Source organism: Coregonus lavaretus (genome assembly GCF_964263955.1).
Source record: "Coregonus lavaretus genome assembly, chromosome: 18".
Lineage (NCBI taxonomy): Eukaryota > Metazoa > Chordata > Actinopteri > Salmoniformes > Salmonidae > Coregonus > Coregonus lavaretus.
This window is the reverse complement of record NC_140005.1, coordinates 43,461,602-43,605,780: the sequence shown is the minus strand read 5'-3', so window position 1 is coordinate 43,605,780 and position 144,179 is coordinate 43,461,602. Positions and strand designations below refer to the sequence as shown.

General features: G+C 44.6%; 1 protein-coding gene across 1 annotated transcript; it reads right to left on the bottom strand.

Annotated features, from left to right (window-relative positions):
* Positions 1–31,755: 31,755 nt before the first annotated feature.
* On the bottom strand, positions 31,756–95,972 carry LOC311146033 (EMILIN-1-A-like). The gene is made up of 8 exons (XM_084182474.1): positions 95,341–95,972; positions 62,049–62,171; positions 53,610–53,821; positions 50,996–53,449; positions 42,406–42,531; positions 41,542–41,559; positions 40,735–40,869; positions 31,756–35,268 (listed from the first exon to the last, which is right to left on the bottom strand). The coding sequence occupies exons 1-8, from the start codon at positions 95,487–95,489 to the stop codon at positions 34,946–34,948; spliced, it is 3,540 nt and encodes a 1,179-aa protein (XP_084038600.1). The 5' UTR covers positions 95,490–95,972; the 3' UTR covers positions 31,756–34,945.
* Positions 95,973–144,179: the final 48,207 nt, after the last annotated feature.

The window sequence follows — 144,179 nt, the reverse complement described above, 5'->3', positions numbered from 1 at the left end:
TACAGACGAAAAGCTTAGTTCTCTCAAATATTGTGCACAAATTTGTTTTCATCCCTGTTAGTAAGCATTTCTCCTTTGCCAAGATAATCCATCCACTTGACAGGTGTGGCATATCAAGAAGCTTATTAAACAGCATGATCATAACACAGGTGCACCTTGTGCTGGGGACAATAAAAGGCCACTCTAAAATGTTTTGAGAGAGCATGCAGTTGGCATTCTAACTGCAGGAATGTCCACCAGAGCTGTTGCCAGATAATTTAATGTTAATTTCCCTACCATAAGCTGCCTCCAACATTGTTTTAGAGAATTTGGCAGTACATCCAACCGGCCTCACAACAGCAGACCTTGTTTAACCGCGCCAGCCCAGAACCTCCACATCCGGCTTCTTCACCTGAAGGATTGTCTGAGACAGCTGATGACACTGGGGGTTTGTACAACCGAATAATTTCTGCACAAACTGTCAGAAACCGTCTCAGGGAAGCTCATCTGCGTGCTCGTCGTCCTCACCAGGGTCTTCACCTGACTGCAGTTCGGCGTCATAACCGACTTCAGTGGGAAAATGCTCACCTTCGATATTCACTGGCATGCTGGAGAAGTGTGCTCCTCACGGATTAACCCTGGTTTCAACTGTACTGGGCAGATGGCAGACAGTGTGTATGGCGTCGTGTGGGCGAGCAGTTTACTGATGTCAACGTTGTGAACAGAGTGCCCCATGGTGGCGATGAGGTTATGGTATGGGCAGGCATAAGCTACAGACAACTAACACAGTTGGATTTTATTGAGGGCAATTTAAATGCACAGAGATACCGTCGCGAGATCCTGAGGCCCATTGTCGTGCCATTCATCCGCCGCCATCACCTCATGTTTCAGCATGATAATGCATGGCCCCATGTCGCAAGGATCTGTACACAATTCCTGGAAGCTGAAAATGTCCCAGTTCTTCCATGGCCTGCCAACTCACCAGACATGTCACCCATTGAGCTTGTTTAGGATGCTCTAGATTGACGTGTACGACAGTGTGTTCCAGTTCCCGCCAATATCCAGCAACTTCACACAGCCCTTGAAGAGGAGTGGGACAACATTCCACTGGCCACAATCAACAGCCTTATCAACTCTATAAGAAGGAGATGTGTCGCGCTGCATGAGGTAAATGGTGGTCACACCAGATACAGAAAGGTTTTCAGATACACGACCCTACATTTTAAAAGATATCTGTGACCAACAGATGCATATCTGTATTCCCAGTCATGTGAAATCCATAGATTAGGGCCTGATGATTTTATTTAAATTGACTGATTTCCTTATATGAACTGTAACTCAGAAAATCTTTGAAATTGTTGCATATTGCGTTTATATTTATTTTTAGTGTATATTGGGCCATCCACCCTCATCGGAGGGCAAAAGTAATATTCTTACTAATACATTTTTGTTACAAATAGATTTTTACATAGATTTTTTTTTTTATACAGTGCCTTGCAAAAGTATTTTTCCTATTTTGTTGCATTACAACCTGTAATTTAAATGGATTTTTATTTGGATTTCATGTAATGGACATACACAAAATAGTCAAAATTGGTGAAGTGAAATGAAAAAAATAACTTGTTTCAAAAAATTCTAAGAAATAAATAACGGAAAAGTGGTACGCGCATATGTATTCACCCCCTTTACTATGAAGCCCCTAAATAAGATCTGGTGCAACCAATTACCTTCAGAAGTCACATAATTAATTAAATAAAGTCCACCTGTGTGCAATCTAAGTGTCACATTATCTGTCACATGATCTCAGTATATATAGACCTGTTCTGAAAGGCCCCAGAGTCTGCAACACCACTAAGCAAGGGGCACCACCAAGCAAGCGGCACCATGAAGACCAAGGAGCTCTCCAAACACGTCAGGGACAAAGTTGAGGAGAAGTACAGATCAGGGTTGGGTTATAAAAAAATATCTGAAACTTTGAACATCCCACGGAGCACCATTAAATCCATTAGTAAAAAATTGAAAGAATATGGCACCACAACAAACCTGCCAAGAGAGGGCCATCCACCAAAACTCACGGACCAGGCAAGGAGGGCATTAATCAGAGAGGCAACAAAGAGCCAAAGATAACCATGAAGGACCTGCAAAGCTCCATAGCGGAGATTGGAGTATCTGTCCATAGGACCACTTTAAGCCGTACACTCCACAGAGCTGAGCTTTACAGAAGAGTGGCCAGAAAAAAAGCCATTGCTTAAAGAAAAAAATAAGCAAACACGTTTGGTGTTCACCAAAAGGCATGTGGGAGACTCCCCAAACAAATGGAAGAAAGTACTCTGGTCAGATGAGACTAAAATTTAGCTTTTTGGCAATCAAGGAAAACGCTATGTCTGGCGCAAACCCAACACCTCTCATCACCCCGAGAACACTATCCCCACAGTGAAGCATGGTGGTGGCAGCATCACGCTGTGGGGATGTTTTTCATCGGCAGGGACTGGGAAACTGGTCAGAATTGAGGGATTGTCCTAAATACAGGGAAATTCTTGTGGGAAACCTGTTTCAGTCTTCCAGAGATTTGAGACTGGGTCAGAGGTTCACCTTCCAGCAGGACAATGACCCTAAGCATACTGCTAAAGCAACACTCGAGTGGTTTAAGGGGAAACATTTAAATGTCTTGGAATGGCCTAGTCAAAGCCCTCAATCCAATTGAGAATATGTTGTATGACTTAAAGATTGCTGTACACCAGCGGAACCCATCCAACTTGAAGGAGCTGGAGCAGTTTTGCCTTGAAGAATGGTCAAAAATCCCAGTGGCTAGATGTGCCAAGCTTATAGAGACAAACCCCAAGAGACTTGCAGCTGTAATTGCTGCAAAAGGTGGCTCTACAAAGTATTGACTTTGGGGTGGGGGGGTGAAGAGTTATGCATGCTCAAGTTTTCAGTTTTTTTGTCTTATTTCTTGTTTGTTTCACAAGAAAAAATATTTTTCATCTTCGAAGTGGTAGGTATGTTGTGTAAATCAAATTATACAAACCCCCGCAAAATTCATTTTAATTCCAGGTTGAAAGGCAACAAAATAGGAAAAATGCCAAGAGGGGGTGAATACTTTCGCAAGCCACTGTATAAATATATTTTTAAACATAATATCACATATCCATCCCTCAGCTTCTCTCAGCCCATCCCACCTATCTCCATAGAACACCCTCTCTTGATTTCCTTGTGCTTTATATTTTTCAATTGTGCTGTAATGTCTTACATAGATTCTGAACCTTTCTAATAGCACATTATCAACAGATTGTGATTTTAAAATGAATATTTTAGCTAAGAGTATTATTATGCTGTTGATTGATTGACAATGACATTCCAGATTGCCCAACAGTGTTTTATTTGTAGGGTTGATTTTAAAACAATGTTATGATTTTTTAGCCGCTCCTGAACCTGTGACCGGAAACCAGCTACACGAGGGCAATACCAAAATAGATGATCCAGTGATTCTATCTCTTCACAGCAAAATGTGGTTGTATGCCCCATATATATATAACATTTTGTTGGTAGCAATAATTTTGTATAATAATTTAAATTTTAAAACTCAATCAATCGTTGTTTTTTATATCAGTTCATAAAACAATTGGCAGGGGATTGGAGCATTGAAGATGTCTTCCCAGCTTTTTTGTAACGTGTGCTGCAGCTGTCAGCATTTTTGTCCTCAAATGGAACTGGTATATTTAATTTAATTTTGCCGATTTCTTTCTGCCAATTTTGATCTTTAATATAGGGCAGAGAAACAAGTTCCCTACCTTCTCCCCCTCCCACTTGCCTTTTCCATTTCTGCGGTAATGCTGCAACCAATTGGTTGTAACTTTGTTTTAAGCAAACATTCCCATATGCAGTATTTTCGATAGCTGCATGTGTGACATAACTCCACCATTCCTATTCATAATATCATTAATAAAAATAATGCCATGAAAAAATTATAATAAATTATCAATTAGTATATTTGAGTTTAACCATAATATTTGTTGTATATAGAAAGGGGGATATTTTCAACAAAGTTTAGTTTTCAATTAACAGAAAATGAGAGGTTGTAATCTGAATGAAGGCAAAAAGGCAATTTTCGAACAAAATATAAGCCTTTGTTAACTAATTTTTGAGTGAAGCTTTTAGTGAGAGATTCAATGCTTTAATATTTAATCATTTCAGCCCCCCAAATTCATATTCATTATATAAATAGGCACGTTTAATTTTGTCTGGCTTACCATTCCAAATAAATGTAAATATTATGACCTAAAAACAAACTTGAGCCACTGGGAAGGTAACCTGAGTCAGAATGTACTATAGCCTACACCAAAGTCTGATGAACCATTGTCTTTTTCATTTGGTAAAGACAAAAGACTAGAGGATACCAAGAGGGGAAGCCTCCATATTGAGATGCATGCCAAGACATGACCGCTCCTCACACGTCTCCTCTCTGCCTGTTTTCCATACTTGTGCCGCAGACAAGCACTCCTCTTCCCTATAAACGAAATTTGCTTCAGAATAACAAAAACAAAATTACCCAACATGGGAATTACCAATAGCACAAGCCCCATTCGACACTATGTCAAATTGACACTGAGTTATGGATGAGCAGAACAGACAACTTAGCGTGGTTGAACACAAGCATTTCAATGCACACTTTATACCTGCTGTGAAGTGTGTACGTAACAAATAACATGTTATTTGATTTAGATGCATCTTCTACTGATATCAAATAGGCCCCTCAATGCCTCTTCAAAGGGCCTGTGGTTGGAGTGTGTAGTGTTCTTAAAAAGAGGTGCCAAGTCTGGGTACTGCACAGAGAACTCTATCTCCACTCTTGCCATGGCCTCATGGGAACAGAAACGGTTAACACAAAAGGTGGACTCCCTTGTCAACGCTGATCCTGTCTGCTCCCTATACAGTGCATTCGGAAAGTATTCAGACCCCTTGACTTTTTCCACATTTTGTTACGTTACAGCCTTATTCTTAAATGGATTAAAAAATATATGTTTTCCTCATCAATCTACACACACTACCCCATAGTGACAAAGCAAAAACAGTTTTTTAGACATTTTTGCTAATAAAAAAAACTAAAAAAAAACTGAAATATGACATATACATACACTACCAGTCAAAAGTTTGGACACACCTACTCATTCAAGGGTTTTTCTTTATTTTTACTATTTTTTACATTGTAAAATAATAGTGTAGACATCAAAACTATGAAATAACACATATGGAATCATGTAGTGACCAAAAAATTGTTAAACAAATCAAAATATATTTTATATTTGTCACGTCTCCTCCCGTTACTCCCCTCTGGCGCTCTGATTCGTCGGTCTACTGAGCCACCGGTCTGAGCGCACCACCTCAGCAAACACAGGAATGGAAACCCAACGCACCCTAATCACCTCCAGCGCACCTGCACCTCATCATCTCATCACCACCAATATATAGCTCTGGACTGTTCGTTCATTGTTGTGTGTATTGTTAAGCGTCATGTCGTTTACATTTACATCTACATCATTTAGCAGACGCTCTTATCCAGAGCGACTTACAAATTGGTGCATTCACCTTATAGCCAGTGGCATAACCACTTTACAATTATTATTTTTTTTGGGGGGGGGGTAGAAGGATTACTTTATCCTATCCCAGGTATTCCTTAAAGAGGTGGGGTTTCAAATGTCTCCGGAAGGTGGTGAGTGACTCCGCTGTCCTGGCGTCGTGAGGGAGCTTGTTCCACCATTAGGGTGCCAGAGCAGCGAACAGTTTTGACTGGGCTGAGCGGGAACTATGCTTCCGCAGAGGAAGGGGAGCCAGCAGGCCAGAGGTGGATGAACGCAATGCCCTCGTTTGGGTGTAGGGACTGATAAGAGCCTGAAGGTACGGAGGTGCCGTTCCCCTCACAGCTCCGTAGGCAAGCACCATGGTCTTGTAGCAGATGCGAGCTTCAACTGGAAGCCAGTGGAGTGTGCGGAGGAGCGGGGTGACGTGAGAGAACTTGGGAAGGTTGAACACCAGACGGGCTGCAAGATCAAGAACGTCATTCTGAGAGAGATAGCAAGAGAGTTGGCTAAAGACGGCACGCTCAATAGTTTTGGAAAGAAAAGAAAGAAGGGATACTGGTCTGTAGTTGTTGACATCAGAGGGATTGAGTGTTGTTTTTTTGAGAAGGGGTGCAACTCTCGCTCTCTTGAAGACGGAAGGGACATAGCCAGCGGTCAAGGATGAGTTGATCAGCGAGGTGAGGTAGGGGAGAAGGTCACCGGAGATGGTCTGGAGAAGAGAGGAGGGGATAGGGTCAAGCAGGCAGGTTGTTGGGCGGCCTGCAGTCACAAGTCGCAAGATTTTATCTGGAGAGAGAGGGGAGAAAGAAGTCAAAGCATAGGGTAGGGCAGTGTGAGCAGGACCAGCAGTGTCATTTGTCTTAACAAACGAGGATCGGATGTCGTCAACCTTCTTTTCAAAGTGGTTGACGAAGTCATCCACAGAGAGGGAGGGGGGGGGGGGGGAGGAGGATTCAGCAGGGAGGAGAATGTGGCAAAGAGCTTCCTAGGGTTAGAGGCAGATGCTTGGAATTTAGAGTGGTAGAAAGTGGCCTTAGCAGCAGAAACAGATGAAGAAAATGTAGAGAGGAGGGAGTGAAAAGATGCCAGGTCCGCAGGGAGTCTAGTTTTCTTCCATTTCCGCTCAGCTGCCCGGAGCTCTGTTCTGTGAGCTTGCAATGAGTCATCAAGCCACTGAGCAGGAGGGGAGGACCGAGCCGGCCGGGAGGATAGGGGACATAGAGAGTCAAAGGATGCAGAAAGGGAGGAGAGGAGGGCTGAGGAGGCAGAATCAGGAGATTGGAGGGAGAAGGATTGAGCAGAGGGAAGATCGTTTACTCGCTCTTTGTTATTCTCTTTCTCATTGTTAAGTAAACCTTTACCTCGTTAATTCCTGTGTCTACGTCCTGCCTCTTTGTATACTCAGTACTCGTCACAGAATTACACACCACTCACGAAATGGATGCAGCAGGAGTTTCCCAGTGCGTCGACCAGCACCAGCAGCAGCTTGCCCAGTTGAACGCCGCCATGCAGGAAATGCTCCAAACTCTGCATAATCTGCCCAGCGCTCCGGTTCCACCTCAGGGAGCGGCGAGTACACCCAATCCACCTGTTCCCATGCTATCACCCACTTCTGAGGGAACCCTCGCCCTATCGGAGCGCTATGATGGTAAAACTACTAAATGTAGCGGCTTCCTGCTACAGGTTTCACTTTATCTGGTGCGTCAGCCTGGGGCATATCCAGCTTACCAAGCCAGGATAGCGCTGGTGATTTCGCTACTTAAGACTACAACAGGGAGAGGGGCCCGTGTCCGAGTGCCCTCTGAGCTTTTGCATGGTTACGGCGTCTTCCAGCTGGAATGAGCCTGCTCTGTGCACGGCCTTCAGGAGAGGCTTATGGGAGGACATCAAGACGGAACTCGCATGTCGGGACGACGAGATGGACCTTGATACCCTCATCGCCACGTCCATCTGTCTTGACGACATGGTGAGAGACAGATGGCGTTCCCAACACCTCCCGGAGCTTCGACGCTCACCCCATCTGAGCTATGGAAGCCGCACTGCCTCCGAGTCCTCACCCATGGAGGTGGGCAGCACCCCCCTACACCAGCACGGACCACAGATCTCCTGGCGGCTCCCAATCTAGGTAGTATGACTCCCGTAGCCGCTCCGTGAGTGCCTACAAACTGATCTGAATCCGGGAAGGAGACGAGTGGAAGACGTCATTCAGCACTACCTCAGGCCACTATGAATACTGCGTCATGCCCTACGGCCTCACCAACACACCTTCTGTGTTCCAGTCCTTTGTCAATGACGTGTTCTGAGACATGCTGAGTAGACAGGTGGTGGTGTACATCGACGATATCCTGATCTACTCGGCTACGTTCGAGGAGCACGTCAGGGACGTCAGAGCTGTCCTACTCCACCTCTGGGAACACAGCCTGTTGGTGAAGGGGGAGAAATGCGAATTCCACCAACAGGCCATCTCCTTCCTGGGATACAGGATCAGTCCTCAGGGGGTGTTCATGGAAAGAGCGAAGACGGACGCCGTCAGGTCATGGCCAGTCCCCACCACCATCAAGGGCCTACAGAACTTCCTGGGCATCGCCAATTTCTACCGCCGTTTCATCAGGTCCTTCAGCTCCATAGCTGCCCCGCTCACCTCTCTCCTTAAGGGTGGGCCTCAGAAGCTGGCCTGGAACCCTGAGGCTGACGCTGCCTTCATGAGGCTGAAGGACAGGTTCACCACAGCGCCCATCCTAAAACACCCAGATCCATCTCGTCCTTTCATCTTGGAGGTGGACGCATCGGAGGAGGGCGTGCCTTTTTCTCTAAAAAGCTTGTCCCCGCAGAGAGGAACTATGGAGTTGGCGACAGGGAGCTGTTGGCGGTGGTCCTCGCTCTGGAGGAATGGAGACATTGGCTGGAGGGCGCAGTCCATCCATTCGGGATTCTCACTGACCACCGGAATTTGGAGCACATACGGGCAGCAAAATGGATGAACTCTCGTCAAGCCAGGTGGGCCCAATTTCTTACTCGCTTTCAATTCCTGTCCTACCACCCAGGATTCCAGAATGTGAAATCCGACGCACTCTCCAGGATGCACCATACCGGAGAGAGGAAGGATCTGGGGGGTCCTATCCTGCCCCCGTCTTTCATCGTTGAACCTGTCGTTTGGGATGTGGACGAAGACATCCGCCTGGCGGCTCAGGTGGACTCAGCGCCTGCCAACGCCCCTCTGGGGCGTGTGTATGTACCCACCAGCGTCCGTGACCGCCTGCTGATCTGGGCGCACACCACCCTTACAGCAGGGCACTCCTGTATTACGCGCACCTTGCATTCTCTAGCACAAAAATATTGGTGGCCCACCTTGGCTTCTGATGTCTCTCGCTATGTCAACTCCTGTTCCGTATGTGCCCAAACGAAGACACCTCGGAATGCCCCGGCAGGCAAACTAGTTCCTCTCCCAGTGCCTCAACAACCTTGGTCACACCTGTCCATAGACTTTGTCACCGACCTCCCACGTTCTGACGGCTTCACCACAGTGATGGTGGTCGTAGATCGGTTCTCAAAATCATGCCGTTTTTTGCCACTAACTGGTCTTCCTTCTGCTCTCCAGGTCGCTGAGGTCCTGTTCTAACAGGTCTTCCAGCACTATGGACTTCCGGAGGACATTGTCTCGGACCGTGTCCCCCAATTCACCTCCCGAGCGTGGAAAGCTTTCCTGGAGAAGATCGGGGCTATGGCCAGCCTCACTTCCGGGTATAGGCCTCAGTCAAATGGGCAGGTGGAGCGCATGAACGAAGAGCTGGGGAGGTTTCCTTGTTGCCACTGTCAGGATCGGCAGGGTGAGTGGGCGAAATTTCTTCCCTGGGCAGAATATGCCCAGAACTCCCTCGTTCACTCCTCCATGGGGCTCACTCCCTTCCAATGCGTCCTGGGGTACCAGCTGGCCCTGACCCCTTGGACACCCAGCCAGACCGATACGCGCACTGTCGATGAGTGGTTCCGCAGGGCTGGACAGGTCTGGGACGCCGCCCATGTCCGTCTCCAGAGGGCCATTCACCGGCAGAAGGACAAAGCTGACCGCCACCGCAGTGAGGCTCCCATATTCCAGCCTGGTGATTGCGTCTGGCTGTACACTCGAACACTCCCTCTCCACCTGCCCTGCAAGAAACTGAGCCCCTGGTTTGTGGGGCCATTTAAGGTCCTCCGGCGGATTAATGAGGTGTCATACCGGATGCTCCTTACCCCTCACTACCGTGTCTCACCTACTTTTCATGTGTCTCTCCTCAGGCCGGTGGTTCCTGGTCCTCTGGCGGATGCCGTCCCAGGGTACGCCCCCTCCACCCCTGGACATTGACGGGAGTCCGGCGTATGCTGTGAGGGATCTGCTGGACTCCAGGTTCCGTGGGGGATGGCTCCGTTACCTGGTGGACTGGGAGGGGTATGGCCCTGAGGAGAGGAGCTGGGTTCCGGCTGGGCACATTCTGGACCCCAACCTAATTTGGGACTTCCACTGTCGCCACACTGAACGGCCCGCTCCTCGTCCTCGGGGTTGTCCTCCTGGCCGGTGACGTCCTGCAGCGGGAGCCGCCCGTCCGAGGGGGGGTACTGTCACATCTCCTCCCGTTGCTCCCCTCCGGCGCTCTCATTCGCCGGTCTACTGAGCCACCGGTCTGAGCACACCACCTCGGCAAACACAGGAATGGAAACCCAACGTTCCCTAATCACCTCCAGCGCACCTGCACCTCATCATCTCATCACCACCACTATATAGCCCTGGACTGTTCGTTCATTGTTGTGTGTAATTGTTAGCGTCATGTCGTTTACTCGCTCTTTGTTATTCACTTTCTCATTGTTAAGTAAACCTTTACCTTGTTAATTCCTACGTCTGCGTCCTGCCTCTTCGTATACTCAGTACTCGTCACAATATTTGAGATTCTTCAAATAGCCACCCTTTGCCTTGATGACAGCTTTGCACACTCTTGGCATTCTCTCAACCAGATTCATGAGGTAGTCACCTGGAATGCATTTCAATTAACAGGTGTGCCTTGTTAAAAGTTAATTTGGTGAATTTCTTTCCTTCTTAATCCGTTTGAGCCAATCAGTTGTGATGTGACAAGGTAGGGGGGGTATACAGAAGATAGCCCTATTTGGTAAAAGACCAAGTCCATATTATGGCAAGAACAGCTTAAATAAATAAAGAGAAATGACAGTCCATCATTACTTTAAGACATGAAGGTCAGTCAATACGGAAAATGTCAGGAACTTTCTTCAAGTGCAGTCACAAGAACCATCAAGCGCTATGATGAAACTGACTCTAATGAGGACCGCCACAGGAATGGAAGAACCAGAGTTACCTATGCTGCAGAGGATAAGTTCATTAGAGTTACCAGCCTCAGAAATTGCAGCCCAAGTAAATGCTTCACAGAGTTCAAGTAACAGTTCAGAGGGGACTGTGTGAATCATGCCTTCATGGTCGAATTACTGCAAAGAAACCACTACTAAAGGACACCAACAAGAAGAAGAGACCTGCTTTGGCCAAGAAACACGAGCAATGGACATTAGACCGGTGGAGATTTGTCCAAATTTGAGATTTTGGGTTCAAACCGCTGTGTCTTTGTGAGAAGCGGTGTGGGTGAACTGATGATCTCTGCATGTGTAGTTCCCACTTTAAACCATGGAGGAGGAGGTGTTATGGTGTGGGGATGCTTTGCTGGTGACACTGTCTGTGATTTATTTAGAATTCAAGGCACACTTAACCAGCATCGCTACCACAGCATTCTGCAGCGATACACCATCCCATCTGGTTTGGGCTTAGTGGGACTATAATTTGTTTTTCAACAGGACAATGACCCAAAACACACCACCAGGCTGTGTAAGGGCTATTTTACCAAGAAGTGGAGTGATGGAGTGCTGCATCAGATGACCTGGCCTCCACAATCCCCCGACCTCAACCCAATTGAGATGGTTTGGGATGAGTTGGACGGCAGAGTGAAGGAAAAGCAGCCAACAAGTGCTCAGCATATGTGGGAACTCCTTCAAGACTGCTGGAAAAGCATTCCAGGTGAAGCTGGTTGAGAGAATGCCAAGAGTGTGCAAAGCTGTCATCAAGGCAAATGGTGGCTATTTGATTTGTTTAACACTTGTTTGGTTACTACATGATTCCGTATGTGTTATTTCATAGTTTTGATGTCTATCACTATTATTCTACAATGTTAAAAATGGTAAAAATAAAGAAGAACCCTTGAATGAGTAGGTGTGTCCAAACTTTGTACTGGTACTGTAAGTATTCAGACCCTTTACTCAGTACTTTGTTGAAGCCCTTTTGACAGTGATTTCAGCCTCGAGACGTCTTGGGTATGACGCTACAAGCTTGGCACACCTGTATTTGGGGAGTTTCTTCCATTCTTCTCTACAGATCCTCTCAAACTCTGTCAGGTTGGATGGGGAGCGTCGCTGCACAGCTATTTTCAGGTCTCTCCAGAGACTTTTGATCATGTTCAAGTCCGGCCTCTGGTTAGCCACTCAAGATCATTCAGAGACTTGTCCCAAAGCCACTCCTGCGTTGTCTTGGCTGTGTGCTTAGGGACGTTGTCCTGTTGGACGGTGAACCTTTGCCCCCAGTCTGAGGTCCTGATCGCTCTGGAGCAGGTTTTCATCATGCTCTGAAATTTTCTCTGTTCATCTTTCCCTCGATCCTGACTAGTCTCCCAGTCCCTGCCGCTGAAAAACATCCCCACAGTATGATGCTGCCACCACCATGCTTCACCATAGGGATGGTGCCAGGTTTCCTCCAGACATGACGCTTGGCATTCAGGCCAAAGAGTTAAATGTTGGTTTCATCAGACCAGATAATCTTGTTTCTCATGGTCAGAGTCCTTTAGGTGCCTTTTGGCAAACTCCAAGCAGGCTGTCATGTGCCATTTATTGAGCCCATTGGTTATCTCACTACACCCCCATATGCCATGTCTTGAAATATGTAGATAGACGGATTAAAAGTATGTTTATATTGTAATACTTCTGTCAACAAACTTTCTAGCTCCGCCCATAACTTTTGGACTTTAAAGCTATTGAGTCATAATTAGTTTTACACTTAAGACATGACTCTGCCATTGTGCTGTAGCATTTGTGAATGTTGCCTCTTGTATAATACATTCTATACATTAGTTTATACTGGATTAAGCGTACATGTTAGTTAACTGTAATTTCGTTAGTTATTCTCTAACTTTCCCTCCATCTTGTGCCAACATCCAGTTATTTTTAAGTCTTGGTTCCAGTAGTTTATATTTTTTTCTAAGAGATTGTCAGTTGGAAATTCTCTCTGCAAGGTTTTGCATATCTTCCCTATCATATGAACATCCGTTTCTGACTCAAATAAGGTTCCCTCAAGGTTGCTCTGATGTGCAAAAGATTTCAAATATACATTTTGTGATATGTAACTTTTAAGTTGCATGTATTTCAAACTATCTACATTGGTCAGTCCAAAATTACGTTTGAATTCTGTCATGGAAATAAATGTATTTCCTGTTACCAAGTAATTTACGGTTTCTATACCTTTAGTTTTCCATGTGGACCAATTTATCTGTGAATTCTTAAAAGCTATCCAAGGATTGTTCCATAAAGTAGTGTTTTAGGGAGTAATATTGGTTCTTGTATAATACGTTTCACTTTCTTCCATAGTTTTATAGTGTTCTTAAATATTAAGATGTTTATGTTCTTAGCTTTATCCTTTGAAAATAGACACATAAATCATTTTTTAAAGAATTAATTTTTTGGTGGGTTAATTGGTATTACTGAAAATAAATACAAAAACTTTGGCAACCATGCCATTCTAAAGAGGTTTATTCTACCTGTAAGATTTATGGGAAGATTATTCCATTTAATTAGATCTGCTTTCATATTGTTGAGTAATGCAATAAAGTTATCTTTTTATATTTGTTGTCACTTATTAAGCATCCTAAGTTTTAATATTTTTTTTGTGGTCCACTTAAAGCATTGCTGTAGATCGTGAGTTATTCCTTTTCTTTTTCCTATTGCCATTATGTCGTTTTTTACCATGTTAGTTTTATATCCTGAGATTTTATAACCTGAGATTCCTGAGTATTCTGAAAATAAATAGAACAAAATCAATTGAAAGTACATGTCACACACTGATCTGTTTCACCTGTCTTGTACTTGTCTCCACCCCCCACCAGGTGTCTCCCATTTCCCCCATTATCCCCTGTGTATTTCTACCTGCGTTTTCTGTTTGTCTGTTGCCAGTTCGTCATTGTCTTGCCAAGTCTTACCAGCGTGTTTTCCATTTTTTTCCAGTGTCTCTAGTTTCTGTTTTCTAGTCCTCCCGGTTCTGACCATTCTGCCTGCCCTGACCCTGAGCCTGCCTGCCATTCTGTCCCTTATTCACGCTGCCTTGGACTACTGACCTCTGCTTGCCCTTGACCTGCCGTTTGCCTACTCCCTGTTTTGTAATAAACATCTGAGATTCGAACTGTCTGCCTCCTGTGTCTACATCTGGGTCTTCTCCTGTGTCGTTATAGTACGAACTGGCCATGACTGATCCAGCAGACTCAGACCTGCCCCGCAACTCTGTCTCTTCCCAAGGACCTACCATTGGAAGACACGAGGAGTTACTTCAAAATCTTATCGAAGGATTCCAGACCTTGGCGGAACGCCAGGACCGCACTTTCAATACATTGCTGGAGCAATTCCGTGGATTGTCTTTTAGGCAGGCAGCCAGACACTACAGCCTCTCAGTAATCCCGCTGTCAGCAGTGCGTCTCCCCAGCCCACCCTGGCTTCCCGAGAACCCTGCTTACCTCCTCCGGAGTGCTACGCTGGAGATTCAAGAACCTGTTGGGCGTTTCTCTCCCATTGCAATGGAATAGAAGGTGAAGGCAATGCTGGACCGCCTCCTACAGGAGAAAAAAAGGGAACCAGTGAAACACTAATGTTCAAATGTTATTTTCTGTGATGCCCCTTATGTTGAATGTTAGAAAATAGCAATTTCCCCATGATAATAAAGGAAATGAGCTGATAATGTAGGATATAAGCACAAACACATTACATTTACCGGACGTTCTTATCCAGAGCAACTAACAGTTAGTGCATACATTATTATTTTCATACTGGCCCCCTGTGGGAATCAAACCCACAACCCTGGCGTTGCAAACGCCATGCTCTATCAACTGAGCTACCTCCCTGCCTGCCATTCCCTCCCCTACCCTGGGCCAATTGTGCGCCGCCCCATTGGTCTCCTGGTTGCGGCCGGCTACAGCAGAGCCTCGATTCAAACCAGGATCTCTAGTTGCACAGCTAGCACTGCGATGCAGTGCCTTAGACCACTGCGCCACTCGCACATGCATATTATAACCCCGTTAATGACAAGAGGGGTGCAGTAGCATACTAATGTACATAACAAAAGTAATATATTTGTTTTTGGGCATTATCCTAGCCCACAATTTAACCACATCACCTCCTGTACTGCTTGTGCCACCTCCAGCTCCAGATGATGATCTGAGATTGGCCTGCGCCGCAGACCATACTCAGTGCAACATCTTCTGAGACTCCTTTCAGAGCACCAATACACTCCATGGTTTCCAGCAATGTCTGCATTGGATTTATTAGGTCGGCATATGGTTCTAAAGCCATGACAGGGAGGGCAATTAAGAATGACAGACAGACAGAATTGTTCTTAAAATAACATTTGGGGTGGGTTTATTGAAGTGATAATGCCCGATAAGCCGGTGTTTGGAGGATATATTGGCACTGGTGTAGTTAGGCCCAAGACGAAGTTGAGGGCTGGCAAACCATGCCAATATATCCTCCAAACACCGGCTTCGAGGGCATTATCACTTTTATACAACGGGTTACAAACATATTCAAACAATGATTGACATATTTTCATTAAAAACATTATTTTTATAAATTTATTCATACTATTTCATCCTTCCACAAGATATAGTCCCGACACAAATCTAGGGTTGCTACCCAAGCCGGCTGGTCGTTTGTTCTATTGGTTCGGTTGCCAGAGACACGACCCAGTCGTTCGTTCTAAATGTTCCATTGCCATACCGGTTGGCAACGTTCTTCTCCCTTGCTTGCTAGCTAGCCAACTACGGCTAACTTACAGTCATGTCTAACGTCAAAAAGAATACCAACAGTAGCTGCATTTGCATTTGTTGAAGCTTTTTTCTAGTGACATTTATTTGGATACATCCATAACAATGAGCTAATGAGGCGCAATTTCGCCTGGCCAACAACAAAGCTAACACAATCACTTCAAACACTAAAGCTGTAAAGACTGCAAACTAGCTGCACTTCGTTTCGTTTGACCTTTTTTCAATTGACATTTCTTTGTATATATCCATAAAAATGCCAGCTGATTCATGATTTCGATTGGCTGAGAAGCGCTGCCCGTCTCGTCCCGACCCCTACACGTTCATTACTATGGGACAGCTGGAGATCGAATTTGAATAGTGACAGACAGCAAGGTTTATAAAAATCTCCGCTGTTGAAAACTAAATGTTAGTCTAAAAGAAATGTGAGATAATGTCTAGATGCTTTTTATAGTGGAGATCAAGTTTATAATTTGCCTGGCTGGGCTGATGAGACAGTGGATTGCGCAGTCAGATGGAACAGACTAAATAGGCATTTTAACGTCATAGATTTAGCCGGTGGTAACTTGTGGAATAGACACCGGCTGGAATGCGCTTTTAACCAATCAGCATTCAGGATTAGACCCACCTGTTGTATAAAAACCAATAGACCAATAAAAGAAGGTAAAGTACAAACACAGAGAGAATAAGTCTGCAAAGAAAGAAAGAAAACCACAGTGAATTTATGGCCAATGTTAGCTACTGTTGCATTTCATAACTTGTAGTCAATATCAGGTACAATCTTTAGGCCCCAACTTTAAACACCTATGACCTGTCCTTCATGTAACTATCTAATATTTTTAGTGTTCTTCTTATTTCTATTTCTTGTGTGTTTTTGTTGTACCTTATGTTACTTTTAGTGCTACATTGATATTGATTACTACATTTTGGGGTTTGGAGCTTGTAAAAAAGGCATTTCACTGTACTTGTGCACATGAAATTAAAACTTGAAACTATTTTGATGCTTATTACTGTCATTGTTGTTGTTGTCATTGGTAAAATGCTATTCTTTTTAACTTCAATTTAGTTAATTAACAAACATTATGTTAAGTGTGTTGAGACCTTGGTTAACTGTCCTTATACACTCCCCTACATATGGATGAAAATACACTAAAATAAAAGGTGACATTCTGTACCGTCACCTCAAATGAAACATTTTATCTCAAATCAAAAATGTATTTAAACACATTTATAATTTTAGCATCACTGTCCAAATACTTATGTAGGGGAGTGTATGGTAATAAAACTAGACCAGGCCTAATGCTGCAACAATATCGAATTAAGCATTGAAGATGCAGTAGCCCTAGCAATTATGGCAGGTTAGAGCTGCTGAGATTGATAATATTATCTAAGCTATCTGTCAAAATAGATGTTGAGTTAAATAAAGAACAATGGCTGCAAAAGCTATCCAGCAATCGCTTATTATTTATGAAAATGTATGCGTAGCCTAATCCTACACTAGTCTTATTAAAGTAACATGGACAAGCACATTGGTGCATCTCGTTACTCACCTCGATGATCGGGAATGATGGTGGTCCGAAAACGTACGGCAATTTGTTATGATCGTCCATTGGTCAAGTGGGTGGGTTCAGGAGTCACGCAGCTGACACAGATCTGGGACCAATAACACCCCCATCTGATGTCTGGTATTGCAGTTTGTGTCAAAATTATTGTTCAAGACTATTCAATCCATATTGTTATTACCAGTATTAGGCCTATGTGTAAATAGACAGTAGCATAGATGTCATGACATATCAATAAATCAATACAATACCCACGGACAGGGCCAACCACTTTGCCAAAGCACAGCCCCCACACCACCAGAGGGATATCAACAGACCACCAACCTACTACCCTGAGACAACTCTGAGTATAGCCCACGTACAGTTGAAGTCGGATGTTTACATACACTTAGGTTGGTCATTAAAACTCGTTTTTCAACCACTACACACATTTCTTGTTCAAAAACTACAGTTTTGGCAAGTCGGTTAGGACATCTACTTTGTGCATGACAGATTATTTCACTTATAATTCACTGTATCACAATTCCAGTGGGTCAGAAGTTTACATACACTAAATTGACTGTGCCTTTAAACAGCTTGGAAAATTCCAGAAAATGATGTCATGGCTTTAGAAGCTTCTGATAGGCTAAATGACATAATTTGAGTCAATTGTAGGTGTACCTGTGGATGTATTATCAAGGCCTACCTTCAAACTCAGTGCCTCTTTGCTTGACATCATGGGAAAATCAAAATAAATCAGCCAAGACCTCAGAAAAAAATTGTAGACCTCCACAAGTCTGGTTCATCCTTGGGAGCAATTTCCAAACGCCTGAAGGTACCACGTTCATCTGTACAAACAATAGTACGCAAGTATAAACACCATGGGACCACGCAGCCGTCATACCGCTCAGGAAGGAGACGCGTTCTGTCTCCTAGAGGTGAACGTACTTTGGTGCAAAAAGTGCAAATCAATCCCAGAACAACAGCAAAGGACCTTGTGAAGATGCTGGAGGAAACAGGTACAAAAGTATCTATATCCACAGTAAAACGAGTCCTATATCGACGTAACCTGAAAGGCCGCTCAGCAAGAAAGAAGCCACTACTCCAAAACCGCCATAAAAAAGCCAGACTACGGTTTGTAACTGCACATGGGGACAAAGATTGTACTTTTTGGAGAAATGTCATTTGGTCTGATGAAACAAATATAGAACTGTTTGGCCATAATGACCATCGTTATGTTTGGAGGAAAAAAGGGGTGGCTTGCAAGCCGAAGAACACCTTAATAGAAAATGACTCAAGTAAAAGTGAAAGTCACCCAGTAAAATTACTTGAGTAAAGATCTAAAAGTATTTGGTTTTAAATATATTTAAATATCAAAAGTAAATGTAATTGCTAAAATATACTTGTCAAGGGGTGCTGAAGGTGGGTGTGGTGCATGAATCAAGCGCAGGACGCAGAAGCTCAGTCCAAAAGACTTTAGTGCAATATTCACATAGAAAATAAGCACAATAAGCCCGAAGGCGAAATCACGGCGCACACAGGCGTCAAACAAACGGCGCACAAACATGTGCGAAAAACCTCTCCAAAACACTGGAGGGAAGTACGTAGCTCCAACACGAAAACAGAAGAGCAATCACACACAAAGACAAACACAACCAACGAGAACTAAATAGGACACTAACGAGGACTAACAAGACACAGGTGTACAACATCAAGACAAAACCAAACGAACATGAAACATAGATCGGTGGCAGCTAGTACTCCGGGGACGACGACCGCCGAAGCCTGCCCGAACCAGGAGGAGGAGCAGCCTCGGCCGAAACCGTGACAGTACCCCCCCCTTGACGCGCGGCTCCAGCCGTGCGCCGACCCCGGCCTCGGGGACGACCAGGAGGACGCGGAGCAGGGCGCGCGGGATGGTCCCGGTGGAACTCCGACAGGAGAGATGGGTCTAGGATGTCCCTCCGCGGCACCCAGCACCGCTCCTCCGGGCCGTACCCCTCCCACTCCACGAGATACTGGAGACCCCCCATCCGGCGTCTGGAGTCCAAGATGGACCGAACGGTGTACGCCGGAGCCCCCTCGATGTCCAGTGGGGGCGGAGGAGTCTCTCCTATCTCATTGTCCTGGAGTGGACCAGCTACCACCGGCCTGAGAAGAGACACATGGAACGAGGGGTTAATATTCTTATACTCAACAGGTAGATGTAACCTATAACACACCTCGTTCAATCTTCTCAGGACTTTAAAGGGCCCCACAAACCGCCGGCCCAGCTTCCGGCAGGGCAGGCGGAGGGGTAGGTTTCTGGTAGAGAGCCAGACTCGATCTCCGGGTGCATACACTGGCCCCTCACTGCGGTGGAGATCGGCGCTCGCCTTGTGACGAAGGACGGCCCGCTGCAGGTGGACGTGGGCAGCGTTCCACGTCTCTTCCGAGCGCCTCATCCAATCATCCACCGCAGGGGCCTCGATCTGGCTCTGCTGCCACGGTGCCAGAACCGGCTGGTAACCTAACACACATTGTAAGGGGGTTAGGTTGGTAGAGGAGTGGCGGAGAGAGTTCTGGGCCATCTCGGCCCAGGGAATGTACCGTGCCCACTCCTCAGGCCGGTCCTGGCAATACGACCACAGAAACCTACCCACATCCTGGTTGACACGTTCTACCTGCCCGTTACTCTCCGGGTGGTACCCTGAGGTAAGGCTAACCGAGACCCCCAAACGCTCCATGAACGCTCTCCAAACACGGGAGGTAAACTGGGGGCCTCGATCAGACACTATATCCTCGGGTACCCCGTAATGCCGGAAGACGTGGGTAAATAGGGCCTCAGCGGTCTGTAGGGCAGTAGGAAGACCCGACATAGGGAGAAGACGACAGGCCTTAGAGAACCGGTCCACAACGACCAGGATGGTGGTATTCCCCTGAGAGAGGGGAAGGTCTGTCACAAAATCCACCGAGAGGTGGGACCATGGTCGTTGTGGAACGGGCAGGGGTTGTAACTTACCCCTGGGCAGATGTCGGGGCGCCTTACACTGGGCGCACACCGAGCAGGAGGAGACATAAACCCTCACATCCCTAGCCAAAGTAGGCCACCAGTATTTAGTGCTAAGGCAATGCACTGTCCGGCCAATACCCGGATGTCCAGAGGAGGGTGACGTGTGAGCCCAGTAAATGAGTTGATCCCGAATCTCAAGCGGAACGTACTTCCGACCCTCAGGACACTGTGGAGGGCTGGGGTCGGTACGCAACGCTCGCTCGATTTCGGCATCGACCTCCCACACCACCGGTGCCACAAGGCAAGACTCCGGTAGTATGGGAGTAGGCTCAACGGACCTCTCCTCCGTGTCATACCGCCGGGACAGCGCATCTGCCTTACCATTCTGGGACCCAGGGATGTACGTGATTTTAAATACGAACCTGGTGAGAAACATACTCCATCGAGCCTGGCGAGGGTTCAGTCTCCTCGCTGCCCGGATGTACTCCAGGTTCCGATGGTCAGTCAAAATGAGGAAAGGGTGTTGAGCCCCCTCAAGCCAATGCCTCCACACCTTAAGGGCTTGAACTACAGCTAACAGCTCCCTGTCCCCAATGTCATAGTTACGCTCCGCCGGGCTGAGCTTTTTTGAGTAAAAAGCACAGGGGCGGAGTTTAGGTGGCGTGCCGGACCGTTGAGAGAGAACGGCCCATATACCTGCCTCAGACGCGTCCACCTCAACCTGAAAGGGTAATGCGGGATCCGGATGCGCCAGCACCGGAGCCGACGTAAACAGGTCCTTCAGTCTCCCAAAGGCCCTGTTCGCATCAGCTGACCACTGCAGGCGCACCGGACCCCCTTTCAGAAGGGACGTGATGGGAGCTGCCACCTGTCCAAAACCCCGGATAAACCTCCGGTAGTAATTCGCAAAGCCCAAGAACTGCTGCACCTCTTTTACAGTGGTTGGGGTTTGCCAATTACTCACAGCGGACACACGATCCACCTCCATTCTCACCCCTGATGCGGACAACCGATAACCCAAAAAGGAGACCGACTCCTGGAAAAACAGACATTTCTCTGCCTTGACATATAGGTCGTGCTCCAACAGCCTCCTCAATACACGACGCACCAGGGTTACATGCTCGGCTCGGGTAGACGAGTACACCAGAATATCATCAATGTACACAACCACCCCTTGTCCCTGCATATCCCGGAAAATGTCATCTACGAAGGATTGGAAGACTGATGGAGCATTCATCAACCCATATGGCATGACAAGATACTCGAAATGACCTGACGTGGTACTAAACGCTGTCTTCCATTCGTCGCCCTCCCTAATGCGCACCAAGTTATACGCGCTCCTGAGATCCAATTTTGTGAAAAACCGCGCTCCATGCAATGACTCCGTCATGGTCGCAATCAGAGGGAGTGGATAACTGTATTTCACAGTAATCTGATTGAGACCACGGTAATCAATGCACGGGCGCAACCCTCCATCTTTCTTCTTCACAAAAAAGAAGCTCAAGGAGGCGGGAGAAGTGGAGGGCCGAATGTATCCCTGTCTCAAAGATTCGGCTATGTAAGTCTCCATAGCTTTTCTCTCCTCTTGAGACAAAGGATACACATGGCTCCGTGGGAGCGCTGCTCCTGCCTGGAGATCAATCGCACAATCCCCCTGTCTATGAGGAGGCAACTGCGTCGCCCTAGTTTTACTAAACACGAGAGCTAAATCCCCATATTCAGGCGGAATGTGCAGTGCGGGCACTTGGTTTGGACTTTCCACCGAAGTCGCCCCCACGGAAACACCCAGACATCGCCCCTCGCACTGAGCAGACCACCCATCGAGAGCCCTCTGTTGCCACGAAATAGCAGGGTTATGGGTGCTTAACCAGGGAATTCCCAGCACCACTGGGTACGCAGGAGAGTCGATCAGATACAGCTGTATAGACTCTTCATGACCCCCCTGCGCACACATCCTAAGTGGCGCTGTGATCTCCCTAATCAACCACGACCCCAACGGGCGGCTATCTAAGGCATGAACGGGAAAAGGTTTGTCAACAGGTAGGAGAGGGATCCCTAAATCTAAACAAAACTTCCGATCAACAAAATTCCCATCTGCGCCTGAATCTACGAGCGCCTTATGCTGGGAATGAGGTGCAACCTGTGGAAAACAAACAGGTATACAAAAGTGCGCAACAGAAAGCTCTGGGTAAGTGGGACGTCTACTCACCTGGGAGGCCCCCCCAGTGCGTGGCCTGTTGTCTTCTCCCCCGGAGAACCCTCCCCAGCACCTGGCCGCAGTGTGCCCTCCACGACCGCACTTGGTGCAGGAGACAGGCCCCCTCGGGCTCCTCCTCCTCCTTTCTCTAGCGCCGGCACCCCCGAGCTCCATAGGGCTCGGCTCGGAGGTGCCGGAGGGCGGAATGGACGGACCCCCCTCGGGACGTCCACGGGTGGCCAGCAGGGTGTCCAGACGGATGGACATATCGACCAACTGGTCGAAGGTAAGATGGGTATCCCTGCAGGCCAACTCACGTTGAACTTCCTCCCGTAGGCTACATCGAAAATGGTCGATGAGGGCCCGTTCATTCCACGCTGCGTCCGCCGCTAGAGTCCGGAACTCTAGAGCAAACGCCTGTGCGCTCCTCCTCCCCTGTCTCAGGTGGACTAGACGCTCCCCCGCTGCTTTGCCCTCAGGTGGATGGTCGAACACGGCCTTGAAGCGACGGGAGAACTCGGCGTAGGAGATGGTGTTGGCGTCCATCTTCCTCCACTCGGCGTTAGCCCACTCCAACGCCTTGCCCGTGAGACAGGAGATGAGGGCGGAAACGCTCTCGTGTCCCGAGGGCACCGGGTGTACAGTGGCCAGGTAGAGCTCCACCTGTAGGAGGAACCCCTGACACCCGGCAGCTGTTCCGTCATACGCCCTCGTGAGCGAGAGCCGAATCCCCCTGGGTTCCGGACCTGGGACTGGTGGACCGGCCGATGGGGTTGGCAGGGTAGGTGGAGGTGTGGGTACCCCGCTGGCCTCCCATCGGTGTAAGGTGTTGATGACGTCCTGTAGAGCGGTCCCCAGTTGTCGTATCTGGTCATCTTGCCCGCGGACATGCTCCTCGAGCGACTCAGGCGTAACTGCAGATCCTGCTGATTCCATTCTGGTGTGTGATTCTGTCAAGGGGTGCTGAAGGTGGGTGTGGTTCATGAATCAAGCGCAGGACGCAGAAGCTCAGTCCAAAATACTTTAGTGCAATATTCACGTAGAAAATAAGCACAATAAGCCCGAAGGCGAAATCACGGCGCACACAGGCGTCAAACAAACGGCGCACAAACATGTGCGAAAAACCTCTCCAAAACACTGGAGGGAAGTACGTAGCTCCAACACGAAAACAGAAGAGCAATCACACACAAAGACAAACACAACCAACGAGAACTAAATAGGACACTAACGAGGACTAACAAGACACAGGTGTACAACATCAAGACAAAACCAAACGAACATGAAACATAGATCGGTGGCAGCTAGTACTCCGGGGACGACGACCGCCGAAGCCTGCCCGAACCAGGAGGAGGAGCAGCCTCGGCCGAAACCGTGACAATACTTAAGTATCAAAAGTAAAAGTATAAATCATTTCAAATTCCTTATATTAAGCAAACCAGACGACACAATTTTCTTGTTTTTTAAATTTACGGATAGCTGGGGGCACGCTCCAACACTCTGACATAATTTACAAATTAAGCATGTATTTAGTGAGTCCGCCAGATCAGAGGCAGTGGGAATGACCAGGGATGTTCTCTTGATAAGTGTGTGACCATTTTCTTGTTCTGCTAAGCATTCAAAATGTAACAAGTACTTTTGGGTGTCAGAGAAAATGTATGGAGTAAAAAGTACATAATTTTCTTTAGAAATGTAGTGAAGTAAAAGTAAAAGTTGTCAAAAAGATAAATAGTAAGGTAAAGTACAGATACCACAAAAAACGACTTAAGTAGTACTTTCAAGTATATTTACTTAAGTACTTTACACCACTGGTCTACACAATAACTAGACACAATTGTAAAGACAGGTAGTTGACCTTCAAGTATCTGGAATCAATATGGTATTAGCAATGGCTTCATTTTACAGCCCTATTATTTCTTTATGGGATGGAGTTGTCCAATGCAGTGGGACCTTACCAGTGGCGATTTTAGCATGTAAATCTTGGTGGGGCAAACTCACAAAAAAAAGTTTTATATGCATGCCAGCAAAGCCACTACACACCACAACACTAAACAATACATTAATTGGACTATAACGGTGACAAACAGTGCCCACAAACTGTTAGAGCCTACATAAAGCTGTCCCAACAGCAGTCCCAACATCTTACCACTGCTAAACCTGGCTATCAGCGGAGCCTTGTCTGGCAGCGAAACAGTTCATTCAGCCTCATTTACTGCCTTTTAAAAGAACATAGCTGATATGGTTGACTTGCTTAAACAAATGTGGTTTCTACTGATAATTGAGATGTACAAACTATGCCATAAGGAGACGACGAGCGGATAAGAGACAATCCGTAATTTCGATTAAGACATTAATGAGCGCGCTAGGATGGACGTAATCAATATAACTATTTGTTCAGCACTTTTGAAATGTACAGCGACAGAATTCAGAACATGAGCCGTCCTTACAGTATTCTCCCTGTACACCAAGTCAGAACCATAGGATACATAAAGGGGGCATATGAGCAGACAATGAAAGCTCTTACAATATTCAATGATGACATTTCTCTAAGACAGGCTATAGGCTACATGTGCACCACCAAGTCAGAACAGTAGGCTAAGTTATGAGGGGAAAAGGGACCACAATTTTAGGGTGAGGCACATGGGCTACTAACGGCTTACTACACAACATACACTTAGTATTACTTTCATAGCTACAGTATGCATATCTCCCTGGCATAGTACATCATTTATGCAGCAACATACAATACATTTTTGGACTCACCTTGTTGTGCTGTGCTCACTTGAACAGGAAGGTGGTGCGGCGGTCCTTTGTGGGCAAATTTTGTCATCAAACTGTGTCATCACATTCTAGCATTCTCTGGATTTATGGTGCTTTTAAGATTTGGAACTCGAAAAAAAACAAGGTCGAATCATGACGTTAGTGATCTTCAGGTCGAAGCTCTAGAAAGAGGCCCACGTTCCCGACTTGGAATTCCGAGTTGGATGACCATTCAAAACGTATTTTCCCAGTTTGAGCTCGTTTTCTTCCGAGTTCCCAGTTGTCTTGAACTCACTGAAGTCTGAGATTTCCCTGTTCCGAGTTTCCAGTTGTTTTGAAAGCGGTAGAAGTCATGCTGGATTGACAGCATGGCCAATGTTGAATGTTTATCCTTTTAAGCTTGGAAAAGAGCTTAAAAGACCCTCAAACCCAAACTTGGACCACACATCCACCACTGAATAACAGGCTAGTGATTGCTTTGCAATGCTTGCAGTTAGCCACTGATTCCTTCCAAACCACTCATTGTTGAGTTTGCGATTTCCAACTTGTTGTGTAATGTCCAGTGGCCGATGAGCACCGATACATTTTATCTGTAATTTCTCTTCATAATTTCTCTTCATATGACAAGGATTGAAAAGGATTTGCCAGTAGATTGTCGACTTGATTCATGATGATGACTGCTAGCTTGCTAGTTAAGATTTTGAAAGTATGATGTTGACATGATCAGTCCAATCAAAGCTACTGTAGACATAACGTGATTTGATGGATCTGTGGCCAATGACCTTGAGCCTTCTTGGAAGGGCACTTCCAATGTAACTCTATGGCAGCACCCATGGGGCTTGAATCTTCGAGCTCTTCCCATAGATTTTGCGGGGACGTAGTGTCCCCATGAGTGACAGAACACTGAGCCAATCACGGCGCAACTAGAGAACATTACCAACCCCTACGCTCCATATTTTCTGCCCCACCACCACAGAACGCACTGAGCTAGGTTGAAACACCTGCATTTTGGAGCTGCTTTACTCAATAAAGCAAAAAAAAGACCATGTTTGTATGCGGCTTTATTAACTAAAATATGTATATTCTTTACATTGTTTGCGAACTGATATGTGACATGTATTAATGCCAAAATAACATGCAAAACAGGCAAAAATAATAATAATATATAAACACCACAAGTTAAAAGTTTGGACACACCTACTCATTCAAGGGTTTTTCTTTATTTTTACTATTTTCTACATTGTAGAATAATAGTGAAGACATCAAAACTATGAAATAACACATATGGAATCATGTAGTAACCAAAAAAGTGTTAAACAAATCTAAATATATTTTGTATTTGAGAATCTTCAAATAGCCACTCTTTGCCTTGATGACAGCTTTGCACACTCTTGGCATTCTCTCAACCAGCTTCATGAGGTAGTCACCTGGAATATATTTTCAATTAACAGGTGTGCCTTCTTTAAAGGTAATTTGTGGAATTTCTTTCCTTCTTAATGCGTTTGAGCCAATCAGTTGTGTTGTGACAAGGTAGGGGGGGGGGGGGGGGGGGGGTATACAGAAGATAGCCCTATTTGGTAAAAGACCAAGTCCATATTAAGTCAAGAACAGCTCAAATAAGCAAAGAGAAATGACAGTCCATCATTACTTTAAGACATGAAGGTCAGTCAATACGGAACATTTCAAGAACTTTGAAAGTTTCTTTGAGTGCAGTCGCAAAAACCAGCAAGCGCTATGATGAAACTGGCTCTCATGAGGACTGCCACAGGAATGGAAGACCCAGAGTTACCTCTGCTTTAGAGGATAAGTTCATTAGAGTTACCAGCCTCAGAATTTGCAGGCCAAATAAATGCTTCACAGAGTTCAAGTCACAGACACATCTCAACATCAACTGTTCAGAGGTGACTGTGTGAATCAGGCCTTCATTGTCGAATTGCTGCAAAGAAACCACTACTAAAGGACAACAATAATAAGAAGAGGCCTGCTTGGGCCAAGAAACACGAGCAATGGATATTAGACCGGTGGAAATATGTCCTTTGGTCTGGAGTCCAAATTGGAGATTTTTGGTTCCAACCGCTGTGTCTTTGTGAGACGCGGTGTGGGTGAATGGATGATCTCCGCATGTGTAGTTCCTCCCGTAAAGCATGCAGGAGGAGGTGTTATTGTGTGGGGGTGCTTTGCTGTTGACACTGTCTGTGATTTATTGAGAATTCACGGCACACTTAACCAACATGGCTACCACAGTATTCTGCAGCGCTACGCCATCCAATCTGGTTTGGGCTTTGTGGGAATATCATTCGTTTTTCAACAGGACAATGACCCAACACACCTCCAGGCTGTGTAAGGGCTATTTGACCAAGAAGGAGAGTGATGGAGTGCTGCATCAGATGACCTGGCCTCCACAATCCCCTGACCTCAACCAAATTGAGATGGTTTGGGATGAGTCGGATGGCAGAGTGAAGGAAAAGCAGCCAACAAGTGCTCAGCATATGTGGGAACTCCTTCAAGACTGTTGGAAAATCATTCCAGTTGAAGCTGGTTGAGAGAATGCCAAGAGTGTGCAAAGCTGTCATCAAGGCAAAGGGTGGCTAGTTGAAGAATCTCAAATATAAAATATATTTTGATTTGTTTAACACTTTTTGGGTTACTACATGATTCCGTATGTGTTATTTCATAGTTTTGATGGCTTCACTATTATTCTACAATGTAGAAACTAGTAAAAATTATGAAAAACCCTTGAATGAGTAGGTGTGTCCAAACTTTTGACTGGTACTGTATGACGGGTCGCCACTGTACCTTACAAGTAACTGCTGTACATTGTATATTTGTGGAAACAGACTCCATTTCATTTACAGCCCTCTTACCTCCTAAATATCCAAGTGTAAACGTGGTATCATATAACAACAGGTTAAGATCACGGACATATTTGCTGTTGTCTTTATGGGATGGAGTCTGCCAATTCTGCTTGATGTGTTATTGCTGGAATGAGCTAGATACAGTACTAAGAATGTACTTGATTTAAACCACATTTAACCTATTGTGCTGTATAATTAAGGCGGTCTGCACATTGGGATTTAATGTCAGAGAACTTTGGATGGAGCCAATGCTTTTGAATGGTAGTCATCCGTTGACGGATGAATGACAATGGATGATGATTGTGGGCTGTGCCCGTCTTGACACCTTAATACTGCCATAAATTAGAGATAGGAGAATCTATCTCTTGTCCTCCAGTATGGTGAAAGGAATGTCCTTTGTTTCAGAGACTTTTTGCCGCCCAAAGACTTCAACATCCAACAATGGACATTGGGACAATATATTTCAACATCCAAACGTTGGGAATGATGAGAAATGGAATATGGAAAATTAATGTCTATTTTGTGATGTCATTAAAAATGGTATAAAGGCGTTATAACGAAAACATTGTGACTTGAAGAGTTTTTACACTGTGGATATCAGGTATACATCCTTTACCTTGTGTAGAAAATATCAAGGAGGAAGACAATGTTTTATTGAAGATAGGAATGTGATTTTAGCTTTCTAACAAGATCATAGTGATGATAATACTTTTGCCTCGTAACTAGCCACGCCCGAGGCAGCTCAGAGAGCGTGTCAGTATGACGGAAACGCCCCTCTTTACCAGAGTGCATAAAAGACTGAGATAAGAATTATCAGATCAGACTAGATGGACCTCAAGCTGCAGCTGTTGTCCATATTGGTCACAACCCTGAAAATCAACACGAGGTGAAGACAACAAAGTTGCCTCCACTAACAATCAATGTTACGGCTGAGTAGCTGTTCTAAGTACTGTATCTAAGAAGGTGAATTTAAGTGGGACCATCCTGTTACTCTCTTCAAACCATCGTCATCTACACTGCTCTCATCACCCCACAGGGGATCATCGACATGGCTGATTAGCCATCCTCAGAAGACCACTTCCAGAACGAGTGAAAGTAAACAGACGACTAAGAAGAAGGACATTGTGACCTCTTGTGGACAATCTGTGCCTTACATCTGAACCTTCCATCTAAAAGGCCATCCAAAAAGAGAAGGCCCAATCGACCCTTCCCACGAAGGCCTGGGTCCAACAAAGACGACAAAGACAAACACGTAAATACATGCATTAATTCTTACCAAACGGGCGGCAGTTCTTGAAAAAGTATTAGGATTACTATGAGTAAAGGTCTGTGTGTATCCAAGTGTTTTCTCTCGCTCTCTCTCTCTCTCTTTAAATCGCCATCTTTTGTAACAAGTGTCATATTGTGTTAGTACGCTAGGTACCCGTTTTCATTGTATTAAGTTTCTAATCCCTACCTATACCGTGTATGTGTTTGTATCATGTGTTATCATTTTTAATTAGTTAATAAATAAATAATTAAATCAATTTGTGTGGTACGGAATGATCAGTAAGACCCGGGTTCACGCAGACTTAAAGAGCCTACGACTTTCAGAATGAGACTGATATGAGGTAAATGATTAATAAATGACTGTTAAACGATAAGAGATATCTAGATAACTTGAGTTAATTTGGGAAACGGTAACTCATTAAACAACTTTTCCCATGGTGCCCCAAATTCCTAATGAGTTAATTGTTACATGATTAATTTAATCTAGTAACAATTAAACATAGTAGGTAATCATTCAATAAATAATAGTCATCTCAATAATGAAAGTCACGTCACGACACCGCCTCTCATTCCACACATTCTCCTTCACATAGTATCTATTGAGCTGTGTAGTGAATATGGATAACATGTCCTGAGAAAATGACCCAGTATGCTATGCAAATAACCCACTGGAGTCGTAGCCTTATCTCAAGAATGTACAGTATATTTGACTGACTGTTGTGTGCATGTGATCTCCTTAAGCTGCTGTACACCCTCTCTTCACCTAGTTTACTGATGTGCTTCCGTGACTTCAACAGATGTGTTGATGTGACAGTGTTAAGAAGTGCGCGTGTGTGTGTATAAAGATGAAAGATAAACAGGATATCTGTCAGTATCCCGTCCCATCCACACACAGCTGGTGTGTACAGATTCCCCCCCCCCCACTCCCCCAGCTCAAAACAGGGTTACACTTCATACACATCATAAAATATTTGCAAGCAGATGCAGGTACCAACCCAACAACCTCTGCCCTGTGCCCCTTAAAATGTCCTTTAGGAACCTACAGTATGTGAAAAATGTGTTCTTTGATATCCCTCTGGCAGCCAGCCAGTCAGTATCCCGTACGGATAAAGCCTGCTAGGAGAACTAAAGGGATTCATCACAAAGGGCATCACTTACAAGAGTATCACACTGCCGTCGGCCACCAGATCCTGTGTTTTCTCACTTGTCAAATAGAAAAACCACTCAGGTCTTTTCCAGACCAGCAGCTCAGGCCCTTCCAGGTTCTCTCATTCCAACCAGAGGAGACAATCAGGCGTCGGAACGGCAGGCTTTGGAGGTCAGAACCTGGGCTCATTACACAGATAAAGGACAGCGGAAATCTAATGAAGAGGAAGACAGAAAAAGGGGGGAAAACATGGGAAAAGTTCCCTGGAGTAGGTGAGAGGAAAGGCAGTAGGTGTTCCTCCTTCCATCTCTTTGTCTAGATGTCCAGGACTTGACGAAGTCCCATCCCAGCTCGACGCAGGTGAAACTAATGGCAAAAGGGTACTATATTCCTCATAAATTAGACATCTGTGTCTGTTGATGGACAGCTGTGAGATGTTATTCTTTCCATGAATTCATAGGGAGATCTCCAATGACTCTCTCCTTTTGGCTTGCAGACTGGAAAATGGCAAGGCTCGACACTTTTTCTTTCTCAGCCTTTACAGCACGGGCCAAGAGAGAAGCAAAATGCCATGTTTATTAATATGCAGGAATAAATATTTATCAAACCATTTGTACATTCTTTGACTCAAGTTCCAAATGGCCTAGTAAGTCAAATGGACAATATGGAAATACTTGAATCCGTACGATATACTGTACTTAATAAATCACAGCATTTGGATCACTGCCTATTAAGAAATATTCATTTAAGCAATCACACAAGAGCAATGAACCGAGAGGTCTGCTCAAACTAGACTGAGGACATCACAAAACATGACATCATCGCCATCTCCTTTCCTGATAGATTAGAGTCCTAGCCCTCTGAGCAGCGAATGAATCCAAAACTCCTACAGAGAGGGCATGGCTGTGTAAAATGTAATATCGTTATTTGAACGACATGTGTCGCCAAATCACGCATTCAAGGTAACAGGTTGGACTGTAGGGAGGAGTTGTAAAAAAAGAAGACCTTTAATACATAGCATTGCTTTCGTTGGCATGTGGAATGACCAGTTGTTGATGACTTACTTCATAGATTGAGTAAACCGATTCCTTTAGCAATAACAGGCACAGAGGTCAGATAGGAGCCAGTGGAGAAATACTCAAAGGCACAGGGGAGCAAGATAGCAGCTTCTCAACTAAATACAGCATCTTCCAATAGTGATATATATTTTTTTATAAAACCCCATGTATTTGATTGTAATGGTGTACATCTCTGCCAAACATGTTGGTATCCATTTGATCCAGTTCTAGGTTCAAATACTATTTCAAATGTCTCAATTACTTTCACATACATTTCGAAGTAAGTGTTCAGATATGTTTTATTTGAAAAGACAAGTAGTTGAATATTGGAATGTATTTCCAAATACACTTGGAAAGTATTGGCACATATTTGAACATTCTCAAATACACTGGCTGTGTCTGAATACCCATCCTAGCGTACTACATACTTAAACTGCATACTATTTAGCACATACCGTTTAGTAAAAAGTATGCCACGGCCGCAACGCAGTAGCGGCTCCTAACTGGCTGAGAAGCTGGAGGGTGGATTTTTTCAATAGACTTATCGCATTAACAAGCCTGATAATAGCGCATTTCCAAATTGATTAATTTCTCTAAACTCTGAATAAAATAGGAATGGAGTTACAGGCTTACTCAGGCTGGTTATAGGCAGACTATCACATTCGACCTATACCGCAGCCCATATAGCCCCTCTATCCTATTTAAAAAGGACTGAAGACAGAAACAGATAATTTGGTTCCATATCAACATATTTAGTACTGAAACCAAAGTGCTGTAACATATATAAATTAAATCAAATAGCCTAGTACACACACCAAAACTTTTCAGATGTTCAAATCAAAAGGCTATTGCACAGAAAAACGTGGACGGTTGGGTGCATCGCACATTTCAGAACCGCTGGACAGCAACATAATAAACTAAAGGACTGATCATTGGGAACGAGATCAGAATGACTGCTAAGGCTTGACCCATAAATTAAATAATTAAATAGGTAACCTAGCCTACAAAACTAAAACAATCCATAAATTCAAATCAAAAGGCCAGATTAACATGACATCAATAACGCAGCAACATCCCGAGTCCCCGGTGCCGACACATTAAAAAAATCAAAAGATGGTTTAGTATTTAGTTTAAAAGCTCTGACGAAGGCCAAAAGAACAAGAAACACTTTTCAATACGAAAACAGAAATATACCTTGGGTAAAAAAAAAAAGATGTAGCAATACTCGTGATAATTAATTTGAAGGAGAACAAAAACTACTTACACTACATTTGAACACCACCGCAGAAGCTTCGCTATTCGGCATCTGCCCAATTAAGTAGTCTAGTTTTGTTGTCTGGCTACTGAAGAGAACTAGGGCCTATCACTCGCAGCCCACCTCTACCAATGTATTGTGGAAAAGTGTGCATCGAATTCTACTAGATGAAGAGCAGAAATGAGTATAACATCCTGGCATTTAAACCATACTTGATTTTCGAAATGTTGCATACTATTAAACTGAATTTTTCCGCATACTCAAATGGCCTACAATTTAGGACGCAAGTATGGGTATTCGGACATGGCCAGTGACTCAAATATACTCCCATGCATTTAACCCAGGTATTTGAAAATAGTATTTGAAAGTTATTTCAAATAGTAGGCTTTTTAGGAAATTATTTGAAAATACTTTCAAATACTTCCAATAGAAGTAGTTGATTCAGGCCATGTTATTAGAAAATATTAAAATACACAGAAAATAAGTATTTAAATAACAAATAATCATTATTTGAATCCAGGTCTGATTTGATGATCTGTAAGCTGAATTTCCAAGCAAAGAACACATAAACACATGCTCCAATAGCCTACCACCCTAATGCAGTGGCTAATAACGTCCTGATGCTGTTCTGATATCGTTGCCTGCTACATCGCATCTGGTATGTATCAGATGTGCTAGTGTTGGAATAGATCATACGTGGAATAGTTGGGGGGAACCTAGGACGGGTTGGGAAACACTGGTCTGCTGTGTATCACATTGGCCATAGGAGGGCCTGTAGCTGCTGCTCTGTATGTATCACTGGGCCATTGGATTGGAACGCTAATTTCTTGTTGCCCTTGGCAGCTATTCAACACATCGTGTGCCTGAGGGGGGAATAGAGAGTGGGGTTCAAGGGGGAAGGGGTAGGAAAAAACTCCCTCCCGACTCGTTTTATCTCTGCGAAGCCAGATAGTTTCCCCAAGGCTTTCAGACTTTCATTTTGTCACACTTGTGTCATAATGTGTTGAGTCATCTCATTTGTTGCAAAAAACGTTTCTAGAAATCCTGGTTAGAAGATTCCTGGAATCAAGAGGGAACAAGAAGGACATCCGATATCTTCCAACTAGGATTTCTGGAAAACCTGGGAATTTGGGGAAATGTTGCAGATTTTTGCAACCCTACTGATGTAATAAAGGGGCTATGGCCCATCTGGTCCTACAGTACTGTAGTATAAGGCAGCGTTTCCCTCTGGTTGAGGTAAATTCCTACTTGGTTGTGGCTTAAGGCTGGACTTTGAGCTAGGAACATTCTTTCATTCACCTGGAGCATCACAGACATTTCTGAAGGCTTTAGGTAGGTCACGGACGGCACAGAAAATGTTTTGGGAACCATCAGTATAAGGTACTGAAGCTTTAAAATAATATCCACACAGACAAACTTTGGATCACTGGGCCAAAGGCATTACAGGGTATAAAGACCAGAACACACATACAAGGAGATAGAAAAGTGCACGGTAATATAAAAACATTCACAAAATGTGTGAATTCATCTCAATAGAAAACAGCTAGAGAAAATCAAGCAATGAATTTCTCATTCCTTGTTCTTTCCCCTAGACTACACATTCTGTACTTCAGGTTAACCTCAGACCTTGACTATGGGTCTGGCTCTATGGCAGGGAAACACTTTGCAGCAAAGGGGTACGTGGGATGTCAAGGAGACCTTATGGTCGGTATTAGTGCACGAAGGACTACTGTACTCCGAACCCCATGCCTGGAGTGAGTAATAAGGAGACGGAGACTCCAATAACCATATAAAAATCCTGCAGTAGTACAAATTCGGTGTGAAAACACTTCTCCAAATGCTGGGTAAGCTAAACATCTCTGTCTGCTGCTGCTCAGTCTATAGTATATCCTATGTTTGTTCAAGCAGTTCATCAGGTCTCACAACATCAGAGGGCCAGGAATGACACGCGGAGGGTGAAACACAAAACTTTTCTGTCGTCGTCGTCTTCTAGTTCTCTTTCATTCCCATGTTTCACAAGTCGATATAAAGTCATTCTAACCTCATTCTCTGGAACCGTCGTTTTGCTTTCAAAAGCGGTTGTCAAATAAAACCGTGAGTCTAAACGGCTCCGGAGGGGACCAACCCCTACCCCTCTCTTCTTTCTCACTTTCCTCTTTCCTCCCTCCCTTCCTCTCCCTCGCTCATGTTCCAGCTTGAGAGCCTAGGGGATGCTGTCACATCTGTTCGTACAGCAGCATTCCATTGAAAATGGTGAGAGGCTCTACAGAGTGGGCCAGCTTGCCCATGACCAGGTCAATGCAGACTGTGTCTCCAGCCTGGAGGGGCAGGATGATGTTGAACACGGCCAGGGAGCCGGGGGTGATCTTGGCCTCGGCCACCGGCTTGTTCTCCAGGCCCTCTGGCTGGTATCCCCCGGAGTCTACGCGGGCCATACCGTAGTTGGACTTGGACAGCACCGCCTCGATCTTCTCGTTCCTGTGGCCCGTCAGGATGGCGCTGAAGAAGTAGCGCCCATCAATGGGCGCTGTGAAAACGCCTGGGAAACACAGAGAGGGAAAGGTTAGAGTTAGTTTAGCATAATCCACTGATATTGTAAGCAATAACAGTTGCCTGTTCAGGGTTATGACTTGGTTTGACAGTTAGCTCATTCTACATGAACTAAAACAATGATGTAACTAACTAGCTACTTACTGTACATTGTAACTATGAGGTTAATGTTTACAGTCAGTGCCGTTTAAGATTAGGGAGGACCATTTTTCTTATTTCTATTACAGCATATTGGACGACTGTCATTCATATTTCATTCACCCAGCTCAATGTAACATCGATAGGTTTAGGCTACTACATGATACTCGAATTTGCCCTATACTCATCATGAGGTTGCTACAACCTAGTCTACAAATGAACGTTCATAACGTAGGCGCACAGGTCGAGAGACAAATTTGAGTAATCAAGGTGACAGACAGTGGCACATTCAATACTGCCTTACACACTCTTGCCTGCATCTAGCTGATCTGGGGTGTAATCATTAGTCCCAACAGTTGCAAAACGGGAACGTTTTGCAACTAAATCGAGAGTTTCTATTGAACAAATTCAGGTAGGTCCCTCCCCATTTCATTCAGTTTGCTTCCGTTCAAGAAACATTTTGCAACAGAATTGGTGGAGTGAATACACCCCTGATCACCCGCACATACAGCATAATCACTTTGCTTGTTGTATAATTCCTTCTCGCATCTACCCGCTCTCCTCCTCTCACCTTTTCCTTTTGCTTGTGGACTTCAGTGCACAACACAACAGCTGTCTGTGACCAAGTGCAAAAACCTCTCCAAGCCAACCTTCATACCATAACCGCTACACAGCCCACATCGTTGTCACTAGCTAATTTTCCCCCAACATCGGACACCCACTAACTTCGGACACTCTCTAGCGGTTGGAGGACTAAATCACCTCGAGCTCAACATTTAAATGGACTGGAAAATAACGGTATGTTTTGCCACTAAAGACACCCTTCTAGCTAGCTGACCACCGATTTTCAGTGCAATTTATGTAAATTAAGTTAGGTTTTGAAAGTTTTCAAAAAAGTTATATATGTACACATTTTGTGGGACACGCTGCATATGGTAAAATTCGACTGCGCGACAGACCACGCATCATTTAATATCCAACTTCTTACCTCTGAAATATAGCTAACGGATTTTCTAATGTTGCTAGCTTAGTTGCTAAATGTTGATAGAACTGCTAAGACAGCAAAAAAGAAATAAATTGTAAGCGTTAGATAATACATATCACGAAAACAGCTGAATGTTGTCAAGCTTTACCGTATCAAAATTGAAGTCCTCTGACGGAGGCGTTTTGCACAATCTGCAAAAATGTATTTGGAACTTTGAACCATTAACCTTTTGACACCTATCACTGTTGGCTATGTTTCATCTTACAACAGCTACATAGAGGCAGTATTTAGTCAAATGTTACAATGTACGCATCAATATTAAACTAATTGGGACACTAATTTTCATTACAGATAACATCAAACAAAAAACGTGGGTATACTTTCAGTTATTGTGAAAACTTTCATCACCTTTCAATGCCTTAGCTTTGAAATGTAAATGTTTATACATATTCAGATTGAGTTATCTTTCTAAAATGTGTATAGTATGCCAAGTTATTTAGCTAAATGTATTTACCACCACAGCATGGAGAAAGTCAAGAGGAAGCAGTGGAGTGAGGTGGACATGTTCCATGCCATGGAGGACTGCGGGGCAGGGATGGCTATCCGCCAGGCTGCCAAGGTTGGGCATCTTTTGTTTTTAGGAGATTACCATGTGTATGTGAATTTTATCAGCTAGTAACAGTTTTCTTTTCTTATCTACCAAGGTGCATGGTGTACCTCGGCAGACCCTGGCGGACAGGCTGAGCAGCTGGGTGACCCATGGTTGTCGCAGTGGACCACCCACATTGCTTGCACCAGAGGATGAAAATTATCTAGTGCAGTACTGTATCTACTGCGCCAGCCATGGGTTCCCCTTCCAAGGTAGCTGGAGACCTTAGCCATTTTGGCCACTCCTACATGGTAAACAAATCAGAATTTGCCAGAGTATTCCGCTACCCATACTAGCGATGCAAGGACATGCGCTATGTGGTGGAAGGGTTTAAGAAGTGTGGCATCTTCCCTTTTGATCCTACCGGGTCCCACCACCGCCTCTCCTGGACCACAGGAGGACCCTCAGCCCCTGCTCCAGTCCCAGCCCCTGCTCCAGTTGGCAAAGGACCTGGGGCACATCCTTACTGTACTGAAGTATCGGCTGGACCGATACAGAAGACTCCCTGTGGTCGCCACATGCCTCACCGGGGAGGAATACACGCGCCAGTGGCAGGAGAGGGGTGAGAAGGAGAGGGCCGAGGCAGAGGAGAAAGAGCGTCGGGCAGCCCTCAGAACACAGAGGGCACAGGAGAGGGCTGCCATGGATGAGACCATTGATGCCATTGCCTCTGCTGGACTCCCTGCTGGAACCACTCCTGACAGCTGCATCACCACTGCCAGTGCCTCCCAGTGTGCAACACCTGTAGGAGCCGCCGGAGTCCCCAGCTGCAGAAGAAGGCCACGTGCCTACTCTCCTGGCCACACCATCGTCGGCCCCTCAACCCCACTATTACAAACACCAGCTCCTCCAAGCCATCGTCGGCGGTTTTGTCCACCACCACCACGATGCACACCACCCCCCCTGTCTGTCACCACCAACACGGCCTCCTCTGGACCAACTGCCTCCTCCGTCTCCCCTGGTCACACCACCATAGCAGCCTCGTCTGGTGTCCCTGCCTCCTGCAATTTGAATACCGCCACCTCCACAGGTAAACACATGTTAAATTACGAAAAAATCACTGTTTGTTATCTGTTTTATAAAACAGCAATGTAAACTAAAAGAAATCTCTCTTTACATATCTACAGTCCATAGCACCAGCCCTCAAGTCATCTCCACCTGCTCCAAAACCTCTGCAGCTTCCTCCAGAGGTATTGATGTAAAAAAGTTGAAAAGGGTTTTCATGCAACATGCTCTGTATAACACTACTTTTTATCAAACTGCAGCACAGAAAAGGAAGAGAAAAGCTCCACCGGTCACGTCTGTCATGTCACCCATGGCACCACTCTCAGGTACTTCATAATTTGTTTTTTCCCTCTCTCTCAGTTGTATCAATTACTATTGTTGTTGAAGAACTTCTACATTTTGCAAAACCATATTAATCAATTTTTATTCTTATTTTATTTTTTTATAAAAGAAGACACCACCTGCTGTTTTCGCTGCGGGGAGCATGATCCGCCTGCAAGCTCCCCTCAGGAGTGTAGATCCGAGGTGCCATGGGTGTGCTGTGACTTCTGCCAGCACTGGTTCCACTGCAGGTGTGTAAAGTGGGATCCAGAGGTAGCGGTGGAGCTGGATTTTGATTGTGATTTTTATGACAATATAGGGATGGAGGTCGAGATTTAATTGTTTGTTTTGTTTGTGTTCATATGAAATTATTTATTTGTACAAAAAAATTAATGACTAAAATATAATATATATATTTATTCAACCCATCTTGTGTATTTCTTCCTTTACTTTCCAAGTGCACCTCTGCAACACAAACTCCAACAGTGTTTTCATTGTTTATGTCAATGCACATAACTGAAATTAAAATGTTATTTGATGTAAATTATTAATACTCATATTTTAGTATTCAACTGTTATCTAATTTCTCAAAACATAAGATTAATCTGTAAAAGAAATTATGAGACATTATTTGGTTACAACACTGAATATGTTGGTGAAGAACCATTTTTTAAGAGTCCACAGGAGGGCGCACCAGGCTACGCAATGAAAAGTTGACAGGCAAGTCATTATTTTTTACCGGAAGGCTAGCCAACTAGTCAACTATCTAGTAAACACTACGTGGTTGGTGTCTCTTTTTTGAACAAAATTAAACGGATATATCTTGTAATTGAACAAAATAGTAAGGTGGCCAATAACTGGGGACCGTATGCCGATAATACGGGATGTATTTATTTGCTAAACTGCTTATCAAAAAGCTGATAATAGTAGTATTTCCACTGAAATGTCAAACATGCTAATTGCTAACCCGTTAGCTAACATTTTTACGACACCAATAATCACATAACATTGATGGCTTGATCACAAGATAGCACTGTTGAAGGTAATATATTTCTTAAATGCTGTTGAATATGCCGATAATACGGGGTTCCACGCTATATTAACGTCATACTCAACAAACTAGAACTAACACGTTAGTAAATGCACAATCCAATCCATGTGTACATTCATGCAGTACAGTGTACAGCAATCAGTTTAGCAGCTACACCGGCGGTCCCCGGAGGCAATAAATTAATAAAACCGAAAGCTTACCTTGACTTCGAAGAGTTGCAGTATTGGATAGCCTTAGCCAGCTGGCTAACATAAATAGTATTCCTCTCTGTTTGAGTCAGGTTGTTGAGTAGGCTTAATTAGCTGCATTAGCTAAGTAAGCGAAAGGTAAGCCAAGAAGAAGAAAAAAATACAAAGATTTCTCTCTCTCTCTCTAATGCTTTTCCTTAACTTTTGAAGAAATTCATTTGTTCAAAATTGTTCAACTATTGTCTTTCTCTTTGAGTCAACTACTCAAAACACCTTATGCACTGCAATGCTAGCTAGCTATAGCTTATGCTTTCAGTACTAGACTCATTCTCTGATCCTTTAATTGGATGGACAACATGTCAGTTCATGCTGCAAAAGCTCTGAAATGTTGGAGGAAGTCCTCCGGAAGTCACCATAATTACTGTGTAAGTCTATGGAAGGGGGTGAGAACCATGAGCCTCCTAGGTTTTGTATTGAAGTCAATGTACCCAGAGGACAGAAAATAGCTGTCCTCCGTCTACACTATGGTGCTAGCCTAGAGGGTGCTGTTGAGGCTACTGTAGACCTTCATTGCAAAACAGTGAGTTTAAATCAGTTATTTGGTGACGTGAATATATTTAGTATAGTTTTATCTAAAAAGGATAACTTTTTTACATTTTAGTCATTTAGCAGACGCTCTTATCCAGAGCAACTTACAGTTAGTGAGTGCATACAATATCAATTTTTTTCATACTGGCCCCCCGTGGGAATCGAACCCACAACCCTGGCGTTGAAAACGCCATGCTCTACCAACATCCCTGCCGGCCATTCCCTCCCCTACCCTGGACGACGCTGGGCCAATTGTGCGCCGCCCCATGGGTCTCCCGGTCGCGGCCGGCTACAACAGAGCCTGGATTCGAACCAGGATCTCTAATGGCACAGCTAGCACTGCGATGCAGACCACTGCGCCACTCGTTGTGTTTCACTATTTTAATGTTTAACCTTCCTCCTCTGAGGAGCCTCCACTGCTTCACATGTAGATTGAACTAACAGTATACATTGGTATCAGTAGTATGCACTGATCATGTTTGTGTATACTTCTTCAACCCAAAAAACAACAACGCCTTTCTATTCAGTACCTGTCCGTGGGTCATAGAACTCTCCCTCGTTGACAAAGATCTTGTCGAAGACGATGGTGCCAGCGTTGAGCATGGGGTAGGTGAGAGCTGCAGAGAAGGAGAGCTTGGGCACGTTGGCATCAGCACCTGGCATACCTGTGGGCAAAATCACATCAAGGTCTCAGAAAATAACCCAACAGGAGTGGAGGGAGAGCATGATTATTATCTAAACCATATATGATATTTCATTGTTCTAACATGAGGAAATCTATTTTCACGGTTCATTACAGTACAAAATGGCAAAGTAAACAATGTGTAGGGAACATAGCGAGAAAGATGTTTATTAAAGACCGTTACGGCCCTTGGAATGTTTTCCTGTAATAGGCTAATCTACTGTAGATCAGACGCAGCTATACTGCCTTTGTGATGGGAATGTTACATCACAAAACAAATAGGGGTAAAAAACTCTAGGTTCACAGGGACAACACACACATACACACACATGCACACACACACACTAAGCTAATAGCCGCATAATTTATCTCACAATCACCACATGTTGCCCTCAAGCTTACCCAGGAACCAGTATGTGCACATCACCTGGCTGCCTCAAATGATTCATGTTCTCATTGGCCTAACGCTGACCTCTGACCTCTACAGTGACTCCTACACACATTCACACCAAACCCCATTCACCCTGAGTGTTATCGACCCTCAGCAACACTCATGTTATGTATGTAATGGGGTGAAACACACATCACTGTTAAGGGCATTAGCACATTGCAACAGTAGGACTCAAATGCGATGATAAAACAAACATAAACATACCTTGTTCACCTTTGAGGCCTGGAATGAAGAAGAGAGGAAGAGACGAGTTCAGTAGTTGGACCAATTCAAACCGTTCAACCATGTTTGTTTTTAAGTATTCATTATTATTTTTTATTTATGTCAAGTGTGTTGTGACTTTGTTAAATGGACTTGCAATAAATTGTGATTTGATATGATGTCAAACATCAACATATAGCATTTCCTGAGGCATTAACACTGATTACAGAGGGTAGTGCGTACGGCCCAGTACATCACTGGGGCCAAGCTTCCTGCCATCCAGGACCTCTATACCAGGCGGTGTCAGAGGAAGGCCCTCAAAATTGTCAAAGACTCCAGCCACCCTAGTCATAGACTGTTCTCTCTGCTACCGCACAGCAAGCGGTACCGGAGTGCCAAGTCTAGGTCCAAAAGGCTTCTCAACAGCTTCTACCCCCAAGCCATAAGACTCCTGAACAGCTAGTCATGGCTACCCGGACTATTTGCAGTGCCCCCCCACCCCCACCCCATCTTTTTACGCTGCTGCTACTCTGTTAATTATTTATGCATAGTCACTTTAACTCTACCCACATGTACATATTACCTCAACTACCTCAACTAGCCGGTGCCCCCACACATTGACTCTGCACCGGTACCCCCCTGTATATAGTCTCCCTACTGTTATTTTATTTTACTTCTGCTCTTTTTTTCTCAACACTATTTTGTTGTTGTTTTATTGTACTTTTTAAATAAAAAAATTAATGCATTGTTGGTTAAGGGCTGTAAGTAAGCATTTCACGGTAATGTCTACACCTGTTGTATTCGGCGCATGTGGCAAATAAAATTTGATTTGATTTGATTATAAAGGGCTTATATGGTTCCTGTTACCTGGTGGTCCTCTGGGCCCGTTCTCTCCCTGCCTGCCCGGAGGTCCGTCCCTGCCTTGGGACCCCTTGGGGCCGGGAAACCCTGGGAGCCCTCTTTCCCCAGAGGGACCTGGAGGACCAGTCAGACCTGGGGTGGTGGGAGGCAATGACAACAATATGAATACATGTAACTTTCATAATTTACATATATTGAACTGAAATAATCAGTGTTGACACAAAGGCGGCCTGTTATTGGACACGGGACATAGAACAAATCCCAGACAGTGTTAACAATACAGTGGATGAGTTTTCTCATTCAAAATTATGTAATTTAATTCCACCCACATAAATAGAGGACTCATCTTTGTATCTGTGCCATTCAGTGTTAATTTTGTCAACAATAACTATGACGAAAAATACTTGTCAACAACCTATTTTTCCTGACTAAAGGTTACTACACGCTTCACTCCGTTGATCTACATGTGTGCGTGCACGTAGGAGGAGTGGGATTTTTGGAGTAGCGGACACCTTTTGGTAACGTAATATCCTCGCCGGTCCCACTCCCATTCACAAGGGTGCGATAGCAACATTTAATTTTTTTGTCTTTTCATTTTGTGAAAGTAAGATAGAGTCGCCGTCCCTTGTAGCTAGGTGGCAGCCTGACTAGCTAGCTTTAGCCTGACTAAAAACATAGCAAGCTAGTCTTTTTAGTTTCCCACATCTCCATATGAAATAATCAGATTTATTATAAAAGATATGGCCTGGCATATATTCTTATACTTTCCGGTGTAACCTAAATCATTATCCCAGTTTGATATGCTGCTTGTGTATTCATTCCCATATCAGCTAAAAATAGAACATCATCATGTTTTGGTCAAGGAGAAAAAGCACATGGCGGGCTAGTTGGCTACAGCAGGTTCTACCATTTCACAACAGCCTGTAATCACTAGCTATTACTTCTAAAAAAAATACCTCTTTGGGTGGATTTTTGTTGTTTGGTTTTTATTGCAGATAGATTGTAACTTCCATCAATGTAACTGTCTGCATCACTTCCAATCCCCCATATGTTTTTTTCTTCTTCTCGCATATATATATATATATATATATATATATATATATACACATACATACACATACATACATACATACATATACGCATATACATACATATATATATACATCCATATCCTTAAAAATATATATATTTCCCTTTATTACTTTCCAACCCCACCATCCCTTCCCTAATTGGAGTAAACTAGTGAACAACAATGCTTAGGCCTCTACTTCATGCTTATACATACTATATACATTTTATGGACACAGTCAATAATTATATTTTGTTTGTTTTTACTCCTGAACTTCCTCTGATCATTTTCATTATGTCCATCTGGTATGCTTCTATATGCCATATCTTAAGATACCCAGTGCTTAATTTGGGAAACCAAGTGAAATCTATTCGAGAACATCAATAGTAGCATGTTTTCACAAATAAACATATTTAATTAAACCGTTGACAGCCCCAATCTCTGCGCGTTCGAGAAAGGAATGAAGGAGAGAAAATATATAAAATGCCCTAATACTAGGCTATTCGAAATAAAATACAAATTCACTATAATTGTAGGCTAACTCTGCAAGCCGCCCTGCACAATCAATGAACCAACATTACATAGGCCTATACGTTCTCTCCCAAATGCATGGATAGATAGTTTGGAGCTTAGCATAAGATAACCAGTCCATCCAGTATGCATAATAATACAGTCCACACTTAAAGGTGATTGCAAGAATGTGTTTAATTTTGGAGTATAGGCTGGACCAATTATATCCCAAAGACATCTTAAATCTATGTTTTTTTAAATGTTTTTCTGCCGTGAGTAAAATGCGGTAGACTATTAGGCTATGTATTGTATAACGGCACAATCATTATTTTAATTCCGTTTTTTTGGGGGGGGGGGGAGGGGGCTTGGGCTCATATATGCGTATGGCAGTGGAGGGGATGGATGGCTCCTGGAGTGAGTAGTCATGCTGTACTTCGCTCCGCAGGTAATATGACACATTACATTACAATGGAACGATTTGATTAGTGTAATGTTAGCTAGCTACATAGTTGTCTTTGTATCAAAGATAAAGGTGTAATATAGAGAAACTATCGAGGTTAGCTAGCCAGCTACATTCGTTCGCAGTGACGCCGTTTTTTCAAACAAAGTCAACACCGCAGCCATTGCTAGCTAGCCAACACTACCAGCTAGCAGTACTGTAGCAACTAAATACAATATCATTTTAGCCAGCTACATTCGTTTGCAGCAACGCCGTTTTTCAAACAAAGTCAACACTGCAGCCATTGCTAGCTAGCTAACACTACCAGCTAACAGTACTGTAGCAACTAAATACAATATCATTTTAGCCAGCTACATTCGTTCGCAGCGATGCCATTTTTTCAAACAAAGTCAACACCGCAGCCATTGCTAGCTAGCCAACACTACCAGCTAGCAGTACTGTAGCAACTAAATACAATATCATTTTAGTCAATGAGAATTTTGCAACGCAAACAAATTATTTTTGCGTTATGAAAGGAACTAGACACGGACACGAATGATCTGTTTAGTGTGTTAACACACTATTGGTAGTTTGTTGTAACCAAGTATTGGTGCTAAACAGTGTGTTATTGGATGCTAGCATGCTAGTTAGCTATGGTGTCATAAGATATGGTGCCCTGGGCGGTTTTCACGGAAGAATACTGTACCAAGTTAGCTAGCTGAATAAACTAAGTTAGAGTCTACTCCTAGAAACATTGAACCGCTGTAGTTTACAACAATTATAATTTCTAAAGTGGAAGTTGGGAGAGTTATATTTGAGTGTTTCAGTGAAAGGTAAGTGAGGGAGGTCCCGCTCTCTCGCTTCCTCAGATGTATAGTTAATTTTATTCTGATCTCTTTTGCATTATTGTAGCCTTTTCTGTAGCCTGTCAACTATGTGTCTGTCTATCCCTGTTCTCTCCTCTCTGCACAGGCCATACAAACGCTTCACACCGCATGGCTGCTGCCACTCTAATCTGGTGGTCCCTGCGCGCACGACCCACGTGGAGTTCCAGGTCTCCGGCAGCCTCTGGAACTGCCGTTCTGCGGCCAACAAGGCAGAGTTCATCTCAGCCTGTGCTACCCTCCAGTCCCTCGACTTCTTGGCGCTGACGGAAACATGGATTACCACACTGTGTGGTAATCACACAGTGTTTGTGTGATTACCACACAAACACTGCTACTCCTACTGCTCTTTCCTCGTCTGATCATGTGGTCTTGCATACTCCGAGAGCATCTGGTCAGCGCGGCGGTGGCACAGGAATCCTCATCTCTCCCAAGTGGACATTCTCTCTTTTCCCCCTGACCCATCTGTCTATCTCCTCATTTGAATTCCATGCTGTCACAGTCACTAGCCCATTCAAGCTTAACATCCTTATAATTTATCGCCCTCCAGGTTCCCTTGGAGAGTTCATCAATGAGCTTGACGCCTTGATAAGTTCCTTTCCTGAGGATGGCTCACCCCTCACAGTTCTGGGTGACTTTAACCTCCCTACGTCTGCCTTTGACTCATTTCTCTCTGCCTCCTTCTTTCCACTCCTTTCCTCTTTTGACCTCACCCTCTCACCGTCCCCCCCTACTCACAAAGCAGGCAATACGCTTGACCTCATCTTTACTAGATGCTGTTCTTCTACTAATCTCACTGCAACTCCCCTCCAAGTCTCCGACCACTACTTTGTATCCTTTTCTCTCTCGCTCTCCTCCAACACTACTCACTCTGCCCCTACTCAGATGGTAATGTGCCATCGCAACCTTCTAATCTCTATCTCCCGCTACTCTCTCCTCTTCCATCCTATCATCTCTTCCCTCTGTTAAATTCTTCTCCCTCCGATCTCCTGATGCTGCCTCCTCAACCCTCCTCTCCTCCCTTTCTGCATCTTTTGACTCTCTATGTCCCCTTTCCTCCCAGCCGGCTCGGTCCTCCCCACCTGTTCCGTGGCTTGACGACTCATTGCGAGCTCACAGAACAGGGCTCTGGGCAGCCGAGTGGAAATGGAGGGAAACTAGACTCCCTGCGGACCTGTCATCTTTTCACTCCCTCCTCTCTACATTGTCTTCCTCTGTTTCTGCTGCTAAAGCCACTTTCTACCACTCTCTTCGTCAACCATTTTGAAAAGAAGGTTAACGACATCCGATCCTCATTTATTAAGTCAAATGACATCGCTGGTCCTGCTCACACTGCCTTACCCTATGCTTTGACTTCTTTCTCCCCTCTCTCTCCAGATGAAATCTTGCAACTTGTGACGGCTGGCCGCCCAACAACCTGCCCGCTTGACCCTATCCCCTCCTCTCTTCTCCAGACCATTTCCGGAGACCTTCTCCCTTACCTCACCTCGCTCATCAACTCATCCTTGACCGCTGGCTATGTCCCTTCCATCTTCAAGAGAGCGAGAGTTGCACCCCTCCTCAAAAAACCTACACTCGATCCTTCTGATGTCAACAACTACAGACCAGTATCCCTTCTTTCTTTTCTCTCCAAAACTCTTGAACTCTCCTGCTATCTCTCTTAGAATGATCTTCTTGATCCAAACCAGTCAGGTTTCAAGACTGGTCATTCAACTGAGTCTGCTCTTCTCTGTGTCATGGAGGCTCTCCGCACTGCTAAAGCTAACTCTCTCTCCTCTGCTCTTATCCTTCTAGACCTATCTGCTGCCTTTGATACTGTGAACAATCAGATCCTCCTATCCACCCTCTCCGAGTTGGGCATCTCCGGCGCTGCTCACTCTTGGATTGCGTCCTACCTGACAGGTTGCTCCTACCAGGTGGCATGACGAGAATCTGTCTCCGCACCACATTCTATCACCACTGGTGTCCCCCAGGGCTCAGTTCTAGGCCCTCTCCTATTCTCTCTATACACCAAGTCACTTGGCTCTGTCATATCCTCACATGGTCTCTCCTATCATTGCTACGCAGACGACACACAATTAATTTTCTCCTTTCCCCCTTCTGATAACCAGGTGGCGAATCGCATCTCTGCATGTCTGGCAGACATATCAGTGTGGATGTCGGATCACCACCTCAAGCTGAACCTCGGCAAGACAGAGCTGCTCTTCCTCCCGGGGAAGGACTGCCCGCTCCATGATCTCGCCATCACAGTTGACAACTCCATTGTGTCCTCCTCCCAGAGTGCAAAGAACCTTGGCGTGACCCTGGACAACACCCTGTCGTTCTCCGCTAACATCAAAGCGGTGACCCGATCCTGCAGGTTCATGCTCTACAACTTTCGCAGAGTACGACCCTACCTTACACAGAAAGCGGCACAGGTCCTAATCCAGGCACTTGTCATCTCCCGTCTGGATTACTGTAACTTGCTGTTGGCTGGGCTCTCTGCCTGTGCCATTAAACCCCTACAACTTATCCAGAACACTGCAGCCCATCTGGTGTTCAACCTTCCCAAGTTCTCTCATGTCACCCCGCTCCTCCGCACACTCCACTAGCTTCCAGTTGAAGCTCGCATCTACTACAAAACCATGGTGCTTGCCTATGGAGCTGTGAGGGGAACGGCACCTCCTTACCTTCATGCTCTGATCAGACCCTACACCCAAACGAGGGCACTACGTTCATCCACCTCTGGCCTGCTAGCCCCCCTACCTCTACATAAGCACAGTTCCCGCTCAGCCCAGTCAAAGCTATTCGCTGCTCTGGCACCCCAATGGTGTAACAAGCTCACCCACGACGCCAGGATAGCGGAGTCACTGACCACCTTCTGGAGACACTTGAAACCCTACCTCTTTAAGGAATACCTGGAATAGTCTAACAGTAAACCTTCTATGGCACCACAACAAACCTGCCAAGAGGGCCGCTCACCAAAACTCACGGCCCAGGCAAGGAGGGCATTAATCAGAGAGGCAACAAAGAGACCAAAGATAACCCTGAAGGAGCTGCAAAGCTCCACAGCAGAGATTGGAGTATCTGTCGATCGGACCACTTTAAGCCGTACACTCCACAGAGCTGGGCTTTACGGAAGAGTGGCCAGAAAAAAGCAATTTCTTAAAGAAAAAAATAAGCAAACACGTTTGGTGTTCGCCAAAAGGCATGTGGGAGGCATGTGGGAGCTTTTTGGCCATCAAGGAAAACGCTATGTCTGGCGCAAACCCAGCACCTCTCATCACCCTGAGAACACCATCCCCACAGTGAAGCATGGTGGTGGCAGCATCATGCTGTGGGGATGTTTTTCATTGGCAGGGACTGGGAAACTGGTCACAATTGAAGGAAAGGGAAATTCTTGAGGGAAACCTGTTTCAGTCTTCTAGAGATTTGAGACTGGGACGGAGGTTCACCTTCCAGCAGGACAATGACCCTATGCATACTGCTAAAGCAACACTTGAGTGGTTTAAGGGGAAACATTTAAATGTCTTGGAATGGCCTAGTCAATGCCCAGACCTCAATCCAATTGAGAATCTGTGGTATGACTTAAAGGAACCCATCCAACTTAAAGGAGCTGGAGCAGTTTTTCCTTGAAGAATGGGCAAAAATCCCAGTGGCTAGATGAGCCAAGTTTATAGAGACATACCCCAAGAGACTTGCAGCTGTAATTGCTGCAAAAGGTGGCTCTACAAATTATTTACTTTGGGGGGGGGGGGGGGGTTATGCACGCTCAAGTTCTTTTTTTGGGTCTTATTTTTTTGCATATTCTAAGTGGTAGGTATGTTATGTAAATCAAATGATACAAGCCCCAAAAAAATCAATTTTAATTCCAGGTTGTAAGGCAACAAAATAGGAAAAATGCCAAGGGGGGTGAATACTTTTGCAAGCCACTGTAATAATGGCTGGAATGGAGCAAATTGAATGGCATCAAACACCTGGAAACATGTGTTTGATGTTTTTGATACCATTCCACTAATTCCGCTCCAGTCATTACCACGAGCCCATTTTCCCCAATTAAGGTGCCACCAACCTCCTGTGGCGTATGGGTGTTCTACATACAACATCTTAAATGCTTTGAATTAATCATCACCTTAGAAAGCGCTGTCCATTTTGTTGTGTTTGGCTTTGAAATAACATCCACAACAACCATGTTATCCACTCAGTTTCAACCTGTTGTTGAACTTCTTTCTTCAAATTGATCATCAAAGTGAGGTAAAAAATGTTTGCCTAACGGTGAGTTTTAAAGCATGATACGGTTTTGATAAGTGTTTGATGTGATTTTCGAATGCATTTGCATTGATGTCAGAGTGGTTAGCGGGACAATAGAACGCTGAGTACCAGGCCATTAGCAACCTGATGGTCGTTAGCGAGTTGGGTACTACCAACTCATGTCCAGAGTGCATAAGAGAAGATTACCGTGATTCAACGGTCACGTGGAATTTGACTGCGGTCATGACATGACTGCCAGTGTGGCGGTAACACGGTCACCGCAACAGCACTACAAGTGACACTTAAGGACATTTAATTTGACATGAAGCTCATTTTCATCTGTTTTGTCCAATCCTAAGTATGCATGCATGCAGAATATTTCATGCACTCCTCTCATTGGCAGAATTTACATATTTCAGTTGCCAATCTGATTGAGATGATCTGCCCGGCTCTCCTACACAATTCCCAGGTGGTCACTTCAGTCAATCGTCAATCTTTTGAACTGATGCGAAGCCAGGACACTTGACTTGTAACTAACCTGAACTAGAAACAATATCTACTCTCTCTCTTACTTTCATGTAGGCTGTCTTTGTTTTGATCACATCAGAAGCTTTATTTCCCCCATATGCGTTGCCACTCTCTCACCACGGTCTGCAAATGTCAGTTGCAGTTGATTTTTTTCCAATGGGAATAACAAATGCTATTTGATGAATATTAAGAGTACAGTAATACTTCTGGCATTTTTGTAAAGCTCATTCTCCCCTTTTCAAAGAAACCACTGTTATTTACCCCCTTGACGGTTTTGATGGGGAGAAAATCAGAGCTGTACATTGTTTAACCTGTAGCCACAGCTTTATAGCCTATGGTTAATTGGTTAATTGTGGCTGGCATTGGTTACTATCTGCCACAATATCAATGTTGCCAGCTAAGGTATATGAGGGGATAGTCGGCCTAGTTGGACAAGGCTATCTGAATGTGCACATGATTGAAGTTAGAGGCCTAAATTGTCATTATTTTATAGAAAAAAATGCACTGACTATTATGTGACTAAAATGTCTGTGACTAAAACTAGACTAGAGTTTAAGTCCACTGATAATAACTAAAACTAACGTCTCATTTTTCAATATCAGTATGAACTCAACAAATTCTCAAACATAGTCAATGTAAATCATGTCTAAATGAACATGCTCTACCTGTCCAAACCATGCAGTGTTTAGTTTCTGTAGTTACCTACATTGGATCAAGATCAGGGAAACGCAACCTCAGTCCTGCTAATACACCTGACTCCAATAATCAAATAATCATGGTCTTCAGTTTAGATTGCAATTAGTTTATTCAGGTGTGTTAGCTATAGGGCTGGGGTGAAAGTGTGCCACCAATCAGGCACCCGAGGACTGGAGTTGCTAACCCCTGATCTAGATCCTAACTTTTGAAAGGAATATAGTGTCAACTCAACACACTCACCGGTCAGGTCCTGTTCCGAGAGGTTCTGGAACTCCTTGAGGATGTGGCTGACGGACGAATTGAGGTTCTTGATCTTCCCGTAGATCCCATCCAGCTGAGTGGTCTGGATGTTCTCGATGACCCCTCCATGGGAGATGACCGTAGCGTTCAGGCCATTCACACAGTTCCACAGGCCCGACACATGCTTGTTCAGCCCCTCCTTGATCTTCTGGAGTGAGTCCGAGACGCCGTCCAGCCGTCCACACACACCCTCCATCTTGGACAGCCTCTTCTCCAGGCCGTCGCCAGAGCGCTTGCAGTCACCCATCTCCACCACCAGGGTGCTCTCGAAACGGCGCACATCACGGTCCACCCCGTCAAGCCGGTCGCGACTCTCCTCGATGTGCTCGGTCACCTCCTGCTGGATCTTGTCCAGCTCCGAGATGATCTTGTTCTTTGTGTTGCCCAGGTCGGTGATGATGCTGCCGTGTTTCTGCACTGTATGCTCTAGGCCCCTCAGTGTGTCGTTGATGGAGCTGAAGGTCAGGATGACCTCGGACAGCTCGCCCTGCAGGGACTTGAGGTGGCCATTGTTAGACGTTCCTCCGATCACACTGTGGCCGTCCAGGGGCTTCTGGGGGTCATCCAGGCCTCCTCCGGTGCCGCCTCCTGTTGTTGGGGTCTCAAGGCGGATCTTACACTGGCCACTACACTTCTCCACCTCCTCCTGGAGTTTCCCCACCTCCTCCTTCAGGGTGGAGCACACCTGCGAGCAGGAGCTCTGGTCCGAGTCCACCTGTGTCCGGATGGTGTTGATGTCCTTCTCCCAGCGGTTCAGGGTGTGCTGCGTGTGGTTCTTCAGCTTCTTCAACTCGTCTTCCACTCTTCCGCAGATGTCGCATTCGTCCACGCCACGACCCAGCATCTCGATCTCTGTGACAATGCGGTTGAAGTGCTCGCCGTTGTCTCCGGTCAGGGCTTTGATTTTGCGGATGTCGTGGCTGAGGTCCACCACCTTGTCCATTAGGGAGTCGCCTGAGATGGACAGGTCCTTGATACGCGTGTCGAAGCGGCGGATCTCGTTCTCGTTGGCCACCACCCTCCACGTGATAGACTTCACAGAGTCTCCGTTGTAATCATTTCCTCTGTCTCCTCCAGCTCCTCCCCATCCATCTCCGGTTCCCCCTATTCCTCCTCTTCCTCCATCTCCCCCTCCTCCAGTTCTGGTTCCCTCTGCTCCCCCTACTCCTCCCCATCCTCCTCCAGTTCCTTTATTTCCTCCTCCATCTCCCCTTCCTCCTCCGTCTCCTCTCCCTCCTGTTCCTCCACTTCCTCCTCTTCTACCTTCTCCCTCTCCTCCAGCTCCTCCTCCTAATCCTCCACAGCCACAGTCAGTCAGACTCTTGTCTAGGAGTGCCGTAGAGTTCTCCAGGCGGGTCAGCTTCTTGTCGTGGTCCAACACTTGGTCCTTTACGATGCCCATGTCCAGCTCTATGTCTTCGATGCGGTAGCCCTGGGTGTCGAAGCGGTCCAGGAACACAGTCCGGAGGTCACCCAGCTCGCGGTGGAAGTAGTCCTTCATGTTGTTCTCTATTAAGGCGCAGCTCTCCTCCGTGTGCTGCACTGTGCTGTTCACCCGCCTCTCCAGGTCCTTCAGATGGCTATCCAGCCTGTCCTCTATAACCTTGGGTAACCCGCTGCCACCACCAGGGCCAAAGCCACCACCACCAGGTCCAAAGCCACCTCCTCCCAAACCTATGCCGCCATGACTACCACCACCACCGCCCAACTCCTTCTCCAGGCGGTTCTGGATGACATCGTAGTTCTCCGACGCAGAGCTGATCTTTCTCTCTGCATCTGTGACCCTGTTCTTGAGGTCGGTGACAGTGTTGCAGCAGCCCTGGAAGCGTGTGACCTCCCGGCGTAGGCCGTCCAGGCTCTGGCGATAGCGTCCATCCACTGCGTTCAGCTGCTTCTCCAGTGCCTGGATCCTCTCCCTGTTCTCCTGCTGCTTCCTTCGCAGGTCCTCCACCCCAGACTGGCAGGAGGAGCAGGACAGAGACACCCTCCTCTCCAGCTCCCTCAGGATCTCCTCTTTCAGAGTGCTGAGCGTCCCGCCGCTAAACCCACCGGTGCCTCCAGAGGAGCCGCCACCGCCACCCCCGAGTTCATTCCCGCCGCCAGCATTCCCGTTGACCAGGTGGTTGTTGATGCTGACCAGGGTCTTGTCGTGGGCCTGGGTCCGATTGTCCAGCTGGTCCAGTTTGGTCTGGATGCTGTGGATGGTCTCCATCATCTCGGGCTGGGCTGAGTCCGCTGGGGTCTTTGCGCCGCCACCGGTGAAACCCGGTTTGTGCGTCTCCTCCTGGAAGCGTTCATTCATGCCCCTCAGGGAGGATTGCAGGTCGTGGAGGTCCTTGGTCAGGCTCTGGATCTTGTCCTCCAGCTGCCGCATCTTGTCACCGTCTCCTCGCCCTGAACACAAACACATTATATTACAGTATATAATCTATATAGTATTAGATGTATCATGTATACTATTTGAGGAGTGACATGGGAACAGAGACGAGGACAGAAGTAGGAAGAAGAAGAGGGGGATATAGAGGAGGAGCAGGTTGAACAGACATCCACCCACCGTCTCCTCCACTCTGTCCTCCGTGACCTGTTCCGGTCTGTCCCGGTCGGGAGGGTTTCGGCCGTGGTTTGGCTGTAGCAATCTGGGTCCCAGACCCTCCGCTCGGCCCCTCACTACATTCGTCCCCAGTGTAACCATGGCAACATTTCCACTCCATGTCTGTTACCATCTTGTAGGCCACCTTGTACCGTGGCTTCATATACGTTCGATATCTATTGAGAATCAGAGACAACAACGACAACAATGGTGAAGTGGTTCACAATGAGGTTGTCTCACCTATCTAAATTGAATGCACATATTTTGGGTCACACTAGATAGGAGTGTCTGCTAAATGTTCACTGATGCTACGCAATCATAATTGGTCGCATGTGGTAATTGCCAACTTATTGTCCATCTGCCTTTCTTTCTAAAAACTTTTACCCCTTTTTTCTCCCCAATTGGTAGTTACAGTCTTGTCCCATCGCTGCAACTCCATAACGGACTCGGGAGAGGCGAAGGTCGAAAGCCATGTGTCCTCCGAAACATAACCCTGCCAAGTGACATTGCTTCTTGACACACTGCTCTCTTAACCCGGAAGCCAGCCTCACCAATGTGTCGGAGGAAACGCCATACAACTGGCGACTGAAGTCAGCGTGCAGGCGCCTGGCCCGCCACAAGGAGTCGCTAGAGCGCGATGGGACAAGGACATCCCGGCCAGCCAAACCCTCCCCTAACCCGGACGAAGCTGGGCCAATTGTGTGCGGCCTCATGGGTGTCTCGGTCACGGCCAGCTGCGACACAGCCTGGGATTGAACCCGGGTCTGTAGTGACGCCTCAAGCACTGTGATACAGTACCTTAGACCCGTGCGCCACTCGGGAGACCCGTCCAGCTGCCTTTTGGCCCATAACACCACTAGTCATTGGCAGAACATAACATTAAACCTTAATTGAAGAGCCTTGGACATTGTTTTATTTTACTACTTCACACATTTTGTTTATGCAATATCCGTAATTTCCCTTCCAAGTTGAATTGAAGTTCCTACCATTGAGTTTCAACGGGCCTGTCTGCAATTATGTTGGCCTGAACTTGTCACGGTTCAGACAGACGACCAGAGGACCACAATTGCGTCACACCAGAAAGTTTATTAAAACTTAAGGGAAAAGGGAAGTAGGGAGTGAATGAAGGCTCCAGGGGTAACAGGGATCCCGTCCAATGTGCTGGGTCTGTGCCCCCCCCAGTGGCAGCGATGCGTCCTAAGAAGCCGGTGGTGGGTGGTCCAGAAGTCCTGGGGGGGGGAGACACAGACACAACAGGGCGGAATGAAACAAGGCAGCAGTACAGTTCAAGGGAAATCCAAAATACGTAGTAGCAAGGCAGAAGGCTGGTCAGAGTTACCGGGATTGAAGAGTAGTCAGGAGTCGTTATGGCAGAAGCAGGTCTGGATCTCCTGGGGCAGAAGAGTATCCAAAAATCAGGCAGGTCCGGGGTCACAAAACCAGGGTGAGCCAGAAGCGCGAGCAAACAGGTTCCGGGTGTGAGCTTTGCAGACGATCTGACACCGGAGAGCTGAAAGACAGGGCCTTAAATACTGGGAGAGGTAGTGGGTAATGCAGCGCAGCTGGCAGAGTAATTAGAGCAGAGCAGAGCAGGGACAGGTGGAGCTAGTTAGGCTGAGTAGAGAGAGTGGTGAGCAGAGTGGAAGAAAATTAAGGTGGTAACCCGGTGGAGTGAGAGGCTCATGACAGAACCCCCCCCCCAAGGGACGGCCCCAGAAGTCCCAAGAGCAACACCACGCCGGGCGGGAGGAGGGGAGCCGGAGGAGGGCTAGAACTCCTCCGAACGGTCCGAGTGAACCTCCTCATCCTCGGAGGAAGCCGGAGGGCCGTGGTCGGGAGATGGGACAGGTCCCGAGACAGGATCAGGCACAGGACAGGAAGCCGAGCGGGCAGGACGGTTAGGGACCCCTCTGGGGCGGCCCCTACGGATTGCAGGTTGATCAGGATGCCGTTGGTGGAAAGCGGTGATGAGAGTCCTATCCACAATCCGACTAGCTGGCACCCAGGTCCTTTCCTCAGGTCCATAGCCCTCCCAGTCAATGAGGTACTGGAGACCCCTACCCCTCCGTCTGGACCGAAGCAGGCGGCGGACGGTGTAAACCAGACCACCATCGACGAGCCGTGGAGGAGGAGGACAAGGCGCCGCAGGGACCAGCGGACTCTCATGGATGGGCTTAATCTTAGACACATGGAAAGTGGGGTGCACCCTCAGGGAATTAGGCAGTTGGAGCCGGACAGCAGTTGGGCTAATCACTCTTATGATAGGGAATGGGCCAATGAACCGAGGTGCCAGCTTCTGCGACTCCACCCTGAGTGGCAGGTTCTTCGATGACAACCACACCCTTTGACCAACATGGTAGGTGGGAGCAGGAATTCTTCGACGGTTGGCCCCGGTAGTGTAGCTGGCAACGGATCTGAGGAGTGTGGCTCGGGCTTGTGACCAGGTGCGGCGACATCGACGGGCAAAAGCAAGTGCAGATGGGCAAGTAACCTCCTCTTCCTGGCTGGCAAATAGAGGAGGCTGGTATCCATAAACACATTGGAAAGGGGACATACCGATGGCAGAGCAGGTCAGAGAATTGTGTGCGTACTCCACCCATGTCAATTGCTGCGACCAGGAGTGGGGGTTGCGTGAAGTCATGCATCGCAGTGCCTTCTCGAGCTCCTGATTAGCCCGCTCTGACTGCCCATTGGATTGGGGATGGAATCCGGAAGTCAGACTGACTGTGGCTCCCAGCAGGTGACAGAACTCCTTCCAAAAAGCGGAGGAGAATTGTGGACCACGGTCAGAAACTACATCCTTTGGCAGTCCGTGGATCCGGAAGACGTGTTCCAGGACCACCTGGGCGGTCTCCTTGGCGGTTGGGAGCTTGGGGAGGGGAATGAAGTGTGCCATCTTGCTGAAACGGTCAACAATGGTGAGAATGACGGTCATGCCACTTGAAGGGGGCAGCCCCGTGACAAAGTCAAGGGCGATGTGAGACCAGGGACGTCTGGGCACAGGCAGGGGCTGCAGCAATCCGGCTGGGGGCTGGCAGGACGACTTGTGTTGGTTGCAGATGGGGCAGGCTTGGACGAATTCCCGTACATCCTTTCTCAGAGAGGGCCACCAGAACCTCTGGGCGAGCAGGTTGTAAGTGCGGGTGGAGCCAGGGTGACAAGCTAGGCGGGAGTCATGTCCCCACTGAACGACCTGGGACCTCAGGTCTTCGGGGACAAAAAGGCGGTCAGCTGGGCAAGTGCTGGGACCTGGCTGGTTACGGAGAGCCTCCAGCACCTGTTCCTCAACAGCCCAGGTCAGAGCTGCAACGATGCAGGGACTTGGCAGAATCGACACTGGGTCCTTGGAGGGGGTGTCATCCTTCTGGAATTGACGGGAGAGGGCGTCTGGCTTGGTGTTGCGTGATCCAGGCCGGTATGACAGAGTGAAATTAAACCTGGTGAAGAACAGGGCCCAGCGGGACTGCCTGGAGTTCAACCGTTTGGCCGTGCGGATGTACTCCAAGTTCTTATGATCGGTCCAAACGAGAAATGGAATGGTGGACCCCTCCAGCCAGTGACGCCACTCCTCCAAGGCAAGCTTCACAGCCAGCAGCTCACGGTTCCCTATGTCGTAATTGCACTCAGAGGGGGACAACCGACGTGAGAAAAAGGCACAGGGATGGAGCTTCCTATCCTCCGCAGCCCACTGAGAAATCACAGCACCAACTCCCACATCCGAGGCGTCCACCTCCACAATGAATTGCCGGTCCACATCAGGCATCTGGAGGATGGGAGCGGAGGTGAACCTCACCTTGAGGGTACTGAAGGCTTTGTCGGCTGCTGGGGTCCAGGTGAAGGGTTGCTTGGTGCTGGTTAGAGCAGTGAGAGGGGCAGCAACGGTACTGTAGTTCCGGATAAACTTTCTATAGAAGTTAGCAAACCCCAGAAACTGTTGCAGCTTCTTTCTGTTCTCCGGAACTGGCCACGAAGTGACTGCTGATACTTTGGCAGGATCCATTTGGATACTTCCCTCTGCCACTATGTACCCCAGGAAGGCCACTGTCTTGACGTGAAACTCACATTTCTCTGCCTTGGCGTAGAGGGAATTCTCCAGAAGACGATGAAGGACTTGCTGGACATGGCGGGTGTGTTCAGACAGGTTTCTGGAGTAGATTAAGATGTCATCCAGGTAAACGAAGACAAACTTGTTTAACATGTCCCGCAGTACATCATTCACTAGAGCCTGGAACACAGCAGGAGCATTGGTGAGGCCAAAAGGCATAACCAGATACTCGTAGTGGCCTGTTGGTGTATTGAATGCGGTTTTCCATTCATCTCCCTCCCGGATCCGCACTAGGTGGTAAGCGTTTCTGAGATCCAACTTGGTAAAAACAGTGGCTCCCTGGAGCAACTCAAAAGCAGAGGTGAGCAGAGGCAGAGGGTAACGGTTTTTCACTGTGATGTCGTTGAGTCCCCTGTAGTCGATGCAGGGGCGAAGAGATCCGTCCTTCTTCCCCACAAAGAAGAAGCCAGCACCAGCAGGAGATGAAGATGAACGGATTAATCCTGCGGACAGAGAGCCATTGATGTAGTCCTCCATGGACTTTCTTTCAGGAGCAGACAACGAATAAAGACGACCCTTTGGAGGGGCTGTTCCAGGGAGGAGGTCGATGGCACAGTCGTACGGTCGGTGAGGGGGCAGAGATGTGGCTCTTGCTTTGTTAAACACCTCTCTGAGACCATGGTAGCATTCTGGGACATTGGAGAGGTCAGGAGCGGAGTTAGTAGGTACTGGCCGAGGGGGTAGTGCGGCAGCAAGCAGGCAGGTTCGGTGGCAGTCCTCTCCCCACTCCCTGATCACCCCGGTCACCCAGTCGAGCTGAGGGTTGTGCCGGCGGAGCCATGGGTAACCCAGGATGAGGGGTTGGCCTGGAGAGGGGAGCAGGTGAAACTGGATAGTTTCTTGATGGTTACCGGACAGACCCATCGAGACCGGGGCCGTGACATGAGTGACCGATCCGAGTAAGTGTCCGTCCAGTGCCCGGGCAGGAATAGGAGGTGTCAAACGGAGGTTCTCCAGTCCCAGTTGGCGTGCCAGCTTGATGTCCATTATGTTGGCTTCGGCGCCAGAATCCACCAGAGCAGCCAGGGTGTGAGTTGAGTCAGAGAGGCGGAGGTGAACTTGCAGCAGGGGTTTGCGGTCGGAGGACTGGATGGTCATTGAACTCAACCGGACTCCCCCTATGCCCGGTGAGCTTCGGCCCTTTAAAGGGCAGGTTACCACACGATGTCCATCACCTCCACAATAGAGGCAGAGGTTTGAGGTGAAGCGGCGCTGGCGCTCTGCAGGAGTGAGAGAGGCTCGCCCAATCTCCATAGGCTCAGACTGATCAAGCTGACCAGGGTGAGTGGCAGTAGATGACAGGAGCCCAGTCGGATCTCTCCGAATGCCGGTAGTAGGTGGACCTTGGCGCCCCCTCTCACGACGACGGGTCTGTATCCTTCTGTCGATCCTGACAGTCAGTGCGATGGCTTCATCAAGAGTGGAAGGCAGTTCATGGGAGACCAACTCGTCCTTGATATAGTCAGCCAAACTATGGAAGAACGCGTCCACCAACGATGGTGTGTTCCAAGAACTTCGTCTAGCCAGGGTTCGGAAGTCGATGGAATGGTCTGCGACTGTACGTCTGCCTTGTCGAATACTGAACAGTTCACGAGACGCCTCTGCGGTTGGTGAATCCAGGTCAAACACCTTCAGCATCTCCTCAGCAAACAGGTCGAAGGTTGCACATGCGGGGGTTTGACGTTCGAACTCTGCTGTTCCCCAGAGTCGAGCTCGGCCCGTCAGGTGAGTGATGGCATACCCAACCTTAGCCCTCTCCGTGGCGAAGGTCCTTGGCTGCAAGGAGAACTGAAGTCGGCAGCTAGTCAGGAATGGCCGGACCTGGGTTGAATCGCCGTTGAACCGCTCGGGGTTTCCAATCTTGGGTTCCGGAGCAGCGGCTGCAATGACCGGGGCAGGTAACTCGGGGGCAGGGCTGGTGGGCAGACTGGCTGGGGTAAGGTTGGTGAGGAGTTGAATGATCATGGCGAGTTGTTGTTGCTGCTGCTGGAACTGCTGCTCATGCTCATCGGTTTCCATGTCGGGGAAAGTGTGCGCTGAGTCCATAATGGTCAGATCGTACTGTCACGGTTCAGACAGACGACCAGAGGACCACAATTGCGTCACACCAGAAAGTTTATTAAAACTTAAGGGAAAAGGGAAGTAGGGAGTGAATGAAGGCTCCAGGGGTAACAGGGATCCCGTCCAATGTGCTGGGTCTGTGCCCCCCCCAGTGGCAGCGATGCGTCCTAAGAAGCCGGTGGTGGGTGGTCCAGAAGTCCTGGGGGGGGGAGACACAGACACAACAGGGCGGAATGAAACAAGGCAGCAGTACAGTTCAAGGGAAATCCAAAATACGTAGTAGCAAGGCAGAAGGCTGGTCAGAGTTACCGGGATTGAAGAGTAGTCAGGAGTCGTTATGGCAGAAGCAGGTCTGGATCTCCTGGGGCAGAAGAGTATCCAAAAATCAGGCAGGTCCGGGGTCACAAAACCAGGGTGAGCCAGAAGCGCGAGCAAACAGGTTCCGGGTGTGAGCTTTGCAGACGATCTGACACCGGAGAGCTGAAAGACAGGGCCTTAAATACTGGGAGAGGTAGTGGGTAATGCAGCGCAGCTGGCAGAGTAATTAGAGCAGAGCAGAGCAGGGACAGGTGGAGCTAGTTAGGCTGAGTAGAGAGAGTGGTGAGCAGAGTGGAAGAAAATTAAGGTGGTAACCCGGTGGAGTGAGAGGCTCATGACAGAACTCTTCAAACGGCCTCAGTTTGGAGAATGTTTATGTGTCAATCCAAATGCAGTCATTACAGGCCACAAAGCCAGAGTAACAGGCATTTTCTAATTACGTTTCTATTTAAATCGAGGTTTTCATGTTGTTCCCGGGCATGGAAGCATGAACACAAAGCTTAAACAGCGGACGCTGGTTTCTGCCCTGACAGGCACTTTGAGGTAACTCTAATCCCCGGTATTCACCAGATACCAACGTTGATTCAATCATTAACTATTCAGACCTTAACATGTTTGCAATTAATCCACCAGCTCCTTTTCCGCTCTAGTGTGTAACACAGTATCAGAAATGCCTGTCACTGTCTATTGTGAAAGACTTAGGAATGGTAGGTATGCGTCGCAATCTCCTCTTACCCAATCACGTAATCTGAAAAAAGTAACAAGAACTTCAGGATTGGGGAAACAGATTGCACAGCACTTGACAGCACACATCTGTGATAACTGTCAAAACATATTGAATTACTGTACGAACAAACGCAATACCCAAGTCAAGTGGCCCAATATTTACATTAACCTAATTCAAACTCAAGCTGACCACCACCCTTCGTTTTCGTTGGTCAGATAACCGTAGTTCAGAGGAGACCCCTCCCCTTTCTGATGGATGAGAATACTCCACTGTGTAGCAAATGTACTGTATGTTGCAATGGAGAGTCGAAGCCAAACTCCAAAATGAGATCCTAAAGCATTGTCAAACAATTAGAACAGATAAACGAACACACATGCACACACACGTTCCACACACGTGCTCGACATACACACGGACAGATTTCTACATTTTGCTTGGACCGCGTTCAAAAGAAACTGTCTTTTATTTTCCCCTTTTAAACTGAGAAGGAAATAAATGTTTCACAATTAATCCCCCTTGTGCGTGAACAGGCATATATTGTTTTCTTTCCTGTATATGTGCTGTATGGTTCAGGCTCAAAACACAGTCATCTGCTGCCAAGCTGTGAGAGTGTCAGAGAGAGAGACAGAGGCTGTGGCAGTAGAAGGCCTTCAATCAACAGGACTCAGTTTGCACAGCCACGACTTTGTCCATCACACATAATTTATGTCAATTACAATACGACAGCTCTTAGCCTACCACTGCTATGCCTGGAATCATGCAAGAGAAGGATAGAGAAAGACAGGAGAGAAGGGAGATGAAGAGAAAAAGAGAGCGAGAGAGCGAGAGAGGGAAGCCGTATAGTATGGGCTTCAGATTTGTCAAAAAGGTCCTGATTTCCCAGAAATATTGGTTACGTTTTGCGAGTTGTCACACGTCTGTCTTTCCAATTTGTTTATTCCACAAGCAGTGTGTGTGAGTGTGTGTGTGTTGACAGACATTAAGGGCATTAGGTCCTAATGGCCCTTCTTACACAATTCCCCTCAGCCTTGGCATTCTCTCACCACTTTGTCCTCTGTCTGTCTACAGTAGATGGGCAAAGACTGATTCATGCAGTGGGTGTCTGGGTATACCTGTTTAAATGAATGTGTAAGTGTAAGTATACAGCACCACATGGTAGTCCCGTGTGTTTGTGTGTTAGGAGCATACTCACGTCACCATGCGGGAACACTGCGTGCCCCAGGAGCAGGGGTGGTAGTCAGGCTTGACGTAGGTCTCCACTCCATCCTCCACCACACAGCTCACTGTCTTCGTCACCACATACGCACACCAGTTTCTACAGGGAGAGAGAAGGGGGGAAGTTAGTTTGAGATACATTTTTACGTATTAATCTATGCACACATGACTGTAAGTCGCTTTGGATAAAAGCGTCTGCTAAATGGCATATTATTATTATTATTATTATTATTATTATTATTATTATTATTAATGCACATACTGTATGTATGTACGTTTAGAGATGAGAGATTGCATACAAATCAAGGGAATACACTAAGTATTCAAAGCTGAGATGAGAAATTAGAAAAAGAGAGGGAGTGGACAGTTTGAGGAGACATGTTTATGCCCTAATCATGTATAAGTTAGGTACCGGTAAGTGATTCATTGCTGGGAAAGCTTCAGTATCTCCAGTAGGAGTAACTCTCATGGTCTTGTCATGCGTAAGCAATGAAAATATATGGAGAGGCAAATGCACTCTAACATTTTACTAGGATCTCAAGTACTGGTTCCTCTCACAACAAGTCAGGACTCCAACAGAGAGCTGCCTCTCCTGTCTTAACTAGTAGGGGCTTAGTAGAGTTACAGCTCTGTGCAGTAAAAATGGCACTACATTTGACCAGGTTCCATAGGGAATAGAGTGCCATTTGGTACTCAGCCAGAGGGAGACAGTGCTGAGCTGACTGCAGAGTGAGTGGCAGTCAGATTTAGGGCGGCTGGTCTGACACTTTTTCCATAGCAGCACCAGGGCCAGTGTTGATTTAGAGCTGATCTTGTCTGGGGGCCGCTATGGCCTGGTAAAAGACTGAGTGCTGCCAGAGAAAGGAGCTGTGTAGCCAGTGTGTAGTCAGTGTGCTGTAGTCATGGTCCCCTGCAGAGCGAACCAACTCTCTCTGTGGTCACACTGTCAGGAGATGGACTCTGGGCGCTCAGTCACATAAAACTAACAGAGTTTAACACAGAACACTGCATGGGATGGGACACTGGGATAGAACTGATATAGTACTGAGATACAGTTGACTTGCAGGCACTAAAAAGTTGATTGTTGTGCTCTGATATTGGTTGTACAACATGATGCTTTATTATATCCTAGTGCTAGTTTGTTACAAAAACCTGTACCACTGTACTTTAGAAGACTGTGACAGAGCACTGAGATGGAACACTGACAGTGAACAGTAGGAACACACTAGGAACTATTCCGAACAAAACACATGCTGGTTGTAACTAGAACACCAGATCAAATTCAAACCATTAACTCCCTCCTGGAAAAACAGCAATTTAGGTTTCACCCCTGTTTAGTTTTAGTCTGCCAGGCAAGATCAACAAACAGACCACACTGTGTGGGAGAGAAGAGGAAAGGGGAGTGGAGAGGATCAGCTGTCTGACTGTCACTGGCCTGACAGTGATCCCCCATCAGACTATAGGCTGTGGTCTGTCTGCCACTGAGGCTTTACATTCTGGATTCAGGGGGTTTGTCGCCTCTCGGGCTCGTGCAGTGGAGGAGATCTTCGTGGGCTATACTCAGCCTTGTCTCAGGGTAGTAGGTTGGTGGTCTGTTGATATCCCTCTGGTAGTGTAGGGGGCTGTGCTTTGGCAAAGTGGGTGGGGTTATATCCTGCCTGGTTGGCCCTATCCGGGGGTATCGTCGGACGGGGCCACAGTGTCTCCCGACCCCCCCCTGTCTCAGCCTCCAGTATCTATGCTGCAATAGTCTATGTGCTGGGGGGCTAGGGTCAGTCTGTTATATCTGGTGTTATTCTCCTGTCTTATCCGGTGTCCTGTGTGAATTTAAGTATGCTCCCTCAAATTCTCTCTCTCTTCCTCTCTCCCTCCCATCCCGGAGGACCTGAGCCCTAGGACCATGCCTCAGGACTACCTGGCCTGATGACTCCTTGCTGTCCCCAGTCCACCAGGTCGTGCTGCTGCTCCAGTTTCCACTCTTCTGCCTGCGGCTATGGAACCCTGACCTGTTCACCGGACGTGCTACCTTGTCCCAGACCTGCTGTTTTCAACTTTCTCTCTATCTACCGCACCTGCTATTCAACCTCTAAATGCCGGCTATAAAAAGCCAAGTGACATTTACTCCTGATGTACTGACCTGTTGCAACCTCTACACCCACTGTGATTATTATTTGACCCTGCTGGTCATCTATGAACGTATAAACATCTTGAAGATGTTCTCCACCCGGCACAGCCAGAAGGGGACTGGCCACCCCTCTGAGCCTGGTTCCTCTCTAGGTTTCTTCCTAGGTTTCTGCCTTTTCTAGGGAGTTTTTCCTAGCCACTGTGCTTCTACACCTGCATTGCTTGCTGTTTGGGGTTTTAGGCTGGGTTTCTGTATAGCACTTTGTGACATCTGCTGATGTAAATCTGCTTTATAAATAAAATTTGATTGACTGATTGATCATCATTGCATCACTTTTCAAACACTTCGATTGAAGACACATGAGAAAGACACAGTGTGCACGCAATACATTTCTTAGCATACCAAACTAACCAGGCCAGGCATATGTATTACTCATATTCTCAAGCTTGAGCTTACTGCTTTCTAGTGCCAGTGAGAAGCCCTGTTTCTCTCCACATCTGACATCTGTCCTGTGTTTGAGCAGATAAGCCAGTGTGCAGCTGCATAGAGACAAGCACAGAGGGTTCTAACTAGCCTATCCATCTGGCATGGCTCTTGATTGAGATTTCTGCAACATTCTTCCAAGCTGTGCTTCGGGCACTGGGACAAAAGCTTTGGTGTGTCTATGTAACAAGCCTCATTTGGAAATGATAACACATGGCAATGATGTAATCTCTTCCCAAAACCATCCCTTCCTCTCTTTCTCTTTTATTCCCCTGCTTCTCTTTCTCAGCACGGCATGCTCTCACTCCCCAGATAGCAAAAAAATGGCCTCCCGCTTGCTATTTGCTGCCTTCCTTACACCCAAGGCTATAAATTCCTACCGCCAGCGAGCAAATGGAGTTTGCCTTTCAAGACGTGATTTCCATCTCTGGCGGGTAGCCCCGACTCATACGACCGCTATAAGCCCTTGGCAGGCCATTTTTGCATCTCTGCCGTTTCGCCTCCACTCAGAGGACAGCTATAAACCCAAGGCAAGCCATCTATCCATGAGCTAATTTGAAAGACAATAGCAAGGAATTTTTCTAATCTCAAATTCGGCCTGCCACCTTCCAGCTAACCACAGCCAGCCAGAGGCTGCAAGCTGTTTTTGTTGTTTCTATAAATACCTTACATTTGTTGTGATTTTAATTTGATTCGATTTATTTGCCAATTTAAAAACACAATAAAACCACACATGTGGACATAATGCATTTACAATCTTTGAGGATGAAACAAAAAAAGTGATACACCTAATGATTGACAGTTTAAGTAGATACATTATGTATTGATTATACCTAAAAATAGCCTACATTGTTGCCATTGATTTAATATACTATATATTTGAGGCAATACAAACGGTTCCTTTCTAGCAATAAATGCAGCTCCCTAAACCGCCTCACCCACTTGAAGAAAATATTTGATCACTACCTACAGTTGGACGCGGCTGCTCTTAAACCCCCACAGAAGAAGCCAAAAAGCCTCAATAGGAAGTTATCTTTGACCATCGAGTTTTCAAACCTGTCTTTGATACAGATAGTAGCCAGTAGCTTTTTGGAGAAAAAATTCAGTCGATATACACTGACTATACAAAACATTAAGACCACCTGCTCTTTCCATGACATAGACTGGCCAGGTGAATACAGGTAAAAGCTATGATCCCTTATTGATGTCACTTGTTAAATCAACTTCAATCGGTGCAGATGAAGGGGAGGAGAAAGGTTATAAAAAAATACATTTGTTATTATTACTTTTAGCCCTTTTTCGTGATAGCCAATTGGTAGTTACAGTCTTGTCCCATCGCTGCAATCCCCTACGGACTCGGGAGAGGCATGCTTCCTTCGAAACACAACCCTGCCAAGCTGCAATGCTCGCTTAACCCGGAAGCCAGCCGCACCAATGTGTCACAGGAAACACCGTCCAGCTGGCAACTGAAGTCAGCTTGCAGGCGCCCAGCCCGCCACAAGGAGTCGCTAGAGCACAATGGGACACGGAAATCCCGGCCGGCCAAACCCTCCCCTAACCCGGACAACTGTGCGCCACCTCATATGTCTCCCGGTCACGGCCGGCTGTGACACAGCCTGGGATCGAACCCAGGTCTGTGGTGACGCCTCAAGCACTTCGAAGCAGTGCCTTAGACCACTGCGTCACTCGAGAGGCCACGAGTTTGTGTTTTCTACAGGATGTACTGTCCCCACCTACGTCAACTAATCATGTCAATGCGGAGCTATATAGAGCCCTCCACATAGTTAAAACATTTGGGAGGCACATGACGATGCAGTACAGAGCTCAATTTGGCCTCTGGGTGCCTCTGGAGGCTCTGCAATTGCGTCACACCCTCCAGCCTCCGACCACATTTTCGGATTAAGCATGAAATGGCTTTTAGTCTAGGCCTCCACAAAGGATTAGTTCACTGAGATGGGTGCAAATATATATACTTGTTTCTGCACGACTAAAACAATCTCGGTCGACCAACAGCCTAACGACCAAACTATCCACCAGTCAACTAATTGGGGTCAGCCCTACAACTTGCACATCTCTATTTGGTGTAGCCTTAAACATCATGGTCACTCCCAATGTGTTATTTCATTGTTTTGATGTCTTCACTATTATTCTACAATGTAGAAAATAGTAAAAATAAAGAAAAACCCTTGAATGAGTAGGTGTGTCCAAACTTTTGACTGGTACTGTATATATATACATATTCTTTTAGTATATTTACAATGTCACTTATTTGATTCCTTAACTATGTCACTTTGATTACTATGTCACTTTTGTTGCCATTGCACTGTGTGAGAAGCCTGTCAATAAACATTGTATTTGTTGTCACATGTTGATCCAGGGAACCAGGACTGGCACTCTTTATCTGATATTTTGCACACACATAATAATTTACAGTACTCGTACTTGTGGAAATCACAAAACTGTTTTTCAAATGGACATGGCATCCAATGTAACTATAAATATATAAAGAATAAGTGGTGAAAGGGAGAAGGCACGCGCTGGCTTGTCGCTGAAAAAGCGTCTTGACTCCGACTGGCAGCTGTAGTGTCGCTGGTCGGGACAAGGGCGGGTGGGCTGTGTGAGGAAAATGGCACGTGAACGGCAGGTGCACGGCTGCCACTTGACAAAGTGGGCTATTGCGGGTGCCCTGTGAATGAGGCGATTGGCAAAAAAGCTGTCGCACGGCGCACAACCACTCTGGAGGGACGCTGGCCTCTCCTTGTGCTCATTGCTAATTGGGTCCGACCACGAAATTGCGTGCTGTGTGGCAGTGTGCTGACTCAGTGTCACACCACCCACATGAAAAAAATACTACAGTTTCTGTAAGGGATAATCAACGAGGGGCTATATACGTTCTATGGAATATAATGAACGACGTGGAAGGTGTGTTCCATGATGCGCTATTGGAATGAAACTAACCTTCCACGGAGTTGCATTATTTTCCAGAGAATGCATAGAGCCCTGAGTTGATTATACCTTTTATACCATGGGGCTATAACCTAACACATTTGCTGCTAGAAATGTGTTCATTTGCAGGTAGAAATGTGTTCAACATCCATTGAAGTAGCTAGCAAGTTTACTAGATAGCTACAGTAGTTGCCTTGGTAACCACTTGCTAGTTTAGCTAACCAAACCATCAGTCCTAGCTTGCTTTAATGAAAATCGAATTCAACAATGGCAATAATTTTTTCAATTCGACTTTTGCTTTCAAAAGCAGCTCAAACATAAACTATAGCCATTTAATTCTACCGTGCTGATATACCATGCGTTATAGGGAAGTAATTCATGCTCTAGAATGCCCTTAAAGCCAATCAGAAACGAGTATTCAACAATGTCATGGTATATTATACACTGAGTATATGTAGCGGACATGAGTCGGTCATGGTCACGTGATGAGGTAAACCTGCCTGCGAACTTCAAAACCAGTGTCTGCCCTCGGCCCAAAAGAGAATTTTTGAAATGTCTAAGATATTGTTTGCTCCCATGGGAGACCCGGGTTCGCATACCAAACATTAGGAACACCTTCCTAATATTGAGAACAGACTTAATTCGTCAGGGCATAGACTCTACAACAGGGATCATCAACTAGATTCAGCCACGGGCCGATGTTTTTTTGAGCGGATGGTCGGGGGGCCAGAACATATTTACAAAAAATGTGTAGATGACAAATTCACCACAAGAAGCCCAAACAGATACAGTATAATGTTTGACTAAAATATAATAATTTCAAACCTTGCTTACATTTGTATACGATCACATTTCTCTTGATTATGCATGGGAATACTTGGGAACATTTCTTAATTAAAATCTTTTTTTTTTTTTTGCTCAGAAAACTTGGGGGGCAAAATAAAAATGAACCGCGGGCCGCCAGTTGGGGAACCCTGCTCTACAAGGTGTCAGATTATAATTTGTATCATATCATACGAAATGGATGATGGACATCCACAAATTAATACATACTGTACCAAATGTAACATATCATACTAATTTCAGTGTCCCGGATTTTCCTTTGTTATGTTACGTCTACCCCTGAGTCTAGGTTGATCAACTAACTACTAATCTAGGCCTAAAGGTTGGTTTTCAGACCAGGCTTAGACCTATGTGGGGTCTGCTATGTGTGGTCTGCAATTGCGGCCAGCCATGTTATATGGTCCAGCTCTGATTTCAAACCTCCCACATTTTCTATCTTTATGACCCAGAATCACTTCCATACCCCGCTTGCAGCCTCAAGGCCAGGGCGGTGGCCTTACATCAGCAACGACCTTTGACCTATTTCCTCTGTCACACAGCTGCAGACCATGCATGGGAGTCCCGTGCCAGAGCCATGTCACGTTCCTACAACACATACGCACACACACATACGCACATGAGCGCGCACACACACACATGCACACACAGCGAACACAGATGTTCCCAGAGAGCACCACAATTAACTGAGAGGATGTTTCTCATTAATCATAAAGGGTTTGGCGACATGTTTATTGTTTTGGCACCCTCAAAACAGTCTCTCTCTGTCCAATGCATTACACAAGAGGTCTCCATCCGCTTCCACCATAACTTCCACCATAACCGTCCCAGTAACCGCCTGCATCCACCCTTCCTTGGCATTCTCCCATAGAGTATGACTACAGATAGGAGAACCCCATGTCGCTGTCGCCCTAAGATGATGAAGATGATGAGGATGAGGAGAGGGGCCTCCACCCCAATCAGTTAATCCAGCAGACATTGTAAACAGGCCCCTTACCCAGACCCTATTGGTTTACGTCACCACCATGCAGCCTCAGCCTCCCAGGGGGCCAGGACCTCATCAATCTAAGTGCATCCTGTGAAGTCTGAACATAAAGTATAACAACACTGCCCACCCTCCTGGGCCCAATGGGGAGAAGTGTGTTTGTTTGTGTGTTTGGTTTTACTATCCTTGTAGGGTACAGAAGTACTCATAGTAAAACAAGTGGGGACATTTTACCGGTTCCCACAAGAAAAAAGGCTATTTTAGGCTTAGGGGTTAGGTTTAGGGTAAGGGTTACAATTACGGTTAGGGTTAGAATTAGGGTTAGGGGTTAAGGTAAATTCACACACTACAGAGATGTAAGGTATGGAGCATAGCACAGTGTTGCAATGTCGTTTTTCGTTACAAAAGGGGTGGCTCCTTATAGTACGCTCTGGCATTCGAACACAGTTTTTTTCTACCTGGAAATTGAGATGCAAAGTATCATTCCTTGTGAAGACTTGAGGGGCAGTATTGGGTGAGTTTTCTGGTATCACTTCTGGTATAAACACGGACGAGATGGACGTGCTGCTACTTCGCTGCTACCGCTATTCTACTTGCAAGCGTCCTTTTTTGTGTTTTTATTTCAACATTTTTTACACACCATTATGTCTCTGTCCAGTTTTGAGGAGCGTCTGTGCAAGGAGGGAGATATCACAAAATGTGAACACTGACACCAATATCAAAGAAAAATGGAGAACGATTCCGGACCGGTATGATCACAATCTGCCGGTATGAACACAATCTGCCGGTATGATCACAATCTGCCGGGATGATCACAATCTGCCGGTATGATCACAATCTGCCGGGATGATCACAATCTGCCGGTATGATCACAATCTGCCGGGATGATCACAATCTGCCGGTATGATCACAATCTGCCGGTATGATCACAATCTGCCGGTATGATCACAATCTGCCGGGATGATCACAATCTGCCGGTATGATCACAATCTGCCGGTATGATCACAATCTGCCGGTATGATCACAATCTGCCGGTATGATCACAATCTGCCGGTATGATCACAATCTGAAAAAGGTGAAGAAGATGAGGAGTGGAGCTGCTGCCGATTGTCTGACAACTGGGTTGGCTTCGTGTTTACGTGAAACATCGTCAGACAGACACCAATAAGCCAGAGACAGTATGTAGTCTTGGAAAAACGTGGAAAAAAACACAAAAATAATATGTGTCCATTTATCTATATGCCAACAGTGCGCAACAATGCCTAATTTATCATAACCATTACAGATAACAAATTCTAATTGCTAAATTTCCCCATATACATATATTCAGTCAATAAAAAATCAAGTGACATTTTAAGATTAAGTCTAAATTAGCACAAAGTTTAGCGAAACCCGTCGCCTTGACTTGCCTGTTCGCATAAGGGGAACTTTATTATGCAACTTGTGTTTGGAGACCGTTGTGGAATGGGAAAGTTGAGTGGCCATTTATTTTTTAAGTGTATTTATTTGGTTTATCCTTATTTTGTTATAAGCTACTTGTCTATCGATGCTGAGTTATGATGGCGGGGCTTCATTCCAAGATTTTGGCTGTTGATACAAGGCTGAGAGGACATTCCTATGTTACTGTAAAGGGACAGCGCCAAAGTGTAACCATGAGTGAGGCTTCACTCATTCTCTGACCATGATCCTTTTCAAGCCTTTTACTTCTTAGTTTCTGCCATATTGCGCTCATTTAGGCCCTCTGTAGCTCAGTTGGTAGAGCATGGCGTTTGCAACTCCAGGGTTGTGGGTTCGATTCCCACGGGGGGCCAGTATGAAAATGTATGCACTCACTAACTGTAAGTCGCTCTGGATAAGAGCGTCTGCTAAATGACTAAAATGTAAAGATGAATTTATTGAAACCATAATATCAACTGGTTATATTATGTTGTGGAACACAATCTTCAAAAAGGTAGAAACCTCAGCAGTGGCGCTTGCTTGTAGAAGCTTATAGCTGTGCAATGGCATAGCCTTGTTTTGTTAATTTAGCATATAAGACACTCTTATTTCCCGAGCCCTTATCACAGTCAAGACACACCTATTTTATAGTAAAAACATGACGCAATATAACAAAATAAAATAAATGTTTCCAAATAGAAAAGGTTGCCACATCTGGAACAGTTATTCCCAGAGTGATCATTTGAAACGCGGCTGAATTTGGCAAGTTGGATTACAAACCAAAATCTGTCTTCTTTTCAATATACAGACATTCGGTTTAGTTTATTCTGCCTGTTCTTTAGAATTGTCAAAATGGATGAACAATTCCACAATGAACACTGCATGGTGATGAATTACGGCCATGACATCCGTTTGGTGAGTGGGCCTATGCTTAATGATTCTGATGAAAATACGCTCTTTGTCTTTATCGAACTACTGCTTTTGTATATTTTCAATGTGGAACCTGTCTAGCCTAACCAATTCTAAAATGGCACTAGCAGTTTGCAAAGTAGCCTAAGCATGAAAAGAAAACTACAGCTCATTGTTGGAACACATATTTTCCTACTTCAATCAACTAGTCCCAACCAGTCCATTTAGAAATGTGATAAAACTTGTGTATCCCATAAATTAGATATGTTTTTATAGGCGTTTATTTCTCTAGGCCTAACGGGAGCTTGTGTGGCCGAACGGGAGCTTGTACAGTATATTTCCTTGTCTTGGTGTTTGTAGAAATGTATAGCTCCAGTGGATTAGTTCTTTATTTAACATGTAGATCTAATCTCTTCTCTACATGACAGGGTTTGTATGCAAATATGCAAGAGGAAGTACTGGTTTTCATTTTATTGGGAAGGAATAGTGTAGCTCCAGGAGACTTATATAGCTCAATTAGTTGTTTATTTACAGTGTAAATGTAATCTATATTCTACATTACAGCTATCATATGCAACTATGCAGGATGCAACACTTGTGTATCCACAGGCAATTAGTTATTTATTTACAGTGAAGATCTAATATCTACTCTATGTTACAGTTAATATGCAACTACACACAATAGAATACTTGTTATGGCTCTTTCTAGGATATGAGAACAGGTTAGAGAGTCCACATGAATCCTAGAGAGTTTAATCCTAGAGAGTTAAACTGAGAACTATTTTCTGTTTCTCCTCTGCAAGTCTATGGGGTATGCATCTGGTATAATATCTCACTTTGGGTGGTTTAGGGTTGTCTGTGTGTTCCAGTTCAGTGTCTCCTCCATGTATGTGGTCTCATGTACCAACTTTAGGTGATCTGCATTCTTTAAACATTTGTCACAGAGGATTTTAACTTCACAGACACTTTCATGGTAAAATGTTTGGTCAACACACGATTTGTCTCATTCTCTACAAGTCTACTAGCTAATATAGGAGGAAGCGAGTGTGAAAGAAAGAAAGAAAGAAAGAAAGAAAGAAAGAAAGAAAGAAAGAAAGAAAGAAAGAAAGAAAGAAAGAAAGAAAGAAAGAAAGAAAGAAAGAAAGAAAGAGAAAGATGGATGGATGGATATGCATGAGCATACCACTTATTCCACAGAAATCCACACGCTCACCGCAATCAGAATTCATTAAATTATGTTGATGAAATGTGCTCTTTTAGGGCCAAATCTCTGTCAGGAGACCATTCACCCCCTTCCTCTTTTTCCATCACATCTTTCGCTAGAGCTGTCCAGAAAAGCATCAGCAGGCAGCTATGGTGGTGTAGGTATGGAAAAGGCCCTTTAGAACTTACTGTCAGAGAGAAAGGGAGAGAACGAGAGACGACAGGGAGAGAGAGAGAGAGAGAGAGAGAGAGAGAGAGAGAGAGAGAGAGAGAGAGAGAGAGAGAGAGAGAGAGAGAGAGAGAGAGAGGGGCGAGAGAGAGAGACAGAGAGAGAGAGAGGGGCGAGAGAAACACGGGAAGATCGAGAGAGAAAGGAGGAGACATAGTCAAAGAGAGAGGAACAAATAGAAGGAAAGAGGTAGACAAACGAAAAACAGCTTCTCATGTTAGAATGTCATATAGGCTGGCAGAGTGGCTGTTGGGAGACAAGTCAATCCAAGAGAGAGTGTGCCAGGGAAAAGGTTACACACACAGTTTAAACCTCCCCAAAGGATGGATAACTTCTACCATAGAGCTGCCATAGAACAAGCTACCTCTCAGAGAGTCAAAAATAACCCCAGAATAACAGAAGCATTAAAGGTGTGGGGTTGGAACGTACAAGAGAAAGATTATGGAGTGTTTGACACTATAGTAATCAATACATCAAATGCAATCAGCACCTGCAGCATTGAAATGCAGAAAGGGAATAGGCACAGCCTGTCCTGTGTGGAATGGCACACACATGCACACAAACACACCACACCCATTAACCCTCACACAGGCCTATACACCCACACAGCAACCCACCCTGACACAATGCACAGTCATGCCATTGTCCACACACACACCTTTCGACCCCTACCACACACACATCCCATTCTTCCCTCTCCTGCCAGTCACCCTGCTTCAATGCAGTGATGAGAAGCAGCTGATGTGGAGACACAGTTTCCCTCTGTCTCCCCAGACACTGACAACACTGAACCCTCATCATCTCCAATCATCAATCTGACAATACAGCCTCGGCCTGCAGCTCCCTGGCCACCAATTACCTCCCAATTACCCCCCATTAACCACACTGGGCTCATATAAAACACTGAAAATGACCGTCTATAGTACAATACATGTCATTATTCATACAATGAGCTGTACAGTACAGGGATCTGAAAACAGCACCGGATTCGCAGTTTTTTCTCTCTCATCCAATTGCTCAATCAGCATGTCTCTCCGTGACCTCTGACACCATCCACTTCCTGTGACTGCCTGGCCGCCGGATTCTATCCTTCCTGTTCACGCATCCTCCTTCTCAAACATCTGTGCCATCCTCCGCAGCCCTGCTCCTCCTCACCCCCCTCTGCTCTGTAGAGACCCACAGCCCCCAGGAAGAGGAGAGGGGATCGGGATTTGGAATGCTGTAGCAGTGCTGTATGCACATCCCAAAAGTGTCATGGTTTTGTGGTTTTCCAACGTCTCCAGTTTCTCTCAGTTGATAATATATCAACTTGGTACAGCATGTAATTATGAACTGAACTGAATAGAATAGAATAGAATAATTGTGTGTGTGAGTGTGTGTGTGTGTGTATGTATGTGTGTGTGTCAATGTATACATCCTTCCACATGCTTGTGATGTTTGTACTGTATGTGTGCTCACACGTGTATGTTCACACATATCCTGGAAGTATGCCAGTGTGGTTGCGTGTTCAATCAACCATCTAATAAAGACAACAGCCCTAAAGTTGACCATGCAGGAAACTGCTCTGTTCTATGGTCACGTTCTCTAGGACAGCCAACAGCATGTATTAACTAACGCACATGGTCAAATGGCTCCAGGGAACGTACGTTTAGGAACCCAGCCAGAACTGATCCAACAACAATTACATGATCATAAACACTCTCTGAAGAATGCATTGTTGTGTACAGAAATGTGTGACATATCTAGATCTAGCTTTAATAACAGAGCAGCTGCAATCTTTGGCATTGGTGTTGCTGCTATTGCTTCTAGAAGTAGAATAGACAGAATGGCATTGTATTCCACATTAACTGTTGAGAATGGAGCTACTAAACTCCTGCAGGAGATGGGATAGTTTTGACAAACATTGGATTACACTTGGAATATTGAGAAATGTTGAACCAAGGTTTTGCCAACATGCTTATTCTCCCAATCAATTCTAAAATGTGCTTTCGTAGCAGCAATACTCCTTGTGTTTTACTTGTTACAAACTTTGCAAGTCCCTCCCTCCCTCTCCCTTGCTCTGTCGCTCTCTCTTTCTCCACTCTCTCCTCCTCTCAGTAGAAGGCTATGGTGTTTCTCTCTGTGTTTGGGAGTTTGATTAATGCTGATAGTAACCTGACGTCATAGACCATCAGAGGCAGCGTGCCATTAGCATGAGTACTGACCAGTACACACACACACACTGCCTTTTTACCATGGGAAAGCGTTTGGACCCTCATTTACAAACATTCTCTGTGCTGGTGACATCATGGTCCTGAGGCTGCCAAGGGGAGCTGGTGTGTCGAGGAATATTCACTTGGGCTTCTGGACAATGTCAGAGAGCAAAAATCCCCCACACACGCCTACACACACACACATCTGACCATCCATCCTCCCACTCTCTTAACCACTCAGTCAGCCACAGTGTCACAGTGACCTCTTCCTTTAATATCTACCTTCCATCAGTCTGTCGGCCAACATACCCTTTTCCTCTCCTCCTTTTTGTGCTCCTCTCCAGTAGCCTTCCACCTCGCCTTGAACCCAACCCGCCGCTCGACCAAGCAGGTCGTTGCTGTAGAGCTTGACCTCTCTGTGATGTGAGAAACAGGAAGTGCTCCCCCTGGTTGCCGGGGGTAACACAGTGGTTTGACCACAGGGGACAGACAAACCTGTTTTAATGGTCATATTTGCTTGTCCAATGGGAGGGGTCCTCATAGAGAGAGAGGGGTGTGTGTGTAGGTGTGTGTGTATGTGGGAAGGAGAGAGGGGTTTGTAATCACTGATTGCACTCCTCCCTCTTTAGGCTGAGCCAGTGACATCATGCATCCACCAAGTGAGACACCACAGAACGAGGGAGAGAGAGAGGACACCACAACGGTCTTTCACCTACGTTGTCACACTTCCCTAACAAGACCTCTGGCTACATATAGCCACTAATGAAATGGCAATACTTCCGAGGAGCCGTTAATCCCAATGGCTTTTTGCTGCTCTCTTCAGTACAGAAGCAGCAGTGAAACACATGGTAATAATCACAGCGTTACATATGGAATGAGAATAACTCTGTAATTACATGAGGTGATCTGAAGATGATCCTCATGGATAGTCCTCTGGAGCCACGGGCTTACTGCTGTACATACAGCCCTTATGAACAGAGCAAACAGACCAACACACACGCACACACACACTGAACAGTGTGTATAATGAAAAGTACAGTAAAGTCTGCTTTACACAGAAGACCTATACTTGGCGCTAATAGGTAGAGGCATGCACAGGTAATTGTATGACCGCACCTCCAGTAAAATATAATATAATATCTCTCCAGCCTCTCCACTATACAGTATGCTGTTGTAAAAGAACCAGATGCTATAGAGTTAGTGGTGGGATAGGAAGGTGCACAGGTAATCTTACTTTCAGTTCAAGTTGTAAAATGTCTGGCCAACTTGTCCCCGACACACATGCACATGCACGCACGTCCACACTTTACAGCTGGCTCGTTTATAGTTCCTTCTGCAGGAGCGGTGCTTTGAAGAGAAGGGTAGAATTAAGTCAGGGGAAGGAGGGAAACCATGAGACCACAGACTAACTGTACTGTGCCATTACCTCCTCCCTGATTACACTGCAGTTAGCCAGCCAGACCAACTTTCAATTTGTCCCGGTAACCCTGACACATCCGCCCCAGGCCCTGGAGGGGAAACCTAGGGCTGATCTCACATGACACCCTGTTCTACAGTATGTAGTGCACAACTTTTAAAGAAGCAAACTGTATGCCTTTATCTAAGGCTCTGGCAGTGTGTCGATAATACCAAATACCCCCTTTAGTGCACTACGTTTAATGTACTTTGTGGAGAATAGGGTGTCATCTGAGCCTTAGATAGTCCTATGTCACTGTGAGACAAATCCTAACTCAAGATAAAAAACGAATCTTTACACAAGTCCTCCATTGTCACCATCACATGATTCGCATGAATGCTCTGCGATTGTGTATAGCATAGTATTCTTAGCATGAAAGCCCAATCTATTATAATTTATGAGAGTATGGTCTTTACATGAAATCCCAGCCTGTGTATTATGAATGCATGTTGTTGTTCAGAGAAGGAGCAGAGAGGCCAGCTCTGATGGACTGACAAACGGACAGAACGACAGACAGACAGACAGGGATGGGAGGTCTCAGGCAGCCCTCTACCAGCCTACGTGCTGGGAGGTAGTGTAATAAAGAGACGCAGACCTACAACAGCTCCGCAGCCTCAGGGCAGAACTATTACACTGTCTGGTTGCTCGGTAAATCTCTCTGCACCCTCCGCCGCCATGCGTTAGCAAACACACAACACAGCCGGGACACCACTAAAACGCTGATACGGATTCACTTTCTTCTATAGAGGAGAGTCAATAAAGAGATACTGGAGGGCAGTATAGAATTGTACTGGCAGCAGAGAAGACGGTCCTTTCTTAACACAAGGCCCTGTCTCCTAGACCCAGACTGAAAGCTGTGCTGCATTGTGAAGGGTCCCCTGGGCTGCCTCACAGTCACAACAAACAGACAGACGGGGGAAACAGGGGGCAGAGGGAAGATAGGGGTAGACGGGGGAGAGGCAGGGGGAAGGCGGGTGGAGAATGGCCAGGACATGCTGTGTGTCACCAATAGAACCAGACAGACAGTGAAAAGAGGAGAGGGTTACTGTGAGTACACAACAATGAATGAACTGAGCAAAAAAGAGAGGTATTGAATGGCATAAAGTGATACAGCTGTGAAGAGAGAGAGAAGGCTTAGAATCCCAGGAAAAAGGGAAAAAAGGGTCACTAGTATCACAACACTCAAAATAGACCTTGGTAATCTGATTGTGTACTGTGAACGCCTAATTGATTGATTCAACTGTCACCTTGTATACTGATAGAAGACAGGCACAGGAATGCGTAATATAGTTTTTTATTACTCTACCCAACATAAGGTACATCATGAAAAACAACGGGGACGAAGCCCAAAACAAACACGTATGTGTATAACACAGAGATGTAACCCAAACAAAAGAGCGAGGTGTAACCTCTAAATAATACACGGTATGTAAACCGTAATACAATGTACAGTAACACGTAGCACGAAAGCCGATACAACAGAGCACAGGTACTCACGAAACCAACGGACATGGGACAATAATGGACAAGGACAATGGGGAACAGAGGGCACATATATACACATACTAATCAGGGGGAATGGGAACCAGGTGTGCGTAATGAGACAAGACAGTCTGGGGTTGGTGGTAATGATCCATGTCAGTGACACCTAGAAGGCCGGTGACATAGACCTCCGGAGCTGGTGAATGGAATGAGCAGCAGTACCGGGGGGATCCGTGACATAAACAAACATAGATAGATAGAAACCAATAGAGACAGGTCTCTCCCACACATGCACACACACACACCCAGTGGCTTTGACAAACAAGGAACAAAGGCTGTTATCAGTAGAAGTGGCTTCATGTATGCTTTCCTCATCTTATCATCCGGTGGGCCTCACAGATAGAAGGAGACTGACTGACTGGGCTGTGAATGGAAGGCTTTGACAGAGGAGCTTCAACTTGAGGAGGCTCAATGACTGACCAAAAGCTTTGATGTGAGTGTGTGTGTGTGTGTGTGTGTGTGTGTGTGTGTGTGTGTGTGTGTGTGTGTGTGTGTGTGTGTGTGTGTGTGTGTGTGTGTGTGTGTGTGTGTGTGTGTGTGTGTGTGTGTGTGTGTGTGTGTGTTGTGTGTGTGTGTGTGTGTGTGTGTGTGTGTGTCTGACTGAACAAAACAGCAGTGTCCCACAAATACTTATCACTACTGCTGGCACCACTTTAGAGTAGCGTTTAGACTGGCACCAAGATAACTGCCACTGACACATTCGAGAGAGAGAGAGAGAGAGAGAGAGAGAGAGAGAGAGGAGAGAGAGAGAGAGAGAGGAGAGAGAGGAGAGAGAGAGAGAGAGAGAGAGAGAGAGAGAGAGAGAGAGGAGAGAGATGAGAGAGGAGAGAGAAGAGAGAGAGAGATGAGGAGAGAGAGAGAGAGAGAGGAGAGAGAGAGAGAGAGAGCGCACTTGGCCTCACCCTACTAGAATCTGAAGTCAAATGTCTACTGTTTGATGATGATCTGATGCTTCTGTCCCCAACCAAGGAGGGCCTACAGCAGCAACTAGATCTTCTGCACAGATTATGTCAGACCTGGGCCCTGACAGTAAATCTCAGTAAGACAAAAATAATGGTGTTCCAAAAAAGGTCCAGTTGCCAGGACCAAGAATGCAAAATTCCATCTAGACACTGTTGCCCTAGAGCACACAAAAAACGATACATACCTCGGCCTAAACATCAGCGCCACAGGTAACTTCCACAAAGCTGTGAACGATCTGAGAGGCAAGAAGGGCCTTCTATGCCATCAAAAGGAACATAGAATTCGACATACTAAAAATACTTTAATCAGTTATAGAACCCATTGCTCTTTATGGTTGTGAGGTCTGGGGTCCGCTCACCAACCAATAATTCACAAAATGGGACAAACACCAAATTGAGACTCTGCATGCAGAATTGTGCAAAAATATCCTCAGCGTACAACATAAAACACCAAATAATGCATGCAGAGCAGAATTAGGCCGATACCCGCTAATTATCAAAATCCAGAAAAGAGCCGTTAAATTCTATAACCACCTAAAAGGAAGTGATTCCCAAACCTTCCATAACAAAGTCATCACCTACAGAGAAATGGATCTGGAGAAGAGTCCCCTAAGCAAGCTGGTCCTGGGGCTCTGTTCACAAACACAAAGACCCCACAGAGCCCTGGGACAGCAACACAATTAGACCGAACCAAATGAAGAGAAAGCAAAAAGATAATTACTTGACACATTGGAAAGAATTTCCAAATAAACTGAGCAAACTAGAATGTTATTTGGCCCTAACCAGAGAGTACACAGTGGCAGAATACTTGATCAATGTGACTGACCCAAAACTAAGGAAATCTTTGACTATGTACAGACTCAGTGAGCATAGCCTTGCTATTGAGAAAGGCTGCCGAAGGCAGACCTGGCTCTCAAGAGAAGACAGGCTATGTGAACACTGCCCACAAAATGAGGTGGAAACTGAGCTGCACTTCCTAACTTCCTGCCAAATGTATGACCATTTTAGAGACACATATTTCCCTCAGATTACACAGACCCACAAATAATTGGAAAACAAATCCAATTTTGATAAACTCCCATATCTACTGGATGAAATACCACAGTGTGCAATCACAGCAGGAAGATATGTGACCTGTTGCCACAAGAAAGGGGCAACCAGAGAAGAACAAACACCATTGCAAATACAATATCTATATTTATGTTTATTTATTTTCCCTTTTGTACTTTAACTATTTGCACATCATTACAACACGGTATATAGACATAATGACACTTGAAATGTTTTTATTGTTTTGGAACTTTTGTGAGTGTAAAGTTCACTGTTAATTTTATTTTATTTTTTTCACTTTTTTTTATTATCTATTTTACTTGCTTTGGCGATGTAAACATATGTTTCCCATGCCAATAAAGCCCCTTAAATTGAAATGAGAGAGAGAGAGAGAGAGAGAGAGAGAGAGAGAGAGAGAGAGAGAGAGAGAGAGAGAGAGAGAGAGAGAGAGAGAGAGAGAGAGAGAGAGAGAGAGAGAGAGAGAGAGAGAGAGAGAGAGAGAGAGAGAGAGAGAGAGAGAATAAAGATTGATTGAAAGATTGATTGATTGATTGATTGATTAATAGACAGAGAAACTGAAAGAGAGAGAGCGATTTTGGTTGAAATTTCAAAATAAATGACCTAATGTTGTGGGGATAACTGCCTCAATAGCCCATGTAAGGAGTGTGTCAGAGTTATGTGGGTGGTCGAAACGCTTGTTCTCCACAGAGGAATGTGAAGGCTTTGTCCTGCCTTATCCCTGTGTGAGATGAGAGGCAGCAGCATGTTTTATATTACCATAATTGTGGATGTAGAATATGCCTGGGGGCCTCGAGGTTGTAATAATGTGAGAATCAGCAGAATTACTCTCAGAGGAAACACAACACTGTCCCACAGAGGGAGGGGGGGGGGGGGCATAGGTAGAAGAAGAGAAAGAGAAGGAAGCAGGTTAAAGAGAAATAGAGATGGGATAAAAAGGGGAAGACAAGGTTATCAAACAATGCTATCACTATGGATACCTAACTAACTGAGAATAACTAATTATATGCACTAAAAGACACCCTAAAAGACAGGAATATAAGCCTATAAAGAGGATAAAACTAACACTGATGGACTGCAATAAACATGGGTCTAAAGGAAGCTCCCACCCCTGCCATCAGGGCCTGAATGTCTAAATACACACTTAAAGGGGTACAATACACACTAAACTAACACAATGCCACACAAACAGTATTGAAAACAATACACACTGACAAAGACAGTGAGGTCCCTCGCACGGAGGCACGCAAAAACACACACAAACACACATACCCACACAGGGAAAATAAGCTGTCCACCAACCACATCATCTGAATGAGCCTGACCAGAATTTCCGGAATTCCAGAATTACACAGGCCTCTTCCATGACAGAGAACAACACATTCCAAAGAGAACTCAGAAAACCCGAAACAGAGAGGAAATAAAAGTGGAACTGACAGCGTTTTAACTACTTTGCAGATATGAAACAAACAGACAATCATAATATCAGTAAAAAATATCAAATTCCCAGTTTATGCTTCAAAACCAACTTTTTAAGAGGTTTTAAAAATAGGTTCTATTTGACTCAAAATTCCATGACGTACAGTAAGGCATTATTGGCAGAATAGATATCACTTGAGATTAAGTTCAATGCATGATTAATGTAATTCACCATAACATTTCTTGGTAGTCCAAACATTTTTGCTATCAGGTTCTAAATCACAGCTGGCCTGGTACATTGTTTGCTGCCTCCACCCATTCGGGAAGGACTGTTTCAGTTTCAATATTTTGAACAAAAACGGACGAATGTAACTAAGGCTGGGAATGTCAATACAATCAAACTAGCAAGGGCAATGATCACAAGTCAGTAATTACATGGCTAATAGGCTAGCGCACATGTGTCAAACACAAGACCCGCGGGCCGAATAGGACACACAAGCGAGTATAAATGAGTCAACAGTTGAACTTTATGAAATTACAGCCTGATGCACACAGTGAATTCAACTACAATTACGCTGCTTTCGTGTGTCCGGTTTAGAGCGTGCAGCGGAGGGAAAGTGTACAGACACTTGCCACAGTCCTAGATAGGCAACTAAAACAAAACACCATGCAAAGGAGAAACATGTAGGCCTATTACAGCAACATTTGAGCATTAGCGTAGGCTGGCTACTCACCTACAATACATTTTGAGTGCACCATACAGAAATGCTGCATTCAACCGCACCGGTGATCCAAGCAGTGCAAAAAAATGAAAAACATGTTTAAAAGTTTAAATGTTACAACAACCTATCACTACATTTTTGTTATTTGTAGTTATTAAATAGTTTTTGATTCGCAGCATTCACAGCATTCACAGCATATTATGCACATCTGCAAGCATAGTAGCAAAGCAGTGCAAAAAAATGAAAAACATGTTTAAATGTTTAAATGTTACAACAACCTATCACTACAAAACATGTTTTTTGTTTTAATATGTTAAAATGCTATATACAGCATCATAAGTGGACATTATAAATGCCATATTTTTTTCTAATAAAACAATGGCCAGTTTGGGTCGCAGTTGCAGTTTTTCGTCAAATCAAATAGGCTATGTCTGGCCCGCAAATTAGTTGTGTTTTTTAAATATGGCCCGTGCACTGATTGAGTTTGACACCGCCGGGCTAGTGTATCTATTTGGGATCCACCACCTGGATTCGGTCCTATGTAGCAACATTTGAAATTGTGTTTTTTACATTGGATAAAAGTAGAGACACCGAGCTAGAAAATGGTATATCATACACTGCAGTTGAGGAACAATGAGAAAGTAATTCTGCTTTGAACTTGTAACACCACTTTTGAGAAAATGGCCTGTGAATGTTTTGGTACAACTACTGGAAAGTTATTCTTTGTCTACACCCATTCAACATAGTTCACACCCTCTTAAGCCTTAGCCCCACCCATCTCTTTAAGGATTCACAGTGTAGTAAACAACCAAAGATTTCAATACGAAAAGTGGTGAAAGTATGGCAAAAAGTAGTGGTAAAAATGTACTTTATCTAGTCCTTGGTCTATATCCTAATCTGACTTTGGTGCAGGTCATGTTGTTCTTCACATTACCGTCTCTGGTAAGCACACACTATATCAAATCAAATCTAAGTTTATTTGTCACATGCACAGGATACAGAACGTGTAAACCGTATAGTGAAATGGTCACTTGCATAGTAGAGTCTTTTATTTAGACATGTAGCTAGCTAGCTAAAAAATGTACCATAATCCCAACTCTAATGGCACGTAAAATAAAAACTGGGCCTCTTTCTAGGGCTCCTACACAGATCATACACGCAACGCTAGCTAGCGAGCCAGCCAGCTAACGTTAGCTAGCTAGCTAGCTAACAGTACGCTTTAACTTGCAATGAAAACGAATTTCGGACAAAATTAGAAACGTATAATATCTGAAAATGTAGCTAGACTCTTACCCGTATACATGGATGAATGCTTCTCCCTCTGTCATGGATGCCATGGTTGCCTTAGTTTGAAAATGTAATCCGGAGACAGAAGTTTTATAAAACAGCCTTCTATCTGTGTTCTCTTTTTGAACTCTCTCCGCAATCATCTCTCTGCTTCCACCGGGTATTCCATTGATTTCAAAACTCTGCCAACTTCTTCAATGACAACGACACCGTTTCTTCCCCACCATTTTCATCAGAAGAATCTAAACCTTTTCATGGTTGTTTGATCAATAGGATTATGAGGTTCCCAAATTTAAGACGACTCCCATGGTATTTACATATTTGATCATAGCTAAGTGCCTGGGGGTGTATATGAACAGCTTTGAATAAGATTTCATGTTGCTAAAATGCTGTCAGTTGCGCTTTAAAGGCCTGAGAAATACACTGCCTTATTGCACCATTTATCAATGCCAGTGTTGAAAGGTGTTAGCTAAGCAGCTTTGATGTTGTGAAAAGGGACCTGAATGTAGCCAGGGGAATGATACAGTGGGGGGAAAAAAAGTATTTAGTCAGCCACCAATTGTGCAAGTTCTCCCACTTAAAAAGATTAGAGAGGCCTGTAATTTTCATCATAGGTACACGTCAACTATGACAGACAAAATGAGGAAAAAATATCCAGAAAATCACATTGTAGGATTTTTAATGAATTTATTTGCAAATTATGGTGGAAAATAAGTCTTTGGTCAATAACAAAAGTTTCTCAATACTTTGTTATATACCCTTTGTTGGCAATGACACAGGTCAAACGTTTTCTGTAAGTCTTCACAAGGTTTTCACACACTGTTGCAGTGATGTTTTGGGGCTGACGCTGGGCAACACGGACTTTCAACTCCCTCCAAAGATTTTCTATGGGGTTGAGATCTGGAGACTGGCTAGGCCACTCCAGGACCTTGAAATGCTTCTTACGAAGCCACTCCTTCGTTGCCCGGGAGGTGTGTTTGGGATCATTGTCATGCTGAAAGACCCAGCCACGTTTCATCTTCAATGCCCTTGCTGATGGAAGGAGGTTTTCACTCAAAATCTCACGATACATGGCCCCATTCATTCTTTCCTTTACACAGATCAGTCGTCCTGGTCCCTTTGCAGAAAAACAGCCCCAAAGCATGATGTTTCCACCCCCATGCTTCACAGTAGGTATGGTGTTCTTTGGATGCAACTCAGCATTCTTTGTCCTCCAAACACGACGAGTTGAGGTTTTACCAAAAAGTTTTATTTTGGTTTCATCTGACCATATGACATTCTCCCAATCCTCTTCTGGATCATCCAAATGCACTCTAGCAAAGTTCAGACGGGCCTGGACATGTACTGGCTTAAGCAGGGGGACACGTCTTGCACTGCAGGATTTGAGTCCCTGGCGGCGTAGTGTGTTACTGATGGTAGGCTTTGTTACTTTGGTCCCAGCTCTCTGCAGGTCATTCACTAGGTCCCCACGTGTGGTTCTGGGATTTTTGCTCACCGTTCTTGTGATCATTTTGACCCCACGGGGTGAGATCTTGCGTGGAGCCCCAGATCGAGGGAGATTATCAGTGGTCTTGTATGTCTTCCATTTCCTAATAATTGCTCCCACAGTTGATTTCTTCAAACCAAGCTGCTTACCTATTGCAGATTCAGTCTTCCCAGCCTGGTGCAGGTCTACAATTTTGTTTCTGGTGTCCTTTGACAGCTCTTTGGTCTTGGCCATAGTGGAGTTTGGAGTGTGACTGTTTGAGGTTGTGGACAGGTGTCTTTTATACTGATAACAAGTTCAAACAGGTGCCATTAATACAGGTAACGAGTGGAGGACAGAGGAGCGTCTTAAAGAAGAAGTTACAGGTCTGTGAGAGCCAGAAATCTTGCTTGTTTGTAGGTGACCAAATACTTATTTTCCACCATAATTTGCAAATAAATTCATTAAAAATCCTACAATGTGATTTTCTGGATTTTCTTTTCTCAATTTGTCTGTCATAGTTGACGTGTACCTATGATGAAAATTACAGGCCTCTCTCATCCTTTTAAGTGGGAGAACTTGCACAATTGGTGGCTGACTAAATACTTTTTTCCCCCACTGTAAATCAGTTATTAACTCATATAACAACACACAACCCAAACACAGACACTATTGTTATGCATAGTGTGTCCCACTATAACTCTTGGCCTGAGATCAAATAACTCCAATAACTGTCTAAACTGTTGAATTGGTAACATCTTGCCTTTTCACACCAATTCCCCTTGCCAGGTTTCGATATGGCTGGCAATATGTGATTCATATTTTGGAAAAACACTTGTGGCACATCAGTTCGTGGGAAATGTAAAGTGTACATTTACAGTTTATAGTTTGTAAAGTGGACAGAAAATCATACACTCTGGGAAAGTTCCAAGACTTACACCATATCATCAGCAAGAGTTGAATGCACACAGTTGAGAAGAGAGCTTGAGACCTAAAAAATTTGGTGGAGCAGAACATGAGAATTTAGCAGAGGGCCCTGCTAAATTCATATTTCAGAAGCACTCAGCATAAAATCCTTGTTACATCTGACTGCTGCATTCGTTGATAAATTTGATCATGGTTTGTGTATTTCCTTTAAAATGCATATTTGATATATGCATCACGAGTCAAACGCCAACGACCAGTCAGTCATTCATAAGACCAAAAAATTATATAATGGCAATAGGAAAAAGAAAAGGAATAACTCACGATCTACAGCAATGCTTTAAGTGGACCACAAAAAAAATATTAAATACTTAGGATGCTTAATAAGTGACAACAAACAACAAATATATAAAGATAACTTTATCCCATTACTCAACAATATGAAAGCAGATGTAATTCAATTGAATAATCTTCCCATAAATCTGACAGGTAGAATAAACCTCTTTAGAATGGCATGGCTGCCAACGTTTATGTAAGTATTTTCGGTAATACCAATTATCCCACGAAGACATTCTTTAAAAAAGTATACTCAGTCATAACATACTTTATATATGAAAATACAAAGGAAAGTTTTCCATCTTCCTAACTCTGAGGGTGGTTTTAACCTTCCAGACTTGGAATTGTATCAACTCGCTACCCAAGGCTTTTACTTAAGACATATAGTTAAATGCACTAAAGAGGAACAATGGGTACATATTGAAGATGCGCATGCTCATCCCCAGCATTGTCTAAGGATAAAGCTAAGAACATTAACAACTTCATAGCTAAGAACACTATAACAATATGGGAAAAAATTAAACGTATTCTATAAGAACCAATATCACGCCCTAAAAACACAACTCTATGGAACAATCCTTGGATAGCTTTTAAGAATTCACAGATAAATTGGTCCACATGGAAAACTAAAGGCATAGAAACCGTGAATGACTTGGTAACAGGAAATACATTTATTTCCATTACAGAATTAAAAAGCAATTTTGGACTGAACAATGTAGATATTTTCAAATACATACAACTTAAAAGTTACATATTACGAAATCTCGATTTGAAATATTTGAAATATCAGAGTAACCTTGAGGGAATCTTATATGAGACAGAAAAATTGATGTTCATATGACAGGTAAGGTATACAAAACCTTGCAGAGAGCATATCTATTTTTCTTGGGAAAAATAAAATAAACTATTGGGCTTAAAAATAACTGATGTTGGCACAAGATGGAGGGAAAATTGGAGAGTAACTAACGAAATTACAGTTAACGAAAATGTACGCTTAATCCAATATAAACAAATGTATATATTTTATTATTCAAGATACAAAATTAGCAAATTCTATAGCACAAAGGCAGAGTCATGTCTTAAGTGTAAAACTAATAATGACTAAATATTCCATGCTTTCTGGGAATGTTATAAAGACTGGACGTTGTGGGTGGAGCTAGAAATTTGGCTGTCAGAAGTATTACAATGTAAACTTACTTTTAATCCGTCTGTCTGCATATTTTAAGACATGGTATATAACCTGGTAGTGATATACCCGATGGGTTGGACGATTTTCTTATAATCTCTCATCTTGAAAAAAGGTATACTAAAAACGTGGAAATCAATCAATCCGCCATCATTAACACATTGGAAAAATCTAATGATTTATTATATAAATATTGAAAGTGGGTGAGCTATGGAGAGAAACAAAAATGGTGCAGTTTCAGATGGGGGTGTGTGCTAGTGGTCAGGTGTGATGTAGTTGATGTTTGTATGATGTTGTCATTTGTATGTATGTTTTGTATAGTTTATTTAAAAAAATTAATAATAATAAGACAAACAACATGCACAGCGGAATAAATAAATATCCTTTAAAAGCACACACACACACACACACACACACACACACTTCTTGTGGAATACCTTTGACATCTGTTATAACCCTACCCACCTGCACCCGCTGGCTTTCTTTCCGACTCCCACAAGAACTGGTCCCGACCCGAACCGCAGTCCCACAGCTCATTTGCCAGCCATGGTCCCAGAAATGTTGCACCTTATGGTCAATATCAAAATGTACACAAATAACCTAAGAAATAGGTTAAATTACCAGAGATCCTCACGTGGCCCATTATATTAGGCTATCGATATTACAGGGCTATATCAGCCAATATGCTAGACATAGTTTGAAGAGAGCAGAGTTGGATAGACTTGCACTATCTCTTAAGCTATTTTTATTGCCTACTTTTTAGGAGTGGGACGATTTTCAGACGGAGACAAATATGGGTGATCAATATTTATTTCTAGGCAATGTATTAAACTATAGCCTAATTATATTTAGGAAGTACATTTCCTTGGAAAGATAACTTCCCCTTGCTTCTCTGCCCATGCATAGGCCCAAGCCTACATTTAATTGAGAAAACACTTGCACCTGATCTTGCACGTATGGCTACTGAACTTGAAGCAGCAAGAATTATGACAGTGGACACTTGCACTTTCTCTTGAGCTACGTTTTTAGGAGAACGATTTGCAGGCAGATATTTATTGAAAATGAAGAGGCGCAACGCTCACCATGGTAGCCTGTGCGCACTTTGCGACTTTTCCTTTTCAATGATGATATACATTTTTGATTGCACCTCGACTCACGTTGGTTGAGAGCCTTCTACTTCTTTCCATTATCAATATTTATTTACAGGCACTGTAGTAAACCATAGATAGCCTAATCATGTTGCAGTTAATTTCCTTGGAAAGATAACTGCCACGTGATTCTCCGGCCATGCATAGGCAGCCTACTCTATTTCAATGAGACCACACATACAGTATACTAGGCGCACTTGATCTCGCACGCCCAACTAGGAGAGGAGAGGTATGCTACTGAAGTTGAAGCATCGAATTCTGAGTGTGTGAATAATGCAACAAAGATGTGTTTTTAATACAATAGGTAGACTGACGAGTAGAAAGCAGAAAGACTAATGTTTCCAGATAATCATTCCAAAGTCATTTGTCTCACTGCCTGCTCCCACCCTCTGCATGAAAACACACTCACATGGCCATACTACACAAAAATACTCCTACAACACATACGGCCCCTAGTACTACACACGCACGCGTGCGCGCACACACACACACACACACATAGAAACACACACCCACACAGAGTTTTGTATTGCTATCCTTGTGGGGACCAAATAATTGATTCCCATCCAAAATCCTATTTTCCCTAACCCCTAACCCTAAATCTGTGAAAGAATGTTTGGACCCCTAGCACTACAATAACACACAAACCCATACTAAATGTGTATTAACTATATGGTACATCAGGTACATAGCTCACTCTGATTTGCGTGGGAAGTTACAGTACTCTTATTGTTGAAGAAGAGTCCACCTCTTCAGTCTACATTATGTGTCCAGGCAGCTCATCCTTCATCAGCTATAAACCTGAAGCTCAAAGCTCAACAGTTGCCATCAGTGCTACTCCAGTGAGAGATGGGAGAGTTATGGTAAGCTGTGATCAAAGGCCTGAACTTCTGTATCTCAATTTAAATTGCATTTGTCACATGCGCTGAATACAACAGGGGTAGACTTTACCGTAGAAACAAGCCCTTTCCCAACAATGCAGAGTTAAAAAGTAAGAAAAAAAATTAGAATTAGCAAATAAGAAGAAAAAAAAAGAAAATAGTAACACAATAAAATAACAGTAATGAGGCTATATACACGGAACGGGGTATGAGGTAGTTGAGGTAATTGAGCTAATATGTGCATGTAGGTCAGTGGCGGTCAGTGCCGTTTATGATGAGGGAGGACAATTCTTTTTTTCATGAGCATGGCCTTATTTCTATTACAGCATATTGGATCACTGTCATTCATATTCGATTCACCCAGTTCAATGTAACATCGATAGGTTTAGGCTACTATGTGATACCCTAATCTTCCCTATACCCATCATGAGGTTGTTACAACCTAGCCTAAGAAGGGAAGTTTACAACGTAGGTGCACACAGGCCGAGAGAAAAATGTTAGGTGACAGACAGTGACACATGGGCAGACAGTGACACATTCAATCCCGCCTTGCACACTTTTGCCTGCATCTAGCTGATCTAGGGTGTAATCATTAGTCCAACAGTTGCAAACGAGAGTTTCTATTGGACAAAATCACGTATGTTTATCCCCATTTCGTTCCGTTTACTTCCGTTTAAGAAACGTTTTTCAACAGAATCTTCGGAATGAATACATCCCTGATCACGTGTAAACACAGTTCACTTTCATAGCAGCCACGATGTATTCCTTCTCACATCTATGCGCTCTCCTCCTCTCACCTTTTTCCTTTGTTTGTGGACTTCAATGCACAACACATCAGCTGTATGTGACCGGGTGAATAAACCTTTCCAAGCCAAAACATATCATAACTGCTACACACAGGCTACATGGTTGTCACCATATTAGCTAAAGTAAAGTCCTAGTCAACATAGCTAATAGAACTAATGCATTAGTAAACCCGCTATAATCATGCAGTAACGTTACAGTGTATAGTCACTAAGCAGTTTAGCAGTTACACTGGCGGGCCTCGTGGCAATAAATTAATAAAACCAAAAACTTACCTTGATTTGGAAGAGTTCCAGTGTTGTGTTGGATAGTCATAGCCAGCTAGCTAACATAGCATACCTCTGTTTGAGCAGGGTGTTTTGAGTAGGCTAAACTAGCTAGCTGCATTTGCTAGCTAAGTAAGTGAAACTGAAAGTGAAAGAAAATACGAAATCTTTCTCCCTCTCTTGCTTCTCCTTCATTTTTGAAGAAATTAATTAGTAAAAAAAAATTCAACTATTGTCTTTCTCTCTCTTTGACTAAACGACTCACCATATTTTATGCATTGCAGTGCTAGCTGTAGTTTATGCTTTCAGTACTAGATTATTTCTCTGATCCTGTGATTGGGTGGACAACATGTCAGTTCATGCTGCAAGAGCTCTGATAGGTTGGAGGATGTCCTCCGGAAGTTGTCATAATTACTGTGTAAGTCTATGGAAGGGGGTGAGAACCAAGAGCCTCCTAGGTTTTGTTTTGAAGTCAATGTACCAAGAGGAGGACGGAAGCTAGCTGTCCTCTGGCTACACCATGGTGCTACCCTACATAGAGCTGTTGAGGCTACTGTAGACCTTCATTGCAAAACAGTGTGTTTTAATCAATTATTTGGTGACGTGAATATATTTAGTATAGTTTTATCTAAAAAGGATAACTTTTTAAATGTTTTAAAATTGTTATTTGTATGAAATTCACTGAGGAGAATGGTCCTCCCCTTCCTCTTCTGAGGAGCCTCCACTGATGTAGGTAGGGGTAAAAGTGACTGGCAATCAGGATAGATAATAAACATAGTAGCAGCAGCGTATGTGAAGAGTGGGAAAGTGTGTCTATGTGTGTCTACATGTGGCATCAATATGCATGTGGGTGTATGTTTTGTGTGTGTGTGTGTTGGAGTGTCAGTGTAGTATGTGTGAGTGTGTGGTTAGAGTCCAGTGAGTGTGCATAGAGCCAGTGCAAGAATGTCAGTGGGAAAAAAAGCCTGGATAGCCATTCGATTAACTGTTCAGCAGTCTTACGACTTTTGGTCCCAGACTTGGCGCTCTGGTACTGCTTGCCGTGCGGTAGCAGAGAGAACAGTCTATGACTAGGGTGGCTGGAGTCTTTGACCATTTTTAAGGCCTTCCTCTGACAGCCTGGTATATAGGTCATGGATGGCAGGGAGCTCGGCCCCAGTGATGTACTGGGCTGTACGCATACCCTCTGTAGCGCCTTGCAGTCGGATGCCAAGCAGTTGCCATACCAAGCGATCATGCAGCCAGTCAAGATCCTCTGCAGCTTTATAAACTTTTGAGGATCTAGGGGCCAATGCCAAATATTTTCAGCCTCCTGAAGGGGAAGAGGTGTTGTCGTGCCCTCTTCACGACTGTGTTGGTGTGTTTGGACCATGACACCGAGGAACTTGGAGCTATCGACCCACTCCACTACAGCCCCGTCGATGTGAATGGGGGTGTGCTCTGCCCTCCGTTGCCTGTAGTTCACGATCAGCTCCTTTGTCTTGCTGACGTTGATGGAGAGGTTGTTGACCTGGCACCATACTGCCAGGTCTCTGACCTTCTCCCTGCAGGCTGTCTCATTGTCGTCGGTGATCAGGCCTTCCACCGACGTATCGTCAGCAACCTTAATGATGGTGTTGGTGTCGTGCGCGACCACACAGTTGTGGGTGAACAGGGAGTACAAGAGGGGACTAAGCACGCACCCCTGAAGGGCGTGTTGAGGGTCAGCATCGCAGTTGTTGCCTGCCCATACCACCTGGGGACGGCCCGTCAGGAAGTCCAGGATCCAGTTGCAGAGGAAGGTGTTTAATCCCAAGGTCCTTAGCTTAGTGATGAGCTTGGATGGCACTATGGTGTTGAACGCTGAGCTGTTTTCTCAAGTAGGTGTTCCTTTTGTCCAGGTGGGAAATGGCAGTGTGGAGCGCAATAGAGATTGCGTCGTCTGTGGATCTGTTGGGGCGGTATGCGAACTGGAGTGGGTCCAGGGTGTCTGGGATGACCCGTGTAGCTCAGTTGGTAGAGCACGGCGCTTGCAAAGCCAGGGTTGTGGGTTCGATTCACACGGGGGGACAGTATGAAAAGAACAAAATAAAATAATAATAGAAATGTATGCACTCATGTGAGCCATGACAACCCTTTCAAAGCATTTCATGGCTACAGATGTGAGTGCTACGGGGTGATAGTCATTTAGACAGGTTACCTTGGCGTTCTTGGGCACAGGGATTATGGTGATCTTGAAACATGTAGGTATTACAGACTGGATCAGGGAGAGGTTGAACATGTCAGTGAAGACACTTGCCAGCTGGTCAGCGCATGGTCTGAGTACGTGTCATGGTAATCCGTCTGGCCCTGCGGCCTTGTGAATGTTAACCTTTTTAAAGGTCTTACTCACATCGGCTATAGGGAGCGTGATCCCACACATGTACGGAACAGCTGGTGCTCTCACGCGTGGTTCAGTGTTGCTTTACTCAAAGCGAGCATAGAAGGTATTTAGCTCATCTGGTAGGCTTGCTTCACTGGACAGCTCGCGTCTGGGTTTCCCTTTGCAATCCATGATAGTTTGCAAGCCCTGCCACATCCGACGAGCATCAGAGCTGGTGTAGTAGGATTCAGTCTTGGTCCTGTATTGACGCTTTGCCTGTTTGATGGTTCATCGGAGGGCGTAGCGGGATTTCTTATAAGCGTCCGGATTAGTGTCCAGCTCCTTGAAAGTGGCAGCTCTAGCCTTTAGCTCAGTGCGGATGTTGCCTGTAATGCAGGACTTCTGACTGGGATACGTACATACGGTCACTGTGCGGACGACGTCATCAATGCACTTATTAATGAAGCCGGTGACTGATGTGGCACATATAATCCCGGAACATATTCTAGTCTGTGCTAGCAAAACAGTCCTGTAGCTTAGCATTCGCTTCACCGGACCACTTCCGTATTGAGCGCGTTACTGGTACTTCCTGTTTGAGTTCTTGCTTGTAATCAGAAATCAGGGGGATAGTGTTATGGTCAGATTTGCCAAATGGAGGGCGAGGGAGAGCTTTGTATGCATCTCTGTGTGTGGAGTAAAGGTGATCTAAAGTTTTTTCACCTCTAGTTGCACAGGTGACATGCTGGTTGAAATGAGGTAAAACGGATTTCAGGATCTGTGTCTCCATCAGGGTTCCATAGTGCTATCTATGCTGAACAAAAATATAAATGCAACATGTAAAGTGCTGGTCCCATGTTTCATGAGCTGAAATAAAAGATCCCAGAAATGTTCTTTACGCACAAAAAGCTTATTTCTCTCAAATGTTGTGCACAAATTTGTTTACATCCCTGTTAGTGAGCATTTTATCCTTTGTCAAGATAATCCATTCACCTGACAGGTGTGGCATATGAAGAAGCTGATTAAACAGCATGATCATTACACAGGTGCACCTTGTGCTGGGGACAATAAAAGGCCACTCTAAAATGTGTCATTTTGTCACGCAACACAATGCCACAAATGTCTCAAGTTTTGAGGGAGTGTGCAATTGGCATGCTGACTGCAGGAATGTCCACCAGATTTGTTTCCAGATAATGTAATGTTAATTTCTCTACCATAAGCTGCCTCCAATGTTGTTTTAGAAAATTTGGCAGTACATCCAACCGGTCTCGCAACCGCAGACCACATGTAACCACGCCAGCCCAGGACCTCAACATCTGGCTTCTTCACCTGTGGGATCGTCAGCGGGGGGAGGGGAGGTGCTGAGGAGTATTGCTGTCTGTAATAAAGCCCTTTTGTGGGGAAAAACTCATTCTGATTGGCTGGGCCTGGCTCTACAGTGGGTGGACCTGGCTCCCAAGTGGGAGCCAGGTCCATCCACTGTAGAGCCAGGCCCAGCCATATAGCTGAAGCCAGGCCCAGCAATATAGCTGAAGACAGTTGTGAAGGTTACTGAAACAGATCTATTGTAGCATTGTAGCAATAGCTATATTTCAGCATCTATAACAACACCAGGCCTGTTTAATTTTCGCTGGGGTTATTAGACACTGTGACTCCTCCATAGACTCCTGTCAGATTCCCTCAGTGAGGGGAGAGAAGCTGTTTTCATGGATCATTTGGATGAGAGAAGGACTGCTCATCTGTGTTAAATGTACTCTCACTCTCAGCCACACAGAGAGAGAGAAAGAGAGAGAGAGGGGGAGAGACTCCAGCTGACTGTCTTTGATGTTTAAAGTTTAGACTACATGGGAGAAAAATTAAAAAGCACTTTGGTCTTAAAACATCTAATAGTTCAGTTTCTTTACCGCTAAATTCCTTTATCATGTTCCACCTGCACTGCAAATGAGACACACATTTCAAGGCTACTCCTTTCAGCTTTTAAATACTCAACGCATCAGCATCAGCTCCTACCAGATGTTTTGTACCCTTTGACATGAGAGTGAGAGCGTTGATAGTGAGTGAGTGTGGTGAGGGAATGTGTGTGTGTGTGTGGGGGGGGGGTGCGTGCGAGTGTTACCTGTGTCTGCTCGCCGCCCGGGCGCCGTTCTGTGGCTGCGCCTGGGTCTGTCCCGAATAGAGATTATACCGCTGCGGGTACGACGCACACAGAACCTCCCCGGACCACGTCAAGACCCACAGCACAAGAAACAGAACTGGTCCCGCCATGCCTTCGCAAAAAACAACAAAACCTAACTTCTAAGTGATGCGGCAGAATCCTCCCGTTTGTCAATGAACTTTTATTCCACACGGATAGCGGGGAAGTAAATTCCTATCAGCGGTGACGCACTCTTCCTCTCCAGAATCGGATAAGTCCATACTATCGACCCATAGTTAGGCTACAGCGGGATGTGAGATGGTCTCTCAAACTTGTCTTCACTTCAACATCGATATTATTAGTCCCCTGATTGATAGCACTTATATTCCCTTCAAATATGTCCAAAAGCAGCTGCTATTCCCTTTATCATTTTAGTAAATGCGCTAAGACACTTACAGACGCATCCATGAGCCTGCCGTTATTTTCCAGACGTTCAAATGGGCTACAGTTTCCGATAAAAAGTTTTGCTTTCAGTCAGTAAGTAAGAAGTTATTGCGAAGCAAAACTGCGAGGAAGGTGGCTTGCGTTTCAAGCGCAACAGAATCTGAATGACTGCTCTGCTCTGCCCCTACCCAAGTCCCCTTCTCCCTTCCTTTTACCTCCCTCCTTTCATGCGCTTTCTGACCCCTCCCACCTGTAGGCTACCTATCAAGCACATATGCACAGATCTAGGACCAGCTTAAACTCCCCAAATTGAGGTAATCGGAAATTCAAAACTGACCAGTGTCTAGGAAAAACACCCGAATGACAACATATACTGTATTTACACACCCACTTGCTGCTTCGGGGAACTCACTCACGCATTGACGCTTATCTGACCGCAGCATCGCTATTAGGAAAATCCCCTCTATCTGATCCGGGACAAACGGATGAGTGTGTTTGAAAAAGATAAACCCAGTAGGCCTACATCATCATAGATGACGCAATATTTGAGTGACTTCCAAAAGTATTGCTGATAGACTATATCTCCATTAAATTAATAATAGCCTATATTCTCTAAATCCATTTATTCATAAAGTCGTTATTCATTATCATTCACATTATCTATTCATTAGTTTAAACTAAATCATTACACATTCATTTATGTTTGGGGGTTAATTTGATGACTTCTTGAGGAAATGGGGTGATAAGTGATTTGTTCTTTCCTCTGTACTCTTATCTCTGTAGATTTCTTCCCCAGGATGTGTCCTCCTCTCCTCTCCATTCAGACCTCCCAAACTCCCTGCTCCTGTGGTCACCTGTTGGGGGATGGGACATCTACTAGGTTTGAGGGGAGTCCGGTTATCGCTACTGTCTCTTTAATTAATATACACCCCAGGTCAGCCAGATGAGAGAGATAGAGGCAGAGCTGGGTGTATAGGCGAAAGAGGGTGGGATATACTGGGCATGCTCAAAGGTAGGGATTCCGTATTTTCTTAATCCTTCAATTGAATTCAAACCTCCTCCTCTGTTCCTCCATTCTGACAGGAGTTGTTAGGGTATCACGTGGAGGGGTGTGTGAACGTTTCTGCACGTGTGTCGGTTTGTGTTTTAGGGGATTCCGTCGCCTCAGACATATGTTGAGAGGTCACAGGTGAGAGAGGGGTGGTGTGTCGTAGGGTATTTAGGTAATGTCACACTGCTCTGCATCTGTCTACCAGCTGCAATCAGAGTGCGGGGAGAGATAAATTAATGAAATCACTTCCACTGATCTTAAACACCTGCCAGCCCAGTCATTCATCAAGGATCAGTTAGTCCTCTGGTAAAGGCATTTACTATATATTAGAGGTTAAAGGGTTTAATTTCTCTCTCTCTGTGTGTGTGTGTGTGTGTGTGTGTGTCTGTGTGTGTGTATGCATGCCTGCGTGCATGCGTGCATGCGTGTCAACTTTACATTGTGCTGGACCTCATTCAACCCCATTTGATTATATGATTCAATAGAAGAGGATTGACTGCCTGTTTAAGCGCCTCTATGGGTGGAGGTGGAGGCTGTCACTTGTCACTATTGAGGCCCACACACACCCCTCTCGCATTGGGGTTCCAATGTCCATAGAGTCCCTGGAGAGACTTCCAGCCTCAAACACTCCAATCCCCTGCTGGGGTCAATGGACATGCTTCCCACCACATCAGAGGCCTCTAATGAATGAATGAATCAATGGATTGGATTTATATAGCGCTTTCTACCTACTGAGGTACTCAAAGCGCTTTACATAGTAAATAGATCTCTATGGTGTTTAGCCTGACTGTGGTCAGTGTAGTGACAGCTCTAAAGCACCACAGGAGTTCAGTTCACTTCACTTCAGAGGAAGGAAGCTGATGTTTAGGGGTGAAAGACAGGTTTTATCAACTCAGGACCAATAGGCCATAGAAATAGAATGGGTTGACACACAGAAAACGGACAGTCAAAAGTAATTTAGAATTGGGTCTGTTTAGTTCTGCTCTTTCTATTTCTATGGTCAACCGACCGGCCTATTTAGTGGTGATGCAGTGTTTGTGGCAGGAAGGAAGTTCAGGCAGTAGTTCTGCGGACGTTAGCATAAAATAAGGTTCTGAGTATAGTCACGTAGTGTGGTTTTAACGGGCAAACGTACACTGTACAAGCTTTTGATTTAGCTCATAAACATCTAATCGCTGTGTGTACTTAATTACAAACAAATGCTGTTGTTTTTTAAAGGCTGAATCTGTGGGGGGCATTGTTATTGCATTTAAGTGAAAAAAAAAATCTTCAAAGACAACATGCCATGTCAATTTAGAGCTCATATTAACAGTGAACGCTACCATGTGATGAGTGCTATGTGGTACAGGTTACAATAGGAATAGAACACACTGGATTGCAGCACTGTATTCTTTACCTTGCATTTTATTTGAGTTATTCTTATAGTACCTAACATGTGGTAGCACCTTAATAAATTACAACTAGTTTCCATCTTTATTACCATATTATTACCCATTTTTTCCCATAATGTAAAGTGTTAAGCTTAAATTCAAACAGGTACTCACATGTAGTGTTATCCTTATTGATAGAAGTTGCATAGGTAGAAACCTTATTAAAAAGTTGTAACATTGCTTGAGTTCATACCAAGTTACAAATGTTAACACACACTACACACTGAGCCTTGTGTACTAAGCACCAGAGCTGCGAGAATAGCCCTGTGTGGTAGTCACTATGATAGTCATTCAGATGTTTGTTGCCTTTGTAATCTTACCAGCATCATATTGGAAAACGCCCCGCCCCACCTTCTCCTTTCCCTTATGTGCAGCAGCTGTAAGAGGGAACAACACACACGTGGAGCACGATCGCTGCCCCACTTTATATGTCTCAGAACAACAGCTGTGTTTACAACACAATTAAAGATGCACTCTCTAACTTTTGTATAATTTCAGCCAATAGTTTTGAAAGTGGTGCTCACGAGCCAAACGTGGTCCTTGTTTTTTGTGTATTACGTCATCAAATTGTGTACTACGTCATTCATTTCGTATGATATGTTACCTCCTGCAAAAATTATTATTATTATTTTATATTTTATATATACACTACCAGTCAAAGGTTTGGACACTCATTCAAGGGTTTTTCTTAATTTTTTACTATTTTCTATATTGTAGAATAATAGTGAAGACATCAAAACTATCAAAAAACACATATGGAATCATGTAGTAACCAAAAAAGTATTAAACAAATCAAAATATATTTTATATTTGAGATTCTTCAAAGTAGCCAACCTTTGCCTTGATGACAGTGTCATGAATCCCGCTTCCTGAGTCTGTTTCTGCCTGTGTTGCCTGTTTTCTGTTCTGAAGTCTGTTTCCTGAGGTTCCTGAACGCACCCTGTCTGGTTGCCAGGCGACGAAGCTAGGCGGGAGATCTCTCTATTACCCGCACCTGCATCTCATCAGCTATCTGCACACCTGGTCCTGATCATCACCTCTCCACTTCATAAGCTCTGACCTGATATCCATTCCCTGCCGGATCGTTAGCCATGAACAGTATGTTGTGTCAGCGTATCAGCCTCAAGTTTACTAGAGTTCGTTTTGTTGTTCTGTACTTTTTGCTTGCCGTGTACTCACCTCCGTTTACTCTGTCTACAGTCATTCTCCCGGAACATTCACCCCACCCCTGCCTGGTCGTCGGTGGCTTCTGTGACACCATTGGATCTGCCTATTCACTCCCACCAACTCACCTCCGCTGCCTGCTCCGTCTCCTGGATTATTCTGTTTCCACATTTGAGTCTGTAAATAAATGCTCACCTTAATTCTACTCACCTTGTCCTGGTCTGCTTCTGGGTTCTGCTTTAGAAAATCGTGACAGAACGATCTGGCCAAGAATGAACCCAGCGGACCTGGACTCCGTTCGCCATGCCATTACCCATCAGGAGAAGATGTTGGGACAACACAGCACGGCGCTACAGGAGATAGGGTTTTCGGTTCGGAACTTTTCTGCTAGTCTGACGAGTATCCAGGCTCAGCTCAGTTTGCCGGCGGATCATCCACCACCTGCTTCACCCCTCTCACCTGCCGCTTCTGGAGATGTGTCCTTCCGTGAGCCCAAGGTTCCGACACCAGATAAGTACGAAGGGGATTTGGGAAGATGCCGTTCATTTCTTATGCAGTGTGGATTAGTGTTTGATCTGCAGCCCCACTCATACGCCACAGACAAGGCTAGGATAGCTTTTGTTATTGAACTGCTGCGTGGAAGAGCTCTGGAGTGGGCTTCAGCCGTATGTGAACGACAGGACACCTGCATGGCGTCATACCAGGAGTTCACGGCAGAGATGAGGAAGCTTTTTGACCATCCAGTCCGAGGTAAGGACGCAGCTAAGCGTTTGTTCTCTCTTCGCCAAGGAGCTCGCAGCGTGGCAGACTTTGTTATCGAATTCAGGACCTTGGCTGTGGAGAGTGGGTGGAATGAGGAGTCACTACAAGCAGTCTTTTATCAGGGGTTGTCGGAGCAACTCAAGGATGAGCTGATCTCCTATCCGGAGCCTAGTGACCTGGACAGTTTGGTAGCATTATCTATTCGGGTGGATAATAGAGTCTGAGAGAAAAGGAGGGAGAAGCAATGGGGCCCGTCCAATCAATCAGCTACTCGGTTACCATTCGGGTCAGGAAGTGGACCAGAACGAGTCGATCATTGTTCACCACACAGGGTTAGTGGAGAGCTCCTGCCTCCAGATCCTGAAACCATGCAAGTGGGGCGGCACAGGTTAACCAAGGAGGAGCGCCAACGTAGACGTGAGACCAACAGCTGCCTCTACTGTGGTCGCTTGGGACATTACATCTCCGCTTGTTCCCAGCCCCGTTAAACTGCCCGGCTCGCTAAGTTTGGGAGGACTTTTAGCGAGCCAGTTTCAACCTCTCAATAGCCCTGTCAGACCCCGTTTTCCTGCTACCCTCATGAACAAGAATCAGAGTTTAGTGATTAACGCTTTCATCGATTCAGGTGCCGATGGCAGCTTTATTGATGCCGACTTGTTGGAACAGCTGGGGCTTTCCAAGGAGCGATTACCGGAAGCCATTGAAGCTACCACTCTGAATGGCAGTAGTCTGGCACGTATCCCTATGAGGACTGAACCGGTTAAGATGCTGTTGTCAGGGAATCATTCAGAGGTTATCTCCTTCTTCATTCTGCCTTCTCCCCATGTTCCTCTGGTTCTTGGATACCCCGGGCTGAGAGAACACAATCCCACGTTCGATTGGGTGACTGGCAAGGTAACTAGTTGGAGCATTGAATGTCATGCTAACTGCCTTCCCATTCTGTTCCCAGTCAGGTCATTGATTCTACCCCCCCAGATTTGTCCCTGGTTCCTGAAACATATCACAATTTGGGGGACGTGTTCAGTAAGCAGAAGGCTCTGTCAATTCCTCCCCACCAACCATATGATTGTGCCATTAACCTGTTCCCTGGAGCTGCCTATCCCAAGGGACAGTTATACAGTATCTCTCGACCTGAATGTGAAGCTTTGGAGACCTATGTAGTGTAGGTTATTCGTAGGTGTTATCGTCAATCAAGGAGTCTGCTTAGGCTGGATCGTGTTCAAAGGCCTTTATTCAAACCACGAGGTTCCAGCGTAAGTACGGACACAATATCCGGAGAACCAGACCCCAAATAAATCTTGCTGTATTCTAACTCTCCGTCGTTGCTCCCCCCTTTATATAGCCTTCCAAGAGTTGAATAGCTCCCTCTACTGTTCAATCCCCGTATCTTACCACCCACTTCCTGTTTGTCATATGTGACGTCACGCTAAAACCTTCCCTCTTGATAGCAATAATCAACCTTCCATTTCTTCATGAAAAACCGTTAACAAAGACATAATTTTAATATACTACATATTCCCCCCTTCGAGACAAAACTAAAAAGTCTCGACAACAATAGGATTATGACCAGTACCAATTTATCTTATTGAGTATCTTTAACCTTAAACCAAAAACATTCTTCTCTAGAGTGTAAATACCTTTCTATGAAATAACTGTTTATGAAGTGTAAATACATTACTATGAAATATGAACAACTGTTTGTGAAGTATGAATACATTACTATGACATATGAAGAAATCTCTATGGAGTGTAAGAGCGAAAAACTGTCTGGCAGCCATCTTTTCAGATATCCATCCATCAATCAAGACAGTAAAATTCTCTTACGGTCCCTCTGCCCCAGGCAACCACCTCGGTACTCCAGATAACCTCATAAACCATGTAAATACATTTGAAACTATAATACAATTAACTACACATGTAAGCCCCTGTAAACAAAATCCTATCCAGAAACATCCACTCTCAGGCTGGTCAACCCATAGGACCTGAAAGGGAATCTCTCCCTGCCTAAACGTCCTTTCCCTAAACCCCATCGAAATAAACAAAAGCATCTAAGATCCTCATCTGCATTCAATAACATCAAACATCATTCTACTAAAATCAATACCTAAGAATATGACACAATTATGTATTACACATCAAATATGTCTATATTTCATTGCAGACACTGGAATGTAGTCCACTACACTTCATCTCCTCCGTAGTCTCGACTTCCAATGGACTTGTTAATGATGAAATCGGCCACACCCTCCTTGTTTCATCTCCTCCAGTCATATTGTCCCTTCATATTGTCTTTGTTTGAGTATTCCAATCTCCACATGTTCTCCCAAATGCCTCTGGAAGAAAAAGAAAAAGACCAAACAGTATCTTTTCCAAAAAAAACACTTTCAAATTAAACATCACTATCCACTAAGACTATAAAACTGATATATAAATGATGCATGAATCACATAAACCCATTCCCCCCTTGATTCATAAATCATACTAAAAATCACACTAATATTGAAAAAAAATTGTAAAATGATCAAATAATCAAAAAGGATATTTATCCATCAGTAGTCCATCTAGACCCCCTCGTCCATCTTCGTCCAGATCAGGAACAATCAACAATGGCATCTGAGTGTTGTCTCCAGGCATCACAACACCAACCCATCTTAATATCATAGCTTTTGCAAAGGTCAGTAACAAAGTACAAAAGCAAAACATCACACACAGCGCTATCAGAGCTGCGATTAAAATCTGAACCATCACTGCTCCTATTGGGCCTAACTGATCTTGCAACCAAGACTTCGCTGACCATCCAGCTTTCTCAGATCTTCCAAATGCATCCCTGATATTCTTCAAGGCATCGATAACACTCGTGATATTATCGGTACTATCTGGGATCAAAGTATAACAATCATCCCCCGTCAGATTCATAGCCAAACATAAGCCACCTTGTCTTGCCAAAATATAATCAAGAGCCATGTCATGTTTCAACAACGTCAGTCTGTGACTTCTTTGAGCATTTGACAGAAGGTGAAACCCTCTTATTGTTTCATTTGCAAAGCCCTGCAACGTATATGTAATATTATCAATATGATCTGCTAAGAATGTTACACCATACCATGGAAAAAGACCAAGTCCCCACTTCTCTCCCAGACTTATTCTCCAATGGTAGGCTTCAAGATTAGTAAAGTTATGCCATGTCTCGTTTAACCCTATTTTCAACAGTAGTTTCAGATTGATCTGGGGTCGGTGCTACTCCTCTTCTTATTGTAAAAACCTCATATGGAAGCTTCAACGTGGACATGTAACAACACCCTTTCCATCCATAGGGTAAAAATATATATGCTTTATCACCACAAACCCACCAAATATCTCTAAAATTCCCAATAGTTGCATTGATAGGGAAAAATGGATCCATCACCATCAAAGTCCTGCCCTTCGTACTACCTGGTGCATAAAAAGTTACATTATATTTGTCACCTTTACCCTTTCGTCCGTGTTTACCCAAAGTCAACATATACCCATCACAATCTGATATTCCCATGAACATACCATTTACCTCATCTGTATTATTAGAACAAATACAAGTTTTAGCTCTCACTGCTCTCACCTCAAATGCTTCAGGGATCACTGTCACCTGACTTTCTTTACCACCCACCATATTCACATAGGGAAATTCATTTAACCAAGAACACTTATAACTAGGCTTATACAAATGGTGTGACAACGACATGTCTTTGTCTGTCAATACTCGTTGATGATACAACAGCCATCTCAACGCATAGGCCTGACACCCACCCGCCAATGGTTGAGCACCCGTCTGTAAAATTGAACCCCACGTCTCTGGTGCTGGAATTCTCAACAGACATGGACCCTCAAGATTCCTCACTGATCTTACAGCATGAGTTAATTGCTGAAACCAAAGATTTCTCCTTGCCCATTGATCTTTAATTTTCAAAACCGCCGAATCAAATCCATATGCTTTCCATTTAGCGTCTCTTTTCCCTACCGAGCGGGATTGATCAGATGTATCTTCTGATGTTAAGTTGAACCCAAAAAACCCATCCTGTTCTTCCATGATATTATCCTGTACTATTTCAGATGAACCTATGTTGTTCTCTACCACTATTTGCTGAGTCATTTCAGTTACATCGTTTACTTTTAGAAAAGTTGTTGTTGGTGTCGGTATCATACCTCCTACATTTGTTATTGCCGTCATACCCTTAAATATTTTCAAAGTTAACATTAAAGTAGTTGATTTAGTTGATGTTTTTTGTTCTAAAATTGGTGCTGGCACTATCGGTTCCCTTGTAATCGAATGCGATATATTTATGGCTTTACCAACTGTCAATGTTGAAAGAGTTAAATTGCTTCCCATTGTTGTTCTAACAGACTGACGTGTTGGTGTTATTGTTGTTACTTCATTCCTAGTTTTCGTAACGTTTTGGTCTGACTTTTCTCCTAACTGGTCTAGGCCTATTTTGTCCAACCGAATCACTAGCTTCTCCTTTACCAGAGTTGCCCTTGGTGGCCTCTGCTGCTTCACATCCCACTGAAATATTCCCTGTTGCTTCTGGGACGTATTGGAAATCAATTTCTCCAAATCCTCCTTCCTTTCCATCCCCTGCATAGTCATCTCTGGCATAATCAGAAGTGTCATCATTATCAATATTAACCCCAACATTGACAATCTCTCCCTCTTCCTGTTCTCCCCTATCTCCATCTTCTCTCTCTACGCGTGGCACCTCTTCTGTAGGCGCTTTAACACAATGTGACAAATGATACCACGTAGGAGACCCCTTAACCTGGACAGCTGTTCCAGTACTACGAACCACTTCAAATGGTCCGTCACGACGTTCGTTATACCACTTCCTTCTGAATACCTTTACGAATACTTTGTCTCCCGGTTGTACTGTATTCCTCTTATCCTCCTCAGGCGCCTTCTGCACCTCTTCTTGTCTTTGCCTGTCAGAAACATATGTGGACAACTTTTTATGAAAATTGGCCATATATGTAACGTACGCTCTCATTTCATCTTCCAACAGGGCCAAGCTTGGACCCTTTCCGCTTGTTCGCAAACAAGGCGTTGGCATCCTTCTTCCTGTTACCAACTCATGGGGTGTCATACGTAGATCACGTAACTCACTTGAGCGACACACCATTAGTGTTAAAGGAAGCGCCGCTATCCAGTTTAGACCTGTATGTTGACAAATCTTCACAATGCGGTTCTTCAAGACACCGTTCATTCTTTCACACATCCCCTGACTTTGTGGGTGATAAACTGCTCCAAGACGTTGCTTAATTCCCAATTTTTGCAACATCAATTTTACTGATTTATCCACAAATTCTCTTCCATTGTCTGAGGATATTCGATCGGGTAATCCCCACCTGCTTATGACCTCTTTACATAAGAACTTGGCAACCGACTGAGCATCCTTACGCTTGGTTGGACAAGCTTCCGTCCATCGTGAAAATCTATCTACAACCACCAACATGTATCTTTTCCCATCAACTGGTTGTATCATATCAACAAAGTCAATGACCAACTCACGCATAGGACCCCTTGGTGTAGGAATGTAACCTGGATGAACAGGTATCCCTCTTCGAACATTATTTTTAAGACAGATGTTGCATCTTCCTATCAAATAATCAATTTGTTCAAACAAATATGGAGCCCAAACACCATATTCCTTTGTGATCTTTCTGTGAACCTCCCCCCTCGCAACATGAGCTAAGCCATGTGCTTCTTGAATCATCAGACCTAGAAGGTCTAGAGGCGCTACTATCAACCCCTCATGGTTTCTCCACAGACCAGTAGCATCTTTGACCGCTCCTCGGTCTAGCCATAGCTGTTTGTCGATCATAGAAGCGGCTTCTTGCATCAAAATTACATCTCGAAGCGTAATTTTGTCTTCCAAGTCCACTACATGAGTGACCAGAAAAACTTTTCCCAATTTATCCACTCCTGCGACGGCTTTTGCAGCTTCATCAGCAGCTTTGTTCCCTTGTGTCACTCTTGACATATCTGTCTTGTGAGCTGCACACTTAGCTATCGCTATCTCTGTAGGTTTCATCATAGCATGCAACAATTTCATTATTTGTGCATGATGTTGTATCGGAGAACCATCCGATTTCTTGAACCCTCAACCTTTCCATACCGCCCCAAACAAATGACATACACTATGTGCATATGCTGAATCAGTGTATATGGTTACTCGCTTACCTTCCGCTAACAAACATGCTTCTGTTAGCCCCACAAGTTCAGCAAGTTGTGCAGACGCAGGCTGTGGTATTACTTCAGCCTTTTCAACAACAAATCCCGTCCCTCTGCCTCTAACTACTGCATAACCAGCACATAACTTATCTCCTACCCGATAGCAAGACCCATCAGTCCAATACTCCAGGTCTGCTTCACGTAATGGAAAGGCTTGTAAATCTGATCGAAGCCTCGAATATCTCTCTGCCTCTTGGACACAATCATGTGGCTCACCATCCTCGGAAGTTGGTAAACTCTCGGCTGGATTTACTGTATCACATCTCACAAGGGTGACATCCTCCTGCTCTAAGAGTCTATGATAGTCTCTGAGCCTAGGCATAGTCAATGTATACTTCCCATAGTTCAGAAGATTTCTGAGACTATGATGAGTAAGAATTGTCACGGGGTAGCCCATCGTGACCAATGATGCTTTGTCATACATGGAATACACCCCCACCATTGCTCTGTAGCACAGTGGTAACCCTAGTTCTACCTCTGAATAAGCAGTAGAGTAGTAGGAAATAGGCTGAGGATTCGTCCCCATGCCTGTCGGTTGACAAAGAACCGCGCATGCATATCTACCTCCAGTAGAAGTAGACACATATAGCAAAAAGTTCTTTGAATAATCTGGTAGTGCAAGTGCAGGTGCCTCCTGCAACCTCTGTTTGATAGTTTCAAATGCCACATGGCCTTCCTGTGTCCAGGAAAGATTGCTATGGAGTTGACCACTCTCAGTACCCCTCACCATAGCCCTCAATGGGGCCATCAAACTAGTATAATCCTCTACCCAAGCGGAGGAATAACCAGCAATACCCAGAAATGTCATCATTTCTCTGACTGTTCTAGGTTTTGGAGCCTTACGAATAGTTTCCACCTGCTTGTCCGAAATGTTTCTGTGGCCATGAGTTATGTTTTGACCTAAATATACCACTTTCTCCTGACAATATTGCAACTTTTTCTGTGACACCTTGTGTCCCTTTTCTGCCAATACCTGTAGTAATTTAATTGAGTCCCTATGACATGTTTCCTTATTTTGTGAGCAAACCATTATATCATCCACGTACTGAATGACAGTGCTTTGCAATATCTGATCTATCCCTACCAAATCTTCCTTCAATACTTTATTGAAGATATGCGGTGAATGCCGGTACCCCTGTGGCATTCTATTGTACTCATAGAACTGTCCCTTATAGGTGAACCCAAATAAATCCTGACTCTCTACACTAAGTGGAACACTGAAAAATGCTCCACATAAGTCCAGTACTGTAAAATGTGTCGCATCTGGAGGAACTTGAGCTAACAAGGTATGAGGATCTGGCACGTCTGCTGGAAAGTCAATCACTATTTCATTCACTGCTCTCAAATCATGAGCTACCCGATAACTTCCATCTGGTTTTTTTACAGGCCACAAAGGCGTGTTACTCCGAGGGTGTTTTGTTGTCCTTAAAACCCCTACTGTTGAAAGTCCATCAATTTGTGGTTCAATCCCTTTGATTGCTTCCTCTGTCAATGGATATTGATTTTTCCATGGAGGTTTGGCTCCTGGTCGAAGTTCAACCTTCACAGGTTGAGCTGATTTTACAAGTCCAATATCAGTACTATGTTGAGACCACAACCCTTCTGGAACTTGTTGCAACATCTCCTCTTTCATAGGATCTGAATCAATCTTCATATTGCAAATAGATTCATGTGTCATTCCTACAGCCTGTGGCTCTCCTTGTCCTTGAGCCGAAATCATTATTTTGAGAAATCGTTGATCTTCACTTCTCCAAATCGCCAAATTTTCTTTCGTTGGTCTGAAAGTAAGTTTCTCTGCTTCTGTCATCATTCCTCCTATTTGCTTTTGCTCATAGCCTTCTGAAACCAACAAGGTAACATGTGGCACACTCTTCTCAATCTCAAATTCTCTATTCAGATAATCATCGGTGTTTATCTTCATAGCTGCTCCTTGTGGTCCTAAAATAATGCAACTTGAGCTAAGTTGAACATTCTTCGGTTGATGACTCAACCATTCCTCTGATTGTGGTTGAGCAGCCTTCTTGAAATACTTAAGCGTACAATGGAATGGATATTCCGGAAGCTTCGCATCCGGCATATTTGCAACAATAAATCTTTCCCATATCTTAACCTGCTTCATAAAATCTTCACTGAGATTTCCAATCCAGAATACTGAAGACGAATCCATCTCCGTCATCATCGACAATTGGTAAACCCTTTCCTTTGGCATTTCTATCAGACAGCCGTCTGGTGTACATCTGATTGTACAGTTCAATTTACACAAGGCATCTCTTCCCAATAATGCAACAGGTGTATGTTCTGATACCAGTATGGGTATTTTAATTTTGTGATCTTTATAGCAGAGCTCAATTGGTTCCGTAAGAGGAATCAGCTGTTTTACTCCCTCAAATCCGATTGTCCTAACGAGTTGATTGGACATAGGGAGATGTGTAGCATCTTCAGGTCGAACACAGGTGAACGCAGCTCCGCTATCCGCCATTACTTCCAATGGTCGGTTGTTTATTTTCACCTCAATTGTTGGATCTCTTTCCGATCCTGACGCTACCAGCTGACACCCCCCTTTCGAATCATCTAGGCACCTCTAGAATCCTGGCTCCGGACCCCTGTAGGGGTTCACCGGTCCTCCCGATGCTTTTGACTGGCCCCTGTATCTTCCTCTGAAATTCCCTCTAAGGTCTCCTCCTGACCAATTACACTCACGGGCAAAGTGACCAACCTGTCTACAATTATAACACACATCTGGAGACGGCGGGAAGACTGGCTTACCTCTTCCTCTCCAATTCTGTGTCTGCCCAGAAATTGGCTGTGGGTATGAATTAACTGGTGCCGCCATTGGTGGCTGGTACAATTGCGGTTGGAACTGTTCTGGTGGAAGCTGTGGCAGCGCTTGTTGGTTCGGTGCACACGGACTCTGCATAACCAAAGCTTGTTTCTTATCCTTTTTATTCTCTCCCAGTTGTATTAGATTAAGTTTCCGGAGAGTTTCTTCGTCCTGCTCTTTCTGGTTGAGTTCCTTCTTCCTGTACAGATCCACTTGATGAGCTATGTGATCTGTATAGACCCCTTTTGTCATGCTTCCAAGTCCAACCACTTCTGCCAGTTTGTTTCTTACTGGGGAGGGCAGTCCCATTTGCAGTTTAGCTCTCAAAATTGACTGCTCAATTTGACTCACATCTGGATCATTTCCAGTAATATTTCTCCACACTTGATGAACTCTTGACACATAAGCTCTCGGATTTTCTTGTTGTCCTAGTGGATCAATCAGAATATTATCAGGATGCACATTCGTTGGAAATGTATCTTTCAATGCTCTCCACAGACGATTCCTACTTGCAGCCAACAATTCAGGATCGTTCACTGCCGTCCCAACATATCTCATGAGTCCAGCCCTCTGGAAGACTTCTTCCATATCTGGAATCCCAATGAGATTAGCCAACAGTCTCTTAACGTCTCCTATGGCAGACTGTGTTCCCACCGTAATTTCTTCCAATTTCGAAATCCAAGGATAGGCCCCATTCTGAAGAATAGGCAGCTTCTCAAGTATGTTCGACATATCGGTATTTTGCAACGGCTTATATTCAAAGTTTTGACCTCGAATGATAACTGGTACCATTTTGCTCGTGCTATCTTTCCTTGACCTTAATGCATATTTTGTCTCATCTTTTTCAGACTCTCTTCTCAGCTGTCTCTCCTTCCGTATGGTCAGCGTCTGAAGTTATTCCTGTAACTCTCTTACTTCTCCTGCAGTCCTTGCACTCTTCAGTTCTGATAAGCATTGGTCTATATCTCCGTCTATTTCTTCTGCGACAGTCTTTGCAGGACAAACTCCTTTCGAATACGCAGCACCTTCAGTCTTCTCTTTATCGCTGTCTTCATCTTTGCTTCCCTCAGCACTCGAATATATTGTATCCTTCTTCTTCGAATCTTCCTCAGCACTGTAATATCTTGTATCCTTCTTCTTCAAACCTTCCTCAGCACTGTAATATCTTGTATCCTTCTTCTTCAAACCTTCCTTACCCCTTCTCTCCGTTCTGGCCAACCTCCGTTTGATGACCGGATCATATCCACCCATGATCCCCTCTAAATCACTCTGATCATCATCGTCCTTCTCCAATTCCATCCTACTTAACCTCATACCACCCTTAGTTTTCAGACTTCTCGTTTTCTTTCCACCTTTGGTGCTTGGATGCATTTTTACGGTCGTTTCTGCTTGTCCTCTCTCTATAATTTGTTCATCTTCATCTCTGATGTAATAATCCCCCTGTTGGAGGATTACTGGAAGCTGAGGATAAGCATCCCTAAGCTCAACTTCCTTCTCATACGGTGGGGGTCTTCTCGCTGAATCCGTATGTGAGAAAGGTATACCGACCTCTACCCTCAGTTTCTCTGTCGACGTCTCTTCCTTTAGCTTTTTCTCCATACCTTTGCTTCCCTTGTCTTTGGTATCTTTCATCAGTTTTTGTCCTTCCTCTTCAAACAATTTAAGAACACCCAGCTCCCTCTGTCTCTTCTCTTTACGTCGTTCCTTTTGTTTTCCCTTCTTCTGATCTGCCTTGTAAATTGACAGAAGTACTTTCATGATGTTGATAACATCCGGATTAAGAGTCCCTTCCTCTGGCCAGGGTTGTTCAATGTCAGGCCAACGTTTGTTCCATTTGCCGGATAATCTCGCAATACCCTTAACTAAAGGATTACTATGTTCGACTATATTAACCGGTGTAATAACTTTCATAGCCTTGCTATCCTTTCTCCCCATTGTAAGTCCTCTTTTATCTTTCTTTATTGTGAACTATTTATTTTAGCCTATATAGCCTATGGCTTCCCCCCCTTTAATTATTAATATAACCTAAACAACCCGAGAGAAATAAATATGAATAGTAAAAAAAAAAAAAAATATGAATAATAAAAATTAAAAAATCTGAATATTAAAAATTAAAAAATATGAATATAAAAAAAAAAAATATCAATAATCCAAAAATCTGAATTTAAAATTTTTCAAAAAAATATGAATATTTTTTTTTTGTTGAAAAATATGGATAATTAAACAAATTAAAATATGAATATTAAAATTTAAATTAAAAATAAACCCCCCTAAAAGAATCCATTAAATTATTCAATTAAAATTTTAATTAACAACTATGAATAATTATGAATAATTAAGACCAATTTTTATTTCTACACCTATTTTACCAATTTAGGACCCACTTACCTTAACCCCTCCGGAAAGTGAATACCAGTAGTCAACTTCCACAGCAATCCAAACAACATGGAATTCTAATCTACAACACCATCACCCCAATAAATTCCATTGTTTAATATGCACCCAAGTATTTTACTATCACAGAATAAAACAATATGCACCCAAGTATTTTAATATCACAGAATAAAAGACTTCCAATCTACAACAATACCACACCAATATAAACCATTGTTTAATATGAAGCCAAATATTTCAATATCACAGAATAATGTCAGTACCTGCTTTCCAACCGAATCCCCCAGTCAGGCCCAGTAATGCACAGAGACCCAAAACTGCAACTTTTATTCACTGATCAGTCCGTTGCCAAGCGTGTAAGAGAGTATCATTGCATCCAACATCCTAGGGAAAGATTTTGTAGACAAAAAAGTACTAGCCTGATTTTGAATGATCCTCTGCCTGCGTCACACCTTGTCACGTCACGTCACGTCACGCACACGTTAACCCCCCTCTCTCTCTCCTTTGCTCCGTTCTATAGCCTCATATAACAAGGGAAGAAAACAATACAGACAAACATTTATTCACATTCAATATATATATTCTGCTACCAACCCGAACCCAGGAAGAAATAAATAGCTCAAAACATTTTAAAACCTGACCCCAGGAATAAATAGATCGCTCAAAACATTTTAATTCTATTTTAATCCGTCATTCAAATCAATGCATTATACTTCGTCAACATATATTCAATTTATAAATTTACTACATCTCTACAAATAGTTTAACGTTCACATAACAGTTACTTTAACGATTTTAAAAGAGTCATGTTCACCTTTCTTTTCCGGTAGCCATTAAACCCCTAAAAGGAAACCCCAAACAATCATATGACCTTACGCCACCATTTTGTTCCGTCGACTCAGCACGACCGCATGTCGTAGCTCTCGCCCTGTAAAATCACACGCATGCGCACATCCAATCAAAACCACATTTTCACCTCCACGAAACGGATACCAGTCCAGCTGTACCTTTCGTTCCCCTCCTAGTCAAACAACATTTAACAGCGCTCACAAAACATACAACCTGACTTACAGACAGTGACAAGTTTAAGAGACTTTAATCCATCGCAATGGAATCTCTAAGGATATCCGTTAGCATGTAGCATGCAACACAATTAGCATTAGCAGTTAGCCTTAGCCTGAGGTACACTGTGACACAAAACCCAGTTAGCATTTAGCCTTAAGCATTAACATTAGCATTTAGCCTTAAGCATTAGCATTAGCATTTAACCACGATGTACCACGTGGCCCGAACCATACAATCAAGCCTTAGCCACGAGGCACCACGTGGCCTGAAACAACCCAGCCTTAGCTTCAGCCTCTAGCCAACTGCGGCCTACTAGCTATACAAATGAACACCCCGCACCGTGGCCAAATCATTGTCTATCAGTAATATCTCCTTCTAACTTTGTGTTGCCGTAAGTTCTGGATAATCATAGAGAGGTTACCCCAAGCATTATAGTTCGTCAACCATACGATGAGTATATAACATACATATAATTCGTCCAGCTTAATAATTCCCAGAATTAACCCTACACCACATAACGCGTTGCAAGGATTTTATGGCCCATTCCTAAAGAATCGCCTCGATCCGAGGGCTTTTCCAGATTCCCGGTGCCCTAACTATGCAGACATCTTCCAACCTTTATTCTCTACCAATCCATTGTCCTAAACATGCTATTATTCCCCGTTACCCATCAACCAAATTTAGAATATTTGTTATCAGACTCCTAATCGACAACAACACCCCACATCAACCATGACCCAAGTACTTTTAACTGTACACCGTCAAAGCCCTCTCATGAATCAGCGGGATAACCAATGGCCAAATTTCTTTGTGAGTAATCTCTCACCTTTAGAGCCGGCTTGGCCAGTAGTCAACTCGCGAATCCAGGAAAGGGACCAACAACGATGCAATCAATATCTCAGCGGAGCCTCCATTTGTAGTGTAGGTTATTCGTAGGTGTTATCGTCAATCAAGGAGTCTGCTTAGGCTGGATCGTGTTCAAAGGCCTTTATTCAAACCACGAGGTTCCAGCGTAAGTACGGACACAATATCCGGAGAACCAGACCCCAAATAAATCTTGCTGTATTCTAACTCTCCGTCGTTGCTCCCCCCTTTATATAGCCTTCCAAGAGTTGAATAGCTCCCTCTACTGTTCAATCCCCGTATCTTACCACCCACTTCCTGTTTGTCATATGTGACGTCACGCTAAAACCTTCCCTCTTGATAGCAATAATCAACCTTCCATTTCTTCATGAAAAACCGTTAACAAAGACATAATTTTAATATACTACACCTACATAAAGGAGTCTCTAGCTGCTGGTCTCATTCGTCCCTCGTCATCACCCCTGGGGGCAGGATTCTTTTTTGTGAGTAAGAAGGATGGCTCTCTTCGACCTTGTATTGATTATCGGGGTTTGAATGATATTACGGTCAAGAACAAGTATCCCCTTCCCTTGATGAGCTCTGCTTTCGACTCCTTACAGGGTGCTACTGTGTTCACCAAGCTGGATCTACGCAATGCGTATCATCTGGTCCTGATCAGAGAGGGGGACGAGTGGTTGACTGGTTTCAATACACCGATGGGTCATTTCGAGTATCAGGTGATGCCGTTTGGACTGACCAATGCTCCAGCAGTGTTCCAGAGTATGGTGAATGACGTCCTGAGAGATATGATCGGTCTTTTTGTGTTTGTGTACCTGGATGACATTCTTATCTTCTCTAAGGAGCTTTCCAGCCATGTCCAGCATGTCAAATAGGTTCTGCAGCGATTGTTGGAGAACCGCCTGTTTGTGAAGGCCGAGAAGTGTGAATTTCACGCCCACACTACATCCTTCCTCGGGTACATCATCTCCAGGGGAGAGATTAGGATGGATCAAGAGAAGGTTAGGGCGGTTCTGGATTGGGCCCAGCCCGGTATGAGATTGCAGCTCCAGAGGTTTCTGGGGTTTGCGAATTCCTATCGTAGATGTATCCGTGATTACAGCCGTGTGGCCGCCCCATTAACTGCCCTGACTTCTAGTACCAGAACCTTCAGTTGGAATCCTGAGGCAGACCGAGCATTTCTGGATTTGTAGAGGCGATTCACCAACGCCCCGATTCTCTCTCAACCTGACACTGCCCGTCAGTTTGTCGTTGAAGTGGACGCATCTGATGTGGGGGTTGGCGCCATCCTGTCCCAGCAAAGCTCCACTGACGGTAAACTCCATCCCTGCGCCTTCTACTCTTGTCGTCTTTCGTCTGCGGAGAGGAACTACAATGTGGGTAACCGGGAGCTTCTCGCTGTGAAACTTGCCTTGGAGGAGTGGCGCCACTGGTTGGAGGGGGCGGAGCAACCTTTTATTGTCTGGACTGACCACAAGAATCTTGCTTATGTGCAATCGGCTAGACGTCTCAACTCCCATCAGGCCAGGTGGGCTTTGTTTTTTGGACGCTTTAATTTTTCCCTGACGTTCCGACCTGGGTCTAAGAATGGCAAGGCGGACGCCTTGTCCCGGATGTTCTCCAAGACGGAGGAGAGTGGGGCCAAGACTGAGACGATTCTTCCCCGGAACTTCGTTGTGGGAGCAGTTACGAGGAGGATTGAGGAGGAGGTTATGGCGGCCCTTCGGACGCAGCACGGTCCCGGTAACGGGCCACCCGGTCGGTTGTTTGTGCCTGAGTCAGTCCGTTCTGCTGTCCTCCAATGGTCCCACGCCAGCAAGATGGCTTGTCACCCTGGCGTGGCTTGGACGATGGCGTTACTACGCAGATGATTTTGGTGGCCTGCCATGGGAGAAGATACCCGGAGGTTTGTTGCTGCCTGTCCAGTTTGTGCGCAGAATAAGAGTGCCAATCGGCCCAGCTCTGGACTTCTTCACCCCCTACCTATTCCCCGGCGACCTGGCCTTGGACTTTGTCACTGGGTTGCCCTCTTCTGAGGGGAACACGGTCATTCTGACTATTGTGGACAGATTCAGCAAGTTCGCCCACTTTGTGCCCATCTCCAAGCTTCCCTCTGCCTCTGAGATGTCCGAGATCCTGGTTAGGGAGGTTTTCAGGTTCCACGGGTTGCCCAGTGACATAGTTTCCGACCGTGGTCCTCAGTTTACCTCTGCTGTCTGGAAATCCTTCTGTTTGGCCATTGGAGCTACAGTCAGTCTCACATCTGGATTTCACCCCCAATCTAATGGTCAGGCGGAGAGAGCCAACCAGAAGATGGAATCCACGCTGCACTGCCTTGTCTCCTCCAACCCCACCTCTTGGGTCTCTCAGTTGCCTTGGGTCGAGTATGCCCACAATACTCTCCCTACATCTGCCACTGGGATGTCTCCCTTCCAGTGCCTGTACGGCTACCAACCTCCCTTGTTTCCTTCTCAGGAGAAGGATCTCTCGGTTCCCTCTGTCCAGGCCCACATTCGTCGTTGCCACCGGACCTGGCATCGGGCCAGAAAGGCCCTCCTTAGAGTTTCTGACCGGTATCAGCTCCAGGCGAATCGTCGCCGTATTCCAGCCCCCACTTATGCCATCGGAGATAAGGTCTGGTTGGCTACACAGGATCTTCCTCTGCGGACTGAGTCGAAGAAACTGTCACCGAAGTTCATTGGTTCGTTTGTGGTGGAGAGAGTGATTAATCCTGTTGTGGTTCGACTCAAGTTGCCTAGAACGCTCAGAGTCCATCCCACCTTTCATGTCTCCTGCCTCAAGCCTGTTCTCCTCAGTCCTCTGTTGCCCCCTCCGCCTCCTACTCCTCCTCCTCGGATGATCGGAGGTGGTCCTGTCTACACGGTGAGCCGCATCATGGATTCCAGACGGCGGGGTCGGGGTTTACAGTATCTCGTGGACTGGGAGGGGTATAGTCCTGAGGAGAGGAGTTGGATTCCTCTGCGTCAGATCCTTGATGCTGACCTCCTTCGTGACTTCTACCGCCTACATCCTGGCGCTCCGGGTAGTCCGCCCGGTGGCGTTTGTCGGAGGGGGGGTACTGTCATTAATCCCGCTTCCTGAGTCTGTTTCTGCCTGTGTTGCCTGTTTTCTGTTCTGAAGTCTGTTTCCTGAGGTTCCTGAACGCACCCTGTCTGGTTGCCAGGCGACGAAGCTAGGCGGGAGATCTCTCTATTACCCGCACCTGCATCTCATCGGCTATCTGCACACCTGGTCCTGATCATCACCTCTCCACTTCATAAGCTCTGACCTGACATCCATTCCCTGACGGATTGTTAGCCATGAACAGTATGTTGTGTCAGCGTATCAGCCTCAAGTTTACTAGAGTTAGTTTTGTTGTTCTGTACTCTGAGCGTTCTAGGCAACTTGAGTCGAACCACAACAGGATTAATCACTCTCTCCACCACGAACAAACCAATGAACTTCGGTGACAGTTTCTTCGACTCACCTCCGTTTACTCTGTCTACAGTCATTCTCCCGGAACATTCACCCCACCCCTGCCTGGTCGTCGGTGGCTTCTGTGACACCATTGGATCTGCCTATTCACTCCCACCAACTCACCTCCGCTGCCCGCTCCGTCTCCTGGATTATTCTGTTTCCACATTTGAGTCTGTCACTAAATACTCACCTTCGTTCTACTCACCTTGTCCTGGTCTGCTTCTGGGTTCTGCTTTAGAGAATCGTGACAGACAGCTTTGCACACTCTTGGCATTCTCTCAACCTGCTTCACCTGGAATGCTTTTTCAACTGTCTTGAAGGAGTTCCCACATATACTGAGCACTTGTTGGCTGCTTTTCCTTCACTCTGCGGTCCAACTCATCCCAAACCATCTCAATTGGGTTGAGGTCGGGTGATTGTGGAGGCTAGGCCATCTGATGCAGCACTCCATCACTCTCCTTCTTGGTAAAATAGCCCTTACACAGCCTGGAGGTGTGTTGGGTAATTGTCCTGTTGAAAAACAAATGATAGTCCCACTAAGAGCAAACCAGATGGGATGACGTATCGCTGCTGAATGCTGTGGTAGCCATGCTGGTTAAGTGTGCCTTGAATTCTAAATACATTACCGACAGTGTCACCAGCAAACAACCCCTCACCATAACACCTCCTCCTCCATGCTTCACGGTGGGAACTACACATGCAGAGATAATCTACCATAAAGGCCTGATTGGTGGAGTGCTGCAGAGATGGTTGTCCTTCTGGAAGGTTCTCCCATCTCCACAGAGGAACTCTGGAGCTCTGTCAGAGTGACCATCGGGTTCTTGGTCACCTCCCTGACCAAGGCCCTTCTCCCCGATTGCTCAGTTTGGCCTGTCGGCCAGCGCTAGGAAGAGTCTTGGTGGTTCCAAACTTCTTCCATTTAAAAATGATGGAGGCCATTGTGTTCTTGGGGACCTTCAATGCTGCAGACATTTTTTGGCACTTTTCCCCAGATCTGTGCCTCGACATAATCATGTCTCTGAGCTCTACTGACAATTCCTTCGACCTCGTGGCTTGGTTTTTGCTCTGACATGCACTGTCAACTGTGGGACCTTATATAGACAGGTGTGTGCTTTTCCAAATCATGTCCAATGAATTGAATTTACCACAGGTGGACTCCAATCAAGTTGTAGAAACATCTCAAGGATGATCAATGGAAACAGGATGCACCTGAGCTCAATTTCGAGTCTCATAGCAAAGGGTCTGAATACTCATGTAAATAATGTATTTCTGTTTTTATTAGTTTTATAAAGTTGCTAAACAATTTAAAAACCTGATTTCGCTTTGTTATTATGGGGTATTGTGTGTAGATTGATGAGAAAAAATAAATATTTAATCAATTTTAGAAAAGGCTGTAACGTAACAAAATGTGGAAAAAGTTAAGGGGTCTGAATACTTTCCGAATGCACTGTATGTTATAAATCCAATTCGTACTATATGTTACGAATTTGTGGTGCTGAAGATCCTGGAGTGCATCTTTAAGGAGTCCCCCTCAGATCCCTACTAGGCACCAACCACCACCACCACCCACTGACTCCTCTCCCCAGAGAGGAGGCCCTTTCATGGGCTGCTGACGTCTGGGTTTCCCTGCTCCCCGCAGATATGCACCAGAGAGCCTGTTGTGGGAGGGGAGAGAGAAAGGGAAAGAGAGCGAGGAGAGAAAAAGAAAGAAGGAAGAGGGAGGCAAGAAGGGAGTGAGAGAGAGAGAGAAAGAGAGAGAGAAAAGACATAGATGGAGAGAAACAGAGACAGAGAGAAGGAGAAAGAGGGAGGCAGGCAGAGAGAGAGTACAGAGAGGGAGGGACGGATGGGTGTGCCCACATCTCAACAATCCTTCTTTCATACAGCCGCTACATCATCATTTTGGAGCCATGCTTCACACCAGAATCACAAATCACACCCGACCACAACCAGCAGTAATTGGTGTGTATGACGACTATGTATGTGTGTCTTCATATCGTTTTGGGAAAACACATTCTCAAACTATTTTTACGAGAGTGCAGTGGGATGCCAAGTACCGTGGAGTGTTCTGTGGAGATCCCAGTTAGATTGTAGAGCAGGGAAACACAACCATAGGTCATTAGGTCATGAGCTCACTACTACGTCTTATAGACCACATTACCAAGGCCTTAGCTTGGGCGTGTGAGTTTGTGTTCATTGCTAAGGGTTAGACCGTATTCCTGTGGTTCTCCACAGAGTTGGTTATCATGACCCCAACTCAAACCATTACCATTAGATCAGAAGTAAGTTGAAGTCATCAAAATTGTTGTTTTTTATACAGTCGACTAGGGAGTGGCCATAGCCTGTGAGAGCTAGCTTTACTGCTGTAAAGAATGGCAAGTCTAATGGACTATGCTCTCTATTTTGGCTAAAATCGTATGTATGGGAGCTCTGTTTCTGCATGAATGCAATGCATGTCTCCGGCTCTAATAATGGTGTTTTGTTGATGTATTGATTTGGTACCATGGGAACAATCATCAAGGAGATTTGTAAATAAAAGATTTAACAACATGTCAGGGTTGTTCTACATCCTCCACTTTAGGAGAAGTGGTCAGGCAGCGGAAATCCCTTTTCCTCAGAAAACCAGATGATTCATCTCAAGGGGTTTATCCAGTTAAGATGACAGGACTCATAGTGTGCTGCTCAGTTCAGGGTTGGTCAAAGGTTATATCAACCAAAAACTTTGATAGCAGTGAATTCATGTCTAGTTGGTCAATACTCTTTTAAAGCTGTAAAATACAGTATATACTGCATACATTATTCTGGGCTGGTTTTCAATAAAGTTCATCAGAGCACTTTCAACTTGATTATTTTCAAAATGTTCATCATCATCATTGTAATCCTCACCATCATCACCACCATCACCACCTCTACCGCCATCACCACCACCACCAGGTAGTTAAAGCTGCTGTGTCAAGGCTACGGCTGGGTGGAGGTGATGAGTTCCCTTCTGAAAGACCCTTCTCAGACTGACCAATCAGATCTCTGCCTTGCGTTGGCAATGGGGCCAGTTTCCTGTGTAAGCACCTGTTCTTTGTTGTCACCCACAGCTCCATGACACTGTTAAAACCTGCCAGCCTGCCTGCTGTAGACAGACGGTTTGAATGCAGAGGGTTCATCCTGATTCACGGACTAGAAGGACACTAAAACCTCCTCAAATCTTTTCACACCTGATTGTTATACACCTGATGGTACCACTATGGACCCACCAGCTGTTCAAGAGGCCCAAACAACTAACTCACAAATCACAGAGTTATACTAGAGATGCATTTCTATGGAAACAACCAGGCAGATACACCATATACAGTGCATTTGGAAAGTATTCAGACCCCTTGACTTTTTCCACATTTTGTTATGTTACAGCCTTATTCTAAAATTGATTAAATATATTTTTTCCCTCATCAATCTACACAAAAAAACAAATAATGACAAAGTGATAACAGGTTTTTAAAACATTTTGCACATTTATAAAAAATAAAAACCAGAAATACCTTATTTATGTAAGTATTCAGACCCTTTGATATGAGACTCGAAATTGAGCTCAGGTGCATCCTGTTTCCATTGATCATCCTTGAGATGTTTCTACAACTTGATTGGAGTCCACCTGTGGTAAATTCAATTGATTGGACATGATTTGGAAAGGCACACACCTGTCTTTATAAGGTCCCACAGTTGACAGCGCATGTCAGAGCAAAAACCAAGCCATGAGGTCGAAGGAATTGTCCGTAGAGCTCCGAGACATGATTGTGTCAAGGCACAGATCTGGGGAAGAGTACCCAAAGAATTCTGCAGCATTGAAGGTCCCCAAGAACACTGTGGGCTCCTTCATTCTTAAATGGAAGAAGTGTTGAACCCCAAAGACTCTTCCTAGAGCTGGCCACCCGGCCAAACTGAGCTCCAGAGTTCCTGTGTGGAGATCGGAGAACCTTCCAGAAGGACAACCATCTCTGCAGCACTCCACCAATCAGGCCTTTATGGTAGAGTGGCCAGACGGAAGCCACTCCTCAGTAAAAGGCACATGACAGCCTGCTTGGAATTTGCCAAAAGGCAACTAAAGGATTTAGACCATGAGAAACAAGATTCTCTGGTCTGATGAAACCAAGATTGAACTCTTTGGCCTGAATGCCAAGCGTCACGTCTGGAGGAAACCTGGCACCATCCCTACGGTGAAGCATGGTGGTGGCAGCATCATGCTGTGGGGATGTTTTTCAGCTGCAGGTACTGGGAGACTAGTCAGGATCGAGGGAAAGATGAACGGAGCAAAGTACAGAGAGATCCTTGATGAAAACCTGCTCCAGAGCGCTCAGGATCTCAGATTGGGACGAATGTTCACCTTCCAACAGGACAACGACCCTAAGCACACAGCCAAGACAATGCAGGAGTGGCTTCGGGACAAGTCTCTGAATGTCCTTGAGTGGCCAAGCCAGAGCCCGGACTTGAACCCGATCGAACATCTCTGGAGAGACCTGAAAGTAGCTGTGCAGCGACGCTCCCCATCCAACCTGACAGAGCTGGAGAGGATCTGCAAAGAATGGTAGAAACTCCCCAAATACAGCTGTGCCAAGCTTGTAGCGTCATACCCAAGAAGATTCTAAGCTGTAATCGCTGCCAAATGAGCTTCAACAAAGTACTGAGTAAAGGGTCTGACTACTTATGTAAATGTGATATTTCAGTATTTCTTTATTTGTAATAACTGTGCAGAAATATATATATATATATATATTTAACTGCTTTTTGCTTTGTCATTATGGGGTATTGTGTGTAGATTGATGAGGGGAAAAAACGATGTAATCAATTTTAGAATACGGCTGTACCGTAACAAACTGTGGAAAAAGTCAAGTGATCTGAATACTTTCTGAATGCGCTGTATAAAAAAGGATGTGGACACCCCTTCGAATTAGTGGATTCGGCTATTTCAGCCACACCCGTTGCTGACAGGTGTATAAAATCGAGCACACAGCCGCCTAATCTCCATAGACAAACATTGGCAGTAGAATGGCTTTACTGAAGAGCTCAGTTACTTTCAACGTGGCACCTTCATAGGATGCCACATTTCCAACAAGTCAATTCATAAAATGTCTGCCCTGCTAGAGCTGCCCTGGTCAACTGTAAGTGCTGTTATTGTGAAGTGGAAACGTCTAGGAGCAACAACGGCTCAGCCACGAAGTGGTAGAACGCTCAAGCTCACAGAACAGGACCGCCGAGTGCTGAAGCGCGTAGCGCATAAAAATCAACTGTCCTTGGTTGCAACACTCACTACCGAGTTCCAAACTGCCTCTGGAAGCAACATCAGCACAATAACTGTTTGTCGGGAGCTTCATGAAATGTGTTTCCATGGCCGAGCAGCCGCACACAAGCCTAAGATCTACAAGTGTCGGCTGGAGTGGTGTAAAGCTCGCCACCATTGGACTCTGGAGCAGTGTAAACGCATTCTCTGGAGTAATGAATTACGCTTCACCATCTGGCAGTCCGGCGGACAAATCTAGGTTTGGTGGATGCCAGGAGAGCGCTACTTGCCCGAATGCATAGTGCCAACTGTAAAGTTTGGTGGAGGAGGAATAATGGTCTGGGGCTGTTTTTCATGGTTCGGACTAGGCCCCTTAGTTCCAGTGAAGGAAACTCTTAACCACACAGAATACAATGACATTCTAGACGATTCTGTGCTTCCAACTTTGTGGCAACAGTTTGGGGAAGGCCCTTTCCTGTTTCAGCATGACAATGCCCCAGTGCACAAAGCGAGGTCCATACATAAATGGTTTGTCGAGATAGGTGTGGAAGAACTTGACTGGCCTGCACAGAGCCCTGACCTCAAACCCATCGAAACACCTTTGGGATGAATTGGAATGCAGACCGCGGGCCTAATCGCCCAAAATCAGTGCCCGACCTCCCTAATGCTCTTGTGGCTGAATGGAAGCAAGTCCCCGCAGCAATGATCCAACATCTAGTGGAAAGCCTTCCCAGAAGAGTGGAGTCTGTTATAGCAGCAAAGGGGGGACCAACTCCATATTAATGCCCATGATATTGTAATGAGAAGTTAGACGAGCAGATGTCCACATACGTTTGGTAATGTAGTGTAGATACTCATGGAATGATCCCACATGATTTCAATTAAAAGCTAAGAGTGAAGGAATCCAAAATGTCTTATTCCCAAAACAAAAATGTCAAGTTGTCCCTAACAGAGATGGGGGACAGACACAGAAGTTGACCTCACCCTGGCAGCTGCAGTCAACCATTCCCAGAAATCCTGACCGGAACTTGGACCTGGAACGTTGTCCCTGGCCTCTTCCCTCAGAGCTGATAATAGCAATCAGCTGGGCATTGTCTGTGTGTGTGTGTGTGTGTGTGTGTGTGTGTGTGTGTGTGTCTCTGTGTGTGTGTGTGTGTGTGGCACACACACACACACACACTCACACACACACACAGGGGCTAGGCTATGGTAATTTTAGGACACATGAGGCTTCTCTCCTGGGCAGAATAATTTCCCCTTCCCTCAGTTTTTGTTGTTGGTATTAGTGGAAGCTGAAGCTGAGACCACCCACACGTTGTAATTAAAAAATAACCAGTGTTTTACAACCCAGCTATTAAAATCTGGCTACACAGTTAACAGTGTGTCACTTCCATCCATCTCAAATTCCATTGGGGTGGGCCCCAGGTAATATACAGTACAGAGAGTGGGATACACAATGTAGCTAGTCAGAAACTACAGTCTGCAAAACATAAACGCAGTATTCTGATGATAACATTTTGTTGATAACTCAAGATAAAGGCTTGTATTGTTCTTTATGACTAATCAAATGCCAAACCATAACAAATGGAAACATTTGGAGGAAGTGTATGAAGTTACATATTTTATTTGTTTCATTTTACTGTCCTGTAACTTGTGGAATGTTTATTGTGACTTCCTCACCATAGTTAAATCCTGTCGTCTGCAGTGGTGTAGTAGAAGGTAAAAGTGAGTAAACGCAATTGACCCACATTTTTTTGCTGCAAAGTTTTCTCACCTTTTGCGGAAAAATGCATTGAAAATATAGGAAGTGTTACTTTTTTCACCACAACCGGCGGTCAGAGTTTACCCACCTATTTACTTTACCACTACATCACTGGTCGTCTGGCTTGGGGGCTTAAACGCCCCATAGAGGACCGCACCTGACTTCACGACCCTAACTAGTCTGAGCTCAGAGGTCAGGGGTCAGTGGTCCCTACCTCAGAGAGAGAGAGTGGTCACAGGTTAACAGTGGAGCTGCATTGGGTCCTGTCAGAGCCGTTACGCAATTAACCGTGACAGAAATTAGTACCTGTGTACCTCTGACTGACCACTGATGTGGTTTTCCCTTTACGACCGTCGACCGCACTGATGACCAGCAGGCTGCGGTCCAGTGGGTGAACCTAAACCATGAATCATGGGTTAACTGGTTGAACTTGCCCTTTTAAGACTACTGCCTGCAGCACACACTAAGAATATACATAGACCAGGATTCAAACAAACCGCAATGCACTGACATTGCACTGCACGATCTGCGCCAACGTCAGGGAAATTGCCTTTGTCTGAATCCCGGTTGGTTTGAATCCCAGACAGAGTCTCATTTCATTACTCTGGACTTGAATTCAAATATTTTTCTTTGGCCCCTTTGTCCTTTCAGGTGATGCTGAGTGGACTTTCTCCTCAGTCTTTATAGCCCTTTTCTGTTAGCTAATCCTACAAATTGCAACCAGAGCTGTTGGAGGAATGCAGCTTTCTCTGTGTGTGTGTGTGTGTGTGTTTGTGTGTGTGCGTCTTTGACAGAGGGAGAGAAACAGGAGAGGCTTTAATTACGGAGCCAGATTATGTGAAGGGTTTTCCTGCTGCAGCCGTGGAGCACCCAGCCGTGGAGCACCCGGCCCTGTGACCGCCCAAACACCTCCGCCCACCGTCCAACCCCATGTTATGACTACACCTCCAACTATCATCTACTGTAGGTGTAAATATCAGATTCAAAAGAAAGAGAGAGGAAGGGAGGGAGGGAGGAGAAGGAGAGAAAGAGAGTGGGAATGTGTGTCGCGATGGAAAGAATCTGTGAAACCACTGTGTGGAAAAGTAGCCACTGGGGAAAAACTTGTTGAATCAATGTTGTTTCCACGTAATTTTAACCCCAAAAATCAATGTGATGATGTGAAATCAATGTGGAAAACTAATTGGATTTGCAGAAAGTCATCAACGCAAGGGCAATCATGACATGGTGATTTTTTTTTTCTCCCACATTGAGTTCACTTTAGTTGACAACTCAACCAAATATAAAGCAAATCAAAACCGTCCCATTTAGATTGCAAAATAGTTGGGAAGAGACTTTTGACGTACTGATTCTATGGCATAGTGTTTATGAACTGATACGCAAAACGATGCCAGATTCAAAACTTAGAATTTTTCAATTTAAATTATTATACAAAATTCTTGCTACCAATAGAATGTTATTTTTATGGGGGATACAATCTTCCCAGCTCTGCATATTTTGCTGCGAAGAGACAGAATCATTAGCTCATTTGTTTTGGTACTGTCCATTTGTAGCTTGTTTTTTTCACAGGTCCAGGAATGGCTGAAGGATTGCAATATTTACCTGGAGCTAACTCTGCAGATAGCACTACTGGGTGATCTGAAAAGTCACAGTCAATCGATCAATAATATTATAATACTTTTAGCAAAAATGTTTATTTTCAATTTACAATCTGTAGAAACAATGATAATAGAAGGGTTCAGACGTTTGTGAAACATCACAGTACAGTTGAAAAATGTATGGCAAATCCTATATGGATGGTGTTAAGAGATATGTATTTATATGTATGTGTATTTATCTATATGTACAGTATATATATATATATATATTTGCAGGGGGAAAAAAACACATGGGGGATTGGAAGTGATGCAGACAATTACATTGATGGATGTTACAATCTATCTGCAATATTAAAGCCGATCTAACCCCTAAAGAAAATTACAAATAACAATAATAATTATATATGTATATATACACACACTACCGTTCAATGTTTGGGGTCACTTAGAAATGTCCTTGTTTTCGAAAGAAAAACAATTTTCTTGTCCATTAAAATAACATCAAATTGATCAGAAATACAGTGTAGACATTGTTAATGTTGTAAATGGCTATTCTAGCTGGAAACGGCTGATTTTTTATAGAATATCTACATAGGCGTACAGAGGCCCATTATCAGCAACCATCAGTCCTGTGTTCTAATGGCACGTTGTGTTTGCTAATCCAAGTTTATCATTTTAAAAGGCTAATTGATCATTAGAAAACACTTTTTGCAATTATGTTAGCACAGCTGAAAACATCCCGGAGTCGCCTCTTCACTGTTGACGTTGAGACTGGTGTTTTGCGGGTACTATTTAATGAAGCTGCCAGTTGAGGACCTGTGAGGCGCCTGTTTTTCAAACTAGACACTCTAATGTATTTGTCCTCTTGCTCAGTTGAGCACCTTCCAGTTTGCGCTGTTCTGTGAAGGGAGTAGTACACAGCGTTGTACGAGATCTTCAGTTTCTTGGCAATTTTTCGCATGGAATAGCCTTCATTTCTCAGAACAAGAATAGACTGACGAGTTTCAGAAGAAAGTTATTTGTTTCTGGCCATTTTGAGCCTGTAATCGAACCCACAATTGCTGATGCTCCAGATACTCAACTAGTCTCAAGAAGGCCAGTTTTATTGCTTCTTTAATCAGCACAACAGTTTTCACTGTGCTAACATAATTGCAAAAGGGTTTTCTAATGATCAATTAGCCCTTTAAAATGATAAACACAACGTACCATTGAACACAGGACTGATGGTTGCTGATAATGGGCCTCTGTACGCCTATGTAGATATTCCATTAAAAATCAGCTGTTTCCAGCTACAATAGCCATTTACAACATTAACAATGTCTACACTGTATTTCTGATCAATTTGATGTTATTTTAATGGACAAAAAAATTGCTTTTCTTTCAAAAACAAGGACATTTCTAAGTGACCCCAAACTTTTGAACGGTAGTGTATATACAGTCGTGGTCAAAAGTTTTGAAAATGACACAAGTATTGGTCTTTAGATATTTTTGTCAGATGTTACTATGGTATACTGAAGTATAATTACAAGCATTCCATAAGTGTCAAAGGCTTTTATTGACAATTACATTAAGTTTATGCAAAGAGTCAATATTTGCAGTGTTGACCCTTCTTTTTCAAGACCTCTGCAATCTGCCCTGGCATGCTGTCAATTAACTTCTGGGCCACATCCTGACTGATGGCAGCCCATTCTTGCATAATCAATGCTTGGAGTTTGTCAGAATTTGTGAGTTTTTGTTTGTCCACCCGCCTCTTGAGGATCGACCACAAGTTCTCAATGGGATTAAGGTCTGGGGAGTTTCCTGGCCATGGACCCAAAATTTCAACGTTTTGTTCCCCGAGCCACTTAGTTATCACTTTTGACTTATGGCAAGGTGCTCCATCATGCAGGAACAGGCATTGTTCGTCACCAAACTGTTCTTGGATGGTTGGGAGAAGTTGCTCTCGGACGATGTGTTGGTACCATTCTTTATTCATGGCTGTGTTCTTAGGCAAAATTGTGAGTGAGCCCACTCCCTTGGCTGAGAAGCAACCCCACACATGAATGGTCTCAGGATGCTTTACTGTTGGCATGACACCGGACAAGCTTTTTTCCGGATGCCCCAAACAATCGGAAAGGGGATTCATCAGAGAAAATGACATTCCCCAGTCCTCAGCAGTCCAATCCCTGTATCTTTTGCAGAATATCAGTCTGTCCCTGATGTTTTTCCTCGCTGCCCTTCTTGACCCCAGGCCATCCTCCAAAAGTCTTCGCCTCACTGTGCGTGCAGATGCACTCACACCTGCCCGCTGCCATTCCTGAGCAAGCTCTGCACCTGTGGTGCCCCGATCCCGCAGCTGAATCAACTTTAGGAGACGTCCTGGCGCTTGCTGGACTTTCTTGGGCGCCATGAAGCCTTCTTCACAACAATTTAACTTATCTCCTTGAAGTTCTTGATGATCCGATAAATGGTTGATTTAGGTGGAATCTTACTAGCAGCAATATCCTTGCCTGTGAAGCCCTTTTTGTGCAAAGCAATGATGACGGCATGTGTTTCCTTGCAGGTAACCATGGTTAACAGAGGAAGAACAATGATTTCAAGCACCACCCTCCTTTTAAAGCTTCCAGTATGTTATTCTAACTCAATCAGCATGACAGAGTGATCTCCAGCCTTGTCCTTGTCAACACTCTCACCTGTGGTAATGAGAGAATCACTGACATGATGTCAGCTGGTCCTTTTGTGGCAGGGCTGAAATGCAGTGGAAATGTTTTTTGGGGGGTAAGTTCATTTTCATGGCAAATAGGGACTTTGCAGTTAATTGCAATTCATCTGATCACTCTTCATAACATTCTTGAGTATATGCAAATTGCCATCATAAAAACTGAGGCAGCAGACTTTGTGAAAATTAATGTTTGTGTAATTCTCAAAACCATAAAATCCCTTTATGGGAACAAAGTTTTACAAAGTTGATTCTAATTATAGTGCAACCTGTTAGCAAGACCCATGACCCATACGATCGTTCAAAACATGTCGCGTCTCATTAGAATGACTTTGGAGTATGCCAGGATTATTTGCTCGAGATTGAAAAATGTAATTGGTTGTCTTTGCCTTAAAGTTTCCGAACTTGTTAAAAGCCATTTAAGAGTGAACTGAAATTGCTTCATGAGTTTCTTGGAATGTGTGAGTACGCTATTTAGAGTCCCATATACTGTAGCCCCCTCACCTGTCCACAGTCACTTGCCCTGAGGAAACAACACAATGCACCACCACTTCCGACAATGGTCCTCACTCAACACATTCCACACAGAGCTATGTGTAACTCTTTCAGCATGTCCTCCCATGCTGAACAATCTGATTGATGTCACCAGAATTAGGACCGCTAACTCCGTCTGTTCAGTGGAATTCAGGAATGGAACACTGTCTGAGAATACAACTGTTGGAAAATAACTAATTTTTCATTCGGAAAACAACTCATTCAAGGGTTAAGGAATTCCCAAGAGGCGAATTCCATGGAGCCAATGACTGACTTAGCCATTTATTTTTTTACAAGGGGCACAGCTCTGCGATCCTCTCCCTAGGGCTTTACCTGGCTCTAGAGCAGTCAGGTGTAGCAGACATGGCTTCAAGTGGAGATGTCCTTTAATGGCTAAGTGGTTTACATTACCCAGGTTTCGATCCAACCATTTAATGCGGATGAAATACCTGACGTATGAAAAAGGTCATGACTGGGCTGATGGATACAGGATATACAGGTACTATTTTATAAATGCAGACAATTTGTTTGTGATCATTTGGGATATTTTTGTGTCTGTAAAATTAATTATGCAGAAATCGCGGTAGAAACGCCTTTACGCAGAAATATTGATATAATACCCAGCATATCGAAGTAAACTGGGAGTCACACTATGATATGTTGTGTGGTCCTCCCACTACAATTCAGGAAACCATTCAGTTTATTAGGCTACAGATGAAATAAGTTAAGATTAACTTCACAGGGTGGTGAAAGTGCACGTGATGAGCTTGATGTTCCTTTCCAAAAGATATTGAGGGTCTTATTCTGGTGACATGATGATCGATGCTTGGCTGCCGACAAATACAAATATATTGCTCTTATCCATAATAATCTCATAATGTAAGTAACCTACCCGCACCGTATCTGCCAGCTGTTGGCGCACGTGCCAAGACCAGAGTGGGCACATTTGCTATGTAACACAACAGTTTTTGTGACAAAACCATCAGTAGATTTGAAAATCCAATGGAAACCCATTTAACTTGTATTTTTCATTCGGTACATGGGAATTTAACCGTAAACATTATTTTTATGCGCACTACGTCATCACGCTCAGACTTTTATCCTCAATAAGTCAATTTGATGGAAACACATCTCTGGTGGGAAAATGCACCTATTATTTTATGCAGATTTGAGAATATTCGCATGAAACTCTGTCGCAAATTGGATGGAAACATAGCTAATGTCATTTGTCATAGCACCCATGTCAGTTGCAGTGAATTGTGGTGGAGGGAGAATTGCTCAAATAGAATGAATGGAAGGGTCTCAAACGTGTTTGATACCTCTCAGGTTCAATTCATTCCATTCCAGCCATTACAACGAGCCTGTCCTCCAATTTAAAGGACACCAGCCTCCACTAATCAGTGGTCTTCAGCATCAGATTGGTCACTCAGATCCTAAAAGGTCATAGTAATATGGGAGCCTGGCCAACTTGTGGCCTGCTCGCACACTTCTCCTTGTTCCCCATGGATGTCCATGTCAGGCGTCTCAGTTCAGGACATGTCTGTTTTGCTGTGTGTCTATGGCAATGTTCTCTATCCTCATAATGAGTTCATCTAAAAGGAGGAAGACAACAGACTCATATAACTCTGATAATGCTGACACACTGAATATGAGTGTCCAGTAACAGTAACAGTCTAACCCCTTGAGTCTGACTGTTGGCTGACTCTCTCATAGGAGACAGGTCACTTTCACCACCGATCACTCACCAGGCCTCCCCTCAAATGTCCCTGACCACTACAAACCCCCAAGTATGTAGCGTGCATGCTCACGTACGCACGCACACACACACACACACACATCCAAATATGCACACACACAAACACACACACACACACACACACACACACACACACACACACACACACACACACACACACACACAGTCCACCTCCCAACCAATCTGTCAGGCTATGTCCTCAGCGTTTCTGCCTGAAAAGGACTTTAGTGAGATGTGCCAGTGACCCACACCCCTCCAGTCATTTATCCATCCCTAAATATAGCTCTGGCTCTGTGTGTGTTTAGATGAGAGGGATGAGATACAGTGAGGGAAAAAAGTATTTGATCCCCTGCTGATTTTGTACGTTTGCCCACTGACAAAGACATGATCAGTCTATATTTTTAATGGTAGGTTTATTTGAACAGTGAGAGACAGAATAACAACAGAAAAATCCAGAAAAACGCATGTCAAAATGTTATAAATTGATTTGCATTTGAATGAGGGAAATAAGTATTTGACCCCTCTGCAAAACATGACTTAGTACTTGGTGGCAAAACCCTTGTTGGCAATCACAGAGGTCAGACGTTTCTTGTAGTTGGCCACCAGGTTTGCACACATCTCAGGAGGGATTTTGTTCCACTCCTTTTTGCAGATCTTCTCCAAGTCATTAAGGTTTCGAGGCTGACGTTTGGCAACTCGAACCTTCAGCTCCCTCCACAGATTTTCTATGGGATTAAGGTCTGGAGACTGGCTAGGCCACTCCAGGACCTTAATGTGCTTCTTCTTGAGCCACTCCTTTGTTGCCTTGGCCTTGTGTTTTGGGTCATTGTCATGCTGGAATACCCATCCACGACCCATTTTCAATGCCCTGGCTGAGGGAAGGAGGTTCTCACCCAAGATTTGACAGTCCATGGCCCCGTCCATCGTCCCATTGATGCGGTGAAGTTGTCCTGTCCCCTTAGCAGAAAAACACCCCCAAAGCATAATGTTTCCACCTCCATGTTTGACAGTGGGGATGGTGTTCTTGGGGTCATAGGCAGCATTCCTCCTCCTCCAAACACGGCGAGTTGAGTTGATGCCAAAGACCTCGATTTTGGTCTCATCTGACCACAACACTTTCACCCAGTTCTCCTCTGAATCATTCAGATGTTCATTGGCAAACTTCAGACAGCCCTGTATACGTGCTTTCTTGAGCAGGGGGACCTTGCGGGTGCTGCAGGATTTCAGTCCTTCACGGCATAGTGTGTTACCAATTGTTTTCTTGGTGACTATGGTCCCAGCTGCCTTGAGATCATTGACAAGATCCTCCCGTGTAGTTCTGGGCTGATTCGTCACCATTCTCATGATCATTGCAATTTCACGAGGTGAGATCTTGCATGGAGCCCCAAGCCGAGGGAGATTGACAGTTCTTTAGTGTTTCTTCCATTTGCGAATAATCGCACCAACTATTGTCACCTTCTCACCAAGCTGCTTGTCGATGGTCTTGTAGCCCATTCCAGCCTTGTGTAGGTCTACAATCTTGTCCCTGACATCCTTGGAGAGCTCTTTGGTCTTGGCCATGGTAGAGAGTTTGGAATCTGATTGATTGATTGCTTCTGTGGACAGGTGTATTTTATACAGGTAACAAGCTGAGATTAGGAGCACTCCCTTTAAGAGTGTGCTCCTAATCTCAGCTCGTTACCTGTATAAAAGACACCTGGGAGTCAGAAATCTTTCTGATTGAGAGGGGGTCAAATACTTATTTCCCTCATTAAAATGCAAATCAATTTATAACATTTTTGACATGCGTTTTTCTGGATTTTTTTGTTGTTTTTCTGTCTCTCACTGTTCAAATACACCTACCATTAAAATTATAGACTGATCATTTCTTTGTCAGTGGACAAACGTACAAAATCAGCAAGGGATCAAATACTTTTTTTCCTCACTGTACAATGGGGAGGAAAGAAGCAGGCTATGTATGTCGGCACAGTATGTGTGTGAACCCCTGTTTGAGTACTTAAAAAATGCACCCTTCCATCCTTCCTTGAAGTTATCACTGAACGGTATATGAAAAGGGTCAAGTTTTACAGAGTGTTATACTGTATCCCTTTCATTCCTCATTCCTCATAAAAAGTAACCCTAGCAGACCCAAGCGACACACAGACATGCAGTATCACATGCACACACAGACACACCCTTCCCACACACTGGTCCATCCATCCCTCCCGTCCTTTTAGAGGAGGTATCCAATCCTTTGCCATTACAACGGGGTATGCTAATAAACAAACATCGGTGTTTGTTATAGCGCTGTCAGGTCACAGTCCTCAAGATGTGTCCTGAATCAGGATAAATATACAGGGCCTGTGTGTGTGTTTCTAGTTTCAGGTTTTATTAGTCGTACAGATGTAGAATCTTAATTTGATCACTCTTTTGTTGCTGAGAATTTGAGGTTTAAAACGGCTTCTGAAGTTTGTGATTTCCACTTTGAAATGTCAAAGTTGATTTGCCCTAATGAAAAATTTATCAACCCCTACAAAAATGGCCATGAATTATAATATACATAATAATTCAAATTTCCTGTTGCTGCAGGATTATTTTCCTGCTATAGCAAACTGGATCAAATGAAGATCCTACATCTGTATATATGGGATAAATACACATGGTGTACACCTTCCAACAAAATGCTTACTTGCAGGTTCCTACTCGACAATGGAACAACAATAAGAAATAATAAAAGATAAGAATATGAACATAAAGTAAATGGCTCAGTAGAATAGAATAAACATTTTAGTATAAGTATAATACAGGAAGGCACAATTTATACTCCAATATTTACATTTTTTGAGGAAGGGGGGAATGGGGGGCAAGTGTTTAAATTGTGCAGTATTTAGAAATAATAATAACAGTCTGGTAGCAGCACATACTGGCTAGTTTATTAGGTACCGTGCCATCTAGTACCGGGTCGGACCCCCCTTTGCCTCCAAAACAGCATGAATTCTTAAGGGCATGGATTCTACAAGGTGTCGGAAATGTTTATTGCTCATTTGGTATGAAGAAAGATAACGTGTGCCAGGAAAACATTCCCCACACCAGTACACCACCGCCACCAGCCTGTACCTGGCAGGATGGGTCCATGGACTCATGTTGCTTACGCCAAATCCTGACTCTGTCATCAGCATGACGCAACAGGAACTGGGATTCGTTGGACCAGGCGATGTTTTGCCACTCCTCAATCTTCCAGTGTTGGTGATCGTGTGCCCACTGGGGCCGCTTCTTCTTGTTTTTAGCTGATAGGAGTGGAACCTGGTGTGGTCGTCTGCTTCAGTAGCCCATCCATGACAAGGATTGACGAGTTATGCCTTCCGAGATGCCGTTCGGCACACCACTGTTGTACTGCGCCGTTATTTGACTGTTTGTGGGTCACCTGTTAGCTTGGACGATTCTTGCCATTATCCTTCGACCTCTCTCATCAACGAGTTGTTTTTGCCCCAAAAGACTGCCTGCTGACTGGATGTTTTTTGTTTGTCACACCATTCTCGGTAAACCCTAAACATTTTTGTGCGTGAAAAGCCCAGGATGGCAGCCGTTTCTGAGATACTGGATCCGGCACGTCTGGCTCCAACGATCATGTGTGTTTGTGTGACTTATACTTCATGACTGACAGCTCACACTGACAGCTTTAATAAAGGCTTCCTTTACAGTACCAGACAAAAGTTTGGACACACCTACTCATTCCAGGGTTTATCTTTATTTTTACTATTTTCTACATTGTAGAATAACAGTGAAGACATCACAACTATGAAATAACACATATGGAATCACGTAGTAACCAAAAAAGTGCTAAACAAATCAAAATATATTTTATGTTTGAGATTCTTCAAATAGCCACCCTTTGCCTTGATGACAGCTTTGCACACTCTTGGCATTCTCTCAAACAGCTTCACCTGGAATACTTTTCCAACATTCTTGAAGGAGTTCCCACATATGCTGAGCACTTGTTGGCTGCTTTTCCTTCACTCTGCGGTCCAACTGATTCCAAACCATCTCAATTGGGTTGAGGTCGGGGGATTCTGGAGGCCAGGTCATCTGATTTAGCACTCCATCACTCTCCTTCTTGGTAAAATAGCCCTTACACAGCCTTTGAGGTCTGTTGGGTCATTGTCCTGTTGAAAAACAAATGATAGTCCCACTAAGCCCAAACCAGATGTGATGGCGTATTGCTGCAGAATGTTGTGGTAGCCATGCTGGTTGAATTCTAAATAAATCACAGACAGTGTCACCAGCAAAGCACACCCACACCATAACACCTCCTCCTCCATGCTTTACGGTGGGAAATACACATGCGGAGATCTCTTATCCTCTGCAGCAGAGGTAATTCTGGGTCTTCCATTCCTGTCGCGGTCCTCATGAGAGCCAGTTTCATCACAATGCTTGATGGATTTTGTGACTGCACCTGAAGAAACTTTCAAAGTTCTTGAAATGTTCCGTATTGACTGACCTTCATGTCTTAAGGTAAAGATGGACTGTCGTTTCTCTTTGCTTATTTGAGCTGTTCTTGCCATAATATAGACTTGGTCTTTTATCAAATAGGCCTATCTTCTTTATACCACCCCTGCCTTGTCACAACACAATTGATTGGCTCAAACGCATTAAGAAGGGAAGAAATTCCATAAATTAACTTTTAACAAGGCACACCTGTTAATTGAAATGCATTCCAGGTGACTACCTCATGAGGCTGGTTGAGAGAATGCCAAGAGTGTGTAAAGCTGTCATCAAGGCAACAAGTGGCTATTTGAAGAATCTCAAATATAAAATATATTTTGATTTGTTTAAAAAATTTTGGTTACTACATTATTCCATGTGTGTTTTTTCATAGTTTTGATGTCTTCACTATTATTCTACAATGTAAAAAACAGTAAAAATAAAGAAAAACCCTTGAGTGAGTAGATGTGTCCAAACTTTTGACTGGTAGTGTATGTGTGTGTGGCTGAACCGGACGGCCATCACAGCTGGTATTTGGGCAGAGACGTGGTTTTATATGACTCTCTCTCTACGGGCTCCAATGCAAGATCTCAGACAGCTATACAGGTGTAGGATCTTAATTTGAGCCAGTTTGCTACAGCAGGAAAATAATCCTGCAGCAAACAGGAAATGTGAATTATTATGTGGATTATAATTAATGGACATTTTTGTAGGAGTTTATAAATTTTTTCGTAAGGGAAAATCAAGTCTGAAATTACAAACTTCAGAAGCCTAGGAAAGTTCTCCTGCAAAGTTCTCCTACGCTAGGAAAGTTCTCCTGCAACAGGGTGATCAAATTAAGATTCTACGTCTGTAGCAGCAACAACCAAGCCCAGGTGTCCCCCCCCCCCCCAATTATGTCCGTTCCTATTTCCACCATACACATTTCTGTTCTTTAAAGCATTATACTGGTCCATCTCCCGCATGGCTTATTTTTAAAGTGCTCCTTTACCACGCAGTGCGGTAGGTGGTCTGCGGCGTTGCATACCTTAGCAGGTCTGTGAGGATACCACCGGGTAGCAGCTGGGTGCTGAGGTGGTAGAAGCCAAGAATGTGATGAGTAACCACATAGAATAACAGATTGCTGACATGTGGAACAATACACCACTCTCTTAATTATCCTCCAACCAAGAGTATTCAATGACAAATCTTAGTAGTCACAAAGAATTAGTGGTGGGAGCAAATATTTGTAGTATTTGATGTCAGGCATCTTGCTGTAAGAACACAGATGCATTGTACGAACACACAGTGTACAGACCCATATACACACTGCACGCACGCATGTATGCAAGCACATACACTTCCTCTATCACTCTGGCACACACACAAACACAGGGAAAGTTGAAACAGATATTGATGCACACACAAACATAAACTGCAGCATGTCTCTACTCAACACTTAAACAAATGTACACAAGGGCAAGCACTGACACACTTTGTTTGCCATAAAAATAAATCTATTTTTTGGGGTGTGGTTTCTCAGTCACACTGCTTACATGTGCCAGAGTGATAGAGAGAGAGTGTGTGTGTGTGAGTGTGCTTGTATACATGTGTATGTACAGTGTGTTTGTGGGTCTTTCTATAAATAAAGGGGCCAATGTGTGACATCAGGGTCAAAATTTCAAAATGGTTTGATATACATTTAAATATGATTGTCTTACAGCTTCCCATGTGTAGTTACAGGAATAAAAGTCTAGGTATGCACAATGAGACCATAACTCCACCTAGCAACAACAAAACATCTACACGTCATTCAAAATGTCACAAGAAACATGGACACCACATGTTTCTTTGTCATGCCTAGTTGCCAGGTCTTGTTGTGCTTTAGTAAACTACTATATCATTTATAGCCATGCTAAACATTCCTGAAGAATGAAAATAATAAACAACAGCATTTCTATGTTTTAGTAGTTGATATAATATAATACAATGGGTTCTGTCAACAAAATTGACAATAATAATAACCAGTAATGAAATCATTATAATCAGTAAACTCTTCAAGCATTGTGTGTGTGTGTGTGTGTGAAGCATTGTGTGTGTGTGTTTGTGAGTCTGTGTCTGAAAACTAGTCATCAAATTCTTGCTTCCTCTGTACTTGTTTCCTCTACTCCTTGCCTTTCCTTGGAAGTGCGTTGTAGCCTCAGGGGAGGAACCTTCACTCCTCTCCCCCATTGTGCTTAGAGAGGGAGGTGAGGAATGGGAAGAACAAGGGGAGAATCTCAATTGCATTTCCTTGATTCCTCACGTCCTCTCTCCTTCTTCTCAAAACCCAATGGATAAGAAGGTGAGAGGGAAAGGACCTCTGACCTTTTCATCCAATGGGTTTTGAGAAGGAGGCGAGGAAAGAGGATGCGACGAATCAAGGAAATACAATTGAGATTCCCCCACAGAGGAAGCAAGTATTTGACAGCTATCCAAGCCCCCATGCAGTCTTTGTAATTGTATTTTTAAATCATCACTGTATGTCTAATAAATCACTGTGTGTGTTTATTTAATGAAAATAACTCCAAAATATATTTGTTCTCATTTATTTCCCTGAGCCTCCTTGGCCCATGAAATGCTCTGTGAAATGGTGTGGGTGTTAGGATACACGTTTAAGATATTTACATAATATAATAATATAATATGCCATTTAGCAGACGCTTTTATCCACAGCGACTTACAGTCATGCGTGCATAAATTTTTTGTGTATGGATGGTCCCGGGGTTCGAACACACTACCTTGGCGTTACAAGCACCGTGCTCTACCAGCTGAGCTACAGAGGACCACATACACAGCCCTGATTGGCTGATACGGTGAGGGAAAAAAGAAATTGATCCCTTGCTGATTTTGTACGTTTGCCCACTGACAAAGACATGATCAGTCTATAATTGTAATGGTAGGTTTATATGAACAGTGAGAGACAGAATAACAACAAAAAAATCCAGAAAAACGCATGTCAAAATGTTATAAATTGATTTGCATTTTAATGAGGGAAATAAGTATTTGACCCCCTCTCAATCAGAAAGATTTCTGGCTCCCAGGTGTCTTTTATACAGGTAACGAGCTGAGATTAGGAGCACACTCTTAAAGGGAGTGCTCCTAATCTCAGTTTGTTACCTGTTTAAAAGACACCTGTCCACAGAAGCAATCAATCAATCAGATTCCAAACTCTCCACCATGGCCAAGACCAAAGAGCTCTCCAAGGATGTCAGGGACAAGATTGTAGACCTACACAAGGCTGGAATGGGCTACAAGACCATCGCCAAGCAGCTTGGTGAGAAGGTGACAACAGTTCGTGCGATTATTCGTAAATGGAAGAAACACAAAATAACTGTCAATCTCCCTCGGCCTGGGGCTCCATGCAAGATCTCACCTCGTGGAGTTGCAATGATCATGAGAACGGTGAGGAATCAGCCCAGAACTACACGGGAGGATCTTGTCAATGATCTCAAGGCAGCTGGGACCATAGTCACCAAGAAAACAATTGGAAACACACTATGCCGTGAAGGACTGAAATCCTGCAGCGCCCGCAAGGTCCCCCTGCTCAAGAAAGCACATATACAGGCCCGTCTGAAGTTTGCCAATGAACATCTGAATGATTCAGAGGAGAACTGGGTGAAAGTGTTGTGGTCAGATGAGACCAAAATGGAGCTTTTTGGCATCAACTCAACTCGCCGTGTTTGGAGGAGGAGGAATGCTGCCTATGACCCCAAGAACACCATCCCCACCGTCAAACATGGAGGTGGACACATTATGCTTTGGGGGTGTTTTTCTGCTAAGGGGACAGGACAACCTCACCGCATCAAAGGGACGATGGACGGCGCCATGTACCGTCAAATCTTGGGTGAGAACCTCCTTCCCTCAGCCAGGGCATTGAAAATGGGTCGTGGATGGGTATTCCAGCATGACAATGACCCAAAACACACGGCCAAGGCAACAAAGGAGTGGCTCAAGAAGAAGCACATTAAGGTCCTGGAGTGGCCTAGCCAGTCTCCAGACCTTAGTCCCATAGAAAATCTGTAGAGGGAGCTGAAGGTTAGAGTTGCCAAACGTCAGCCTCGAAACCTTAATGACTTGGAGAAGATCTGCAAAGAGGAGTGGGACAAAATCCCTCCTGAGATGTGTGCAAACCTGGTGGCCAACTACAAGAAACGTCTGACCTCTGTGATTGCCAACAAGGGTTTTGCCACCAAGTACTAAGTCATGTTTTGCAGAGGGGTCAAATACTTATTTCCCTCATTAAAATGCAAATCATTATATAACATTTTTGACATGCGTTTTTCTGGATTTTTGTTGTTGTTATTCTGTCTCGCACTGTTCAAATAAACCTACCATTAAAATTATAGACTAATCATGTCTTTGTCATTGGGCAAACGTATAAAATCAGCAGGGGATCAAATACTTTTTTCCCTGGGTGGATCCAATCCTCCTTATAAAACAAGCTTTATTTCCAGAATGTATCAAAATTGCCAATAAATGTTCCACCCACAGAGCTGAAATAGTGTCGTCGCCAGTTATGGAGGGCTAAATGTATGCTGAAATGTTCAATGCCATGATTTAGGGAGGGCACAGGGCCAGATATTATGGGGCGTTTGTTGGTGTCAAGCAGAGACCCAATCAGTTCTTTAAAATCCATCTTCAGCTGTTCTGAGCTATCCTTCATTATGTCATTGAATCCCACATGAACTATGATAGACTACATTTCCTGATGCAGGTTTGAAATGTTTGGGAGCAGCCTATTGATTTCCTGTACTCGTGCTCCTGGATAGCACAGCGTTTTTTCTCCAGGTACTGAGACATTTCTCACCATTAAACTACACAATACAATGGCCAGAGAAGGGGATGGAGAAATCCGCCAAATCCTACCCCTTACACAATTCGTGGAACCTTTAACGGGCACACGAGAAGCAGGATAGCATACACCCGCTACTCCTTGCGATAGGTCCAGACCTCCCACAGCAGGCAGTGCCCCGTCAGATCCAGAGAGAGGGAAAGGAGTCGAACCTGACGACAAAGCCACTGCTGGAGTCAGCGTAGTTGGAGTCAGCATAGCCGTCGCAGACACAAGCAGTCCCAGCGATGAAGGCGCAGGTAGATCAGGCACCAGTACGGCGAAGCTATTCCTCATGTCAATCTGCTCTGAACCTCTCCCAGACACTCCAGTCCTCTTAGCAGCATGCCGCTGCCTTCGGTTTCCACGACTTGTGACATGAGACCAACGCTGATTGGAACAATCCTCTTGCTGTTCTCCGTCTACTCTACTACAAGATAGAGGAGGAGAAACAGATGGAGACGACTTCCTTGGCAGGCAAGTTCCAGATAGCACAGGCCATTCGGATAGGGACAGATGACAAGGCGGGGATACATCCATCAGGCCCGAGCGGCGTCCAGCCACAGGAGTTGAGAACGAGAAAGTTCCAATTTGCGTTTTCCCCATAAGTTCCGCAGAATTGACATTTGCTTGCTAAGGTTAGTCACCTCATTCCTGTAATCCTCTGCAAGCAAACAATTGCCACATTGGAACTCCAGATTGTCAATATTGTCCCGGACAAGAGTGTATAATAAACAGAGCTTCTACAGTGCTGGAATCGTTCGTTAGCTATTCCACGCGAAGCGGGCTCCATTGCAACCTAGCTAGCTAGCTGGCTAGTTGGTAGCAGGTGTTGACACAATCATTTATGAACAAAATAAAAATAAAACAAAATAAAACTTTGGAAACAACAGGCCGAAACAACAGGTCGAGGTGCAAGAGGTATCCGAGTTCGTGACAGGAGTTCGTGACAAGAAATGACGTGTGTAAGGATCATGCTGTTTCATCAGCTTCTTGATATGCCACACCTGTCAGGTGGATGGATTATCTTGACAAAGGAGAAATGCTCACTAACAGGGATGTAAACAAATTTGTGCCCAAAAGTTGAGAGAAATAAGCTTTTTGTTTGTATGGACAATTTCTGCAATCTTTTATTTCAGCTCATGAAACATGGGACCAACATTTTACATGTTGCATTTATATTTTTGTTCAGTATAATTATCTTGACCACCGTAACAACATAGACATCTAAATGTTCTGTAAATTTTCCAGATCATGATTAATTTCAACACTTTGGCTGTTGTTCAATCGTGTGCAGTATTACACCAGGTCTTTATCACTTGACTGTCATTCTGAAAATCCTCTTCTGAATCAGCTGATGTTGCACGATAATTTCTCCACATAACTAAACAGCTAGACATCAAATGTGCATCAATTATGCATAACTATTAAAGAATCCTGTAAATTTCAGTATCGATTTTTGTTTGATTAATCTTGTTAAAGGTACAAATACGACAACAATATCCAGGAATTTTACAGGATCAAGTTCAAGTGTGTCGGGTAAGCGTCATCTAATAATGATAAAATATGACACTTTCTGTTTTTGATATAGCTATTATGCAAGTAACCATTTCACTGTGCCATGTACACCTTCTTTATCCTGTGCATGTGACAAATAAACATAGATTTTGTGTTTACCAGAGACGGTAATGTGAAGAACATTATGACCTGCACCAAAGTCAGATTCGGATATAGGCCAAGGACTAGATAAAGTACATTTTTACCTGGAGTTTTTCCTTATTGTAAACTACTACTTTTACCACTTTTAGTCTTGAAATCTTTGGTTGTTTACTAAACTACTCACTCTGTTTAGCACATGGCCTCACATGTGAATCCTTAAAGAGATTGGTGGGGCTGAGGCTTAAGAGGGTGTGAACAATGCTGAATGGTTGTAGACAAAGAAGAGCTCTCCAGTAGGTGCACCAAAACATTCAAGGGCCATTTTCTCATGAGTGAGGTTACAAGTTTATCAACTCTCAAAGCAGAATTACTTTCCCATTGTTCCTCAACTGCAGTGCATGATATACCATTTTCTAGCTCAGAGTCTCTACTTTTATCTAATGTAAAAAACACCATTTCAAATGTTGCTACATTAAACCGAATTGAGGTGTTCGGTCGGTGACATTTTGGGACAAAGTAGCACTCCTATTTACACAAATAACAAATCAAATGTCTCTCAATTCAGCACTTCCTAGTTCCATGTATCAAACAGTTATTTCAGTTATATTAAAACCGGGAAAATCTGGATAGTCCCCTGTTGATTATAGACCCATAAGTTTAATAAATTCTGACAATAAAATAATATCAAAGCTTATGAGGAATAGAATGGGAAAACTCTTAACAGACTTGATACATATAAATCAAACAAGGTTTATTAAAAATAGACAAAAAAACAAATACAAGAACATGTTTCAGTTTAATACGCAAAAAAACAAGATATACAGTGAGGGAAAAAAGTATTTGATCCCCTGCTGTTTTTGTACGTTTGCCCACTGACAAAGACATGATTAGTGTCACGCCCTGGCTCTGGGACTGTTATGTTGAGCCAGGGTGTGTGGTTTCTATGTGTTTTGTGTGCTAGGGTTATTATCTAGTTCTTTTGTTTCTATGTTGGCCGGTGTGGTTCTCAATCAGAGGCAACGTCTATCAGCTGTTGCTTGTTGTCTCTGATTGGGACCATACTTAGGCAGCCTGTTTTCCACAGTGTGTTGTGGGATCTTGTTCCGTATGGTTTGTATTTGTAACCAAGGACTTCACGTTTCGTATTGTTTGTTGGTGTGGTGATCATAAAAAATAAATAAGTATGTTCACTTATCACGCTGCGCATTAGTCCATTTCCTCCGACGATCGTGACAGAAGATCCCACCATAACTGGACCAAGCAGCGTGTCCAGGAGCCAACCCCAGAGAGGGCGTTAAAGGATATCAACCTCGACTGGGTCAAGCCGCGGGAGGAGGAGAGAGGCTGGACTTGGGAGCAGAGGAGCGAGAGTCTGGCGAGAGCCATGGAGGCCTGGCCCACGGGGAGGAGAGACGCCCAGATAATTTTTAGGGGGGGGGCTCACGCCGTGGACGACGGGGCAGCAGGAGGCCGGGATAGAGTGGTTCAGCGGGTTGGCAAAGGAGGCCGCCAGGTTACGGGAGTCACTGGTCACCAGGGGGAAGGAGAATGTAAAGGCACGGCGAGAGGTACTGGGGTGTGTTGCCAGTCCGGTCCGGCCCGTTCCTGATCCCCGCGTAGGGCCAGTGGTGTGTGTCCCCAGTACGGTCCGGCTTGTTCCTGTCCCTCGCACCGAGCCTGTGGTGCGCGTTGCCAGCCCGGTCCGGCCTGGTCCTGCTCCCCGCACCAAGCCAGTGGTGCGCTTCGTCAGCCCGGTCCGGCCTGTTCCTGCTCCCCGCACCAAGCCAGTGGTGCGCTTCGTCAGCCCGGTCCGGCCCGTCCCTGCTCCCCGCACCAAGCCAGTGGTGCGCTTCGTCAGACCGGTTCGGCCCGTCCCTGCTCCCCGCACCAAGCCAATGGTGCGCGTCGTCAGCCCGGTCCGGCCCGTCCCTGCTCCCCGCACCAAGCCTGTGGTGCGCGTCGTCAGTCCGGCACAGCCCGTGCCTGTTCCACCGGTCAGCTGCTCCACTCCGGAGCTAGAGCAATCCGCTCCACCAGTGTTCAGTCCAGCTCCGGCCAGCAGGGCCAGACTGGACCAGGGGCGCTTTGGGGGGTTGGTTGGAGGGTGGGGGTCAAGCCCGGAGCCGGAACCGCCTCCGAGGAGGAATGCCCACCCGGCCCTCCCCTGTTCGGTTTATGTTTGGCGCGGTCGCAGTCCGTGCCTTTGGGGGGGGGGGTACTGTCACGCCCTGGCTCTGGGACTCTGTTATGTTGAGCCAGGGTGTGTGGTTTCTATGTGTTTTGTGTGCTAGGTTTATTATCTAGTTCTTTTGTTTCTATGTTGGCCGGTGTGGTTCTCAATCAGAGGCAACGTGTATCAGCTGTTGCTTGTTGTCTCTGATTGGGACCATACTTAGGCAGCCTGTTTTCCACAGTGTGTTGTGGGATCTTGTTCCGTATGGTTTGTATTTGTAACCAAGGACTTCACGTTTCGTATCGTTTGTTGGTGTGGTGATCATTAAAAATAA

Coding starts and splice junctions, on each gene's coding strand:
- LOC311146033 (XM_084182474.1), bottom strand. CDS start 95,489: ATGGCGGGACCAGTTCTGTTTCTTGTGCTGTGGGTCTTGACGTGGTCC. Junction 62,172..95,340: donor CGGGCGGCGAGCAGACACAG/GTAACACTCGCA, acceptor CTCTCCCTGTAG/AAACTGGTGTGCGTATGTGG. Junction 42,532..50,995: donor CTCGGAACAGGACCTGACCG/GTGAGTGTGTTG, acceptor CCACCACCCCAG/GTCTGACTGGTCCTCCAGGT.